The sequence below is a fragment of the Centruroides vittatus genome, unplaced genomic scaffold (genome assembly GCF_030686945.1).
Source record: "Centruroides vittatus isolate TY-2023 unplaced genomic scaffold, ASM3068694v2 contig_1154, whole genome shotgun sequence".
Classification (NCBI taxonomy): domain Eukaryota; kingdom Metazoa; phylum Arthropoda; class Arachnida; order Scorpiones; family Buthidae; genus Centruroides; species Centruroides vittatus.
In genome coordinates this window covers 127324-249403 of record NW_027120741.1, presented here as the reverse complement: position 1 = coordinate 249403, position 122080 = coordinate 127324, and the positions used below count along the sequence as shown (strand labels likewise).

Below are 122080 nucleotides of genomic sequence, written 5' to 3'. Positions count from 1 at the left end.
AATAAGGATCGCAAGACTCAAAATACAGGTATACTTCGAGTTACGTCGTCTGTCAAAAAAAAGTATACGGAAAAATAAAAATCAAGTGATTTTATTCGACTTTACATCCGTCCGCACAAATATTGAAGTCGTAATGTCACTAGAAAAGCGTTAAAAATACATAAAATCATATTAAAATACGTACATTTACAGTAAATGTTAATATAATCATCATAAATCCTAGCGAACGAAACACGAAAACATCTGTGTTTCTGTATTGTCGTCTTATTTAGCGGTCTCATTTAGTGCTCATTATTGGCGTTTTCCACGGTAGTTCCAATATTGGTAGTTCCACGTTTGGCGTCGTTGTCAGCGCCACTCGATATTGGTAAATTTAACATAAATTAGTTTATTTTCTACTATCGCAAAATAATTTTAATAACTGTATTTATTGTTTAACCTTAAAAAATCATCTTATTTTATAATGTCTTAGAGTGTTTGTGAATGTGGTTACATTCACAAATAAAGAGTCCGCGATGTACTGTAAACATCACCAAATTGTAAACATGTATTGTACAGTACATGTATTCGTAAATTTAGATTACTTTTTCTGTGTACTGTATTAAAAACTAAAATTTATTTGTTCGTAAGCTTTAAATAGGTTCTTATTAACCATATATTATTAAAAATGCATTTATAAATAAAATACAGAACTGGGAATGGTAATTTGTGGTTTAGCCTAGTTACAAGTAAATTTAACTTACGTCGCCTCTCCTGGAACCAATTACCGACGTAAGATGAGGTATACCAGCATATGCATAAAGTGTAATTTACTAAAATGTCGATAACAATCATTTTATCTGCAAAGTAGATTGTAACGAATTATGCAACAAATGACCTAGCCGAGACGGACTATAAAAAATTAATTTTTCTATGTATTAATTTGCTATTTCAAAGAATTTATCAAACTACAATTATTTAATTTGAAAGTTGACTAATAGATTTCTTTATTAAGCCAATTCCTACTGTACATTAATAATAATAATAATAGATAAAGAATGCCTACATCCCACAGTACAGAAAGTAGACTACAGAAACAAATTAAAATATTAAAGAGTGTTTTGTGATTTTTTGTTTTTTTTATGCGCATGTGCCTCGAATTGCTGTTTTTTTTAATCTCCCATAAAAGTCGTCCTAGAAATTTTAGAAGTTTCTAAAACCCGACTTTTTTCTTAAAATATTGCTGATCTTTTGGGTTACGTTGCTCTATTTTAAGGTTTTTCGGATAAGAAATTGAATTTGGAGGTTTAAAATTTTGGAGTTTTTGTACCTGTGGTTTCATGTATCAAGGCATGGATTTTAATGATTTTTATTAGATTTTTATTAGAATATTTTTTATCTCCCACAAGATCTGCCATGGAAGTTTAAGGGTATAAATGTTGTGGGAGAATTAGATTTTGGATATTTTCATAGCTTTTTGTGATTTTTTTTTATGGGCAAGTGCCTCGAATTTGATGGTTTTTAGTGAATTTTGAAATCTCCCACAAAGTTTGTCCTAGAAATTTTAGAAGTTTTAAAAATTTGAACTTTTTGAAAAAATATCGCTGATTTTGAGATTAGAATGCTTTATCTTAAGGCTTTCGAAATTGAGTGATTTTGTGGAGGTTTAAAATCTGGAGTTTTTTTCTTCGTTTTATGAGGTCGGGTATGATTTTTTGTTTTTATCATCTCCCACAAGATCTGTACCAGAAGCAATATTTTACATACTACTCAGGTCAATGTCGGACATATCTGCTAGTTACCAATAAAAACAAGTAATTACGAACTAATAAAAAATATAAATTTTAAAATTATCTTTATAAATTTAAAATATTCAAAACTTAATTTCATTATTCCTAAAAATTCGTAAAACATTTTTATTTAGTTTAACTTCTAATTCAGATAGAGTTCACTGTTTCGTTAAAAGCCGTATTCACAAAAGGATAAAATGTAGGACGCATTTTATCCATTCCCACCGGAACTGTTTCTGGTAGTTCCAAATTCGGAACAGTTCCGACCTGAACTATCCCGTCTACTTCCAAGGCATAGCCTCGTAATAAGATAAAAATCTGATGGAAAAATTTATTACCAGAAAGAAGCGTTAAAACTACGTGAAGTTTTCTCGGTTGTTGTAGTAAAGTTGAGTTGATGGCGAGCAAAGACCAACATGAAATACAGTTACAAAACAGTGAACAGGATGTTACAGAAATTCACATTCACAAAAAAAGTCTAGGACGAATGCTAAACATGCGATACATTTAAAATCAACTTAAAAGAATAATAATTTCGAACTTTCTTTAGAATATTGGATAAACATTGGTAATTTCGTGCTACTTTATAAATTCATCTTCGTCAAATAAGTAATGTAAGATAGATTTGAAATTTCACTCGCAGATGGCGTTGAATATACAGTATTAATTTTGAGAATTTTGTTCCTTCTAGTAAACTGTTACTTTTTAACTGTTAGCAGAAATATTTCTATTATAAGAAGAAAATTGGAAATTTTAGAAGTGTTGAAGGAGACTAGTTTTATCTTAAATTTACAAACAAAGTATTGAAAATAAGTGAATTATTCTTTGATATTTTAACAAACTAAGAACAGGCGATATATTTAAATACGCGGTAATTATTGTTTTACTGTATTGTGCGTTTAAATTTCTTTAGCTATTTGGACAAGATTCTTTCGCAATGAAATTCTAGACACATCAAATTACATTAAAAGACTAAAGCTTTCCTTTGGCTCGGATACTAACTTTTCCGTATTCCAAGCTTCGAATGCTTTCTTCAAAAGCCGTCATCGCTAATACAATATTGTTTTTTATAGAGCTAGTGGAAGGAACGGCGAAACTAGATCGAGGCGCCTCTAGCGGCGACGCCGGGTAACAGAATCATGGCTACAAAGGCGACACCAGTGTTGTTGCACCTAGTACTTTTCTACTAATCTAGTACAGTACATTTTACTTGTTCCAGTACCAAGATACCCAACACCATTTTCCTAGTACCATCCATGAAATGCTAACACCTTTCCTTTCAATTTAGTACCTTTGAAAACAATCATTTCTATTCTATATTTCTATAGTTTTTTTTTACTTTACTTTGGCAGTAAATAGATGTTTTTATTTCTTCCTCATTCAAGTGCAGCAGTTGAACGTATTTTTTGCAATTAAATTTAATAAAAACTAAACTACAAAATCGAGTTCTTACCGATTCCTGTGAAGCACTGTTATTAACAAAGGAGCTACTTTGTTTTTTTTTTAGCTCTTTCCGCCCTGTGGGCACTAGGAGGGCCTCTTTTAGTAGGCCCATTATTGGTTCGGCCAGGCCCACAATGGGGCGACCGGGTGGTGAGGGACGGGGCCCGACATATCCGAACGGACCACCCCCCGAAAAATTCCTGGGATTATTCGACCCGTTCGGATTCGATCCCGGGTCCCCCAGAGCGGTAGGCTGCCACCTTGACCGCTCGGCCATCCGGCCGTAAGGAGCTACTTTAAAGCACCAACGATAAAATCTTACACTTGGAAATCATCATCTGCTTCAACCATACAAAAACATTCTAGTGAGGAAGATTCTGATGATAATGATCTTACCAGTGATTTTTCAATGTGATAATTTTAAAGTTCAGTACTTCATGTTCATTACTTTTGTTTCAACGTTTTGTTCATTTGATTGTTGTTGAGGAATAATAGCATTCTTGCAATATATGAATTTTGTATGTTACATGTAACACTATATATATTTTAATAAACAGAAATTTGATAAATTATAAATTTATATATTATTTATAAGTATATATTTAAAAAATAATATATATATATATACACACACACATTCAGCAGTTTACGGTCAAAGTAATGCCTGCATTAGTCAATACAATCACTTCTCGACTTACGACGGAGTTCGGTTCCGCAACTTCGGACGTAAGTCGAAATGGTCGTCGTAAGTCGAGAAGTGACTAGATCATTTTGACTTAATGTATTGATTCTGCATGAACTGTACGTATGTCGTATTATCGATATTAATATCGATTTTTTTAAAAAATATTATCGCACATTACTGGTTAACTTTGTACTTGGCAGCGCAGTATAGGTAACACTACAACCGACCACACAGTAGTTATTTTTTGAAGTTTTGTGTGGCAGAAAGCTGTGGTTCATTATCACAGGAAGAAAATAAGCACCGCGTTTCAGTAGGTATCCAACCCAAAGACGCACGTGTTTTCCCGAAGCAGTTTTCTTTGCCGGCGTACAGGTGGCGCTCAACTCAGTTCCACTAGCTCTATACCCATCATGAATTAGACCAAACAAAGAGTGAGGAAAACTATTTGACTAATACTAGTCAGACCACTCAAAACTTTTTGATCTCAATTGGACCTTAAATTTTCCTAGAGTGGTAGGTAGACTGGTGACTTTACAACTTGGTCATTTGGCAATACAGTATATCAGTGGCGTGCCGTCATTGGAAGCGATGGAAGCGCCGATTCCACCTTCCAATGACCTTCCCTTGTATTTTATAAAATATAAATTTTCATATTTTAACGTACTTTGAATTAATTAAAATGAATATTTTATTATAACTGCATTATGTATCTTTTACAAATTTCTATACTACATGTGAAAAAAAACAATAAGATTGCTATTGTATATTCGAAAATTCGGTGGCGGAAGGAATGTCGAAACCGGGTCAGTTTCTAATCAGCCAGATTATATAGGCATTAGCACATGCAGTTTACAGAGCACCAACCTCACCCGGTTTAGCTGGTAGAAGCGACACACGCGTACGGAGTCCAACTTTATAACCCGGACCGGTTCTGAGCTGTTAGCCGCCTGCCTGTCAACTTCCAAGCAGCCAGATTATAGGCATTGGCGCATGCGCTTTACAGAGCACCAACGTCACGGTTTAGCTGGTAGAAGCGACACACGCGTAAAGAGTACGCGACTTTATATCCCGGAGCGGTTGTGGGCTGTTAGCCGCCTGCTAGATATTCGGCCACCCTCGCCCGATTATGTGAATCATGAGCAGACTAGATCAACGGCGGGCAACCCGCGGGCCAGCTACGGCTGGCGAAAATTTTCTATCCGGCCCGCGAGATCTTTAATAGATTATTAAATTGGAAAAATAACTAATTAATAGTTATTTTTCCAATTCTTTGTAATTTTCGAAAACGATAAGAAAAATAAATGTAGTAATTAACTTTTTATTTATTTATTTCATATTTGCAGACTAAAAAAATTACAAGTCACAAGAAGGCGTCAATTAACTACTACAGCCCGCGGAAAAAAACGTAAAATTTATTCTGGCCCATGTTATAAAAAGGGTTGCCCACCCTAGACTAGATTTATAACAACCCAACCGATAGGAGTTTACTGGCACGTTTTTATGATAGTTCTGTATAGTTGACAGGAGTTTAAAAAAACTCCATTAAAATATTTGATATATTTATTCTGCGTTTATTCCGCTCTCCCATCTTATATTACTTACGGATTTCAATGTTAAACCGGTGATATTACGATTTAGTATGTCCCATCTGTAAGGGGATGCAGAAAAAACGTGTACAATTCTAGTACAGTGTTAAAAATTAACTGTTACTTTGGCAGCATCATTTACAACCAAATTTAATGAATGAGACGTACAGTACATACAATGGTACAAAAAAAAAGCTCTAGAATTTATTTTCCTTAAATTTACGATTTATATATCCGTTGTCATAAAAATTTGTCTTTCCACTGTTTTCCCAAGACTACAGATATTCAGGTACAAAGTAACTGATTTCGACTTATTTCTACTTAAGAAGTGACTAAATAATTAAGAGATTAGGGAATGGGGACATAAATGAAACCCTGCTGAAAGAGCCAGAATTTTATTTAAACAAAAGCTTAACCGAACCAATCACTAGCTCAGTACAGTGGGGAACTGATTTCCGTGTACACCTGGTACTAAAACGAATTACAGTAGTTAGAAAACAAATGACTATTAAGTTTAACATATTTACATCTGTGGTGAGAAACGTTTCAAATTTACAACAGCCCTGTCGCGTCCTTTGAGATATACTAGTGATGCGACAAAAGAGGCATTTGACATTGTCCGGTATCGGCACCCTCGGGATTTGGCACGCACACACTCACTACACACCTACCTGGACCGTCACTAGTTCCATCCATTAGCTACTCGTATCAAGATATTTGACTAAGTGGATTGTTTTAAGATTTAAAAAGTAAAGAATATTTTATGTTATTTTTATGTACGTTTCTTTACAAAGCTATATTTTAATTATAATTTTCTTTAAAAGTATATTAATACAATCGAACAATACATTGTACCAGGTATGTATATCCATCGCACATTTTATTTCACCGAGTAAGTTTTTATAATTTATTTCTAATTTTAGCCCTTATATCGTGGCTAGCGATTCAGAATGTAATTGTGATATTAAAAATACATTTAGAGAAGTCTACAGTTTTTACTGGCTTATCGAACAAATGAATACGAATGGACCCTAGACCAGTGATTCTTAACAGGGGGCCGCGGCCCCTGGGGGTCCATAAGAAGTTTGCCGGGGGCCGCCAAATTATGCAAAATTTCCTTCAGAATATAATAAAAAGAAAATTGATGTATAATCCCAATATCGTATTGAAAAGTGAAATAAGAAAGATAAAGTTTTCCTATTTAGTTTTTATTTATTTATTTTGTATTTCTTCCTACATACAACTTTGTTAACACAGAAGAAATAAATGTAAATATGCTACTTACACCGCAGTATTTACTTCTTTTATTCCAAAGCAATTTTAAGAAACTATTAATGCTTGGAATTTTAAAAATAATTAGGAAAAATAGTAGGCTTTGAAAATTTAAATATTTTTGCAAAAGATATGCAAAATCCTTACGACAAGTGGGCGTTTTAGTTTAGTTTTAGCATCGACATTAGATCGATTTATCGACATGTTTCTTATTTTATTTTCTGTTAAAAATTAATGAGTTTTCATGTTTAATTGTGAAGTTTGAATGTTATTTAAATAGATAATGAAATAATAAAATTATGATTTACATTTATTATATAAAAAATAAAGCAATAATAAAAAAATCAATTTATTATAGATAAATTATCAAATTATCAAATATAAATTATTATTAAAAAATGGGGGTCACAAAAAAATTATGAAATATTTGGTGGGCGGCGAGTATAAAAAGGTTAAGAACCACTGCCCTAGACCATCACTGACGCGCAATTAACTGATTGCCCCTGGAAGTCGGCTTCTTACAGAAACACGGCTTCCCTGTCATCAAATGTTAAGGCACGCCACTGCAGTATATGCTAATACTTACAAACATTATTGAAAGAAGAGAACGGCGACCAACCACAAAAGATTATTATTTGACTATGTAACGGTTTTCTAAGCAAATATTTCGGTTACCCTAGTTATCGAAGGTGGCGGAACTTCCGGTCGGCATTTTGACTACCATTTATGAATGTGTAATTATCGAAAACAGTGAACGCGATTGATTAGTTACAAAACATCGTTTTTATAATTTATGTTAATAAAAACATAAATAATAATATGAAACAATAAATTTACTTACTTTATTGTGCGTCGGTTTCTCGTTTCCGACGTTTGGTTTCTACTGAAGGAGACTCCACATTACAAATTAACGTTCTTTTTTTCTTATTTTTATCCGGTTTCTCAGAATTCTTGCCTTTATTTCTGATACTTTTTTTTTTATCTTTCTTATTATTTTTAGTTACTGGAGCAGCGGGCACAGACTCAGGTTCCTTCCATAAAGGTACTCGTCCAAAACCAGGAAATATCTTACTTAAATGTTTCACAAAAATGTAAAACCTTTCACCAGGTTTTTTTGATGGCCAATTCAGGTATTTTTTATACATGAAAGAATACATGTAGGAGTCTGATAGGTCTTCTGTGTAATGCTTTGGCAATTTTTTTTTTTGTTTTTCAAATATCCCCATAATCTCTCGATATTTTGAGTATGAATGCCTGTTTTCGGGTTCACAAAGTTTTCAGAATAATTATTTGTCCTATGTTCTATTTCTACTCCTTCCAAGTCATCTAAGTGGTTGTAACCTTTCCATTCATTAGTCAACACTACACTGCCAGAATTTACAAATTTATCAATAATCCAATTAAGAGTTACTTCAGATCTATCGTTTACTTGACATAAAACAACTTTTATCTTCTCGGCATATTCCGCCTACTATCCATTTTGTACTTTTTAGTTTACGGCCTTTTTCGTATTTACTTTTACATATAACTGTTTCGTCTATTTCTACGATTTTATTCGGACCTCCAATTTTAAATGATGTCATATTATGCAAAGCAACTAGCATCACAAAACGTGTATGGTTAGACCAGTCAACTGCTGCCTTGTTAGAAATACCTACAGCAATAGCTGAGGCAGTTGAAGAGCATTCCAATCCCAGATAATGCCATATAAACGACAATATTTTAGTCCAAGAAATTTTACCGCATTTACCTTTAAATGTTCCAGCAAAGGCTGAACTATTATTCCAGCATTTTTGACATCGCATCACACACGAATTTCTATCATTTCGATATACTAATTTGCAATCCTTTGAACATTTCTTGCACACATCATCAGTATGCTGTAATCTTAAAGGTACTGCGAATTTAAATCCTTTGTCAATTCTTGGATCCAAACCTACTCAGATTCTAGTAGTTGATAAAAATTATGGGAGCCAGCCCAAAATTCTTCAAAATTAATATCAATATCACTCATTTTTAACAAATTAATATCAGCAAAATCCAAATTAATTAATGTTATATTTATCAAATAACTAAATTAGAATTACGATATTTTAAATTAATAATAACTAAATCCAACAAATTTTTAACAATATTAATACGTTATATCAACGATATCGTTTCACTAGTTACGTTGTTCTTAAAAATTTGCATATTACAACATGTCACAGCGCCTTCTATCAAGAACATCACTTGGAAATATGATTCGAGATTACCGGAAGCTCCGCCATCTTCGATACCTAGGGTAACATTAACCAATATTTCAAAATGTTTATGGTAATTTCGAACAGCAGTGACTAATTATATTTTTGAACTTGTAACTTTGCATTAAATAACCTCATTTATCTTATCATATGTATTTCAATGCAGTATAATAATTCTAAAATGAAATTAAAAGCAGTCTCTTCTGTATCGGCCTGGATGTTGGTTAAAAATGAGTTTTAATATTGGGACATTATTAATATTAAATTCGAAGCAAAGTGTGTGTGTGTAAATTTATATATACTAAATAAATCAAAATTTATATGGCCCTAGTAAATTAAATTCATAAAAATGAAAAATACTATACTGTACATAGTACAGTATATGATAAAATTTATTATTTGTAAATTATAATGAAACTAATATTTATATTTTTGAAGTACAGTGAAACAGATTAGACCAATGACATTTTAAACGAGTTTAGTAAATAAACTAAGTAAGTCAGTGTATATACGGATCGTTTAGTAAAAGAACCGATTCAGTGTGCAGCGTTCAGAAAAATCGGTTGCTTGCATTGCCAGCATTAAGCGTACTGTGTTTAGACTTTTCTATTAGTGCAACAATGTTACTCCTACCTCTCACTGATTTCATTACGAAGAGTACGAATTTTCTTTATTTTTGAATGAAAAATTGTTAGACGATTGAAAACGGTGTGAATGTTATACAAGTAATGTTGTATAATTTTTTTTCTTAGTAATAGCAATGCCCACCAGTGGCCGAATGTATAAAACCATTGAAAACTGGTCAACAGGCTGGCCATTGCAGTTTGCTGGGTTTTCTTCACTTTAGTAACGCCTAAACATGAGCTAGTTCCCCTAAAAGACCTCCTGGGAGGCATTCCCCCTCGATTTACCATGTGTCACGTTGCCTTAATCGAATAAAACCAAACCAAAATTGCTTTTAACTTAGTAATAGTAAAACCTTGTAAGAGTTACTTTTCCGACATTTTGAAAGCACACACTAATTGTTCAACAATTCTTTGCTATATTATATTATTTCCTATGCACGGAAAGAACTGGTACTGATACCAAGTGTATTTACTGAATTCGATTTTCGATATAATCTATCGATTAAAGTTTTTAAATCTACTTATGACCGCATTCACCTAAGTTAGTATTCATTATTTTAACAAACTTTACGGTCGTGAACAGTGGTAATTTTACACGTAGGAAATCTAACTCATGTTTTACTTGGGACTTCAGATACAGATACAGATAAAAATACTCGTCAATTAGGATCTTTATTCAAAATCCTATACTAGCCTTGGGCCTAGGTCAAGTATTGTGTGATACAAAATTTACATATAAAAGAACCGTCGCAAGTCCTCGCTTTTTTTAGAGTCTCCCACAATCAAAGACCGTTATCTAATGATTGTTTATTTTGTTTTTCCATATTAATGCAGATTATAATGCAAATTTTATTTAATCCTATTAATATAATATTTTCGTTATAAATTACAGGAAAAGATTTTAATGAATAATTTTAAAAACAATATCATAAATAAAATGTTCTTATTTTAAGAAATTTTGAGTTTCAGAAATATTCAGGCAAAGTTTTGTAAACAAATTTCTTGTTGTACTTCTTAAATTTGTCAAATTAATAAATAGTAGATTTATCATATAGGAAAAGGTTTTAGAAGAGTAAAATTAATCATTTTGAATTCTTTTTTTGGATGCATTTCGGGTCTGAATCATTCTTCAGCAGTTGACAATTCTTATAAAAAGATCCTGTCACAAGTAAGACACATTTTTAGTATAATAGCACAAAAGGTATTTACGGTATAATATCATATGCTGAATATTAAATTATAATATGAAATTAAAAAAAAGAAATTAAAAGCAAAAAGAATTTACCTGGAAGGAAGTCAGTTTTTATTTATTTACCAAATCGACCTACAGAAATTTCCAATTATAGAGCTGCTTAACATACAAACGTATGAATTAAAAAGAAAGAATGAGGTTAAAACTTAAATATTAAGGAACTAAAATAATTTAAAAAAATTACCTATGTGAACTATTCCCGAACTCAAAATTTTTTCTTAAAAAATGGAAAAGATATAACTGGGTAAATAAAATCATATAAAATAATTGTGATCTGTAATACAATAAACGATTTTAAAAAAATAATAAATAAATAAGATAAAAGTGTTAAAAAGAGTTAAATAGTGGTTTAGCGTAATGGGTTAGCGCGCGTTGTCAGATTTCATTTAAATTTGTTTTAAAATCTATTGGATTTTTATAATTTTTAACTGTTCGTGTAATTTTCTTTTAATAATATCTAAACACTATTTAGTAACATTTAGCAACTGGTTTTAACACAGTGGGTAGTGTCAGCAGAATTTGTTGGGCTGCAGTTTTAAAAAATTGTAGACATAAATTCCCACTGTCGTCCGTCCGTCCGTCTGTCTTTCCTGAATCTCGAGAACAGAAAGAAGTAGATGAAGTCCGAGACCAAATATGGAAACTTTAGGGACTGGAGATCCGATTAACTATAAACGAACTATTGGTTTGTACTGAAAGTCACGTTATTTCAATTCAAATCTTTTCCCCTGAAAGTTAATAGATAACTGGCACAACTCCATTGTTAAAGGAAAAGTATGATGTACAGGGGCAAGTCAGTAAGTAATTTGAGTGGAGAGAATATATTTTAAATTAAATATAATTAAAAATTATAGCCGGGTATTGTGACGATGTCACAATAAATAATTGCTCGTATAATTATATTTTATTGCGCGAATATGTTCACTCAGCCTGATTTTCAGTTATCTTCCTGTTTCTCCGACGTAATAGAAGGGTGGTTGGCAACTGCAAGAAAATTTATATATCACACTATCGGTTAAAAAAAATCTATCTTTTTATTCTTCGTAGTGTCAAAATTATTATTTAATTGTATAATTATTGTATTGTATAGATTCGGCGTTAAAACAATACGATATGGTCTGAAAATTTTTTGAAGGTTTTCGACTAAACTATGAACTGTACATACGAAACTTTGATATAAATCGGCTCTTTGGTGGTAATTTGTTTATTCATGGTGAAGTTTTCAGACTCGAAATGCATCCAAAAAAAGACAATTCAAAGTGGTTAATTTTACTCTTCTAAAAACCTTTTCCTCTATGATAAGTTCGATATTTGTTAGTTTGACAAATTCAAGTACAGCAATTGAATAAAAGAACAAAAAACTCTGAACACAAATAATTTCTTTCTGTTCCATTTATTAAACATTTTTCTTTGAAAATAGGTTAAACATATGAACAGGGTCAGTTTTAATTGTCGATCGGACCTAATCGGACTTAGTATTTGTTAAGGCTGGGCCTATATATGAACAATTATTTTAGAATATGATCAGTTTCGCTGAACATCAAACTTGAAGTTCAAATGATTTTTGCAATCATTTATTTATAATCTATACATTGTTAATCTTTGTTTTTACGGTATGTTATTACTAATTGTAAATAGTATAGTTTTAACACATCAATAATGTAATTTTTAAAATATATACCTGAAATATTTTAATAATAATTTATGATTTAAAAATAACTATGAACACAAATACATTAGTTATAATAAAAAAAAAGTAAATGTTTGTAGGCCTTATAAAGTTTATAATATATTCATAAGTTATTCATATAAATGAAAGCATTTTATTTTAAGTTGTATAAAGAGAATCTACAGAAGAAAATATATAAACAGAATCTATTTTTTCAAAATTTCAGTAAAACGCCATATTTTTAAATTAAACTGTGAAAATCATCTGAGAGCTTCAAATTAAAATGGAAGAAGAGACATCATCAAAATGCAATTAATCGTATTTATAATTTTTCTCTATAAAAAAATCTTATTTAATTTTACTGTTAAATTTATAAAAATTTCTTAATTGAAGTTGAAAATAAACAAATTCAGGTCCTTCATATTTGTTTTTTCCCCATTTATTTTGTTCGTCTTTGTAAAATTGCTTCCTTGCATATCCGAAGTTGCGCTAAAGTAATTTAATTGACACGTCACAAAATTCTTTCGCGAATATCATCCAGATAGTGACATTTTAGATAGAATAATTTTTAGTTACAATTGTTTTTAAAAATTTTACTAAGTTTGAAATTTCAACAATATTATAAATTATAATTTCAGTAATTAAGAAAGGCAACAAATTTAAATTATTATACGCTTATATCAAAATTTTAATGGTAATTTCGATGACTGAAACATTTGGATTTTTTTTTAATGTTTTGTTTAACGGCTTTTAAATTTAAAATAACTTATTAATATTAAATACTATTTTCTAGTGTTTAAGATAATTTACTTACAAAAAGTTTGAAGCAAGTCGAAAAAATTTTTAATGAGAGAAAAAAAAAAGTCAAAATGTCTTTATGAATCTGTAAGTAATTTTTCCAACTTTATAATCTGGATTTCGTCGTCAACATAGAACAACAAAAGAAGGTCACCCATCTTGAAATCATCTTGAATCTCACAGCTGACGACAAGCGTCCACCCTCTCGTCGTTCAGGTCAACTGGATCGGATTACAGCTCTTCTTTTTCTTTTCTGGAACCAGACAGCGTAGGCGGATTAAAATCGCGAGGTTATTAGAAGCTACAAAAGTTGGTGATTCGTATTACTGAAGAGCAGTCGGATCTGCGTCCCTTCCATCCGTTCGTGTAACAAAATAATTCACTCGATCACTCGAATGGCATTTACATAAAGTGAAATAAGTTGGCATTTTTCGTAAAGGACCCAAAATGGTCCATTGGACTCTTTCTCTATCTTTTTTATTCATCGTAGTTTCGGCACAAACTCCTGATCCTATTGATGATTTCGGTAAGTTTTCATTGTTTATCTAAGCATTTAAAAATGTTATTCAGTTAAATATAACTTCATCTATTATTTTAAAAAGTGGATATTTTTATGCAATTCTTTTCAATATGATACGATATGACGAATTGTTTTTGAAATTTTTTTTTCTCGCAATTTTAATGGAAATTTAGCGATTTTCATAAAAATATTTGTCATTGAGTTATTCATAATCTTTTAAATATTAAAACATGAAATATTATATATATGTATTTTCTACTATGTGACTTTATTGTATAATTATTAGAAGGACCTAAATAATATGCAGTATAACTGTGCGTAAAAATAAACTAAGTGGCAAAACTCTGAATATTATGATAAATAAAAATATTTTACGTTTATTCATTTTATTATTTTTTTTATTTTTTATTTTATATGAATACAGAATATAAATTATTTAATAAAATTAATTTTTCTTTAACCGATCTTAATAATTTTAATCTTAAGAATTGAAGAATTCGGTAATTTAATTTTCATGTATAATTTTATAAGTGTAAAATACAATACGTTTATACAATTAATTAAAACGGTTGGAAAAAGTCATAAAAATTTTCTTGGATTTGAAAACATTCAATGATATATATTCTAAAACTTTGTTGAACCTTTTCTATACTTAGGCAAAAATTAATTCGCTACTCGTGATATATAGCCTAATAAAAATAAAATAATATATATTGATAAAAATAAATAAAAAATTTAAAATTTTGTTTTACTGTATTAAAATTTAAAGATATATCATCTGTCCAACGACGCCCAAACGACCCTTTAGATAACGACATTGATCCCTCGAGGATCAATAGAGCTGTTCGAACAGAAAGTTATTAGAAAAAATAAATTACAAACTAAATAGAAACAATAACGAAAATTATATAAGATGAAAATAACTGTCAAATTTTGAAAAACAAATAAAATCTGAAAAATGTCTTTTTTTCATATTATTATTTAATTAAACTTGTGTATCTGATAAACGATGAAAATATTAACACTAAGTTTAATCTGATATTTTATTTTGGGCACTTTGTTTTGAGATACGTTTATAATGATCATAACAACAAATATTGAAATATAGCTTACTTATTATCTATATTATTTATAGATTTTAAGAAATTTAATTCAATGTTTAGTGTTCAATATAATTAGAGATTAACATTAACCATACATACACGTTTTACATTTCTATTAGTCTAATGTTTAAAAAGTTCTATTATAATAATTATTTGGATAAATTTACGTTTGAAAATGTAAGTATTAAACAAATTATCATCACATTAAATTAATAATTTGTATGATATACACATTTTTACATATTTGCATATTTAAATAAAACTATTTACTTAAATAGTTTTGATTCTAAACTTTTATCCATCAATTAAATGTATATATTTATATACAAATGTATATATATTTTTTTCAGGAATTGACAATCCTTCTTATAATTCAAAAATTTCGAAACAAATTAAGAATTTCAGCAATAAAGTCGACAAATTTTGAATTTGAAGCTTTAGAACACAAGGATATAAACATTACAGAATTGAATGAACTTTTTATTTGATTAATTTTTATATTATAAAAATTGAAATGAAAGGTTAAAATAATCCTAAACTTTTGCCATCAATTAAACAAATTTATGTATTTTAATAGAATAGTAACAAACTAAATTTATAGTTTTAACCTCGTTAAAATTACAACAAAATTGGCCCTTGACCTAATTTGGTCGTTCTGCTTGGTAGTTCATTACTTCTTCAATGTTGATATCAATGGAATGAGTGTTAAGTTGGGCAGCTGGGTATCAACATAGTTTAATGTCCTCCATGGTTTTCTTTTTCTCTGGCAAAAGAATGCCGCTTACTCAATAGACTTTAATAAATATAATTGCTTTGAAAGTTTTTGCAATTGTAATTCTAACTGCAAATTGTAAAAGTTGCGAATACTTTGAATATTTAATTTATTAATTACTTTTTTCATATTATTTGCTTAATTTCAAATAACCCTCATAATATAATGATACAAATTAAAATTATAAATTTTTAAATAGTTTTTTTTATTATGAACGGAAAAAACAAGAATTTTAAATAAAAATGCTTAGTAATAATTTAAAAAAATCATTAAAATCTTGTACATCTTTAGAAAAAATGAATATAGTTTTTCATTACACAACTTGATAAATTTAAAAAAAAATTATTAAGCACAAGTATTAAATATTATGATATACTGTATATATGGCAAGAAATATATAAAAATAATTGTAATGTAATGACTCAAATGTTTTTCTCATATGACTATCATATAATCAATTCTATCGTATCTTCACATCTGTTTTGATTTAACATTTATTTTTTTAAATAGTACTGTAATATTTAAATATTAAAATCATTTTAACTAATGAATTCCATCTTTTAACGAGGTTATGAAGAATTCACTTTCAAAATAAGATTCTTGAAAATAAAGTTTAATGCTTTAGAAGAAATAGGAAGTTCCTTCTTTTATTGAAACTTGACATACTATATATGAACTTGTCCTTCATTATTTTTATGCAGCCATTTGGCTTGCCATTTATGCGGGGGAACTTTAACAGGAAATAGTAAATTATTTGGTATAAAAAGTTTATATATTTTATAATTTAATATTATTTTATTATACAAATTATTTCCTCATTTTTTTGTTTATTAAAAGAAATGATAATCTGTTTTATTCGACGGTTTTTTTCAAACAATACAAACTTATTGTAGAATTAAAGATAATATAGTAAAAAGTTGTAAAATATTTTATAGGTTGATCTTGTAATTATAAATATATAAGTTTTAATATAATTATATACCAAAAAAGCATTTAAATTTGCTTTTTTATTTAGTCTTTAATTAAGTATTCAAAATATTTTAGATTTTCTGACAAAAATTACATTCAATTTTCCATTAAATAAGCAGGAAAATAAACGTTTGGTTAAGTTTCGAGTCAAAAAATTTTTTAAAATGTAAATTGAAATTTTAATCAAACGTCTATAACTAAAAACTAAATTTATATAATTGAAATTGTTAGGGGGAAACGATACATAATGGATTTTGATCATGTACTATCCGGATTTTAGAACCAAATATATTTCATACTGTAAAGAGGTAAATTTTGGGATAGCAAAATTCTGATTTAAATAATGATTTCTAAAAAATTACTGTTAAGTATTAAAATAAAAACCACTAAACAGATGCATATGATTTCATTAAACCCATTAAAAATAAGCAGACTCTTTCTATTTATATCCGTGACAAAAATTTAATAGTTTATCTAAGCTGTTTAATTTTTTCAAGCAATTTAATAAATATTGGCTGATCCCTTTGCTTTCAAAATGGTGCAAACTATTCACTCTAATAATTTTATTTTAAAAATTATTAATAATCAACTAGATATTTCTATATTTAATAGATAGCTGAGATTATTTATATTATATTCTAATACAAGAATAACCAAGGATTAAGACTATTTTAACTAAAAATTTGATATACACTCATTCTTAAAGAAAAAAGTCTGAATAAATTGACAACCCCTGGTTTCGGTTCATATTTAATTTATATTCCGAATTTAAGTAAATCTATTATTTTAAACTCTCGATAAATTTCTTCTTTTGTTTATGGAATGAAAAGATGAATTTATATACGAAGATTGAATTTGGGAGAATTTAGTACTTTTTTCTCAATTTTCTTGTTTTTTAGACTAGATTGCAATGTTAATGATAATCTTTTACAAGAATATTTTGGGTTAATTCGATCATTAATCACTTTCACATATTTTATGTAAACATTCTGATATCTACAAACATTGTGATCTGATTGTTAAATATTTTATTTTTTACCGTTAATATTATTAGAATTTTTCTGCAGCTTTAATCTAGCAAAGGTCCCTAATTCCATCTTATATTACATTGTCCGAATAAACTATTTTAAATTACATATTTATGGATTGAAAATTATTTATTCAGATTATCGTTTCACACAGTTTAACATTCGTATACCGCTTAAATTTTCGTGTCTAGTAATCTTTGTAAAAAAAAAAAAAAATTGTGAAAATTACTCAAATACGTACTTATCATAACTTGATTAGGAGAATTCATACAAAATATATAATTTATTGAGAAATATATACATTTAAAATAATTCGTTGCAGCAGTATTTTTTCTTAATAATGATTCTATGCGTATATAGCCAGTATATAGCCGAAAATCGCCACACCTCTTTGAGGACGTTTTGCGTACCAGACTGCTAAATATTGATTTAAGTCATTTTCCGATCTCTTGGACTTTATTATTCTAACTGAAAGAATAGACAGTCAAAAATAGCGGATAATTCCCGTGATGTTAAACAATATATAAATGAATGGGATATATAAAAGTTCAGGACGTTTTAAAAAATTATAAGAAATGAAAAATTTATGATTTAAATATTGCTAAAAAATTTTCAACTTAAAAAGATTTTTAAAAGTTATATTGTTAGATGTATAATTCTTATCAAAATCAATCATAATAACAGAATACATTAGTTTAGAACTAATATGAGACTTCGGAAGTTTTATATAATACAAAGCCAAACAAGTTCTGATCACATATAGGCTAATTTATGCAGAAAAGATATAAATAAAAGATTCAACTTTAAAGTTTTTATTAAATAGTTTCATACTGCAATGCATAAAAGAATTAATTTTATTTTATTTTTATTTTTATTTTTCCGTTTAATAATTTTTCAGCGTAATAAGGAATTTATTAAATAATTTTATAAGATTATTTTTTAGAATTTTTCTATTTGTAAAATATATTTTTTATTATCCTAATCCCTAAGAAAAATCTCCCATTAATCTAAAATTGTAGCGATTAATAAAGCGTAACTTAATTGGGATCAAAAGTCTTTATTTTAGAATGTTCATTTACACATATTATACAAGTTATATATATATATAACTTGTATAATATGTGTAAATGAACACATAATGGAAGCATTGTACAAGTTATATATATATAACTTGTATAATGCTTCCATTAAACTTATTTTTCTTCGGGATTATTGTATTTCGATCGAAAAAAAATTTAATAGAAAAACTAACGGCGGGTTTTAAACGAATATTTAATCTTATATGTTAGTAGGAAAACAGCATTAACAGTTTCTATGACTCCAGACAGACAGATTTTCATTGAGAATATGATAAAGACACGGTGACACTATTCATTAGTGATAGTGTCATACTAGTCAATACTGTCGATCACACAGTATAATGATACAATGAATGTTAACAGATAATTAACAATAAATATCAAAACGAATTACCAGTAAAATATTTAATCGATACATTTAAAACTAAATATTAAAATAAAAATTTTGTAAATTTCATAAAACATTAAATTTACTAACAAGCTAGCAAATTTTTAAGAAATTACGATTTTGCATGGAATATTCAGCTTCACCCATCGATGAATGTAACCAATAGTAATTTCTAGAGATGTAAGAAAAGACTTTTTATTACATATTTGGAATTGAAATTAGTCACTTAATGAACTGTTTATTTATTTAAGATGCTTCGTTCTTTTAACACATCTGAATAAAGACAGGCTTTCTAGCAGGAATGGTTTTAAAAGGAAGTGGCAAATTAAATGCACAGTATCACACATATGTATTTTATGAGGTGTAGGTGTATATTAATGTATTCCATATGGAAATTCTTTTCAAGTGTTATTGACATTCTCCGAATGGCGAAAGTACTTTCATGTTTTTATAGTCAAATATCATTTTTACAGAATGTTAAATTTAAAGTATTTATTATAACAATACAATTCTTATATATTCACTTAAAACATTAAATGAGAACATGTAAGTAAATTTTACGAAAGCTTTTTATTTTCGCTATATTTATTTGAATATTTATAATTAAAAAAAATAATAATGCAATAATGCGGAACATATCAAAATATAAATTAGCATTCATACAATGACTATTCAAAAATTTCTCTGCAAGTTCAGTGTTTGCCGCACAGTTAAGTGTGCTTCGAAAAAATGATCAAATTAACCTTATGGTTTCACTTACAATATCTATTGCTCAATATAAAAGATGTGAAAAAATTTTTTTTTTGTTATTGCTAAATAAAATGCCGATTTTTTCATTATTTTTCATAAAATAATGAAAAATATTAAAAATAAGCTAAGTAATATATATATATATACATATACACAGTATAATCTTATATTATTTTTATTACAAAAAAAGAGACAAACACTAAAGATACGTATCTTTAATGTTTGCCTTTTTCCGTAATAAAAATAAATATCCGTATAAATTTCCGTAAATAATTATATTTACTAACTGCGAATAAAAATTTCAGTGCTTATAAACAGGGCTGTCCAGAGTTTCTATGAGATCCAGAGTAGAGAGGGTATATTGATCTATTTAATACGGTATATATCGTATAGCTTAATTCTTCGTATTTTATTCTCAAATACTATTAATATTTTAGAAAATAAATGATTAAGTACATAAGCTTATAATAATGACTTCTATATATGATTCATCTCTCTAAGTTGTATGTTGACCATTTTCAATCATAATATTTGACTATGGATTGTATTGCATATTCAGGAACCATAACTTATTAAACTTACCTCAGAAAGTCATAAAAAATTTAATTATTTTTAACACTTTTATTTGTTGTTTTCTTTTTAAGCGTTAACGAGATCTCTTTTTTTTACTGTTAAAGATGTAGGGGATGATAATCATAAATCAATAATGACTTTATTTTTTGTATTCAAAATAAATAAAACCTGGCACTCTTTGGCCTACCTAGGTCCCTGTGCCACAAAAACCCCAAATCCAATCATATCCAATCCAATCAAAATAAATAAAACATACACAAAATATACTACGACCGACTTATAATCACAGACGAAACAATCCATGACCAGAATAGACTAGACATCAAATTCATTGAGAAACAAAACAAAATCACATACATTATAGCCTTCCAAACACCTATAACATACAAAATATATATTGTAAACAATTAGTAAATTCTAAAACTCGCCCATAAAATAAAGCGCACGTGGAGAATATATAAAGTATTTATTTTACCAGTAGTCCTTTCTTGCACAGGTGTCATACTACGTATATAACCCAATAGTCTAGAAACATTAGGACTTCACAACAACACATACATCCTATTACAGAAACCTGCCATACTAAATGTATGCCAGTTAGCCAGGAAATTCTAAAAACAGATAGCCTACATACAAGAACAGCACGTAAATAAAACAGTAATTTTACATGTACTATGTATTTTCTGTTGCCTTAATCTTGGTTTGACATGGCAATAGATACTAGTATGAGCCGAATAGGATACATCCCACCAGCATCACAATAATAACAACAACAATAATAAAGTGGTTTAGAATGGTTTGGTTTGGAGTTTTGTTTAGAGAATTCAAATAATTTTGTAAATGAAACTCCATAGAAATACCATTGATAACGCATGTTTCTAGTACTTTGATTGTCAAAATTATATATTTCTCTGATAGAGAAATATAGTAGGTACCAGAATAACAAAAATGCACAACGGGAAAGAAATAGAGCCTAAAGCTAGTGACTCTTACTGAGTCTATCCAAGCTTATAACATCAAATATGTGACAACCTCCGGAACCCTAACGGCTAAGACGTCAGTCTACCGCCCTGGGAAACTTGGAATCGAATCCACCCGAGCAATCCCAGGAATTTTCTATGTACGGTCAGTCATGGATATCTTGAGCCCCATCCCTCATCACCCAGCTGACTCCATTGGGGGCTTAGTCGAACTCGTAAGTATATATATAAAAAAAAAAACGATGGAGTCAGATTCTATTCTTCTTACGTTTTACTTCTTAAAGTATACGGAAAAAAACATATTTTCCTTCCTGTTCTGACTTATGGATATATTATATAACTAAAAAATTCTCTAAAACATTGTGTTAATGAATTAAAAAGATTACAGTTAAAAAAGGTAAAATGAAATCAATTTGCAGAGAAAACTTTTTATTTACTTTAACAAACTTCCTATATGATTAAGTATGATTCGCTTCGTAAGTATGATTAAGAAGCCTCTTAGTGTCCCCACAGAGGAAAGAGTTAAAAATAAAAAAATCAACGTGAAAAATTCAAAAGAAAAACATTGAAATCAAAACTTACTGATAGAATACCATCAAGCAGATCAATACATAGGCTACTCTTCATACTGTACAGAATTGTTGGAATTATTGATTAGACACTAGCAGAATTACATGCATCGGATCGTTAATCAAAGAAAATAATGACTGTTAATCATACCTTGCATTCTTGCAGTGATAAGGATCAGTCATACAGTATTTGTCTCGAGCGGAAGGAAGACGTAGGAAGTAGACTAAGAATAACACTCAATAAAAAAAAGAAACGCGGAGCTGCAGATATTATATATTCAGAACAACAAAGAAGAATTGATTCAGAAAATTAGCAATGAAGATTTAATAATACTGTAAATTCTTTCGTTTTATCAATTTTAAGTTACGTAACCGCGATGGCCAAATTGCGACTCGCGATACACAAGTAGCTCTTCTATACTCTTACAGTGGCTCCCGTATACTTGTACAATTCTTCTTTTTACATTTGTACGTACTTTGTACATACCACTTACACGCATGTAATCAGGGGTGGATCTACATGGAGACTAATAGGGCTTAAGCCCTAGGCCCCCAAGTGTCAAGGGCCCACAAAAATTGAATTACTGTATTATCATAAATTTTTAATACTTTTTCATTATCAATGAGCATTTATCGTATAGTAAAAAATAGTTAATATTAATAATACTATAAATTATCATTATTATTATATTATTAACAAAAAAATGAGGCCCCATTGGACTTCAATAAGCCCGAGGCCCCGAAAAACCTAGATCCGCTCCTACATGTAATAATATTTTTGTAAGTTTTCTGACTATTATGTAGTGTGATAATATATTATCCCTGAACAGACAACTGAAAGCTGAGGGCACGTTCATATGAATAGAATTTAAGCAGTTTCTGTCCCAACTAAAAACCCATAAACTTTTTATCAGTAATGAAGAAAAACATTGATGTGTATTTATATAAAAGGGAAAAATAATTTGTAATTAATCTACTTTCTCAAAGTTTTTTTTACAAGCTTTTCCTACAATCTTATCCAAACGTATGCATTCGTAACCTAACGTAACAATGATATTTGTTTAGAACAGTGATAAATTATAGTATTTTAGCTATATACATATATACACTATATAAAATACCCCCAATAGAGAATGCGGCTATCACGTATTTTTTTTAAGCGACATATGGCTCTTGTCGTGATAAGGTTTAGGTCCCCTGTTACATAAGATGGAAACATGCCTCGAAGCAAGTGACAAGTAAAGAAATCCACAGTCAATATATCAATTATATTAAAGAAAATATTGATAAAACTGCAAACAAAAATTAATGGAGCACAACGAAAAGCCTCTGAGAGTGAAGAGTCAAACTAATAGACAGATGGCATGTAATATTCCTGATATAACTAAAGCGGAAAAGAAAAAATATTATTAATAGTCTAGACATCACAATACCAGAAGACACAAGGTGATAAGAAATTATAAACGATGACAAATATAAGGATTTACAACTCGAAATGGAACGACTCTGACAAAAGAAAGTATCGTAGGTAACAATAGTGAGTGGTGTTTTCGAATATAAGCAAGATTAAAATGCTTAGAATTTCTGGGATTTAGTTAAGAATCTTTGCGCGTTATATAAATTGACAGAATCACAATCTATCAAATCTAAAACTTGGCACTTATTGGAACAGCTGGTGTATTACATCGACATCTTTATCTATTTCAGACTCTTGGGAATTAAAGCATCAATATTAATAATGTGATGGACTGTGCATTTGTTGAATGAAAATTTAAAGACATGATACAATTTAAAATTCTTATATATAAATTATTCTAGAGCTCAGTTAATAAATGTGATTACATAGTAACTAATATATGAAGTGAAAAATTCTTCATTTTGCTATTTTTTACGTAAATCGTCGTTAACTCTTCTGCAGAAATTTTTTTACTCTGCATTAAACTTTAGAATGAAAACGACGAAAGTATAACAAAAGAAGCCATTATGTTTTCATTAAAATTGTATATCTAAAGATCTTTTTTTAAATATTTTAAAGACCTAATGCATAAATAACGTTTAAATATTGAAACATCAAAATGTTTAAAATAATAAAGTGGAGTATCCAATTATATAAGAAATGCTATCATAAATTTTAAAATATTTCTATAAAAAAGTTATTTATTAATTTAATGAAAGCGTCAGTAATCAAATTTTATTTTTAGATTTTGAATATTTTATGAATTTATTTTCTTTCTGATACCTCTAGTAGCTGATGTTTTATTTAAATTAATTGAAACGAGAGTCTTCTTCGATATAAAAATATATCTTCATTTAATTATCTATAATTAATCGAAAGTTCTTAACAAAATCCATTAACACTTCGAGATGACAGGTTGATTTGACGAAAATTTTCTCTTCATTTATAATGTATTCGAAACAAGCGCAACCAGGGTTCTGTTAAATCTTCAATCAATAAATTTATTAGCGTGACGTTAAGATTTTAAGGTTTCACGTGTTGACTGATGGACTTAGATTGATTATAAATAAATAAATAAAAATATATATTTAAAGAGTGTATATATGAATACCTTTAATTTTCGTAATTTTTTAAAACAATTTTGATAATTTCTTAATATACCAGTTAATGTTACATTTATAAATAATATTTGAATATTATTTTTATATTTCGAATCATTTGTTTTACGTATTTAATTTAAAAACAAAACAGAAAATTATATACGCTATTTACTATAAATATTACAGATTTAATTCATGAACTTCCACAAAAGAGACGGATAGCGCTATAAATAAGTTAAAATAAATAAATAAACAAATCGTTGGGAATTCTACTGCTCACCTATCCGTTTAATTACTGTGTCGGAACTGCTCCGATTATTCAGTTCCGATTATTCCAGCAGTTCCGATTATTGAGGGAAAGATGTTTTCCCAAACTCGACCTATGACCGATTAAGACAACAGAAACGTAATCTTTGTCACCAATGTCTAGACCAGTGTTCCGCAAACGGTGTGTCGTCACAATGTCAAAGGTGTGACGTGAACTTTTACAATTGTCAAGTTTTATTTATATATTTTTATCACAGTTGCTGTGTTTCTTATGCTTCTATTTCATTCTCTGCCGCAGCACTGATGAAATAAGATGATGTTTGTTTATTCTTTATTATAAAGAAGAAGAAGGAAGAATGATGATAATAATAATAATAGGTTGGTGGCATTACGTAATTCTATTACTAGTATCATATCATACGTTTTTGAGGGAAATAACATTTTGGTGTGCAGTGTTGAGTCATGGGTGTGCCGCAAGTAGAAAAAGGTCGCGGAACACTGGTCTAGACCAGTGATTCCCAACCGATGAGGCGTGCCTCCGAAGGCAGGCGCGAGCCAATGCGCACAATGTTATTTAGTATACGACTGACAAGGGGACAGCATGACGTTGGGTTTACTAATTTTGATCAAACTCTGTGAGAATATAGTGCAGACATGGGCAAATGCAGTTCTGAGAGCTGCATGCGGCTCTTTTTGAGTTACATGCGGCTCTTGCTGAAAGTGTTAATTTCTGTTTTTTATTATTATTTTTACAGTTTTATTTTTATAATTTTGTGAAAAAATGTTTATTAAAAAAATTCAATATTTGTTTATATTATACTTATATTATATAATAAAATCGCGCGCTTTACCATCTATCCGCCACGACAGTACAGAACTGCGGCTCCCATGCATTTTGCAAAACCTACATTTCGGCTCCCACTGAACTCTTGCTTGCCCACCCCTGATATAGTGCATCTCCACAGACTGACATATGCTTAGAAGCAAGGCGCCACACTCAAAATTAAAAGAGAAAATTAAAGTTGAAAATTGCACAATTCATTAAACCTTTAAAATATCTATTATTTAAACAGTGGCCGGTGGTTCGGGGGGGGGTGCGCCAGTTTCATATTTTAAGATTGCTGTTTCGAATCTCCTTGTATTAATTTATCCTATTATAACTTTATTCAGAGGGAATAAATTCTTGATTGAACCCTATGTACTGTACACATATCCATTTTGTTTGTGCAAAATGCTGTAGATAGATATATCTGTATTTTTAGTAGTCTAATTGTATTTTTCTTTATATTTTCAATCAAATCTTATCGTTATTATTTAACTTGTAATAAAAGAATATAGAGCAATAAACACTTTTTTTTCCCGTCCTATGGGCACTAAGAGGGCCTCTTTTAAAAGGCCCATTATGGGTTCAGCCAGGCCCACAATGGGGCGACCGGGTGGTGAGGGACGGGACCCGACATATCCGAACGGACCACCCCCCGAAAAATTCCTGGGATTATTCGACCCGTTCGGATTCGATCCCGGGTCGCCCAGAGCGGTAGGCTGCCACCTTGACCGTTCGGCCATCCGGCCGTCTGCGAGCAATAAACACTTGTGAGTATGCTGGGGAGGTGTCATTGCAAGGGAGTCGCGATGGGGAACGAATACTGCAGAAAAGGTATGGAACAACTGATATAGATCCTGAGTTAATGTCAATTTCTTCCGCACCGTGGCGCGTATGCGATGTCACCTTTTTCGCCCGATCGGAAGAAAGATCATAAATGACGTCAGAATACCAAATATCTTCTCAGACTTTAAAGTGGCCGTCAAATCTCCTTCGTAACACGACCTTTGAACTTTCTCCACAATAAACACTGTTGTCGTAACCGTTTTAAATTTCTTTTTCGTTACTACTGTACTATGGTTTTTGTTGAATGAATGAACTCAGGAAAAATTTATGGTTTCTTGGTACCGTAAGCTTAATTCCAACAATAAGACAGAAGTTTAATAACATTAACGTGTGTGATGATGTGATGATTGATAACCTAACAAATTTGTGTTCTCTTAACAGGTAAAGAGTATTGTTCGGCTTTTTACAACCTGCCACCTTCTCCAATCCTATTTTCAGTGTCTTTATTTGATGCCTACGGTCAAAATTCGTTCTCTGAAAGAGTATTTTAACCGATTCTTTTAATTTTAAAATATTTCGTGCGTAATTCATTCTTTCAGAATATTGAAGGCGATACTTTACATTTTAATGAACTAATGCTCGCTCAGGGTCTATACCAGTGACAAGAGTCTAGCTCTTTGGTAAGCATTAGTTCTAAATTATGCCGTTACGGCGAACAGCGCCATTGCAGCAACTGGGTGCTTGTATCTTCGTGCGCTCCTTATCTATAATTGCATTATTTTTCCCTATGTAGTTTTTAGAAATGTCGCTAGATGGCGTCCATTCGTTCTTAAACTTCTGGGATCTGTTGTAGTAATAAGTTAGTGTTTTTCTTTAACAGCGTTAAACAAAAGAATTATATATTTGCATATATGTAATTCAAACACCATACTATGGAACGTTTTATATTAGTTCTTTAGATTTTATTATATAAATTACACAAATATATGTATGTATGTATTTTTTAAAATTTACATTATCAGATAAAAAGATATCACTTTTAGCTAATGAAGTCTTTCTCCGTAGCTAATTTGTAATTCAATGTGACACCCAGCTAAATAAACTCTTACCTGTTGACTTTTTACTAGGGAAGTTTTGACGCTTGACGATGATGTTACTGCCTCTTGAAAGGAAGTGTGTTTACAGTTATTCAGCTGCAAAGTAAGCAGAGTTGCAGAATATATCAAACCATCATTATTCATCATTGCTGGAACAATTTGATGTATGCAGTTGTTAATTCATTGTCATTTAACAAAGGAGCTGCCAACAAAATACCTAGTATAATAAAATTTATGGCATGATTTGAGTTCCAAATGATATGCTTGGGACCTTAATAGAGCTGTACTGTACATCATACCTATAAGGAGCAAAAAAGTTAAAGGAACCGTACCTCTATGAGTGACCCTTTGCGAGATATAGCTCCCCAAACTTACTCTGTGACATAATCCTATACTTTTTTTTTGAATCAGCATTATCATGACGTCAACGTCAAGTGCCAAAACTTGCCTATTGTTTAATTGAGTTTTTAGGAGATGATTTCAAGAAACGTTGAGAAACGAGGCTTAGCTAGTACTACGTAAACAAGAAAGCCTGTTGGCTGGGTTGTGACGTCATAAACTGGAAGCAATTTGTGTTAGTACTATTTATTTAGGATTCTTATATTTAAAAATTTTTGTTAGATTTCAGGAAATTTTCAAGATTTTTATACATTTAAAAAATTAAGAAAATCTAGGATATCATTCATAAAAATTTTATGGGTAACTTTAAATTGTACCCATAAATTGTATATATACTGTATATTATATACAGGGTGGGCCAACGAAAACGAAACGGCAGAGTGTTCCTGTTTGTCCAAGCAAATCGCTCGGATACGTCGATTTTATTCTCGAGGGGACATCTTATGCAATAAAGTTTTTGCGATTCTGAATACAACAGACAACAAAAAATTGTAAAAAGTCATTTATTTTGTATTAACTAAACAAAAATTTATTTCGGAAAAAAAATGTTTGTTTAGTTAATATTCAGATTCGCAAAAACTTTATTGCATAAGATGTCCCCTCGAGAATAAAATCGACCTGTCCAAGCGATTTGCTTGGACGAACACGAACACTCTGCCGTTTCGTTTTCGCTGGCCCACCCTGTATATATACAATTTATTTTTCAAAACCAACTCACAAAAAAAAACTTTTTTTATAACCCAGTATGAACAGATTTAGACAAAACGAACATTTTCAACCATAAACTTGATCTTCATCAGGCTATTGACCAGTATAATTTATGATTTATCCTTCCCAGGGCTTGTGCGAGAAGTTGTTTTATTTTTTCAAGTCAGTGAAGTTTTATTTTGCTTAATTAAAATAATTATATATACAGGTATATAATTATTTTAATTGAAAGCACTCTGCAAGATATAACAAAATAAATATTAAAATTTTGGTAGTTTTTACAATATTTTACATAAATATTTTGATTCAAGAAAAATATTCAATATTAGGTTGTAAGTTTTAACTATTTTACAATAATAAATTGTTACTTTTTCCACAGAATATTACATCAAAACTTTTATATGTTAACATATTTTATTACTATATATACATTAACATTATTACTATATACATTAACATATTTTCCAGAACAAGATTTAAAACAAATATTCTATTATTAAACTTTTTTTTTTTTTACTTTTCCCAGAATAAATGTGTATGGAGTCAAAAAAAATTAAATGTATTTATGAAAACTAATGATAAACTGAATGAAAAAAATATATGTAGATTTAGTTATGTTTAGTTTTTCAACATTTAATTCAAAATATCCATACTTAACATTTGAACATTTTGAAATGTTTTAGAAGGATAGGTTTTCAATGATACTGTAAATATGATTGAAAACTGAAAAATTAATCTGTTTATTGTTAAATAAACTTTTAAAAAATTAATTATTACTAGATACTTTTACAACTAGATTTATAATATTTTTGTATGAAATGATGTTAAAACAATTGCTTCTAATGGAATTCAGTAATGAAATTTTATTAAATATAGGCTGTAGATAATTGAGAATAAATTATCACCTTCAAATTTCCAACAAAATCTGTTTAATTTAATTTAAACTAGTGTTTTAAACTATCCTTTAATGGCCTTCAAACTAAAATAACAATATTTAAAAAACAAGATAGGATTGGAAAAAATGTTAGTCTACATTAAATTAAACAGATATTGCTGGAAATTTAAAAGTGATAATTTATTCTCAAGGATACATTCCAGTTACTTATGATTTATTACCTGTAGATGAAGAATAGCTTATTTGTATACAATGTAGCCAATTACACTGCCAGTTTCTTATGAATTAAACAGATTTTGTAGTTGTCTATGTCCCTATTAGTTAACTAATTTCTTAAATGATATAGTTCAATTCCATTCTTACTTTCATGATTAAAAACATCATCACGAAGATATTGTGGTATGTTTAACATGTTTTGAATGATGAAAGTAAGAGTTATATGTAAGATTAATAAAAAACAGAATAAGTTGGAAAAGATGAAATATATTTTTTCATTAAATTGTTTCTTTTAAACTAATAAAAAAAAATTATATCAAGTTGAAATTAATGTTCCTGGTAAGCATTACAGAATACTTGTAAAAATAATTTTAACCTTGTCAATTTTGATATTAATGTTAATGTTTTCTCTAATATTTATGCATAGACAGAAAGATAAATTTAAAAATCTATCATAAATATTTTTATTATTGTAAGATATCATATATTACATATTTCTTAAGTTTGTTGGACAATATTTTGTTTGCCAGAAGCTATGGCATTCTGTTAAAATTATAGGTCGTCATTGTATGAAAGAAAAAAAAAAAAAAAAAAATGGAATCAAAAACTTCAAAACTTGTTTCTTGCAATGATGAATGATTTGTGTAAATTGCAAATTTTAAATTAAAGGAAATTGGAACAGTATCCTAAAACAATGTTTAAAATTGTTATTATTTTTTTTATAAGAAAAACTAAAAATGCTGATACAAGATTCATTGCCAAAATAAGAATCTACATCAGTGATTCCCAAACTTTTTCAATCCACTGCCCCTTTGATTCATAAAGTTATACCCAACACCCCTAACCCATTTTCTCTTGTGTGAGAAAGGATTGGAAATATTCTTAGGAAAACTTTTCTATGAATCTCACACTTTGTGCCCTTATTGTACATTGTTCTCAACATCCATAAACTATTAAATGCAATGTTTCCTCTTATCAGTTTAACAGAGGAAAGGGAATGGCTGTCAGTGACCCAACTTTTGCCTTTGGTCACCGTTCAGTACCCTGCCTCCAGCGCCCCCTAGATTTACTCACTGCCCACAAGGGGGCATTATTGCCCACTTTGAGAAATGCTGGTCTACATTGATATATGCATAGGACACATAATCAATGTCTTTTAGTATTCTACATGGCATTGATCATGTGTCCTTAACAAAGTAATTTCTAAAAATTTAATAAATGCATAAGTATACAGATTATAAGGTTCATTCAAGTGAGTAGTGGAAAGACCTGTAAAAAATTATTCTGTTTTGGGCATGTCTAATCTAACCAGAAGTGATGCAGCAGAATATCTTGGCAAAACACACACTTTGACCTTTTGGTTTCTTTTGATTTTTTCATTAGCCAGGACCTGTTAAATATTTGATTTGATCATAATGTGACAATTTTTACATATTACTTTTTGAATATCTCACTGAATACAATATTCTTAATAGAAAACTTATTTCCACTCATTTCTGTGAATATTCTAATATTTTTAAAAGAGAACACTCTGGACAGAGCTACTTCACAAAGTATGTTCACGCATTGTTATGCCTGTACAATGATAGTCAGTTTGATTTTGATTGCTTCCTTTCTATGATATAAGCATGATTTGCGTAGACAGGGACTAAAATGCTAGCAGGTGTTGACAGTCTGTGGGAAGAGATAAAATCTTGAGAATTTCATACACAATATTGAAATTGGTTTAACTACTTTTACTTCTCTTTAAATCTTTAATGTTGGATACATATAACAATTAATATTTTTATAATTTTTTTGACTGAAAGACAAATTATGCTGAATACAATTTCGTTGGTCACAAAAGTGCTTATAAACAGTTATAATGTTATAATTTTTTTATTATTATTGCTTGAATGGTTGTTGAATTTTTTGATTAAACTCAGTTTCAATGGTACTGATTTCTATTGTTAGTACAAGTATTTAAATTTCTGTTTAGCTCTTTTTTTTAAATATATCTTATAAAGAAAACTGCTTTTTGATGATAATAAGATTACAAAGAAGCATGTTTTACAAAAAGCTTATTATCTAATATTGTGATTAATTTACAAAGAAGGATTATTTTATGAGAATATAACTGAAATAAAAAACAAAAAAAATAGATATAATAATTACATATATTTTAGAAGTATGTATGTGCAAAAAACACTCATAACAAAACTTTTTTAGTGTAATGGAATGTAAAGATTTTAATGTAAATGTTATATGAAAGGATAGTACTTTAGGGTTCTAAAAAGTTTAAAAATGGGGTGCAGAGTGCTAAAAAAGCAAAAATGGTGCTAAAATCCGCATTAGATATCTATCTTTAGTAAAAACTTTTTTATTTAAACTGAAAGGTACAGTTTGTTTCACATTCATTTTATACTATACTTACATATCATTGTTGCTTGAATCAAAGTAATTTGTCAAAAGGAATGAATTAATTCAGATAAGGTAATCATTTCCAAATTTTCAAATGTAAATTTTCTGTATTTACATTAAAATGATGTTTTTGTATTCAGTAAAGATCATTCAACATTTACAGATGTTAGTGGCAGGCTTCTTGACTCAAAATTCTAAATCTTTGTTTTCTATGACCTTTGTATTATACAAGGATATATCGAGGTATAACTTGTTGAAAAAAGGGGGGGAATGCACTGAGGACCTTACAATATAACAAAACAATTCGGACAGACGAATCTTCCTTAGTTTATTAAATATATTAAAAATAAAGGTACCTTGATTACTTGATTCAAACACATAAGTGATACTCTTATCAATTATAAGAATAACACACCTAATCTGCAATTACAATAGTAATTACTAACAATGATAAGACTAATAGACGATAAATAAATAAATAAAAACTATACAATTAATTACAAGTTAGTATGTACAGTAGCCGTATTTCATGGTAAAGTTCGTTATGAAATACGTTTCCTTTGTTGGTCACACGTGGGGTCTTAACCTGTCCAGTCACGTAGAGACTTTTCAAAAAAAAAAATTTTAGGTAATAACTATCTTACTAATGAACCAGGAGATCTTAGACTCTTCTTCAATAATTCCTTGACATGAAGTAGAACTACTGCTGGATAGAATTGGATTATCACGAGATGATTTGCCTTCCTGTTTTCCTGATCAACTTGACCTTTCTCTTTGAAATTCCTCTTCTGGTTCTATGACGACTCGAAATCCAAGAGCAAAAAAGTCCTCACCCGTGGAAGTCTCCACCTTTATAATGCCCACAATCTGGGTGTTTAGTCCATCCACGTGGTCCTTTGCATAGCGAATCCACAGCCGCGATATAGCACTGCCAACAAAAGGCAATAAGGGACATGTGACAATATGGTTATTCATTACAACTAAATCCCGATACAATTCTCTTAACAACGGAACAAGATTACATAAATAAAATTAAATTAAAAAGAAATATAAATCAATAGTTGCAGAGCACTACACCTTCTTTAAGTCTGGACTCTTAGCAAACTCTGTTCTAGCAAATGGAAAATCCATCTAACTCATTTCTTACTGAAGAAAATAATTCCCACTGTTTTTTTTTGAAAATGCTTTCTAATTTGCTGATTGCATCAACAATGAATTTGTATGAATGTTTTAGCAGACAGTTGTTCTGGACACTAAAAAACTAAGTTTTTAATTTGACCAACTGCAGCAGAATCAGAATGTTTTACATTTTTCAGAGCAAATTCTTTGATTTTCTCAAAATGTTTTTATGATAAAAAATACCAGCCCTTATCCATGTTCCCCATTTTGTGATGACCAAATCAGGTGGCAAAGGAAGCTGTGTTACTTCATAGTACACAGCAACTCTTACTGAAGCTTTCTTTAAAACTTTTTTTATCTTTTAGCACATACTAATTTACACCCCAAATGAAGGGCATGTGTTATGCATGAAATGTGATTCAAGTTGACAAACATTGCTTTTAAATTTCTGAAAGCTGAGTCCTAACAGACCAAGCATGTAAGGTGCTTGGTCTGTTAGGACAACCCATACATTTTGATATTTAATGCCATTCAGCCACAGCTTCATGCAGGCATCATTAAATGCCTGCAATACATGGGCAGCATTACACTTGTATATCTTTTTGAGCATTGCATCCACTAGTTTGTTAGTGAGGCAACTAAAATATTCAAAACCAACCATTTTATGTCATTCATTGCTTCATCTACAAGAAACAAAATTGGGTTATCTCCAATTATATCCTTTAACTTACTGATTGTTTTTGCATATACTCGTTGGACATAACATTTTCTTAAAATACTTTTATCAGGAATGGTTTTGCCTGTCCATCTGTCCAAAACATTTTTTAAACTTGGATCACTGACCTTACTTTGAGGGATCTTAGAATGTAAGAAAGCTGTAGTTAAAGATGAAATGAATTCATTTCTGGAAGTAGCACTGTTACTATTTTTTGTCAAGAATTTAAAAAAAAAAGTTTGTTTTTACTTGCTTTTTTTACTTTAATTTGTTTCTATTTACATGTTTCACAGTAAAAATACTTTTTTATGTAATTTTAACATGTTCCAACTTGTATTTTTCTTCAACAGTGATCTTTATTTCACAAATATTACATCTCAAGAAAGTTCCATCAGTAACAACACCTTCTTCAGCTAGTCTTCTTCCCTCCTGTTTACTACTTTTGCTATTTATTAAAAGAAATATTCTACAATTAAATCAGTCAACACTTGAAACTCTGCCTCGACAAAGCATAACTTTCATTTTAGTCACATGCAAAGAGAAGCCGCTTAGAGGCTATCCATAAATTATATAATGCAGTTTTAGGGAAATTTTGACCCTTTCCTTACCTGATAATACTTGCTAACAAATCTGCATATTCCTCCCCATTTTTTACCTAACATTTCAGTACCCCCAAAGTTTTACAAGAAAAAAATCAATTACTAGTCTGTGACATCTGTCAAAAACCAGCATTGCCAAATTGAGCCACAAATGCAGGTATTTAGGTTAAGATTTTGAATTGAGTTTAAAATGTAAACTAGATAAACATCAGCCCAAAAATTTTCAATTCCAAGAATTGAGGTGCAATTCATAGTTAAAGTAGCCAACTGGGAGCAAAATGTGCAGACCTGGCAACCTTGTTTCCAAGAGACACAAATTCAACAGTGGCTGACAATGGTTGCATATTGAACAACTTCCTTGTCAATCACTGCTTTCAAAGTGGCAACCTGCATGTACTCTACTCTCTCTCAAATGACCACTTGGATGATCAGTTGACATCTATATTTAGATTGTATGACTCATTCACTGTTAGCAACCAATTTCAACACTTTTCTGCAACACGTGTAACTTAATTCTATATGAAACTTTATATTTAAATTACTTTCTTTTCTTCTGTGAAACGAATTATTTAATTGGTCAATTTCAAAGTTGCCAGTCTGTAAAAAGCAAATAGACCAACAAGGTAAGCTAAAAGAGCTGACAAGTGAAAGTTATTACATGCATAATATTCAGTCCAATACGGTATATAAATATATACACAATATATATACTTACAACATGACAAGACACAGAACTTCATTAAAAAGCAGTGATGCCAAAGAAACTACATATTTTTCTAACTAATTACAGAAAAAAATTTTGATAGGAGTAATTTTGAATTCAAATTCAAAACTGTTTACAGTCGAAATTTGTCAGCCAATGAAAAGCATAATTTCAATTTCCAAATGTTTAATGGGCAGGAAAATTGGTTAGAAATCATTTAACTGTTGATACTGCAATCAAACTTAACAAATTTCATTTGTACTTTTGTGCAGAAGTCTGAAAAAGGTGGAAAATGATGCTAATTGAGAGAAATTTGGAAAAATGGAGAGAAGGGTGCAAAATGTAGATTAAAAATTTGATTTAAATGGATCAGGTGATTATTTCCTGATGGTTAGTTAGGGTTTCCCCAAAATAAGATCTTCATTAAAAGCAGTGTGGCATCACAAACTCCTAAGCTTACTTATAAGCATTAAGTAGAACAATATGATTTGATTAGCAGTTGCTTACTGTCACTTTCTAGCAGAAATATTTATTGAAATTCAAACATTAAATTAAATAATTTATAAATCAAAATTGTGATACATGATGTAAAGATAAAATTTATTTTTAATCTTTTAATACAAACAGTTAATACATGTTTTAGTATTGACATATTAATATATTTTTAAGCAGCACAATCATTAATGACTATAATAAAATAGCTTAAATAAATGATAACAGTTAATTATATTAGATTTATATTTGAATTTTCTAAAATCATGTACTTAATGATTATTTTAATAGATATGCAACAAATACTGTTTATTTAAGGCCACTGAAGATATTATCAAAGAAATATTTTATCTTTCTTGTGGCCATCATCAACTTTTTGGAAGCTTGAAAGCTGAAAATATTTCTTGTTAATAAAATTATCTTTGCTGACATTAAACAAACAATATTTTATCAAAGTGTGGTATTACATGGGGCAGCAAAATTCCTAGGGCTGGTTCTGGTAGTGTTATTTTCGGTTAAAAAAAAAAGGAAAAATGAATAGGCTGTATTGTGATTGGAGATTGTAATTCTGAGTGCATCATTTTTCAGGTCTCTTTTGCTCACAGCTTCTTGCAACTTTTGCCAAATGGACAGATGCATTTCCTAATTGATTGTTACTTCTGGCATGAATTCATGTTGGACTAGATCTTTACTGTTAAAGGAGGTGATTAGCAGGATCTTTAACTTGGACTTCAACATCCTGGCTTTTTTTGGATCCATGTATGACAGCCATTGAGTTGATTAGCACTTTATTTCAGGATTGTATCCATAAACCTAGTTATCATTTTATCTTGTTATTTTCAGTCATCAAGGAGATGTTTTGGCAGACCATTTGACATTCCTTTTTCTAGGTCAATACCTGAGGAACAAATCTGTGTGCTCTTTGTTTTGAGCCAAGATCTTCATGGATGAAATTAATATTCTTAATTTTTCAACTGTTTTGGGTTATCTCACTATTTTTTGGTGTCTGGATCTTGGATTATCTACGGCTGAGCAGTGGCCATCTTATGCCATTCAAATGCTGTTGTTCATTTTATTGAAATTTCTCTAAAAGCTTTCATTGGCTAATTTTCCTAATTGAAGCAAAAAACTTCAGACATGTGCATTGTATGTGTAAATCTTCCATTGAAAATCATTGAAACAATGTTACTATAATGTTTGCAGTCACATTTTTTAGAAATATAGATGCTGCATATTATTGATTTTGCACCCATAATAAACTCAAGTTCATCTGCTTTTTACAACCTGCTTTAATTTCTTTTACTCTTTGTTTTTTCTTATATCAAGCCAATTTGGGAACTATTTGATCATATATTTGTATATATACTTGTATATTAATATATTGAAAACATGTTTTACAAATTAATAATAATCATCTTAGAAAAAAGTCAAAAATAACTTGTTGTACATAGTACTTATTAAGCAATAAGCACATTAAATGATTATAAGAATAACAATAATGATGTTCAATTTATGACTTACTGATTATGTATTACCAGTAATCAAATTTGAAATAATATCTAAGTGTAATTTATTGTACATTTATTTATTAATTTAAATGTTTTCTTTGGTAATTATTTAATTTCTTTGTTTCAGAGGAATCCTCTTGCATACATGAAGGAAAAGAATATCGTAATGGAGAGGAATGGAGTCCTGATGCGTGTACTCTTTGTATGTGTTTATTAGGAGAGGTTGAATGTGAAACAAAACATTGTCCAAAAATAGAATGTAAAACTAATATGTATATACCTCTTGGAGAATGTTGTCCAATTTGTGCTGGTAAAAATTTTTTGCATTATGTACAGTACTTTTTTACTATATATATTTTAATGAGTGTAAATTTATTGTTTCTTTATTGCATTTCTTACAGATGAAAGTAGTTTAGGACCTGAGGAAACAGTCAGGCCTGTAAGTTAAATTTTTGTATTATGTAAAATAACACAAAAATGTAGAAGTTAGATTTTAAATCATATGATTTTTAATTATATTTGTTGTCATAACTATTCCATTTTCAGTTTCTTAATGACTGATATATGTCTAGTTTTTGGCGTATTGTGTTTAATTATTAGATGTAATGTTTATTTTATAACAGATTTTTAGCATTTTAACAATTAAATTTTAGTTTCCAGATGGTGGTGGATCAAGAGGTACAGTTGAACAGCCTGACATATATATCCCAGGGGAAAGGGTAACTATTTATTTTACTATTTATAATACTCATTGTTAAAAATTATTTCAGTAAAGTAAAATGCTGTTTTCATTAATAAAGACATACATAACAAATTGTTAAAAATCATTGTAAAAAGGATTTTTCTGAAATAGTGATTTCTCTTCGAAACAATGTCTTTGAATACAGACACATTCCAACATTTATGTTTTGTATGAATGTATAAGGAAATACTTTTTTCTGCCTTTAAGAATTTCAAATAAATTTGAATTTTATTTGTGTTCTAAAATCTGACAGATATTTTTCCTTCAACCTTTTGGATAAAAACAGAATATTTTTGAATTGTGATTTTATGAGTAATTACACATAGGCCTATATCCTGCAAAAATTTATTGATAAAAATTAATCGTTTTGTTTAAAGATCTTTAGATTTTTAAATTGTTTTGTAAAAAATTAATTGTTTTGCTAAAATCTTTAGATTTTAAAAAGTGAATGGACCTCAATACTTTTTGAATATAATTAAAAATTGAGCAATAATCATATAATTTAAAATAATACATTGATGATATATTTTTATACAAATAAATTAAAAATGAAGATTAGTAAAACTAATTAATAAAAAATAAATAAAATATAACATATATACAGGCAGGTTGTGATTAGCATGAGCCAAAATTCAATTTATATATTTATATTGTTTTTATATAACACACATTTATGTATACCTGAGAATCAAATGAAAAGATGAGTCATGAGAAGTAGTGGGAGAAGTTTATGTGACCCTGTAAATCAGGCTTGGTGATGCTATGAGTTAGTCTTGCTTCTTAATGTCCTGCTATATGTGAGAATACAGCAAGTCTCACTTAATGTCACTGATAGGGTCATGGTAATTGTGACATTAAGTGAAACAACTTATAACAAAACAAATTTTACCATAGGCAAAATGATATAAACAAGAGTTAATTTCCTTTTGTATTGTGTTTGTATAACCTCCAACTAATATTAATCCTCACTTCATTGAATCAATTTCACTGTTTATAAAGAAAATTCATTAACAGTAATTGTAAATAATTAAAAATGTACTTGTACCTTATCCCAGACTTGCTCTACTTGAACATTTATTTACTATGGACTCAAGAAATAATATTTGAAACTCCAAATGAATAAACGAAAAGTTTATGGACAACCCTTTACTTTTTAATGCAAAAAGTTGATTCTTTTTATAGCTGTATGAACAGAACTGTAAGATAATCTAATCTCTAAAGGTGAAAGTCTTAAAGATCATGATATCTGGATGTACTCAGAAAGCAAGTCTTCATGACACTTGCTTTCTGAGTGCATCCAGATAACATGATGTCTTATCAGCTTATCACTTTTTTGGACCTTTTCTCTTTTCTATTTTGTTACACTGAGACCCCAAGGACTATCACTAATTTCAAAAGCCTGTAAACATTGACATTTGTATGTTTAGTGAACAGGATATTTTTGTATGAACCATTGCTTTAATTTTCAATAACTTTTCTTTTCTATGTAAAATTTAACTATAAAAATTCTCAGTTCTGCAGTGTAAACATTTATAGTTATTACAACATTTAATTTAAATAACAAATAGTAAGTTAACGCTGCACATGAGAGTCAGTGATGCATGATGTGTCATTTGGACACCGCCAACTGATGACATCTTTAGGTGGCTGGAAGGCCTAGGTAGCTAAAGCATCAGTCTGTTGGTCTGGACACTTTGGAATGAATTTGAGCAGCAACCCCAATAATTTTTTGGCTGGACACTCTGGATATGATGGGTCCTGTCCCTCACCACCTAGCTGCCTCCATTGCAGGCCTAACCAAATCCATAATGAGTATGAATGAGTAAATGAATATGAATAAAATAAATAATGAGTATGAAGTCTTAGTGTTCATGTGGCAGAAAGAGTCAAAAATGAAAAAAATAAAAATAAAAATACTCATGACATCATAAAATCACCCTTGCTACTTTGATTTCTCTTTTCATTTGATCACCTGGTGTATGTGTATGTATATATAAATAATTATTCAAAATTTAATAAAATTTATTGAAAAAACCAATCACTTCTTAAACAATAAATCACAGAAAAATTTATAGCTAAATACAAAATACAATTTATAATGAATGTGTATAGATATTTTTTATATAGCTTCTAATTAAATTATCTATATATATAGTTAAGCTCACTTTTAAGATTGTTTTATGATCAATGGGGGCATTTCCAGAAAAATTTTTGTGACAAAATTCTTAGTTGTTTAATCCAACTCTAAAGTAAAAATTACCATATTCCATTTAGAAAACTGAACTTCTGGTCTGGATAGCCCATTTCTGAACATTACCAAAAGTTTAAAAATATTATCATTTATGAATGGAAGTGAGTTTTGATGAAACTCACTTCCATTCATTTCAAAAGGGGAATGTGGGTGGCCTGTGACATCCTGTATAATTTAAAATTAAAAATGTTAAATAATCTGTATATAACTGTATAATATATATAAAATAGTTATATTTGTGTATATATCCATAAATACATACATAGAAATCTATTTTTTTTTAAATTTTATATTAATTTAAATGTATGTGTATGTAATTTGAATTACATAAGAATATATAATAATAATAAGAAAACAACAACAACAACAACAACAACTCTCCCGTGGTCACCACCTGGTCGTGGTGGGAGAGCCCAGTAATTTTACTGATCCTTAGGGCAATGCAGGCTGGAGCATAAGCTCCTGGTAGGGACACCCATGCCAGTAAGGTCTATGGGGAGAAATGAAGCTAAGAGTGACCACACCCACATTCTGTGGAGATATTTATTATGGTGATAACCAGATCAAAGTGTGATACCAGCTCGGACGTCGCCCAGGTTAACAAGGTCCGCATTCGTGGGTTAGGCAGAGGCTCACGTTCGAAAAATAAGCCACAGTCTCCCCTGGTTACCGGTGGCGAAAGCAGCACTAGCCCAAGCATGGCTACTGCAATACCCTCAACAGATGTGAGGAACCAACCCAGCCTTGGTGTTTCTGTGGCAATGCATCCACAGACCACAAAGGCTGGAAAACCACGCCAATGGATGAAATGGACAGTAGAAATGAACGAGTTTATCATCCGTACTTACTACACGATCACAAAACTCGAAACAAACATGACAGCATACAGATAACAACTACACCATAGATTCACACAACAGTATCCTCATCTCACTGTCACCGAACAACGGGTTGTTGATCAAAAAAGAACAATTATACACAACAACCTTATTCCACAAACAACACTTGAACTTATCAAACAACAGGTTGCTGATCAAATACATCAACAGACAGAAACATCTAACATTAATGAAGATCATGTAACCTGTCAGGATAATCCAGCAACAAGCATTGATAATAACACACATACAACAATTACCACTAATGATACTACAGACACTTCTTTATCCATCACTGATAACATAGACATGGATTTAGTTAATACGCTCTCACTTATATTTCAGGAAACACTCACTAAATATACAGGCACAGATCCCACACAAAGACCACGAATACCAAAAATCAACACATCAAAAGAAGTAGGAAAAACACTAAATTATGTAAACACTCACTTACTACCACACTACATTCATTCAATTTCTACACTCGCAGACATTCATACATTAGTTTATGCTGGGGCAGTAACAGTAGTGACACACCATGGACTGAAAGTACAATCACAGACAAATACACAGAAAACAAAATTCTATCACAAGCCTGCCTGGCAGAGAAGAATAGAAACACAAATAAATGACATTAGACAGCAATTAGGCAGGCTGACACAATACACTAAAAACAACATAACACCCAAATTAAGGAAACAGCTCAAAAACATTTTCAAGAAAATAAAAACACACACAAAACATGAACATCACAACACACACATTACAGAATACATTGATACACTAAAACAAAAACTTGCTGCCAAAGCATGTAGACTCAAACATTACAAAACATGTACACTACGAAAACAACAAAATAAATTATTTACAAACAATGAAAAACTCTTTTACAGACAAATTAATAACAATGCAAACACTGATACACAGCACAGTGGCACACCAACAGAAGAAGAACTCACAACATATTGGTCTTCTCTTTGGTCCAGTGCTGTCACGCATAATGCTGATGCAGACTGGATCGAGGAGGAGAACAGAAACTTGCACAACATACCAACTATGCCCTGTGCTGAAATAAACATACATGATTTCCAATACACTGTTAACAGAACACACAACTGGAAGACACCTGGTGTAGACAACATTCACAATTTCTGGTACTAAAAGTTCACATCACTGCACCAGGAACTAGCTAAACACCTAACACACATCATCATCAATCCACAAGACATGCCAAATTTTCTTACTCAGGGCATCACCTACATGAAACCTAAAAACAACAATACCACAGACCCCACACAATACAGACCAATTACATGTCTTCCAACACTCTACAAATTATTGACATCCTGTATCACAAACAAAATATACAAACATATTGAAGAACACGACATTCTAACAGAACAACAAAAAGGTTGCCGTAGAAATCACAAGGGATACAAAGAACAGTTACTTATAAATTCAGTCATTCTACGGCAAGCACACAAACAACACAGAAACATACACATGGCATATATAGACTACAGAAAAGCATTCGACAGTGTTCCACACAGTTGGCTGCTACATATTCTACATATGTACAAAATACATCCATCACTCATTGCATTCTTTCAAAACACTATGCAGCACTGGAGAAAACACTACATCTCAGGGTTAGTAACACTTCCATACAAACAAACCAAATTTTTATTAGGCGAGGAATTTTTCAAGGAGATTCCTTGAGTCCTCTCTGGTTCTGCTTAGCCCTGAACCCATTATCCAACATGTTAAACAACACGCAATATGGTTACAATATCAGACACGAAAAAACAACACAGTTTACACTGTCACATCTCATGTACTGTACATGGATGACATAAAACTTTATGCATCCACACAAAAACAACTTCATCAACTCCTACAAATCACACATTCATACACCAAGGACATACAAATGGAATTTGGCCTAGATAAATGCAAAACAGTTCACATAGAAAAAGGAATCCTGAAGAAAGAAGATTTTGCACTTGGAAATGGAGATGTTATTGAATCCATGGAAGAGGGTGAGTTCTACAAATATTTAGGATTCCAACAGGCCAAACTAACAGAACATACACAAATAAAGCGAAGATTAATTAAAGAATACCAAAGTAGGTTAAATACTATTCTCAGAACACGGTTAAATGCAAAACACACAGATAAAGCAATAAACACATATGTCATCCCAGTACTCACATATTCTTTTGAAGTTATACATTGGACTCACACAGATCTTGAGCAACTCCAAAGGAAAACAAGAACAACACTTACTAAGCATAAACAACATCATTCTAAATCCGCCACAGAAAGATTAACTCTTCCACGTAAAGATGGTGGACATGGCCTGATTGACATAGTTAACCTTCACTACAAACAAATACAGTCACTGCGAGAGTTTTTCTATAAAAAACAAGAAACATCACAATTACATAAAGCAGTAACTCTAGCAGACTCGAATAACACACCATTAAACTTACACTCACAACATATGGACACAACACAACATATAAAAAGCATAGACACCATTAAGCAATCGTGGGCTTGAAAGGCACTCCATAGCAGGCATCCTTATGATATGGCCCAGGATCCAGCAAAACTGTGTCAAACAGCTGGTTAGCTTGGGGATGCCTCTTTCGGGAGACGGAAGGATTCATGATCGCCATACAGGATCAGGTCATAAATACTAAAAACTACAGAAAACACATACTCAAAGATGCAACACTCACAAATGACACATGCAGAAAATGTCACATCACACCAGAAACTATACAACACATCACCTCTGGTTGCAAGCTCTTGGCACAGACAGATTATTTACACAGACATAATCAAGTAACAAATATAATACACCAAGAGCTTGCAAAGAAACACAAATTAGCAGACATCCACGAACCATACTACAAATACATTCCACAGACAGTATTGAAAAACAACACGCTCAAAATGTACTACGACAGAGCCATAATCACAGATAAAACAATTTACCACAACAGACCAGACATCACACTCATTGACAAACACAATAAAATCACATACATTATAGACATATCCATTTCAAACACTCACAATATACAAAATACATGCACTGAAAAAATTAGTAAGTATGCAGAACTTGCCCAGGAAATAAGGCGTCTGTGGAGGATGGATAGGGTGCTTATTGTACCTGTTGTTCTCTCTTCTACAGGTGTCATACCACACACACTACACAAAAACCTAGGCACATTACAATTGAATAGAAACACATACATTACACTACAGAAGGCCACCATATTGAATACATGTCATATTGTGAGAAAATTCCTGAATACAGACACACACACTGATACACTTCTTTAATTTCTGTTTTGGTTACTATGCCTTGACTTTGGTCCGGCATAGTACACAGCCACCGGTGTTAACAGAGTATATCTCACTTAACCCAACATAATAATAATAATAATTTATTATAAAATTATCTTACAGCAATTAACTTTTAATTTTGTTTTATAAATTTATTTTTATTCCATTGACATAATTATTTTTTAAGGGTTATCCTGGTGAAAGTGGTATACCTGGGAGACCAGGAGAACGAGTAAGTTTCATGCATTTGCTTTAACTATTTAGTTATGCATTTGTTTTGTGAGAATACGAGGGCTTAGGGTCAATACCCTAATTGCCACTTACACGTCAAGTTGGTAAAACTCACCGACGTTGTTTATCGCAAGGGAGGTGGAGCAAGTCAACAGGTGGTTGGGAGTGACAGGGGACAGGTTAAATAAAATAACTAAGCATTTATTAATATCTAAGGTTAACATGCAAAAAGTCTACAAAGCTAACTCGGTTAAATGCGCTTAAATATTAAATATATACAAAAGGGCCACTCTAGACTAAACCTATTCCCATTGCTGAGAGAGAGAGTTCAGAATTGGCTAACAAAATACCTCTATGGGGAAACAAACGAAATGCGTTGATTAGTTCATAGGAATTGAAGTCCTAGACAATATGACGATATGGCGAGCTGTATGGAAATTTGAAGCCGTGATCTGTCTTCTACTAGAGTTTTCTCCTTTTGTGAGCTGGGAGACGAATGTGTCACATTCACAAGTATAACTTCCTTTGGATCGCCCTGAGCTTCCAGGGGCTCAAGCTTTTATTTGATTGTCATGGGAAAGGGATCACGTGATCATCCGTGTTGATGATGACAACGTATTTTCTGACACCTATGTGTCAACTTTTCCATCAGATTTCTGACAATCGGGGTGACATCCAACCCGAAACTATTTGATAGTTTTTCTATCAGCAGATGTTTACAATCTCTTGGAAAAAATTTGCATTACATTTTTTGCATATTTGCAGATTTCACAGTTTTTAACTTATTGTAAGAAAATTTATTCTTAAGCTACTATTGTTTCATGTAAAAAAATTAATGAAAATTACAATCATATGTAGAATGATCATAATTAAGTAGTAGATGTTCAGAGCATTTTATAGAAAGAACTATTGGGCAAATTTCAACCACATTTTGTATACATACTGCTCCGAATAAGCAGTTTTGATTTTCAGGAAAAAATTTTACTTCAAAATTTAGCCATTAGGATGAAAGTTGGCACTACTATTTCCTTATTGTGTATATTACATATTTGTTTAGTTAATACAGAAAATGTTTAAGAGACAAGAAAGAATTGCCCCTTGATAACAAACTCTTTAATATCAATAAAAGCAAATAAATAACAATAATGAACATGCAATGTGATAAAAACAGTAGAAATGTATACAATATAATCAAAATGAGGACATTGAAAAGCAAAAATAAAAATACAGTATAAATTCAACAGATCAAAATGTTTTCTATAGAATGTAAATTTTCTAAATTTTAGGTATAAAAAGAGTCATAAAACATTTTTTATGATTCATTGACAGGTAAATTGTCATAATGCTCACTTTATTTGATTGTGCATTAAACTCTTCTGTCAACAAAACAGCAATGCCCACTTGGTACTTAAGGAATTTTGGCACTTAAAATAATTTATGGTCCTTTGAGAACTTGGAATCTTATGAAAAATTGAAAATGCAATTTTTAGTGCATGGAGATGAAAGGCACATAGAGCTATATTTTTGATGTAATTGTCAATTTCACATTCCATATCTGTAATCACATCTGTAATTTTAATTACAGATGTGATTAAAATTATTGCACTTGATTTCTTAACTCTCAAAATTTGTTAGAAAACATATGTAATATGCATATCAAGGGGACAGCAGCACCAAATTTCTTTGCAGTAGCTATATTTTTTAAATAAAAGATTTTGATGAAAATTGAAATCTCATACTCAGGATAGTTTATATTACATAGGAGAAAGAATTGTTGGCTGCACTCAGAGGTATAGCCACAGAAGAGTGAAGTTAAGGAAGGTCAGTTTAATAGTTATGTGAGAATAGAGGGGGAGAGTAGGAAAGGGGAGAGGAAGTGAAGTCTCGTTGTGCCTGCCGGAATTCTGTTCTCTGAAAACAAAACTACACAAAATTACAGTTTGCATATGTATGATTACAAGTCACATACAGATAATTATAGTATATCGTAACCAAAGTAATGGATAGCGCAGGTAATAAACAATGAGATTGCATTTTACGCACAATGGAAACATAAGTCAAGAGTAATACACTTATGTGAGACGAATACAATATCACAGTGGAAGCACCCACATAAAAGCTTTTGTATGGGTACAGAGACATGGAGGGTGATTTAACATTAGTTTATGTGTTGGTCCAGTTCTTGTGGACAGTCCATATACAGTGGTGCCTCGTATAACGTACGCCTCGAATAACGGACACTGTGAACAATGGACTTTCTGTTTGGCCGTTACGTGACTCTAGCAACGGACTGGCTGCGAACAACAGACTTTCCAGCATAATTGGTGACTGCTCCATGCATGCGTTCTTTAATAGCGGTCACTCTGCATCTCCGCTACTACGGGAGCGCGCTGCTGCTTGTAGGCATTTAGGAATGACGGTGAAAGAAAGAAAGATGGCAGCGCCCGCACTATCGATAGTATCGTGATGGAGGAATCTATAATTCTAAAATATGAGCTTTTAAAGGCAAAAGAAGAGTCTTAATTGTAAAATTTAACCATAAAATGGATTATTTGTTGAAAGAGCATTCAAAATAGCCATGAAAAAATTAGAATGCGGCTACCATTCGAAAAAAATTCGTAAAGACACTTACATCACTGCGTGCGCTAACTCGCGCTTTCACAATTTCTAAATTTTCATTCATAAAACCACATAATGGACCCGAAAATGAAACTATCTGAGCCATGGAGGACACCATGTTGCTTTCCACTGTAAACTACTGCTACAAACACCGTTTTTGCCGTTAGACGGCGTGCACTTCCACCGGAATTTAGGAACGCGTTTCGCAGGAATTTTTAAACGGATGTTGCTCGCGCAGAGTTACGCGGAGGAATAAAAGAACGCACCTCATGTTCATTTTTTTATGATACAGTACAGTTATTTTATGCTGCGGAACGAATTAGATGTTTTAACATGTATTTCTATGGAAAAATGCGTTTCGTATAACGGATGTTTCACTTAACGAACATGCACCTGGAACGGATTAAGTACGTTATATGAGGCACCACTGTAATACATACTATACAAGTTGTTTATCATCCCTAATGTGTTATGTAAAGAGCAAAGTCAGTTGTTTAGAGTAGTCAGTAGTTTGTGCACATAGTTCTTGAAAGCCTTGTAGATTCTCTTGTTCTTCATGATATCAGATGGTTTGCATGCTCAGGCCAGTCTTTCTTTAAATTAATAATTGTAGCAATTATTATAGTTTATTTTTAAAGGAAAGAGAATGAATTTTAAAAAATTAGTTATAAAAAAGATGATTTATTTATTTATTTATTTTTGCTGTAGGGTAGTCCAGGAGTACCTGGATCGCATGGTGTACCAGGACCACCAGGGCCACCAGGACCACCAGGATCAGGACCAGATGTAAGAAGGAATTGCTTGAAATAAATATTATTATTATTATTTTTAATGTTTATTAAAAGAAATTTTAGAACAATTGCACTGTAAATTTGGAATTATCATTAAGGCAATAGTAAATTTAGAAAAAAAAACTGAAAAATAATTGTTAATTATTTCAAATAAAAATTAAATGAAAAATTAAGATTCCAAATACAAGGGCTGACCATTTAATTTGTGCAATCATTTCCATATTTTTCCCATGCAAATTTCTGGGAAAATATATTAGTTGCATTTTCTCTAAATTTTTGTGACCTGAATTCATAGATGTTGTTCAACTCTTGTCAGCTTTTGAAAATCTTCTATTAATAGCCTTTCAGTGATGATCATTTTGAAGAAAGAACTAAGACAAATGAAATAAGAACAATGTTGAGAAATATGGCTCATTTCATTTGTGTTTGAGGTACAAAATATGTATTTGAACATTTTGCATCCCGAGGAACAACTCTGAAGAAGGAAGCATACCAGATTCTTAAAGTAAAACTTGATGTGCCATTATGAAAAATATTCAGAACTTGCTAATATGATATTTTTTCTCTATCATAAAAATGCTAAATCTTTTGTAAATTGCTAATTCCTACACTACTAATATTGCAGAGCCCAGATTACAATTATAACTGAAGTTTTGCCATATCCCCCATGTTCATATCCCCTGTGTTATTTCTTTCTGCTTTTGTGTTTAGAAAAACAGAAAAGCAAGTTCTTTTTATCTGATGAGAAGAAATGTAAGCCACAGTGACAATTTTTCAGCATCTGTCCAAAAATAGATTCCAAAAGCATATGTGTGAGTATGGCAATGACAAGTAAAGGCTATACAAGTTGAGCAAGAAAAATCCAGGAAGATGTAGATGACAAAAGGAAAAAAATCTAGCATTATTTCACAAATTAAGTGATCAGCCCTTGTATATTCATAAGTACTAGTTAATGTGTTTAGTAATAAAAAAGAATTACAGAAATAATTTTTGAATGAAAACAAAACACCTTGGTATTTCCAGCAACAAAGTAAATTTAATAAAAACATTTTCGACTATTTTTAATAGTCCTCTTCAGTTACTCTTTAAATTGCAAATGGAACATAAAATAGAATGCTTCTATTCCATTGCCATTCTATTCTATTGCTTCTATTGTTGCTGGAAATACCAAGGTGTTTTGTTTTCATTTTTTATATTCCAGTAAGTTATTTATTTTATTAGAAATAATTTTTATTTGGAAATCTCTCAATATCAAATTAATGATCTCAAAACTTTTTACTAAATTAATGGTATGCCATTATAGATTTTTGAAAGTTACTCAATTGTTTATTTTGCAGTAAAAAGCAACCTAAGTCTCTCAAAACAAATTTGGTACTCAAGTTATAGTTATAATTAAAAGCAAAATAAAAATTGGGAATAATTTATATTGCTATTCTTCTTATTCTGTTAATTATCATATTATTTATATATTTTTATTGATAATTTAAAATATATTTAGATAAAATATTTGCTGTCCTTTTTTCACAAATTCTGTTAATGTTTGCTTAACTATTTTTAATATGTGAAGACTATTATATTTTAATTGTAGACTAATCTAAACTTTTTATTGTTAAGAACTTATTGAACTGAATTTGCTATTAGAAATATACTTTTGCAATAAACAATGATTACTGGCATTTAGACAGTTAACTAATTAGTCATCAAATTATTAATATAGTATTAAATATCTGTTTAATTTGAGAGATTGTCATTTATCATTATCTGTCAATATTTTAATAATCAAATGATATAGCCAGATTCTTATTGGGCTACAATATAGCTAATTAAACTGATGATTAATTAAATTTAACATGAGATTAATCACCTACCTCTAATGCAAATTACTTAATAGTTTAATATTTAATCAGCCATAGTATAGCCCGATAAGAATCAAGCTGTATCATTTGATTATTAACACATATCAGGTTTATTTTTATATGTAATTATCAATATTTTTATAATTTATTAATTAACTATTTAATTAAATTTTTAAACATTTTGAAAACCCTAGTAAAAATATCATTTCATCATTTTTAAATGACATCAAGTAATATTGTATCTGAAGTGATTTTTAGATAGTTTCAAATTACCAAATGACAAGGCATGATATCATTTTATATCAATAGATGAAATGATTACAAGGGATATCATTTTATGTTATTTGAAACTGTCAAAAAATACAGAAATGATATCAAGTGATATCATTTCTGTATTTTCTGATTGATTTCAGATGATACCAAATACATTGCTAAACAGTTTTATAGAAGTCAGAAATGGGGTTGTCCATTAATTATTGGGTTGTTCAGAAAGTAATTTATATTTTCTTATAATATATAAATATGTAATTGAATTATATATTGACCATTTTTGTCAAATACCTGTTGCCATCTTTTTGGTAGTAGCATGATTCCACATTTATAAAAGTTTTGATCTTTGCTTACAAAAAACTGATCCAAGTGATTTTTGACATCCTCATTTGAAGTAAATGCTTTACTGTTTAAAAAATTTTGTAAAGACTGGAACAAGTAATAATCCAAGGGTTCCAGATCTGGCAAATACGGTGGGTGTGATAGTACATCCCATCCAAGCTGTAACAGTTTCTGATGAGTTACCAAACTTGTGTGAAATTTGGCATTATCGTGGTAAAACACTACACCTTTTTTGTTGATCAATTCTAGCCTTTTTTGTTTGATGATGTTACTCAGTTTGTTTACTTGATGGCAGTACACTTTCAAATCAATTGTGAAATTGTCAGGTGAAAGCTCAAAAAAAAAAATTTTCTTAAAATCCCACCAAAGAGAGCATCTCTCTTTAAGAACATGTGGAACCCATATATTGAGCTTTGTAACAAAATCAATTTGTTTCAAGTAATCATAAACAGTTCAATTCAACAAATTTAATCTCTTAGTGATTTCACATGTTATTCGGCAGTTTGCTTCAATCAGTACCTTTATTTTGTTTTCATTGGCTTCAATTGATCATTCGGAACGTGGTGGATCTTCAATATTGAAATTGCCAGAATGAAATTTTGTGAACCAGTTTTGGCACTGTCTTTCTCTCAACACATCTTCTCCATACTTGTTTTCCTTTTTGATGGAAATAACTTTTATTGTTTTTGTGAGACTTTAAGTTTCGCTTTTGGTTTTAATTTAAAAGATGAGAGTTTTATTGTCCTGCTGGATATTCGTCATCTTTAACACAAAATTTTGAGTTCCGTCCAGAACCTCAGACAAATATATTCTATTTTGGAATGTTCAACTGATGAATACCTATCAAATAAGATTGAAAATATTTTTGTCTCATCAAACTTTTTACTGAAGTTAATTTATAACGTGTGAATTTATTTTCAGTCACTGTCATCAAAGCCAAAACAATAATCACTGCCATGTGCAGTGATTATTTTTTTGGCTTTGATGTACGTCATACGGTTTGGTGTAAAAAATGCTCAAACAATTTTTATTTTAATGTCTTTGATGTGTTCACTGTTGTTGTATGTTTATTTCACTATTTCTCCAATAGATGGCATTATGTTACAGAAATTATTTAGCTATTTGTGGTAGAAAAATTGAGTTCATTTTGGAATATGGAAGCATTACTATGACTTGTTTCTAATAGTTTTTATTTGAAACAAATAAATAAAATTAGTTTATTTATAAATATTATTAATAATTATTAAAATTAAAAATAAAATAAATAAAATTATTTTGTTCTTAGAAAAAAACAAGCTAATTTTTTTGCATATTTTTTTTATCAAGGTGAATTATATATGAAATATCAATGATAAAAACATGACACTTTTTGGATAGTAAACCTGAAAAAGATGAGACTGCAGAAGGGTTAAAAATTATGTCTGCTTTTAATTATTTTTTGATTAATAATTATTGAATGATTAAAAATCTTAAATCAAAATACAATACTTTGTAATTGGATTATTTGATATTAATTAAAAAGAATTACTACATTTATTGTTAATTTATTGATTAAGATAATGTTTGATTTTAGACAAAAAGATATGAGTTAAACTAGTCATTAGTTGATGATTATTTATTTACGTACTTTGTGGAATATTGATTGAGTATTCTGAATGATAGTCTTTTTTTCTTTTTTAATAAGAGATAAAAATTTTATTTCTGGTGATGATACAAATAAATACAGATTTCAATATTTTTATAGGAAATTTAGTTTTAAGATTATAATATTAATTTAGTTTTTATAACATTTAAAATTATTAAAGTGTTTTTTTTACAGATACTATGTATAGTGTGATTTTAAGATTATCTTACATGATGAATTTTTTATATAGAAAATATTTTGATTTTCAAATAATTCTATGTGAATAAACTTCTCACAATATGAAATTTTATTGATAAAATTTCTTAATTGATATTTACAAATAATATTAAATTTAAGATATTAAACAAGAAGAATTAAAATTTTTGAATTTAAAGTTTAATAAATTATATATTAAATATACTATTTAATGAATAAAATAATGTTTATAAATCTCTGAAATAAACATTATTTAATTAATGAACATTTTTCTCCATATGATTATTATTTAATTTTTTATTTACTAAATATAAAGTAAAATATTTACATCTGAAGGAGAAAATAATATTACCTAAACAAGCTTGTTTAGGTAATATTATTTTCTCCTTCATATATTATGTATCTATTATAAGATGATATTATGTATCTACGTGCTTGTATTTTAATTTCCTCTACAGAATTTTTTAATTATAAGTATTAATTTATATATAAATTACTTGCTCAAGTATATATGAAAATTATTTATAATTTTGTTTTCTCTTTTTAGTTATCAGCTTGGTGGACTCAATTAGCTGCTACAGGTGGAGGCGGAGGTGATAAAGGTCCAGCTTTTCCTGCTGATATGTTTCAATTTCTCCAGGCTCATGTGGTAATTTGATTTCTGTATTTGTATTTATTGATTTATTTTTGAAGACACTTTTTAATTAATAATTTCGTAAACATTTTTAAGGGTCCTGTAGGTCCTCGAGGTTCAACAGGTCCACCTGGCCCACCAGTAAGTTTTAAATTATATTATATGATTAAAAATATGAAATTTTTATGCATTAAGGTTTAAAAATTAAAATATTACTTAAACAGAATGGCAATTAGCCAGATACCAAAAGATATATCATATTTACTTGAATCTATGATGCACTCTAATTCTTACTTGCTTACCCACAAATTTTTGTTTTAATAGACAACTTGAGACAAATTTATAACAACAGAATCAGTATTTATTGCAAGTAAAGTAAGTTATACAGAGTGATTGAAAAGTCATGCATATGTGTTAAGAATCAATTTTTTTTTTGTGAGATTAAGGTATGAAAATACAGAAGATAGTAAAAACAAAGTTACTAATCTGATCTTTAAGAAAAGCAAAATGAAATCATGTTTATTACAATATATGTTTATATACAGGATGGATCTAGGTTTTTCGGGGCCTAGGGCTTATTGAAGTCCAATGGAGCCCCATTTTTTTGTAGATTAAAAATCTTTAAATTGGGGTTTAAAATTGCAATGTGGTGACCTGATCAATTACATTACATTGATTACAATTAAACAAATAATGCTAAATTATTATTATTATTATATTATTAATATTAACTATTTTTTACTATACAATAAGTGCTCATTGTTAATGAAAAAGTATTAAAAATTTATGATGATAATTCAATTTTTGGGGGCCCAGGGCTTAAGCCCTCTTAGTCCCTATGTGGATCTGCCCCCATTTACATATACCAAAATTAATTATTTAAAACGATGGAGTCAGATTATTTTATCAAATTCTTACGTAATTGTAGAAAACAATCTTCACTAATGGCTACCGGTACATATAAGATCAAATACAACCTCTTCAACCTTTCAGATTTCTGGTACAAAATGATGAAAGTTAATGAACTAACGTTTTCGATTCTCCACCGAGACAAGCGTCAGTGAACCTGACGAAGATCTCAGTGGAGAATCGAAAACGTTAGTTCGTTAACTTTTGTCATTTTGTACTGGAAATCTGAAGGTTGAAGAGGTTGTATTTGATCTTACGTAATTGTATTGTAGAAAAATAATACATGAAAAATCAATTTTTCTTTCCATTCTGACTTATGGAGGGCAGATAATTTTAAAACTTTAAAACATTATGTAAATAATGAAATAAAAGTTAAAAGTAAAAAAAGTTAAGGCAATCCCAAGTGCAAAGAAAACACTTTATTATGTCAATAAATTCCCTAAATGCATTTTGCCAGACAGACCTCTTCAGTAGGGCTATCAGTGGGTACAGTTTAAAACATCAACAATATCCTATTACAGATTTTCATCTATAAATCTGACAAAAGTTTTCAAGCATGCAGCTGTTAATATAATAGTATTTAAATTAACCATATTGTTTTGCATAATTATGCCAAAATGTTCTTTAACTTTTCTTTTTACATTATTTTTTTCTTTATAAACAATTTTTACATTATTAATATTAATTTCACAATTATTAATACTACAATGATGAAAAATAGGAGAATTATTAATTTTTAATCTTACAGATGATAAATGTTCTGACAATCTGATCTTCAGTTTTCTCTTTCATTCACCAACATAAAAACTTGGAATATTACATGTGCATTCAAGTCTGTAGACCACACCTTCTTCTAATGGGTCCAGTAATGTTCAAAATAACACCAGTCGGATTGACAAAACACAACGTTTATATTGACGAGACAAACATACAAAATAAATACAAAATAACGTTTACAACTAGGTATCCACAATACATTAATATAAGTTACAACCGACTATGTTCCGTACACGTTCGTCGGAAAAACACCTTACGACCTCCGCTAATAGACTTAGTACTCGCAATGCCTCTGAATCAGGAAGAGTTTGTGATAGTCCAATGGGAGTCCACTTACACCCGGTTTCCGCAAATCCCAAAGAGAGAGATAGCGAGATCCCTAGATAGAACCGATCCACCTTTTCCTGCTGAAAACTACTTCTTATATAGTAGCCGGCGTTCGAATTCTCCACCAATCAGCTTCGATGTCTTCATAAAGTCTGGCCAACGGCCATTTTCCAACAGCCAATCGTCGTTGATCGTCGATTCAAACCACAACAGCTTTCCCAACGGATCTTTTCTAACGGTTCTTCCGTAACGGCTATGATTTTGAATTACGAAAGTTTCTGTTATCTTACAAACAGAGCGGGGATCGCTCGCCTGGGCGATTCCATTCACTACAGGTCCTTTTTAATAGTTTTTATAATCATTAGATCGGATAACCTATTATTTTGAGTTGGAGCCAGTTTAATTTGATTTTGATTAAGAGTTTTATTATATTTTTTATATATGCCTTTTATATAAGGAAATGATACATACTGTTTTATTTCTTGATTTTCTTTCACTTTATATCTGTTCAGTATAAATTGGTTATACCAATTATTTAATATTTTTGTTGAATACCCATTAAAATATACTTCTTGTGTGTTGCTTTTATTTCTTATTCTCTTATATCCGTTTTTGTTGTTCTGGAAAATATCTTTCTTATTTCCATTAAATATATACAGTAGAGAGTCGTTAATCGGAATCGCCAGTAATCGGAACGATTTTCAGTCGGACTGTGTCGTGCTGAATCGAACGTTTTTGATACTAAATTTACTTCTAAAGTATAATTTTCATGTTTTTATATTCTTCAATATATTTATTTTGTTTGTACAAAATGCAGAAATAATTTTTAACGATATGATAGCCTCGATTATTATTATAAAAATTTTCGTTAGGCTTAAAATCGACGAAAATTCAACACAAAGCGACATGCAACGGAGAAAAATTTGAACATCGGACAGGTTAATATATTTATTCGTACATAATCGGTAATCGGAACAAATCACTAATCTGAACAACCCCAGTCCCCAATTGATTCCGATTTTCGGTTCTCTACTGTATTACATTTTTGATTTCTACGGCAATATGATTTGAAACATGTTTATATGTTTGAAATGCTTTCCTCATTCACGAGTGCAGCTTTTTTTATCATGTTTGATGTTACCTTGTGAAGTACCTGAAAACTGATGCTGGCATTCACCATTATAGTGTTTCTGTTTAGTTCATCTGTTGTGTATGGATTATTTATATATGTGGTTCCTTTGAGATACTCCCAGAGGAAAATTCTGGGGGTGACAGATCTGGCAATTGTGGGGTCTACAATCTTTTAGAAATAAGTTGGTCACTAAAGAATTCTCATAACTGCAGTGTTTCATTTGATATGTGACATGTGGCACCATCTTGCTGCAACCAGAACTCATACTCATCAATCTCTAGCAGCAGAATAAACTGTGTGATAGTCTTGGTACAGTATGCTAATTACTATCTTTTTTAAGAAAATGGGTTTCACCATTTGATTATGTGATACAGCACACTAAATGCCAATTTTTTGAGCATCAAGGATCCTTTATGCAGAATATAGGGATTATCATATGACTAAATCCTATTGTTTTGACTATTCACATAGCCACTGAGGTGGAGCCATGCTTTACGTCAGTGGCTATGTGAAGTCAAAACAATGTGTAGTGCTGTGTCACTATATAAATTTTTTTCATATGACTTTTGTATTTGTTTATGTCCTTTGTGTAATATGTTTTGTTAGTCCGTGCCTGAAATTGTAATTGTGTAAATGAAGAAATATTAATAATTTCCATTCTGGTAGAACCACCTTTTGGGTGGTGCCATCTGCCGTGCAACGATTGGTTGTATGTGACCACATGAAGGGTGTGACATAGTATGATGGTGGGATGTATAAATTGGCATCCCATGTGCAGGTGAATCTTCTTTTTTCTAACTGGGACTTGGATCAGACATACAGAGGCTTGTTTGGAGTGGGGAGTAAAGTAGGAAGAAAGAGGGACATGACCTGGTTTGGACGAGTGGTAGCAAGCCACTCGAGAAGCAATCAGATCACATCATAGTAAGTTATACATCATGATAAATTATCATTATCATTAGACTGAGTGTTGGGGGTGTGTAACTGGATAAGATTAATATTATCGTTCTCTGAGCTCATCAGTGAACCACGTGGCTGAGACTGTTGAGAGTGGATTCTTGGATTCTTAAAAAAAATGTGTTCTCATTGTTCTTATACTAGGGAGATTCAGCAAGTAACCTTCATCTGTAAAATTATAGTGTAAAATTAATTTTTGTTTAGATCACACGATTTGCTCCTCAAAAAAAGATCTATTAATTGTTGCGAGTGTTGTTAGTTGTATCTGGTAGTAAATAGTGTAAGTTCTGATGTATTTGTCTATTATTAAAACTTTGTTAATTGTAAGTCAAGGTGTTGTCTATTGTTAGCCGAGTATATGAAATAACAAGACCCTGAGAGTCGCTCGGCTTTGATAGAATAAAAAAAAAGGTTTATTAATTTCAGCGAACATAAATAATTTACAAAGAAACGATTACACACACTTACTAATTACTAATACAAATACATTTGGGACTGCGCGTAACAATGTCATCAATTAGTCCCCGCGTGCCGACAAGACAAAGAACTTATTCTAACTTATATCTAGCTTAACTAAGTACAGGGCCCTAGAGAAAGATAAGGTGGAAGAGAATTAAACAGAGATGATAAGACTGAAAATTGGTTCGAAGGGGTGACTGGCGGTAATAAATAAGAAAAAAAACCTCGGATCCGTTCCTTAATAACTTTCTTTGTTTCTGTTCGTCCCGTTTTTCTCTCTCTCCGAAAAATCTTCCTTCCTCTCGCTCCTGTCCTCCTATCTCCTCTGACGTAACCCCTCGACCCCTCGGTGTCACACCCTTTTTGTTTTTATTACCGTCCAGGCCACATGTGTCGACTAACTACCGCGTGGTTAAGTAAATAGAAAACGGAAGTAAAATTGTTACTACAGGAAGATAGTATAAGGAAAGTAAAGAAAAGAAAATAAATAAGGTTTAATAAAGCCACACTATGTAAAGTCCTCATGTATATATTTTACCCAAGTTATTGTCTGGAGTACTTTTGATACTTCTTAGACACTACAAATGCTTCATCAGTGAAGAAAATTTCATCAAGCTGCTCAATTCCATGTTCTTCAACAAATGACCGAAGCCAACTACAGTAGGCTACATGCTTTTCTTTATCTGGTTTCTTTAGATCCTGGACCAGCAAACATGGTATGCCAAAGACATAACTTGTTTGTAGCTTTCTGAGTACTTCTGTATGATATCTCCGATTCTAGTTTTCTGAGGCTTTTTGAAGGAGAACTCTTCAATGTACTATTTACATCAGCCAGTTTAGCATAATAAGAAATGCTTACTGGAACTATATCTGAATAAACTCTATTTCACGCCTAAATTTGTCCAGCATACTGTTAAAATTGTCATAAAAACATTTTCAATCACTTTTAGCGATCTTCATCAGTTACCGATTACAAAGAACAAACAAAAATTCGAATTTAAAAAGATCGAATGTTTCGGTGAAAAACGCAACTCCGTTCATAATGACGTCACCACTAACATGAAAAAATTAAATAATTCCAGTCCCGGTGTATAAATTACTCAACGTTAAAAACAAAATATGAAAGAATGAAGAGCAGCGGCTAGTACGTAGATGCAAAATTACGTCATATCCGTTTTATGGAAAGACTTCCAGGCGGTTGCTAAGCTGTCAGAGTCTCTATGATTTATGCAGTGTTTGCTGAGGTGCGCCTTGTGTATCTCCATTTTTTCTATGTGTTTCACATCCTGTGCTGATCTGGTGGGTTTAATGATCTCCGCCTTGTCCCAATAAACCGTCACGTCCTGCTCCTTGGCGAATGCCGCCAGTACCGTACTATCTACGTTTTTATTGACTGCGTATTTATGTTCCTCGATCCTTTTTTTCAAATTCCTCATGGTGTCCCCTACGTACACAAGATCAGAGTTGAATCTATTATCTCTCAACGGTATCGAGTAAACTCCTGTGAGGGTGTCGTATCTATATCTTTCCTTGTCATTTCTCAAGAGTCTATAAACTGTGGGATTACGTCTATAAATTATGCGGATATTCCTTTTTCTGGCCACTTTCTTAGTAAATTGGTTTAAAAACGGTATGTAATTAAGGACAATCCTTTCTTTCTGCTCATTTTTCTTTATCTGTCGGCTGTGTGGCTGGTAAGACTTAATAAGGGTATCCATAGTTTGTCTTCTGTACCCATGTTGAATCACTATTTCGCGTATGTAATCTAACTCTCTGTACGTGTCATAAATGCTAGTACAGTGCGTGTGAGCTCTCTTTATTCATGATTTAAAAGCCGTTAATTTTAGGTGTTCCGGGTCCGCTATTCAATAACATCGAGAATCCATCGAAACATCATAAGGACATATTAGAATTGGCTTGTTTAATTTCTCATAGTCATTCTTTGGCTTTGAAGGAAAGACATACTTACAGGAATGTGGGGTTCCAATGGGTAGCCCCACTTCGCCTTTAATTTGTGAGCTGGTCCTACGTAAATTGGAAAACTACATCCTACCGTTCTTCCAGGAAGATATAGTGATTTACACAAGGTACGTGGATGACATCTTCATTTTGTGGAAAAATAAACAGAATATAAACCGTTTTATAAACTTGGTCAACGATAACTCCTATGGCCTCACACTGAAGCTAGAACAGGAAAGTGAGCGACAGGTTAATTTCCTTGATTTGGAGATTACATGCAGAGAGGGACACATAGTAACGAAAGTATACCGTAAGCCAATTTATCAACCGTACATCATTCCCAGGAATTCAGCGGACCCGGAACACCTAAAATTAACGGCTTTTAAATCATGGATAAAGAGAGCTCACACGCACTGTACTAGCATTTATGACACGTACAGAGAGTTAGATTACATACGCGAAATAGTGATTCAACATGGGTACAGAAGACAAACTATGGATACCCTTAATAAGTCTTACCAGCCACACAGCCGACAGATAAAGAAAAATGAGCAGAAAGAAAGGATTGTCCTTAATTACATACCGTTTTTAAACCAAGTTACTAAGAAAGTGGCCAGAAAAAGGAATATCCGCATAATTTATAGACGTAATCCCACAGTTTATAGACTCTTGAGAAATGACAAGGAAAGATATAGATACGACACCCTCACAGGAGTTTACTCGATACCGTTGAGAGATAATAGATTCAACTCTGATCTTGTGTACGTAGGGGCCACCATGAGGAATTTGAAAAAAAGGATCGAGGAACATAAATACGCAGTCAATAAAAACGTAGATAGTACGGTACTGGCGGCATTCGCCAAGGAGCAGGACGTGACGGTTTATTGGGACAAGGCGGAGATCATTAAACCCACCAGATCAGCACAGGATGTGAAACACATAGAAAAAATGGAGATACACAAGGCGCACCTCAGCAAACACTGCATAAATCATAGAGACTCTGACAGCTTAGCAACCGCCTGGAAGTCTTTCCATAAAACGGATATGACATAATTTTGCATCTACGTACTAGCTGCTGCTCTTCATTCTTTCATATTTTGTTTTTAACGTTGAGTAATTTATACACCGGGACTGGAATTATTTAATTTTTTCATGTTAGTGGTGACGTCATTATGAACGGAGTTGCGTTTTTCACCGAAACATTCGATCTTTTTAAATTCGAATTTTTGTTTGTTCTTTGTAATCGGTAACTGATGAAGATCGCTAAAAGTGATTGAAAACGTTTTTATGACAATTTTAACAGTATGCTGGACAAATTTAGCCAGTTTAGCATCTGTCAAAACAGACAGTCTACTGGACCTCTTCATGACTGCAACTGATCCAAATTCCCAAAAACTGTTGATTAATCTGGTTATCGTTGAATTATTAGGGAGTGCAAAATCTGGATATTTCAGATGAAACTTGTCTGCAACGTGTGCATAAGAGCAACTGGTGAATCCCTTTTCCTGGGATTTTCATTTAAATGTTTATGATATAATAGACTAACAAGATTGAGCTAAGTTTATCCTTTAAATATTTTCTGTTACTACTAAAATCATGAAAATGACACAATGGAATTAATGACAGAGAAATAAGATACATGGCATTAGGGGTTACTGATCATGATGTGTTACATTGAATTTAAGATTCACCTTATTTTCAGAGATATTGAAACCTGAAAAAAGTGCATCATATATTCAAGTTAATATGGCATATAATACAGAATCATTTATAACAGAAGCTATACAGGCAAATTCTGTATCATATGGTACTGGAATTTATATAATTTATTTTATTTTACTTAGTGATCTGGCAATAAATGAAAGAAGTAAAGTAATAGAAGCTTGAAATATTTTTTTTTTGCATTTCAAAAATAAAATAAAATTTTAACATAATAATATATAATCAGAACCTATTCATTTGAACATGTTAAAATGTCACAACTAACAAATATTGTTAATATTTTTAGGGACCACAAGGTTTTCAAGGAATTAGAGGAGATAGTGGAGAATCTGGACCACCAGTAAGAATAAATTTTAACTAAATTACATCTTTTAATCTAATTAAGTATCATTTGTATAAAATATTTATGTGTGTTTAAGTGTTATATTCAAGAAAAAATTTTCTATAATTATTAGATATTCTCTATAATTGATTTTTTTGTACTTAATTGTTATAAAAAAAATAAGTATAAAATGTTTTAAAAAATAATTATAATATAGTAAGATATTTATCTATTGAATTTGAATACAAATTGTATTAGAAACAACAATTGATTAAATAAAATCAGTTTAAATCTATTTATGGTTAGTTTATTAAAATTATTTTTTAATTGCTTTTTAAAAATATTTATTTAGAACGTCTATATACAATATCTTGTATATAGACGTTCATTTGTTCACTTATAACATAAATTTACTAAAATGATTAGCTTTTTATTGAATACTAGCTGACCTGACCACGCGTTGTTGTGGCTCAAAATGTATTTATTATAAATGTGTAACACTTCCCCCGTGGGGGGAATTTCAAAAAATCTTTTTTTAGTGTATATTCTGTTGACGTCACCTATTAAAACGCAATTAAAAACGCAAAACACCGCATGCAAAATAGTATAAATAGAAGCCGAGTTCTTCACGGTAAGCCTTAATCCTTCCCTTTCCCCGCTGGGGAATATCGAAAAATCCCTTTTTAGTGTATATTCTGTTGACGTAGCCTATTAAAACGCAATTAAAAACGCAAAAAACCGCATGCAAAATAGTATAAATAGAAGCCGAGTTCTTCACAGTAAGCCTTAATCCTGTCCCTCTCTCCCCAGTGGGGGGAATTTCGACATGTATATTATATAAAAACACGTGCGTATTTGAATGCAACGTGGTGTCAAAATTTCAAAGGAATCGGTAGGAACAAACGAACGTTATATTTTATTTATATAGATAGATAGAAAATGATCTGCTTTAGTCCATTCTCACAGCAAAACATAATGCCTCCCAGAAAAGCAAACTTAGGTCGTCAGAAGTTAGCGCCATCTGTTGGACATAAAAGCCTTAATCCATATATAAATGTATTTTTAAAAGGGGGGAAATGGTGGTCTTCACATATGCCACAAACCTTCGCGGGAATGTATTAAACAACTTCCCAAAGTTTCATGGCAATCGGATAAATGGTGTGGTAATGCATGAAGGACAAACACACACACACACAGACAGACAGACATACATTCGTTTTTATATATATAGATAATAAAAAAAAAGAATATTTTATTGAGGATATTTAATATAAGCACTTATTCGAAGTAAAAACCCTTGCTGCTGTTATAACAAATTTATTTCAAAAATTTTAAACCATATTAAAATTTGTATAAATTCTATAAAAATATCTGTATTAATCTATTATCTATAATAGTTTCTATATTAATAAAATCTTTTAGGGAAAACCAGGCATGCCTGGAGAAAGAGGACCACCTGGTTTACCGGGAAAAGATGTGAGTAATTTTATTAAATCAGTTTTACTGTGATAAAAGGAAATTATCTAAAAATTTAAATTACATTTATTTTAAAGGGAGAACCAGGAGATGATGGTCGACCAGGCCCTCCTGGCCCACCTGGACCTGCAGTAAGTTTGAATTAATATAATGAAGTTAAATTAATGCCAATTATTTTTAAAGGAAGTAATTATTACTATAAATACAGAGCTTAAATGCATTACGTATAAATAAAGAACTTAAATTACATAAAAAACTTGGAGACTAGACTGCAAATGAGAAAATTACATAATAAGCAACTAGAACTAGTGTATTTGCATGTGCATTTTTTGCTGTGGCTTAATAAGTGAGTGAATCATAATACACATTTATTTTCTGCTTTCACTATGAGCCAGAATCTTGCAAGATTTTTTCATGTCTACTTGAATTTTAATAAAGTACAAAAAAATTTCAAAAATGTATCATATATGCAGTATTTGAATTTACATAAATGGATTTTACAAGAAGCCAAAATGAAGCATATATATTTGAATTCAAGTAAATAAAATTTATATGAATTAGAAGGAAGCCAAAACACTGTTGGTAAATAGAAAGACAATTTTTAAATATAAGTGACAGAAAAACTTGCAACTAGAAATGTGGACTTAATTCGTAAACTGTTTAATAAAATTATTAAAATGGAACGGATATAACAGTGAGTAAAAGTTTCTTCTTCCAACAGTGAGACCAAGGGCCATATTCTGGTCTCTGTCTCTGGTCTCTTGTCTCACACAAGCCAGTCGCTGATTGGCTAATCCAAATGATTAGCCAATCAGTGACCAGCTTGTGAGAGATGAGAGACCAGAGACGGTGACCAGAATACAGCTCCAAGATTACAACAAATTGTTTTAATCTCGGTCTCTGTTTATTGTAGATAATTAAGAAAGACTTAATAAAGATCACTAGTCTCACTATAAAGAAGAAAGTTTTACTCATAGAACATGATAAGCATCAAAATAACAGTGTATTTTCTAGACTCTTTGAAGTGATTAATAGATGGTTTAAGAAACTGATTACCAAATTATTGACATTTTGAATGTATTTAAAATCTCTTTCATTGAAAGAAAATATAAAATATTAAAATTCAGAAAGTGTACTGACAATCTATATAATTAAGTTGGTCATATTGGAAATAGTAAATTCTAAATCGAAATAGGATAATTTTGAATCAATTATTTGTTTTAAAAAATATATAAAATATATTAAAACAAGAGTTTTGTTTTACTTTATTTAGGGTGCTAGAGGAACACCAGGAATTCCAGGTCTTCCAGGAGCAAAGGGACATCGAGTAAGTTATTTATTATTAAAATCATAAAATAATTAAAAAATAAAAAGCTTTAATTACCATTGATTATTTAATTTGTAGGGTTTTCCTGGAGTTGATGGAGCCAAAGGTGAACAAGGAGTTGCGGGTGAAAAGGTATAAAATTAGCTTGTTAATACAAATGAAATCTTGTTTATCATGTAGTTTACCATTACTATTTTCTTTATATATATATTTATATAAGAGAAATGTAGAGATACTATTTAAATTTTGATAATATAGAATAAATTTACTAATAATTATCAAAAAATTAATATGAATTTTTATTTGCATCTCAGTTTTTATACCAGAAGTTATTAATAAATAATTTTCATTTCATTTCTTTTTTAATCTGTCTCTTTTATATATATATAATATTTTTGTTAATCTTATATAATAAAAATAAAAGATATATTTATATATAAGTCAAGACTGTTCAAATACATTTAAATCAGTATTATTTTCTAATACATGAATATTGATATTTCATAGGGTATTACTGGAGCAGTTGGCAAAATGGGAATTCCTGGTCCAATGGTATGATTCATAATTATAATTATTTTGAGATAATATTTTTTATTAAATATAATTGTTAAAAAATATTTTGAAACCTTAAACTTTTATTTAAAGCTGTCAACATGAATCTGTTAAACAGATTTTAGCTTAGTTTTAAATTGAAATTTACATTTAATAAATTAAATAATAATTAATACTAAATTTAAATAATAAAAATAATAATTTAAATTAAAACAAATTAATTTTTTGTTTGAAAAAGGTAATTTGTTTAATAATTTCAAAGTTTTTTGAAATTTATAATTTTTAAACTAAAATAAAAATTTTTAATTTTGAATATCTATCTGAATTACATTTTATCAGAGTTACATTTTATCATAGTTTTTGATTTTGACAACTTATACTGTATAATCTTTAACGATAGCATCTTTAATAATATATTCTGATATTCTAATATTTAAATAAATTTATAACAATGTATAGACATTATTCTCTACTATTATATAAGATAACAAGTATGAGAAATTAAAATGTAAAGTAAAAATTAAAAACTGTAAAAAAATAAATAAATTATTGTTAATATAAATATGTTCATTAAACTGCTTTTTCAAAGTTTACATTTCTCATTAATCCTCTAGCTTTTGGATTTATCCTCAGAGACACTAACAGTAAATATGAAAAAATTATACAATCATCAAACATCATATTTTAAAAATGTATCAGTTTACATTAGAAAACATTCAAAAAAAACATGTCTGTTAAACACAAAGTTGTTTAAACACATCCACCTAATACAAATTGTTCAAAAATGATGTATTTAAACTTTGTGTATAACAGACATGCTATTTTTTGAGTGTTTTCTAATGTAAACTGATACTTTTTGAGAATATGATGTTTGATGACTGTATAGTTTTTTCGATATTTACTGTTAGAATAATGTCCCTGATGATGGGTTATAAGTACCCAAAAGCTAGAGGAGTAATGTGAAAAATAAACTTCATAAAGCAGTTTAATGAATACATGAATGAATGAAGTTAATATTGGAGTTGTTTTGTGTGTTTAGTTATATAAATATTAGTTGAATTTAATGTTACAAAATATTGTTTAATAAATTCATCAGTTGTTTAATTATACTGGATTAGTTATATTGTAAATCATACAAGGGTTAATAAAAGTATGAAAAAATAATAATTTAAAAAATTTTAAATATATTAATTAGGGTCCACCTGGTGGTCGAGGTGAAAGAGGAAGAGAAGGTGCCCCAGGTCCTCCTGTAAGTGGTAAACAAAGATTTGTTAACTAGTATTTGTTTTCTAATTTTTAATGAGTTAAAATAGAATTATTTGTTGGTGTTTTTATAGTTAAATATTTGATACAAGTTTAGAATATACTTTATATGTTTTTAGTAAAATGGAATATAAATCAAAAAACTTGAAACTTTTAAGAAAATTATAAGCCTTCAAGAATATGTTTATTTATTTCTGATAGATGGTATTTTTCTTCATTATTTCAAATTAAGCTCTTATTATCAAAAGCATTTTAATGGAATTAAATTAGATTAAAATAACTTGTAAAAAAAAACACCAGATGAAAAAATTATCATGAAGTCTTTTTGTAAGATTAAGTTTATTGATTAAACATATTGTATTTTCAGTTTACTTATCAAAGTTTTAATGACATAGATTAACCTATTGAAGTTATGATTTAACTGATTATCTTTTCGTAATGAATGTGATCATAACAGTACTTTTCTTATAATATTGAGAATTTAAAATTAAGAAAAATTTAAATTTGTAAATACATATAATTTGTAAAATGAAATTAAAAATTAAAAATACATGAAATAAATTTTAAAAAATGAATAAAAAAATTAGAAAATAAATGTTTCATAAATTAATAAAAAATTTGGAAATCTCATACTATATGTAATTATATATGTTTTTGTAAGTATACATACAATTTTAATAAATAATACATGTTTAAAAAGTAAATTTGGATAAAACTGTTAGAAAACTTTGCTTGAACATAACTTTTATCTGGTATAAAACATGAATACTGTATCTTTATTACAAAATTATACTTTATATTCAATAATTTCTATCTATCAGATAGAAATTATTGAATATAAAGTTTAATTTTTAATTAAAGTTCAAATACATTATTCATAAAGTGTAATTTTTATGAATAATGTATTTAAAATATATAATGTTTTAAGTAAAAATCAATAAACAAGAATATCTAGTAAACATATTTTTCTTTGTTTAAGAAGTTTAAAAAACTTTCTAATAGTTTTTTGCTGAGTGTTAATAACATTACTCTTCTAGACTATTATTTTAATTATGGCTTGAAATAAAGAATTTCAAAATGTTTATATAAATTTATTTTAATTTTCTATGTTTTGAAACATCCTAAATCATTGTTTATAATTTTTATCTAATATTATGATTTAGATAAAATCATATAAAAAATGCATATTTTATTATGAATTTTTATGGTTTTTTAAATATTGCAAAAAATGTAATATTTAAAAACTATAAAAAATTCAAAAATGTTATATACAAATGTTAATTTAAAAAAAAATTCAAATATGAAAAATAATAATGATATTACATTCATTACATTCATTAAAATCTATTTGAATTAATTCATATAAATGGAATTTATCTTCAGTTCATGATACTATATTTGGTATTTATTTGCTAGCAGTCATGTATTAATGCATTGATAATATGATTGTATGATACATAGTGATAAATGTAAGGATATAAATGATTATATGAGCTATATAGTATGGTACTATGTAAATATAGAATGATAAAATAAACATTAAAAATATATACAAGTGAACAATGCTGCATTCTGTATAGATGTTGTGATACCACATTTAGAATTTGTTGCCTTATAGGTAAAGTTGTGCATAACAAGTTAAATGATTTATTATTAAAGTAGTTTTATTCATGTTAAAATCTCTGTCATTAGTTTATATTTTATGTCAATAAATATATAAATTATTGACAAATGTAAAGAAGAAAGATACTCTAAAATAATTTAAAACACTTCAAATGATTATTGTTAAATTAGATAATAAACAACAAAAGTATTATTTATTTTAGTAAATAACTATAATATGTATACAAGGAGAGATCAATAAATAAGTTTTGATGATCTCACATATCTACATTAAATGATTTGTAAGAATGCAGATTATATTCCCAGGTATTGACATCTATCGTCTGTATGGGTCATTTCTCTTGGTGGCACTGGTATATTCCAGCCATGTACAGCAGATGTCTTTTGGAAGTGTTTGCAATTCAGAGTGTCTCTGTTGTATTGTTGGCAGGAAGAGATGGCAGAAATTCAATACTAGAGAGCTGGATTAGCAACGAGATGCAAGCTGTAATTCAGTATGAATGGGCTAGAGGTCAATCAGTAGTAAAATTCATAGAAAGTTGCTTGAGGTTTATGGAGAAGCTGTAATATCTGAACAAGTGGAAATGTGGAAATGGTATCAAGAGCCATGTGGAAATGGTATCAAGAGTTCTTCAAAGGACATATGAGTTTGTGTGATGAACAGCAAACTGGCTGTCTATCCTCTGAGAAAGAAAATGCTAAATGTATGAATTTTTTGATTCAAGAAAAAAAAGGACCAAAGTGGGTGAGATGGCTAAATGGTTGGGAATCTTCTTTGGCATAGCTCTCATTATTTGGGAAACACTAGGGTACAGAAAATGGCTGCAAGATGAATGCCTTGCCAGTTCACAGCTTTGAAGTGTTATGTTTGGAACACTTCATTTGTTATCAGATTAATGGAAATGCCTTTTTGGACTGAATAGTGACAGGAGATGAGACTGCTCATCCTTTCATCCTCTGAATTGAAAGTTCCATCTATGGAGTGGAGGCACACAAGCTCTTCACCAAAAAAGTTCAAATTGACAAATTCCTCAGTAAAGTCTTGACTGTTATCTGGGATGTCAAAGGAGTTCCTGTGGAATTTCTTGATAATTATTTTACTGTACTAATTTACTGTTCCAGCTTCTGTGGAGTTTTGACGAATTTCTTGAACATGGATCAACTGTCAATTGTGCTCATTACTGTGCAATCCTCTGTAAGCTGAAATCAGCCATCAAACAAAAGCATTAAGGTCTCTTGAGTGAAGGTGTCATTTTGTTGGAGGATAATGAACTCCCCACACACTGCCACAGCACAAAAGAATGTCTTCAGCAATTGGGTTAGGAGTGATTGCGATATCTGCTTTATAGCTCCAACTTGGTGCCAAGTGATTTTCACTTATCCCTACACTGAAGAAGAAACTGCAAGGGAAGTACTTTCAGAACAACAGTGATGTTGAGAGCAAGATGCAGTGCATTTTGTATGCTCTGGACATGATCTTCTTTGCAAGGGAATTTGGGGGGCAGATACACCAGTGGAACAAATGTTTGGATACAAATGGTGGTTATGTTGAAAAGCAGTGGATAGATGGCTATCATTCTGTGTATCTCACATTCTTGTAAATAAATTCTTGTTATCCTACCAGATCACTGAAACTTATTTATTGATCTCCCCACACATAAATCATTAAAATATAAAACATTAAGTTGAAATAATTAATACTTTTGGATATTGTAACTGTATATTATAATTAAAAACTTATTTATTTTTCATTTAATATTTATTAAGACGTTTGTATTTAATAGGGATTAAGAGGAGTAGATGGACTGCCTGGACAGCCTGGACCACCTGTAAGTAAACAATAAATTAAAGTTTCAGATTTTCTTGTTACTATGGAACTTATTTTTCAGTAATTGTACTCATACAGTAAGGTAATTTAATTATGGCAGATAGGGTCGTTTTAAGCACTTTCATGGCCTCTAGTCAAATTTATTTAGAGGCATTATACAGTTACTGATAAAGAATAGAAATATTAATAATGAGCAATGAGATGAGATCCTTGATCATGGCCAAGTATGCCTATACATTAATGCAGCCTTGATGGCAGGCAAGACAGTTTTAAAACAGAAATTCCATATTTTATTCAAAAGCTAAAAATACAATTCAAATATATTATACCAGGCATGGGCAAATGCGGCTCTTGCTGAAAGTGTTAATTTCTGTTTTTTTATTATTATTTTTACAAATTTATTTTTATAATTTTGTGAAAATATGTTTATTAAAAAAAGTCAATATTTGTTTTATATTATATTTATATTATATAATAAAATTGCACGCCTTACCATACTATCTGCCATGACAGTACAGAACTGCAGCTCCCATGCATTTTGCAAAACCTACATTTTGGCTCCCACTGAACTCTTGCTTGCCCAACCCTGTATTATACTATTTAAATATTATAGAACAGTGAAAAATTGCATATTCATAATAGTCACTCAAACTTTAATATTCCATTTAGTTTAAAACTGAGTGGAAGGTAATTGATTTATCTGTAATAAATATCAGATAACATATGAACAACATACAATATTGAGGAATTAGCTGAAATTACTCTAATTCTTATTCAAACCAAATCAATTGAACAAACTGCAATTTACTATTAAACAACAAAAAGATGAAAAGGTTCTAATATTACAACAATTTATAGAAACATTGAAACCAATATTGGAACATTATGTTTAAAAATATATCAAAAAAGATTATACATAATTTAGATATTTTAACAGAATAACTCTTAGCAGTAGAAATAAAAAATTATTGAAGTGGATAAAAACCTCTTAGTATAAAAAATTTATGTAACAGATACATACATCTATAATATGTATGTATACAATATATCTGTTTGTCACATACTTGTCAAGTTCTCATCATTATAAAAATACATATTACAAACATATAGCAAATACTTTCAAACAAAAATTTAGTTTATATTTATTAAGCTTATATTGCCAAAAAAAAAAAAGAATTTAAAGGAAATAAATTATTTTATTTACTCTTTTAATCATAAGATATGTGAGTATATATCGATATTTATTTAATATGTTGAAGATTTGTTATGTATTTTATAATTTAATAAAATTTCACGATTTATCATTTATTTTGATATAATATAGTCAAAAAACAATTTAAAACTTTTTACAATGTAATTTAACATTTCTCAAAAGAAGACAGAATCACAATGCCTGTAAGATATAGATATTTGTATTTGAAATTATATTTTAGACATTTAATTCTTTTACATTAAAAAATTAGAGATATCTGGATAGCTTTATGTATTATCTCATACACACATAAAGCTATCCAAAATATAATAAGACAAATTTTTTGAAAATGGAAGCAATACAAACAAATTGAATAATAACGATTTTTTGCCTAGTAACATTTTTAAAGACGTATCAAGAGACATATTTTATTAAAATTAAAAACATAGATTAATTATTATTATATTTAATTTTCTTGAGCTTTAAGAGAAGACTTATAATTTCAAAATAATCAATCCCCTGATGAAATAATGAATCTCACCTGATTTTTACCAAAATTGGCATATTAGTACAATAAAATAATAGAAATCAATGATTAAATTTTGAGGAAAATCCATTAAACATTTACATAATTATTGCAAATAAACACTAAATATTTACTAAAATTTACATTTACACCAGTAGATGGTGACACAGTGTTGTGTTATATGTATAGGTACTCATGCATTTTAAATAAACAACTTGTACACAAAGATATGCGGAAGTGTAAATACAATTTTCCTTTCCTCTACACTGTTGTTATTCATTCCTGTTATCAATTGCTTATGCTTTTACGATCCACAAATTTTGGATTAACTTTAAATAAAATTGTTGTCAACATAAAGTCAAAGAAAACAGTCACAGGACTCATATTACTCTTAGAAGAGTGAAGAAATCAATGATTTAATAGTTGATTTCATCCTTTAACACAGTGATTTTCAACTGGTGTGCCATGCAAATTTTTGAAGGTTATTAAATAAATTATTTTCAAAAGAAACCCAATGAACAAGTGTAAATGTCAAAATTAAAACCTCTTTAAATTGATTATACGAGTTTTTCATTGTTATAATAAATAAACGTATACATAATGTAATAAAAAAATATATATATATATAATATATTCATAAGCAAAATTATACATGCATAACACTAGGTTATTTCATTTAAAATCGAAATTTTCTTTAAATCAAAAATGTATCTATAAATGTCCATATTTATTTCAAATTATTTTAACTTAGAAATAGCAAATATTGAGCAGGTTTCTAAAGGCAATTATCATGACACTTTTAAATTCAAATTAAGACTTAATGTTAATTGCTTTTCTTATGTAAATGAAAATGATTAATTTAAATAATTCTTGTTGTGACTTGCTGCTTCTTTAAGGAACAACAGTACTGTTTTGTTTAATCCACAAAAAATATAGACAAAAAGAATTAGGTTAAGTGGCAAGTAATATGGCAATAGAATGTTTACAAACATAACTTTAAATCTCATGATTTTTTCCACAGAAATTTAATTGTAGGTTCAAGTGTGCCATGAGATAAAAAGGTTGAAAAACACTGATTTAGCATATCAAAAATAAACAATATAGCAAAGATGAAACAAATTGTTGAGAGAGAATCTTTCTTGAATGAATTGTAGTTTTGAATTTGTTTCTTCAATGATTTTTAATTAATTAAATTAATTTTCTATTTTTTAAAAATAAAGCTCAGACTTTAATGTTCTGAATTCATCTAGTAATTCTTTATCATCATATAAAGGGTTTTTCTTTTATAAGGCATATTAAATAAGGGTTTTTCCCTTTATTTTATATATGCATATAAAAAATTAAATATATTTATAAAAAACTACTATCAATATTTACATAGTATATTTAAATTTCCTTAACAAAACTCAGATTTAATATTTGAGTTATTATTTTTAATTGCTGTTATTAAATTAAATAATTAGGAAATGTTTTTAAATAATTAAGTAAATAAATTAAAATATATTTTAAATTTTACAGGGACCAATTGGGCGACCTGGACCTCCTGGATTTCCAGGTGCATCTGGATCAAAGGTATTTTAAGCAACTTAATGTTTTATTTAATGTAAAATTTTATATAATTAAATAATTATAATTATAAATGTTGTATAATATTTTTGAAACTTTTGTTGAATATGTCATTTTTAATACAGTAGAGCATCGATTATCCGACTCAATTGGGGACTGGGGTTGGTCGGATAACTGAAAAGTCGGATAACCGAAAAGTATGAAAAAATACATTATTAGTATAGTGTATTAGGCCTGGTTTAAATACTAGCCTCCCTTTCATGGTCGAGCTAGTGGTGCTAGCTAAAACATGCAAAAATTTAACAAAAGTAATATTAAAGTAGCCAAGACAACCAAATATTGTAGCGCCACATCACTAGCAGACATTTGAATTTGCCGACTAGAACGCGGTCGGTTAACCGATAAGTCGGTTAATCGGGGGTCGGATAATCGATGCTCTACTGTACTAAATAAGAATAAGAAATTTATAAAATACTGAAAAACTTTTTCAGTTTTTTTAATGAATTTTAGTATATAACTATTTTTGAATTTTTATATTTCCATTTTATTAATTAAATCTCACTTTTTAAAAATTATTTTGTTATATTTGATATTTTAGGGTGAATTTGGAAGTGTTGGTCCGCGTGGTAGTCAAGGACCTAGAGGACCAAGAGGTGAACCAGGTTCTGCAGGTATAGCAGGAGAAAGAGGTCTAGTAGTGAGTAACATTGTACTTATTAGAAATTATTGTTTCATTTTTAAATGTACATATTTATGTTTTGAAAATGTTGTTATAAAAATAATGTGTGCATTTATAATGTTTTAATATATAATTTATATTCTTTCAATGATTAGTTTATTGATAAACTTTTCTTAAATGTTAATCATAAAAAATTCTAAAATGAATATTTAATAAAAAAATGACTTGCTAAAGCATTATTGAAAATATACTTAGCTAGTATTTTTATATATTGTCAACAAAATGAACTAACCAATTAAGCATTTCATAATAAAATTTAATCTTATTACTTTCTTTTAGAAAAAATTAATAGTACTTGATTTTCTAAGTATTAGAATATTGTTATTATTATAATCCTAGCTCTTCTCTCTCCTGTTTGGAATTCACCTTGAAATTTCTCTTTTGATATTTCAAAATATTTTCAACTTTTTTACTATTTTCAATGTATAGTTATCTACTTCTATTTTTGGTTTTTATGCTAATAAGAAAAGCTATATACGATTTCAATGTCTTTTGTAAATTTTATTATTAAAAAATTTGCTAAAATGTGCAATTCCATAGATTCTGTCTATTAATTTAAACTAAAAATACAACTTTATAGTAAGATGTATTTGTAGATATTGTAGATGAATTTTGAGAAAGATAAAATACATTATTCTTATGATTTTTATTAACATTTTTTTTGACAAAATTTATTTCTATGAAGAAAAATTTAAAGAAATTAGAAAAAGTAAATTTTTAATTTGAAGACCTAGACCAAAAAATAGAACAAATTCAAGCAGAATATTGATAAAAATGTTATAAAATTTAAGTTTATTTGTGTCATGATGTTAATTTTTATACTCTGTATTGATATAATCATTATTAACAAAAACATATTTAAAAAGCAAAAAATTATTCATTTCATTTAAAAAATTTATGACACAGTATAACAATTCATTTACTACTTTTTAATTTTATACTTAAGGGTGCACCAGGAAAAGATGGAATACCAGGAGAAAAAGGTTCACCTGTAAGTTAAATCAATTATAATAGTTTTGATGATTTTTTAATAATATGTTGAATAACTTTTTTGATAAATAGCATCATTTCTTTTCTTTTTATAGCATAATGTTAAATAATAATGTTTATGGTGGTCTAGATGATATATTTAAGTTACAAATATTTCAGAAAATTACATTTTCGTATCTTTGCATGATTATAATTCTAGATGAAATTATATAATTCATTTTGGAATCAATAGAGAGAAATTTATTCATTTACATATTCCTAAATTTAATATTTCAAATTTGGTTAAATTACTTTATAATTCTGAAGTGTTATTTCATAGTTTTTGTTGTAAAGAGTACTTAAATAGAGAACATTTAAGATTCTAAAACTATAAAATCGTTTGTTTTTCAAAAAAAACTTTAATAAAATTAGTTTTATGCAAAACAAAATTTCAAAATTATCATTAATATAATTTTTTCTTACATAATTAAAATTATCATTCTGATAAAAATTTTTAAAAATTTATATTAAATTATCTTTCATTTATTTTGTTCATAATAAAAAATAAAAATGATGTTATCGTTTTAATTAATATTAAATCATGCTTAACAATTTACCAATTTAATAAATCTTTAAATTTAATTTAATTTTAAATAATCAGTATCTAAGAAATAGGAAAATTATGATAAGATTGTACTGAGAAACAACACGAGAACATATGGTAGGTAAATACCATAAGAAAAGAATTTTTAAAGCCATACAGTACATAAAAGTTACTATTTTAATGTCAAAATGCTTTTTTGTTCAATTTTAAACCTTTAAGTATTTAATATTTACCCATTATGTGTAAGTTCATTTATACAAGAGAAGTTTAGTGATAAGAAAGACATCTATCTGTAAAATAAAGTTAAATCAGGAAAAAGCAGTGTTCAACAAAAAGTGAGACTAATAATACTGAAGGAGAAAAAGAAAAAAGAAGAATATAATAAAAGCATATGTAATAAAAGGAGATGAATTATGAACAGAAACAGCCAGCTAAAGAAATAAAAATAACAAAAACAAAAAAAGTCATCCAACACCTGTTGCTGAGAAAACGTTTATTAAAGAAACATTAACGTTTTCAACCTACTACGATAGGCCATCTTCAGATATACAGTACCAGAAATTCGAACGCATTTAACATTTAAACAGCAGAACGTTTGAATGCTTTTTACATTTAAATTTAAACAAAATACTGGGTAAATTAACAAATAAATATTAAATACACTGAATTAACAAATATAAAAACGATATAAATAATGTAATAAAATAAAAATAACATATGTAAAATAAAAATAATAAAATAAATACACAAAAAATGCCACTAAGTGTAAGGGCAGGAGTGGATTAAGAATTTTTGTGTTTTAAGTAGAACTTCCATGCGAAAGCTAGTCCCATCTGCATCTCTAGCGTTAATACAACCATCTTTTAGTTTACTTTTATATATTTTGATTTTTTCTTCGTGCATTTCGAGTGATGGAGAACGCATAGTCCCGAGGATAGTCGCTTCATTCCACTTGACCACAAAGTTCTCTGCTTGTGCCATACAGGATAATACTGTGTTGCAGTGTCCCTTTGTTGATATCGCATTTGTTCTCCTTAAGTCTGGTAGCTAAATTACGTCTTGTGACCCCAATATAGTCCTTAATTCCTAATTCCTGATTCTCAAATGGAATTCTATATATGCTCGCTTTTTCTTCTTTTTTAATCATGTCTTTGTCATTTCTTAAAATACTGTATACATTAGGCGCTCTTTTGAAAACTATTTTTGAATGCTTTCTGTCCGACACTTGCCTCATGAATTTTGATGTTTGGATTATAGGTGAACTTGGAGATTTTTTAAAAACGATTTGCTTGGGTTCTTATTACATTGCCTCCTTCATATCTTTTAATTAACCCTTCTATTGTACTCTTTTTATATCCCAAGTTTGAAGCTGTTTCTTTAATTCTATTAAGTTCTTTGATCCTGTCCAGCACATTAGAGCAATATGAATATGTTCTTCTGATGAGTGTTCGAAAGGCAGACAATTTGTATCTGTAGGGGTTGTTCGAGTTAGCTGGAATGTATAGTGGACTATGTGTTGGTTTTATGTAGATACCTGTCGTTGTATCATCTCCTTTCAATTGGATGTCTATATCCAGAAAATATATCCATTCATGACTTTTTTGCTCTAGTTTAAGTTTTAATCCATCGCTGTTGTTATTGTTGATTACATGTAGAAACTGTTGTATTCTCTTGTCGTTTTTCCAAATAATGCACACATCGTCACATACCTTTTGTAAAATAGCAATATCCATGCGTTGAACCCATTGATAATTGTATTTTACAAAAGGTATGTGGACGATGTGTGCATTATTTGGAAAAACGACAAGAGAATACAACAGTTTCTACATGTAATCAACAATAACAACAGCGATGGATTAAAACTTAAACTAGAGCAAAAAAGTCATGAATGGATATATTTTCTGGATATAGACATCCAATTGAAAGGAGATGATACAACGACAGGTATCTACATAAAACCAACACATAGTCCACTATACATTCCAGCTAACTCGAACAACCCCTACAGATACAAATTGTCTGCCTTTCGAACACTCATCAGAAGAACATATTCATATTGCTCTAATGTGCTGGACAGGATCAAAGAACTTAATAGAATTAAAGAAACAGCTTCAAACTTGGGATATAAAAAGAGTACAATAGAAGGGTTAATTAAAAGATATGAAGGAGGCAATGTAATAAGAACCCAAGCAAATCGTTTTTAAAAAATCTCCAAGTTCATCTATAATCCAAACATCAAAATTCATGAGGCAAGTGTCGGACAGAAAGCATTCAAAAATAGTTTTCAAAAGAGCGCCTAATGTATACAGTATTTTAAGAAATGACAAAAACATGATTAAAAAAGAAGAAAAAGCGAGCATATATAGAATTCCATTTGAGAATCAGGAATTAGGAATTAAGGACTATATTGGGGTCACAAGACGTAATTTAGCTACCAGACTTAAGGAGAACAAATGCAATATCAACAAAGGGACACTGCAACACAGTATTATCCTGTATGGCACAAGCAGAGAACTCGGTGGTCAAGTGGAATGAAGCGACTATCCTCGGGACTATGCGTTCTCCATCACTCGAAATGCACGAAGAAAAAATTGAAATATATAAAAGTAAACTAAAAGATGGTTGTATTAACGCTAGAGATGCAGATGGGACTAGCTTTCGCATGGAAGTTCTACTTAAAACACAAAAATTCTTAATCCACTCCTGCCCTTACACTTAGTGGCATTTTTTGTGTATTTATTTTATTATTTTTATTTTACATATGTTATTTTTATTTTATTACATTATTTATATCGTTTTTATATTTGTTAATTCAGTGTATTTAATATTTATTTGTTAATTTACCCAGTATTTTGTTTAAATTTAAATGTAAAAAGCATTCAAACGTTCTGCTGTTTAAATGTTAAATGCGTTCGAATTTCTGGTACTGTATATCTGAAGATGGCCTATCGTAGTAGGTTGAAAACGCTAATGTTTCTTTAATAAACGTTTTCTCAGCAACAGGTGTTTGATGATTTATTGTTTAAGTAGCTGAGTAGAATATTTAGTTAACAAAAAGGAAATTTCAATAAGAAAATATCTGAACAAATACTATACTTAAAAAGATATTTAAACAGATATTTGAAAAGTAAATTTTCTTAGTTCCATTAGGGAGTTCCTTTTACAAATATTTAAGTAATTTACAATAAATGCTAACCTTTTGACTTGCCATAGGAAAGTATAAACTTTTGTTTGTCTTCTCATATTGGATACCTAAATTGATAAAAATGTTAATGTGATCATAATAATGAAATTGTCACAAATTCAGATTAAAGATGAACAGGGAGGAAATGTTTATTCAGTACACAGATTCAGATTAAAGATGAACAGGAAGGAAATGTTTATTCAACTCAACAGTAAATAAATCATTACTACTCAGACACCTTATACCTCTGAGAAATTATATTAATTTAATTATGCAAATGTTTTCCACCTGTTCCACAGGTCATGTTCAAGCAATTTCTTAGTTCTGGAATGTTATCTCGTGCAGGTTCGAATATATATGCACACGATATTTCAAATTTAAAAAAAACCGTTGGAACATTCCATGTAAAATATAAAATATAAACAATAATAAAAACATTAATAAAATTGATTAAATAAACATTAATCCGCTAAATAATAATTTAAGGGACGTAAACTAACATAATATATATCTATATTTTTATACGGGATGAGGATATGCTGTATGCTTGATTAAACGGGATGTTTGTCAATCATGAATTTCCATGCAGTTGGCAAATTTGTTGCGTCTTTATAGTTCAAACATCTACCTGTTGTCCCTGATTTGTATATTTCAAATTTTTCCATGGTTAATGCTAACGATGGTGAGCGTACTTGTTGGATAACTTTGGCTTCATTCCAATTAATTACTGATCCCTCCGTTTGTGCCATTTTTGATAAGGTGGTAGTGCAGTGTCCTTTACTGATGTCATACATATGTTCTTTTAGTCTTTTGTTTAAGCTTCTGTTAGTGACTCCTATGTACTCTTTATTCAGGTCCAATTGATCATTTTCGTATGGTATTTTATAGACCCCAGAGCATTCATCCGCTTTTGTGCTATCTTTGTCGTTCCTGAGGGCACTGTAGATGGTGGGTGCGTGCTTATAAATCAGCTTTGCATTCTTACATTTGGCTATTTCCTTCATTATCGTGGACAATCCTTCTCTGTACGTGAATTTAGTTATTTCCCCATTTGAATTTCCTTTCGGTTTCTTTTTATTAGGTGTTATGTAAGATTTTATTAGGTTTTCGACTATTGACTTTTTAAATCCTAGGGTTGTTGCAATGGTTCTAATTCTATTCAACTCTTGTATTCTGTCATACACGTTGGAGCAATAGGCAAATGCTCTTCTAATAATGGCCCTAAACGCCGATAGTTTGTAAGTGGGCGGATCGTTTGATGTGGAGGGAATGTATAGTGGGTCATGCGTGGGTTTGATATATACTTTCGTAGATAAGGAACCTTCTTTAAATGTAACACTGATATCCAAAAAATGTACCTCTGTTGTGCTGAGCTGTTCCAGTTTTAGCATCAGGCCATGGTTATTCGAATTCATCGCATTCAAAAAATGTTGTATCTTTTCATCTTTCTTCCATACAATTAGTATGTCGTCGACGTATCGTTTGTATAAAACGATATCATCTTTAAATGTTCTAATAGTTGTTTGCTCCAACTTACGTATCACCAATTCACAAAGTAGCCCAGACATTGGGCTGCCCATGGGCACACCTTTCTTTTGCTTATAAATCTTGCCATCGAAAATCATAAATCAATTATCTGCACTTGAAATCTTTTTAATGATTATATATACAGTATATATTTTGTTTAAAATGTTTTACATAAGTATAATTTTTGAATTAGCTAATATCAAATTATTTAATTTAAAATCTTTTGTAGGGTGATCGTGGTCTATCAGGTCCTCCAGGATTTCCAGGAGCACGAGGTCTTCAGGGTTTGCAAGGAAATGCTGGACTTCCAGGTCCAAAAGGTGTTCCTGTAAGTATTTTATTTTGTTCTGTTTGATATTTTATGATTTTAACTTTGCAGTAGATGCGTTGTTTAGAATATGTTATGAATTTTCAATATAAAATTAAGATTATATAATATTACTTTATTGAAAAAGCAAAACCTAGTCATTCCACCTTTGCTAACATGAGATCAAACATTTTGCAAAAATTTTGTTCACAGTTTTTTTAAGTGATTGTTGCAAAACTGTTATCCATAATTACTATATCATTACCTAACATGATAAAAATATTAGGACATTCAATTTTTGATTTGTTGAAATCTGTGCATACATAAAGTTACTTAAGTAGTCATGTAGATTATGGTTATAATTCATTGAAGTTTGGCTTTAGATTATTAATGCTGTATTTAAATGAAGAAATTAAAAATAGTACAAATAGGAGAAGTGTTGTAATATGAACAATTCCTGAAAAATTGTATTTGTAATCACTTTTAACAAATCAGGATTTATGAATGAATTATCATAGATGCATTTCACATATCCACACTAACAGTTAAACAGTATTGGATATAATCTCAGATTAGATGAAATCTATTTGTAATAAAATGAAAAAGTTTGATGAATACTTTTTGAAGTTGTTGTTAAAATTATTTTAAAATGAAATAAACTCTATAGTAAACAATTAGAAAAATAACTCTGTATTTAATATCATATAAATATAATTTGATTGCTACTTTGATAATGTGATTTGCTAGTTCATTTAAGTAGAATTTTTACTATTATCTTTAAATTACTATATTAAAAAATTTTTTTCATATAGTATATTTTCTACATTAAAATCTTTTTTTACATAACACAACAATGTTTTATATATATATACTGTATGTAATACAATATTGCTTATTAACTTTGCTTGCTCACTCACTCAATTATTGACATGAAATCAATCAATTTTAATGGCTGACAGTATTTAGTATTTCACACATTAAAAATATATGAAAGAAAAATATAGGTGTAGTGTCTAATAAAAAGTCGTCTCTGTAAAGGAAGCCTGTTCCTGGCAATTGGACTTGACAGAAGTGTTTTAGTTTTCTTGGGTTGGGCCAGTAAAGGTTGTCAGAGGTGTAGCTTGTAGTGCATGTAAATAAGAATTCATTTATTTATTATTAATATAGTTAAATGTTTCTCTTAAATTTTCTTTTTTATTTTCATATATATATATATGTGGGGTCTATAGATGGCTGGGCTGGGTGTTAAGAAGCATATGCAGAAAACATCACAAAACAAAGAACACTGAACAAATCATCTTGATACTAATTATTAAATGGATATTAATCGTCTTGAAGCGGACACGTCATTCGTGCTATGTTGTTGCTTTTTTTTTTCTTTTTTCTAACAGTCCGTCTTTTTTCCTGCCTGTGCACGACATTGGACTGGACCAAATCATATCAGCATGGGGGATGGGCACCACATATATAATATATATATATATTTATATGTGTGTATGTGTGTTTCAATTTTATTTTTGTACTGAATGAAATAAATTTTATAAATTTATAGTATGACTTAAAGATAATCTTTTTTAGGGAATTCCGGGTGAACCTGGTACAAGAGGAGAAGCAGGAAGAAAAGGAGAAATTGGATCACCTGGACCAAGAGGTTTGCCTGGTGTATCTGGACCTCAGGGTAAAAGGGTAGATATTAATTACTTTGATGTCATTAATAAGTATAACATATTAAATACTCATTAATAAATTTATATTTATCAAATTTTAATGATAAAATAATATATGATCATCATTGCGGTTTCTTCAAACTTAAGTATATTTTAAAGCCTATAATTCTACTGTATAAGTAGAAGTTAAGTTACATATGTATTTAATTGCAAATATATTTTGCATAAAAAATGCTATTCTCAAACCAACATACATTACAGATTAAATAGAACAGAGTGAAAAAGAATCAAAATTTTCTTTGTTGTATTTCATTTTTTAATATAGGTTGGCTTGAGAATGGCATCATGTATGCAAAAAACATTTGCAATTAAACATGCATATATAACTTCTATAGCCTACTTTTAAAAATATCTTAAGCTGGAATATGCAAGTACAAAGTCATAAATTTATTTCATTGCTGTTTCTTCTGATAGTCTTTTTATTTACAATAACTAATATTATGTTTAGCCATTATAATTTTTTCATCATTTAAAAATGTTGCTTAGCATATATTTTATCAGTGTGATAGTAATCAAATTGATATTATGATTGTGATAATATTTATATTCATCTATTTGCCTAATTACATTTTAATCTTTGTATTTCAATTCATTTTTGTAATTTTAGTTTATGTTTAATATGATTTTTGAAATCTAATCAGCTTTTACTTTTTGAGTGTTTTTGTTGATGTTTTGTTTGTGTCATTCTAATAAGTAAAGTTTCTTTTTATTAAAGTACATTACATATTTATTATCATTTTTAATATTTTATACTTTTTAATAGCAATGTTAGAAAATATTAAAACATCATATTATACTTGTGTCCACTTTGGACGTTCTTGTGAACTTGTTATACTGAAGAAGGGGAAACACAATTTCCAATTAAAATATGTTTATTGTAAGGTAATCTTGTGAGAAAACAATTGGTTTTTAACCAACTTAAAATTAAACATCAAATTAAAGTGCAAAAGTAAAAACATTGATGATAAAAATTTATTAAAAATTTTTTGTAAGGTAGCAACTAGTCTGTAATAAGAAGAAACATTTTCTTTTTCAAATATTCACAGTTTAAATTGATTAAATACCCTAAATAAATTTTAAAATGATTATATTAGACATAAAATTTAGATTATGCTGATCACACACAGTGAGTCTAATCTGAATTAAGTTCATTAAATGATAGACAGCCAATTATTAACTATGATAATTTTCAAATTTGATCAATGATATTTTTATTGCATGTAAGTCTGCATGAATTTCATTTTACTTGGGTGTATAATTAATCGTTTAATTTTTAATAACATGGATGTTGAACATATATTTAGGGTGCAAACTCTAAGGGACTGAGTACCTTAGAGTTTGCACCCTAAATATATGTTCCAGTCCATTAGAGTTGGTGTCCATCAATATATTGATTAAAAATATTTTTCTTATTTACTTTGTGAGGTTCTTAGTTAAGAGTCTTCTTTCATCTTTTATATAATTAACATACATTTATTTGGCAAGAATTTATCATATACAAGTGTCTAATTTTGATTGTTCTTAATCAAACTTAGACACTTGCATGAGACTAAGAAAAAGTTTTCAATTTTACTTTTCATTTTTTCAGGGAAAGGCTGGGCCTCCAGGACCTCCAGGTTCTCCTGGACCTTCTGGAGAAAGGGTAAGTTAGAAATTTTATTTCATTTAAGAACAGTAATTTTAAAACTGATTTTACTTTTTTTAGATTTTAAAATTTTAAAATATTCAGTATTTCTAGTCAAAATAAAAAAAAATTTCTTTTAATAATAAGTTCTTACTCTTAAATACTTTGGAATTTTTTGTTTAATTCTAAATTTTAAGTTATTTTGATTATAAAATATCTCCAAGTTATAAAAATTTAAATTGAAATACAATATATACATTAAAGTGATTCAGAAAATATACATATAAGTCTGTATTCTCTTTTGAGTCATTAAAAAATTTCTATATTATTTCAAAAGCGTTTTATTTTAGCTATTAATAGCTATTTTATTGTTGATATTTTTTTGTTTAAGTAAAAATAACGGTTATTTTATTAATAATCTAATAAAACTATGTTACTCCCTTATCAATTTTCTGTTTTTAAAATAATTCTATCAATAAGATGATAAAATTCAATATTTTTATTTTTATGTTATGAAATTACATATTTTCTATTTTATTTTCATTTCATCTTATTTATTAATGTGTTAGGGTGTTAGGGTAATGTTGTTAGGAACAGATTATCCATATCATTAGGATAAAATACAGTGGGTGATTGGTTAATGAACATAATCTGTTCCAAGACTGTGTTTACTATCCAAATTGTTTGTTAACCGATTATCAGTTTACCATAGATTTTGTGGGAATTTGATTAATTCATTCTGGAGACCCAGAAAAATAAATAAAGAATTATATACTTTTATACTATGTTTATTTACATGTAATGACAAACTAAAAGCAATCTCTCCATTTTTTCGTGGATGGCACATCTTTGTTTCTCGGATGCAATTTTCGTTGCTCCTTTATCAGCTTGAGTTTTTTTGATTATATCTTTCTTAGCTAAGATTTGAAGTCATCTGCCTAGAATATCAGACATCTTCTGCCCATTCTCTACCTTGGCTGTGTTAAGTCACGCGAGTGTATGGCCAACGAAAGGACAAATTTACAATAAAACAAAACTTTAAGTTTAATGTGGAAAAAAAAACAACAATCAACAAAACACTCTTCCACCTCGTGTGATGATACGCAGGATTCTTTTACAATTCCGACTTGAAACCTCACACGTGTAGGCGAAGGAGGAGACAAAAATAACAAAGGGGAACATGTGGTTCACACACTATAAGCGCGACAAATTTATAACGAGTTACAAATAGGATATTCACCGGAATATTACAAACTAGGGTTAAAACTAACTTACATGCTATATAAAGAGTGAAGAAGAGTTAGATAGATATATAGAATTATATATAAGAAGGGATAGGGGGTACCCAGAATAACGATGTGTCCTCGAGATCTCTATTTCGCTGAACGAGCCGATCCTATTCTTTCTCCACGTCTGCTCCGTCCCAGCTCCAAACCAAGAATGACCGTTACTCCCGTTCTTTTGCCTCAGGGTCTTTTTCTTCTTTTGTCCTCCCCCTTACTTCCTGGGAAAGGACTGCCCCACCCGCAAGGAAAGTGAAAATAGAAAGATCGAGAAACAAAGGAGAGACAGAACAAAGAATTGAAGGATTAAATATTAGGCTTATAACTATCTACAAATATACAAAATTATATTGGTGTATCACCACAGCTGTTATCTCTTGCTTAGTTTCTATAGTGAATACAGTTCTTGAGACTTCACTCTTTTTAAGCCCCATGATAATAGCAGATTTTTAAATAAAAAGTTAGGGAAGCATTTACAAAAATTCATAGAACGGAAATTAACTTGTGCAAAAAAGGTTATGTATACAACTGTGAAAGTCTCATTCCATAAACCATTAAAATACAGTTTTACAAATCTTAAACATAGCATTGCTTCTTGTGTTTGTTCTGTCAGGTGTTCATTATCCAAACATAAAAATCTTTTGTGAAAGTGTTCGTTGTTCAATTTGTTCGCAGTCCGAACTGTTCATTAACTGATCAACCACTGTATTTAAATAAACTTTAGCTAAGGATCAGAGAATTCCATAGATAACAAATTAATAGGTTTATTATTCTTAAGACTTTATGTTGGTTAGCATTGTCAATGAGATTTTTAAAACTAATGAAAAGAGGGCTTAGATATATTTTTAATGTTATACTAAGATTGAAAAAATTAGAAATACTAATATGATCAATTAAAGTTGTGAGGCTATCATATTTTTGATGAGATATTGTTACAAACATACGGCCTAAGCTAGCAAATAGTTCATTTTTCTACATTTCTTACCTTAAAATTAAGAAAAAGGAAAAAATTTTTTGATGAAAGCAGAGGTGATATTTATACTTGAACAAGTCAGATTTAAGTAATTAAATTCAAATAATGATAACACTTTTTTGATAAAGATATTATCATCATTACTTGAATCAGTTGTTATTAGTCATTTGAAAATAAATTACAGTAATAACTTTTTGTTTTTATTTGGGTCAATAACGTGACAAGTGTGTATTGTTATCATTTAAGGCCAAATTATAATAAATTATATTTTTTCTTGTTTCTTGTCTGGGTTATTTTTACTGATTTCCCAAATTTAGCTGATTGCACAGACTTATCACAGACTAAGTGATGAAATGGAATCAGAGATCAAGTTCAAAAATATAAACTTTATTAATATTGGAAATGCATTTCAGACTCATAGTCCCTCTGATCAGTCCGAACAGTAAGTGTAGATGACTAAAATTATATAATATTACAGAAAATTATTTTTCAGTTCATGCCATTTTCTTTTTAAATTATTATTTTTACTGAATTTTTATTAATTTCACATCTATTCTTATTGCAATGGCTTGAAACTGCTGAATTTTTACTATTATATTTTATGGTGTTAATATGTTCTTTAGATCTGACTTTAAATTTATATTTTGTTTCCCCTACATAAATCTTGGGTAGTGCACAGCTACATTCAAATTTATAAACTAATTCACCTGTCTTCCATATATCTAATTTTGTCTGATTTTGTATATTTCTTTACTTTACCTGTTACTTCTGGAACTAATGTAAGATTGTAATTTTTCAGTTTTGTTTTGATTTTTTTTGAATATCCTTTTAATATATTTTAATTTCCAATATTTTGATGTATTAATTTGTATTTTGCTAGTCTTTGAAGTTTGAGATTGTATCATTCTATGTGAGACATATATGTAAAATTCTTTAATGAGAAAAGCCATGAAATTGCCTGATACAATCAAAGGATTCAGGCTAAGCTTCTTGATCAAAATGTTAGAATATGGAAAATATTCAATTTAGAATAAAATTTACAGTGATATCATTTTTAGTGTTATCAAATGCTCAGTAATATTAGACAAAGTGAATATAAAAATAAATACTGCACATGCTACCAATATCCAGCAAGAAGAAACTACAAGAAAGCAAATGCTTCCATCAGTTAGCCTGATGATGCCCATTAAACATGGATGAAAACATTTTCTTTCTTGTAGTTTCTTCTTGCTGGATATTGGTTATATGTGCTGTGTTTATTAACATAGTTAAACATAATTAATGTGTTTATTACCCAGTTTTAAGTAGTTAAATGAATATAAAAATTTGTAGTATTGTTATCTTAGTGCATCAATCTTAAGATTTTTGTTTTTGTTGTTCTAAATTTGTTCATATTATTTGACTATTCATTTTCAAGTTAATCTACTTATGATAAACTGTTGAAAAATGGTTATAAATTGTTTTGTTTTATGAATGATGTTATATAATATACTGCAATAAATACTTACTGTTTATGAGAAACAAATATATGACATGAAAGATTTTATTAGTATTTTTAATGAATGTAATTATTGAGAATATATTATAAATGTGGTTATTATAATGAATGCTTACTTTTATTAAATTTTAGGGTAGTACTGGTTTGAGAGGATTACCTGGTCAAGATGGGGCACCAGGTGGAAAGGGTCTTCCTGGAGATCGTGGTCCTGAAGGTTTTCCAGGTCCAAAAGGAGAACAGGTAAAATATAAAATACATTTAAAATCATAATGATTTTACCCATGATATATTAATAATTTTTATTACCTATTTTAATATTTTTAGGGTGAATCAGGTAGAATTGGACCACCAGGTGTACAAGGATTAAGAGTATGTATTTAATCCATTTATTTTGTAAATAAATTAACTTTTTGTTCAAATTTCTTACATAAGTTTTTACATAAATATTTTATTTAGGGTTCGCCAGGACCAAGTGGTATTCCAGGTAAAGATGGTCAATCTGGAGAAAGAGTAAGTTTAGAAATTTTTAAATTTTTTCATGGATTTTGACATAATCAAAATATGTATTTAAGCATTAAACAATATTCATATGTAGATCTGAATTTAAAAATAGCAGTATATAATACTGCTGTAAAAGGATTTAAAGTACATGGTGCCTTGTACTTAGAATTTAATTCATTTCAAGTCTAACATAAACATTGAACTAGTTTCATTGTATATATATTTTTCAAGATAATTATCTAATTTTTAAAATTATATGGAAAATTTTTTATAAAGATAAACAATAAACATCTTTTCATTTAAAAAAAATAATTTATATTGAAAATTTTTCTTTTTAAATAGGGCCTTCCCGGACCTGAAGGCAAACTAGGTATTCCAGGCCCACAGGTATAATTTCCAAATTTATAAAATTAGTTTATTTAAGATTATTATTATTTATTTACTTAAAATTCATTTAATTTCATATTTCTATGACAATTAAAATTTTACTCTTATTATTTTTTGGTAATTTTGTTTATTAATCTTTAATCAATAGCTGAAATTTTTAAATATTTTAAAATTAAAATATTTTTATTATTATTGATTTATTTTTTTTGATTAGAACTAAAAGGTCATAATTGAACTTTTAAAATATTTATTTTTTATTTTGTCATAAATAAGTGATACTTGTTTTTTAAAGAGAGGTGAAAAATACATTTTGAGTTTTGTTAAAACAAGATGAATGATAACATAATAAAGAATGAATATTATTAAATTTTAATTTAATTCTAGTTGATTGTAAAATGAAATGGTAATAAAGTTTACATTCGCTTAAAGATTATATTGAGTTCAGTTGAATTATGTTATTTAATGAAAATTTTATTTATAGAATTTAATTTAGAGAATGTCAGTAATATTCTCTAGATTAAGTTCTGTAAATATGAGTAATATTTTCACTAAATAATAATATTCAACTGAATTTATTTATTTTTTATTTATAATTTGAATAGAAATAATCTCTTTGGAAGGAATAGCTTCAATAAAGAAGAAGTGTTTAAAAAAATTAAACAAAATTTTTAATATTTTGAATTAGATGTTTTGAAATATTTACATTACACTGTTCTTATTTTTTTAAAGTTTAGATTTAATAACTAATTTTCTAATTAATTTGTTGCTTAAATTCTTGTTTAAATTCAATTTTTTATATTTTCAAATATCATTTTGATATTACAATAAAAATGTATTACATATATTTGAATGAAAAATTAATAATAATTAAATATAATGTTTGGGTTTTAATACAGAAATATAAAATATTTGATACAATACTCAAATAATTTCAGATATTCATGTCAGATTTTCAAATTTGTGTAATGCATGTATAAAATAACTTATTGACATTTTCTTAAATACTTTACCTTACTTTGAATTTAAAAATTAATTTAAACTGCAAAAACATAAGAACTTTTTTTTTTTATAACTTATCACTATTGAACATTTTTGTTTTACATTATAACACTTAATATTTAACTTTCTCTGAAAAAATTTCTAATATATCTTTGAAGTATTAGCAAAAGTTTAATTGTTCTAAGGCCTAATAACATAGATAACAGAAATGAAATCAATGCTTTGTGAATAGCAAGGTTATGAAATATATACAAAGTGATATATATGATGTACAGTCACATTATGTGTTGAATGAATTTTAATTTCTCAATTAGTGTATAATTTATTTTCATATGATAAAGAAAAAAAAAACTATTTAAGAAAACTTTTATTGAGATTAAAACAACTGAAGTATTTCCTATAAATGTATATTGATTGATTAAAATTTATCTGTATTTTCATAAAATTTTTGTTGAGAGTTTTTATTACAAATTTATATCTTTTGTTTTGATTTGAGTGTATTTAAGTTAATTCACAAATATTTAATTATGTAACATGAAAAAATTTCATAACTGTTTATTACATAAAAATATTTATGTAGAAAGTGATTTTGAATATCATTATATTTATGTTCAAGTTATTTGAAATACAGTAAACCTCCATTAACTTGAACTCCACCAAATTTTTTACACTCAGAATTTGCATAACTTTGAACAAATTTGTTTTGAAAAATCATACAGTAATTTAAAATTTTTTGACAATAGAAAAATTATAATTAACAAGTAATTATAATTATAACAAAATTACAATTACTGATTGTTTCCAATCCAGAAGTCTTTGAAAGACATGCATGATATTACTGTAGTCAGTAAGTTAGTAAAGACTATAAATTGATATAACTGTACATTCATGGAATTTTTGAGCTTATTTTCTGTATTGACAAATTCAGCTATATAACCTACCTAAGCTCAGTAAAACTTCTGTATAGAGCTGATTGTAATAAATTATCGTATCATATAACCACCCTTCGTTTTCCATATTATTCGAAAAAACACCCTCTTAACTCAGACTTTTGTAAACTTGGATAATCTTCACCCTTTGTTAGTTTGAGTTAGTAACTGTTTACTGTATTATAAAATAGATAGTGATTTGAATATATTTTTTTTTCATTTGAATGCTAGAGTATAACATAAAATAATTGAAAATATTACAAGTAAAAACTTTTCAAATCAACAAATCTATATATAAACCAACATCTACCAACCTGATGTACATATATAATACACCAGATTATATACTATTTAGTAATTTATTAAAAAATAATTGCAATATAATAGCCTGGCATAATCCGGTAGTTCTTGGCTTATCAACAAATTTGTTTTTATAAAAACATAGCCGGTTTTATCACATGACTTTTATTAAAACTTTGTCATTAATCAGTTAATATAATATTTTATTTTATTAATTGGCATAAATTAGGAGTTAATTATGCATAATTTATAGATTAAGCATTAAAAATCAGTAATTTATTTAAAATATACTTGCTACTTGATTGCAGCGTAAATTTTAGTTTTATAATTTAAATAATGTATTTTAATCAAAATTGTAATTTAAAGGGTATACAAGGCCCTCCAGGAATAGCAGGATTACCTGGACAAAAGGGAGAAAGGGTAAGAAAAATTAAGTTTTCCATTCAAAAATTAAAACAAATTATGTTATATATATACTGTACATACATGCATATATAATTATACAATTATACAATATGTTTTATATATGCCATTTTTAAAATTATTTATTGTTTTTATTAAAATTAAATAAAAGGGAATAATTTAATTTTACATTTAATTATGGTAGTTTAAAATATTAATTTTGGTAATATGCCAAATAATTTAGTAATATGCAATCATTTGGCATATTACTAAATTATTGGGCTTTAGGATGTTTATATATGTATATATTAATTAAATTTCTTAATAAAAAATAAGCCGGATCTGTATGTATATGCAATCGACTCCACATAAGTCGACACCCCAAGGGGAAGTGGAAATGTGTTGAGTTATCCAATGTGACAACTAAAGTGAAGTTGGAAAAAAAACCACAAAACTACAATTAGGAAAATACAGTAGTGCGTTAAACGGTAGTATAGGCTTACAATACATTGTGTCCTTCATTTACAATTAATCTGTAGATGAAAAACCGAAAAATTTGTTCAGTGTTGTTTGTTTTGAGCACTTAACTGTCTCGACTTTCTTTTTCAACGATCATGAATGCCTTGAAAACATCATCTTTGCAATTGTCAATTGTTGGCAATAATGTCTAAGGATTCTTAATGCCTCTAGCGTGAGAAAATGCAAAATTGGATTCTGGTGTGACGTTGATGTAGATCGTATATTTTTTTTTTGCTTATCTGTTATTATTTTATACATAAAAATACATAAAATGTTATGGCATTTTTATTAATATGTATATATATATTAATAATAATAATATATTAAATATATTAATTATACAGTAATAAATAAATAGACTCCCCCTCCTGAAAAAAAATGAGTTTGCACCACACGTGTGGAGTGAATTCATTTTTTCAGGAGGGGTGATGACTTATCAGTGTGTGGGACAGCAAAAGTATGTCGACTTATCCAGTAGTGACGAGTTAAACGGTGTCGAGTAAACCGGAGTTTTTTAACATTAATTCCTATGTAAGTCGGCCAGGACCACAGAAAAGTGACTACTTAACTGATGGTGTCAAGTTATCTGGGTGACAACTTATGTGGAGTCGACTGTATATATATAGACATCATACATACATACATACATACATACATACAGATCCTATAGTATAGACAGATAAATATGTATGTATATATACTATTTAAATATAATTTATAATTTTTATCTAAATAAAGTCATACAGTATTTTTGATATTTTACTATTATAAAATCTATTGAATTGAATATAAAGTTTATAGAGTGCCAACTTATTAGACTACTAAACTTAATTTAGAGAGAAAATTATAATTAAAATAATATATTTTTATGTAGGGAGATGTAGGAGTTGATGGTCAGCCAGGTCAAATTGGGTCACCAGGATCACGAGGCGATCCAGGGAAAGATGGAGCTACAGGAGCACCAGGACCTAGAGGACTTCCTGGTGAACCTGGCGAAAGAGGATTACCTGGTTTACAAGGTTCAAGAGGCTTTCAGGTAATTTGAGATTATTAAATAAAAATTTTAAATTTAAATATTAATGTTTTACAATAATAATAATGATTGATGATTGTAATGAGTAGAGTCAAGTGATCTTGGCAGAATTATTGGGCTATGTTACTAATTAATTACTAATCAGTCTGACTAGAGGTAGGCAGTTAAGCCACCATCTTGTATTAATTTTAATAATTATAATAAATCAATTTAATTTAGAAATTTCTGGAAGAAAATAATCAGCTCAGATTGGGACCTGAACTTACAGCTCCCACTTACTGTGACGATATATTGCTAATTATGCTACCCAAACCTCTGTCCGATCTTTGCATCCAGAACTATTAATTTAGATATAACCATACTGGTTACTTACAGTGCCAACTACGGATGACTTAAAGCACCCATGGCCTTTAACTCTCTCCATGGCACTCAGTCAGCTATTGCATTCACATGATGTATATGTATATACGAGGTCTGTTCAAAAAATATGTGGACTGACATCATAAAACAAAATGTACTTTATGTAGAAGTTACATGTCTGGGTTCCCTTCAAAGTACTCTCCTTCCCAATGCACACACTTATCCCAACGGTGTTTCCACTTGTTGAAACAGTCCTGGTACGCTTCTTTTGTAATGTCTTTCAACGCCTTCGTCGCATTTGCCTTAATCTCAGGAATCCTCTCAAATCTTCTTCCTTTCAAGGGCCTTTTGAGTTTGGGAACAAGAAAAAGTCACAAGGAGCAAGATCAAGTGAGTGGGGGTGGGGGAAGAACAGTGATCAAGTGTTTGGCCAAAAACTCACGAGTTCTGAGGGCTGAATGGGCTGGAGCATTGTCGTGATGGAGAAACCAGTTGCCACTCCTTCACATTTCTGGCCTTTTGTGACGGATGGCATCCCTCAGACATTTCAGAACATCAATGTAGTAAGTCTGGTTCACTGTGGAGCCTTGGGGAGGTACTCGTGATGAACAACACCCTTAACATCAAAGAAAACTGTCAGCATCACCTTGACATTGGATCGAACTTGGTGACCTTTTTTGAGTCTGGGGGATGTTTCACCCACCCACTGGGACGATTGGACCTTCGTTTTCAAGTTTAACACAAATTTCACAGCAAGTCGTTGCTCCTTCATGTCATTCATTCTGAAATCTGACAAACAAAAAAATCGCATTTCACTAAAAACCGCATAGCTAATCAACAAATAAAGATATCTGTAATCAGGAAACGGCTTTATCACCAGGAGATCTGTACAAACCTAGCAACACCAATTGGATTCCCCTGGAACCAACTGGAGCCGCGCAATTCAAACAGTCCGCGCATTTTTTGAACAGACCTCGTATATGATGAGTAGGACAACTCTCACAAACTTGATATTAGTAATAAATAAGATAAAAACTACTGGTTTTGATGTTAATGCCTTAATTTGAATATAAATATAAAATTAATGACAGTGACTAGTTTTTTCAATAAGTATAACTTATTGTCTTATTGTTATCAATTGATTGAATCAAATAAAATAGAATTTGAAATGGCTGTTTGGAACAATATAGCCTGAATGATAAATAAATGATAAATTTTAAATATATACCATTTTTAATGAAATTATTATTTAAGACATTATAAATAAATATAAAAAGTAAAATAATAAATTTAGATTTAAAACATCAAATATAATAATAATGAATTTGTTTTGGTCTTTTTGAAGCTCAAAAATAAAACTTTAAAAATTTGATTGTTTATTTTATTTTGTCAGTTGGTATTTATTATTGTAAGTGAAAAATCCATTATTATTATTATTTTTGGTAATTTATTTTATTTTTTTTTATTTATTTATAATAGCTTAAATGATTTAAATGACAACTTCATTAAAAATGGCTTTATACTTAAAATTTGTAATTTAAAATAAGTATACCATGTAATATTTTAAATGATAAGTATTGTTAAGAAGAATTTTGTATTTAAAATTTATCATGTAAAATAAATATTTTATGTAATATTATTCCAAATGACAATTTTAAATTCTGTTTTGTTTGGTTTAATTACCTGAAGATGGTAAGATATACTTACTGAAAATACTAACTGCCATTTATTGCTTTTATGTTTATATTCTAATTAAAGAATTAACATTCAAAAGTTAGTGATTTTGTGTCTTATTAATTAATAATAATAATAATGATAGTTTAATTTGATTGCAGGGTATTCCAGGTATTCCTGGTACAGCTGGTTCACCAGGAAAAGATGGGCAACCTGGATCACCTGGACCTCCAGGATTTCCAGGACCATCAGGAGATAGAGGAGAGCGTGGATTTCCAGGAGAAAGAGGTCCACAAGGCCTTCCTGGTCCACAAGGAATTAGAGGTGAATCTGGACCTTCAGGAAAAGAAGGAAGCAGGGTAAATAATATAGTTTTTTGAGAAATAAATATTATCACAGTACAGGAAATAATGACTTTAATTTATTTTTAGGGATTACCAGGTGATAAAGGTGTAAAAGGAAGTTCAGGACCTTCAGGATTACTTGTAAGATTTCAGATATAATGTTTTTATTTGTTAAGTGAAATGTAGATTTTTTATTAATTTATTGGAGATAAACTATAATTTTGAAATTATTTTTATTTTCTTATTCTGTTTTTATTTAGCTTGATGTTAACATAAAAACATATCATGTAATATCAAATTTTAAATCATTTCTTTTTATAATATTTTTTCAATAATTTTTCTGAACACTTAATTTCTTGGATATATTTAGATAGTTTTATGTACCAGTAGGAATTTAATTAAAAAGATAATAAATAAATAAGAGAAATTAAAACTTTGGTTTAAATATTACCAATAATAAATCATACAAAATAAATATAAACAAAATTAACATTACATATTCTCTTCTTCACACATTTTAAAAATGTTCAAAACAATTCAATTATTAATAAATTGTCTCAAAAACAGAAAATGTTAATAAACATTTAAGGAGTCAGCTTTGCAAGAAGACTCCTTGAATTCCTTATTTATGTTTTCTGTTTTTGGATTGGATTTATCTATGGAGTCATTTCTTACAAAGAATAATAAATTGTAATATTGCAAAAGTTTGTTTTTCAAAAGGTATTTGAATATAAGAATCACACAATCGTATGATAAACAACAATAATTCTTTATTTTGATAAAATTTCAACAAATAACTTTAAATAATAAGCCTCAAGTGCTTTTGAATATGAAATTCATCATAAAATGGTGGAATCTAAATTATTTGGCTTTTTGGGGTCCAAATAGATAGATTCCTGCAGTCTTAAATTTTGGGGAGTCCAGATAGTCCTATAGCCTTGGGTTTTTGGAATGGCCTGAAAGGTAGGCTGATCATATGTACCATTTTTTGCTCTGTCCTGGTTGCCCTACTGTTTTAGTGAAAGTCTCACTTTTGCTCCATTCTTTGAAAATCAAAACAATTTGCTCTCTATTTTGTATGTCAAACACATTTGTGTACTGTATTCTGTACTTGTGATTTGTTATAAAATGTTTATTCTGAATTGATAAGGGTCATAAATTTGAATGGATACTACTGATGATGATAAAACCAAATGATTGATGGTTTAAATAGGACTACTTTTACCATTACTATTAAAAATTAAATAATTTGGAACTAGAAGAGGCACATAAGTACCTTCTCTAGTGCCTATGAATGTTAAAGTGCTAGGTAATTATTAGTTTTCTAAGGTCATATTTACTCTATGTGCTGGCATGCTGTTGTCGTAGTACTGGACTTCATCAGTTTTTCGATGAAGTTCTTTGAGCTTGGTGTTTAAATGATCCAATTGTTCACAGTAGAGTTCTTTTGTGACAGTGATGTTGATTGAAAGCAACTTCATCATGCCAAACAAATATATATCATCACTTTCTTTTGTACTGTCATCCCTTTGACATTTGCAACATCTGGTTGACCCATAAATGCTTTAACAAATGTTTTGCAGATGAGATCATGAGTCTTTGTTGCATTGTGGCCACATTTGAAGTGATAGAGCAACACATACAAATGTGTTCTTTTGAAAGTTTCATGTTATTAGACATTATATATGTGTCAATTTCCAATGAAATATGTAGTAAAATACTCCCTTGGTTACTCTACTTATAGACCCACATTGAACATTATATGACACTTTTTTCCAGTCACATATAGAAAAAAATCAAAATGTCTAAATTTAACCTTTACAATTTGATATTATTAATGACTAAGATGGAAAAATAATATTTTTTTGTGTATTTTTAATAAGACTAACTAAGTCTTGTCTTTTTCTGAATTTAATAGATACTTAGAAAGCTCATTTATAAATTTAAACTGCAGAAATGGATTTATTATTAAAATATTTGTGAAAAAATATTTACATATTTTTATAAATGGTTTTTATTTTATTTTATTTATTCATTACAAATGACTCATATTTTAATTTTTGACATCACTACATTAAAAAAGTTTTGAGAAGTGATGTTTCATTTATAAAATGGAATAATCTTTTAAAATAATTTAATTCAAAGTTTAAATTTATCAACAAATTAATAATAATGAGAATTTTGTTAATAGATTTATTTTGTAAATGTAATATTTTATATTCATTGAAAATTTAATCTGTTGCTTGGTTGAGGTAGTAAAGTTAATCTGTCACTCCAGGAACTAAAATTGAATCTTCCTTGGGAAATTTTTCTTGGTAGTGTGTCCTGGATATTTCTAACCCTGCCCTAACTACTTGGTTGTTCCCATTATGGGCTTGGCCCAATACACAAAAGACCCTCTAATGTTCATGGGACAGAATATGTTTAAAAAAATATATTTAATAGTAATTTCTTTGCTTATTTTTAATGTATGTATATGGATGCATCTGTTTAATAAAAATATATAATTTCTTGTTAGGGTTTACCAGGAAGAAGAGGTGATGTTGGACCTGCTGGTCCAAAAGGTGATAAGGGAGAAACTGGTTTAGTTGGCCCTGCTGGACCCTCTGGCAGACCAGGAGATCAAGGACCACCTGGCTTGTCAGGACCAATAGGACCTCGTGGAGAATCTGGTGATAAAGTAAGTTAACAGTCTTTCAAATAAAAAGATTATAAATTTAATTTTTGTAATTTGAAATATATTATGCAAACATAACCAAGCAAAGAATTAATATATATTTTATTTATCTCTTTCATGTATAATGAATATGTAAAATGAAAATTTGATTAATATAAAATTATTGTTTTTTTTAAATATTTTATTAGATATAAAGTTATGAATAATTTTAAATTATAAATTATTTAATGTTATGTAATATTAAATGCTAATGTCCTGTATATGTAGAAATCTAAAAGTTTTTAACATTATTATGTAATAAACCAAGCCTGAGTTAATCAAATAATTTTGGTATATTTAATTAGCCAAAATATAGCTGAATAATAAATTCAGATTGATTATTTGATTAGTAACATTATTTATTATTTTTTATCCTTCAATTTTATGTTTGGAGATTTTTAATCTGCTTTAGTTTCTGCTTTTTATTTTTAATAGTTGTTCTAATCTATATTATCAAATATTTAAAATATCTGCATTAGTTGTCAGAATATGTGACAAAATATTTTTTTTCATAAACTAACATTGTTTTTTAATTCCCTTGACATTATTCTTATATATTTGTTAGTAAATTTAAAATAAGAGTCTCTATTGTTAAATACAAATACAAATTGCAATAAAATGACACTTTTGTAACTTAAATTTTTTCAAAATAAAGTAATTTCTTATAAAATTCTTTATTTTCAAAATAGTCCTTTTATAATTTAATATTAATTGAGAAATAAATGAATTCTGCTTTCAGAAAAAATATTTTAATAAATAGTTAAAAATGCTCAGTAAATATAGTCTGTCCAACAATAATAGAACATAGCGATTGCCTAGGAACTTGCTATTATTTTCATGTAACTTTGATTAAATTTGCTAGTACATTTTATAGCAAAATATCAACTATTATTACACAGATTTGAAGAAAAATGATTAATAAACAAAAGAGCTAAGTACTATTATCAAAAATAGGATGTACAACATTAATAGAACATCTTGATATTTTCAAGACTTGACATCTTGGCATTTTCAAGACTTGACATCTTGGCAAGTTAAAATTAGTAGCTGATTTTGCTACCATTTTCGAAGACAAACTTAAAAATAAGATTGAACATTGAAGTAACCAAACATTACAGTCATTTTTGGCACAATATTTTCCCATGTTTCAATGAGAGTAGCTTTCAGTTCAGTGAGAGTCCTGTATTGCTTTCCACAACCATAAAGTTGGAAAGCAAGTTACCTGAAAGATTTTCTATGGGGTTTAAATTTGCACTGAAGGATGCCCAGTCCAAAAGTCATATATTCTTGCACTGAAAAAAGGATAATGTTGATTTTGAAACATGAAAGTTTGCATTGTCCTGCATGAATTTAAAGTCCTGTTTAGCAATTCTGTCTGGAGTTTTTGCAGACAACTCCTGATAAGTTTGAGAGTTAAACCAGTTCTTTTTTATCTTAACAAAGTCTTATTTATTTATAGATGTACCAGTATCTATAATATTTATGAATAAATCAATCAACAATTTATTTTATGTTATGCAGTTAGCATCAAATTATCAAAATTAAGAGACTTTTAATGAAAGTTTCATATAATATTTTATTAGAAATTTAATATTTACATTAAAAATAACATAAAATGTTAGCAAAATGTGATTATTTAACATTAAACAAAAATACAAATTTATTCATTCACTCAATCTGTAAAAGTTATATAAATTTTTGGAATAAGAAAAGGCTATCCATCCTATATAAAATTAAATTGTTACTTTTTTAAAGTGACTGGTTTTAGTAAAATGTTGCCAAATTGATAGTGATCTATCTACAAGAGATTTCAAGTACTCAATGATTCATGTTTCAAGAAAGAATAACATGACACATCACATTATTATTGGAATCTGGAACGTGAAAATATAAAATTTGAAATGAATTTTGTTGCATTTGTTTTGAATCTTGAATATCATTCAAAGACTTACCTTTACCTCATAGTTTTCTCCCCCAAAACTATCTTCAGATTTGAAAAGTTTATTTAGCAATTTAATGTGTATGTTTACTCTTTCATGTTCAATATTTGCAGATATTGTAAAATTTTAAAGACTTGAATACACAAATATAGCTGAGATAGTATAATTCTCTTTAATACAACAAAATTAATGTATGCATTATAATTAAGAGTACAATAAGAGAATAATTAAGATACAACAAATTGGGTTTTCAAGCAATAAATCTATATTAAATATGAGGATGATTTCTTGCTTTAAGTCTTAGAAGTGAAATATTGATTTTAATAATGTTATTAAATAAAGTTATATTTACATTAAAATTACAAGTATTAATGCTTCTTATTTTTAATTTCATATAATAATTCATATTTATTGAATGTAATGAATATCTACAGTTAGAAATTTTTACATTAAAGGGTGAAGTTGGTTCTCCTGGACCTGTTGGTATACAAGGCCCACCAGGTGTTCAAGGTGATAAAGGTCCTCCTGGACTTCAAGGAATACAAGGACCTCCTGGTCCAGTAGTATGTATTAAAATTTACTAATTTTTTCTATCAGAATGTTTATTATATAATAATTAATCATTTTTTATTATTTCAACTTCATATGGATATTAAAAATATTAAATAGAATTAAAAATTTTCTAAGTAAAATGTATCCAATAAATTATCCACTCTCTTAATGATGAAATTAGTTTCAGTCAATAAATTTCTAAGTTGGTTTAAATGATTTTATATTTAAAATTATTTTTTAAATTTTATTTTAGGGAACTCCTGGTACTCCTGGGCCAAAAGGAGATCAAGGTATAGTTGGTTCAAAAGTAAGTAAATATAACCAAATTTTGTTGTAAATATTTGTATTGGAAATATATATTAATATATGTCTACATTATTTATAATATTATATTAAATATTATTAATATTTGTATTTATTTTAGGGTGAAAGAGGTGATCAAGGTCTTTCTGGAAGGCCTGGAGAACCTGGATTACAAGTAATTAAAAATATTCTACTTATGGTCATATTTATAATTGTAAATTGTAAAATAATTTCAATTTTTTCAATATTAAATATATGAAGAATAATATCTACAGTACAAATTAATTTTATTTTTAAATAAAATTTTACTTAATCTGAATGTTTATCAACAATATTTTTTACATAACTAATAAGATATATTTACAAATAAACAGTTACTTCCATATAATATTAAAAAATGAATAGAAAATTTTAAAAATCACACATTTTTCTGTAATACAGCTATTAATTTAGACTCAAAATATGTAAAATCAAATTGCTTTAAACAATTATGAATTTAAATTGTATTTCTAATAATGATACCTTTCTTCAGACAAATATTTTATATAAGTATTCATATACCTTATAAATAACTTATTACATTAATGAAATTATAAATAAAATTCTTTTATGAAAACAAATAATTTTGCATTGTAAAATATTTTAAAAAGTTTTAGTTATTATAATTTATTGTTCTTTTATAGAGAAAACACAAAATAATGCAAATTATACTAAATCCATAAATGTAAAATCTAACTTTATAGTTTTTTATATTAAAAACTACTAATTTTATGATAGGATTTGAATTTCTTAAGTTTTATTAAATTCTCCTGTAAGTTAAATTTAATAACAGTAAACTGTACTAGTATTTAGCAAAACTGATCACTCTCTATTAAAAATTTATTAATTAATCAAAACATTATATTATTGACTAATTTTCTTTAGTATTTTGAAATGACAGTAATATTTTAATATATTTTATAAGATTTAAATATATATGAATTTATCTTAAATAATCTTGAAAATTAGTAATTAAAATAAGTGTATAAATTTGGAACATTTCAAATTAATAGTTAATTACACATTTATGAAAAAATACTTTATTAATAGGGTGCAAGAGGTATAGCTGGTCAAAGGGGAGCACGAGGAGAAGAAGGGAAGAAGGTAAAAATAAATCCTAGATAAAATTACTATGATTATAAAAATTAATTAAAGAATAATTTTTAAATTTACATCTACTAACATAAAAACTAACTTACATTTAATATTTTAAAATTAAATTCATTAATTTCATGAAGTATTTATGTAATTTATAATTTTTTTTCAAAAAATAAAAAGTAATGACAAATCACATTATTGGCTTATTCTATATATTTTTTAAATACAATAGAAAAGAAAAAATTATAAGTGAGATTTTAATCACATTTCTATTATCTTTATATAGGGTGATGCAGGATTTCCAGGTGTACCAGGTCGTCCTGGGAATGCAGGACCTCCTGTAAGTTCATTATCATGTACAGTAACTTAATTTATAATTAAAGTTTTTAATATTTGAAATTTGGAAAAATAAGATAACAACAAATGTAAAATAAAATATTTAAATAAAATTTCTTCATTTTAAATGAATTATTATTCAAAAGAATACTTTTTTGAAATATAAAATATATAAAATTGATTCATTAATTAATCAAAAATATTTTTATACTTTAATAAATACTTTTAAAATTATTATAATATATTCTTTCAAAGGGAAAAGATGGCTTTCCAGGTGTGACAGGTCCTCCTGGCAGAGATGGACTTAAGGTAATTGAATAATAATTTTAACAGTAGTTTTTTTAGAAATTTGTTACTATTGAATCTCTATTATTTTTATTTACTAGAATTAATTAAAATGAATGAAAATTGACTATTATTTATTTGAAAATTTAAAGGGTGCACAAGGAGATTCTGGTAGGCCAGGTCCACCAGGTCCACCTGGTCCTCCAGGATTGGCAGGTCTTCCAGGAACAAAAGGAGATGTTGGGCAAGAAGGACATACTGTAAGTAACATTTATATTGAATTCAATTCATTCATGGAAGACATTTTGAGTTCCAGAAAGTTAAAAGAAAGTTTATGTTTAAAATACACTGATTATTATACAAAATTAAAATTATGTGCCATCCGTTACAATATTTCATTAAAAAGTTATTTTTATATTATTAATTATTATAAAAAGGCAAAAAGGCTTAATTTTGAAGGAGAGATGTAAAAGATTGTAAATGCCGATAACTAGTAAAATTTTCATTATGTTCAACCCTACTCAAGATAAGGCACATGAACCTCCCTTTATCTCTGCACTCTCTTGACTTTTAACCATCAAAATTTAATAGCGTCAATGCTCCATATCAGTGGTGAACTCAGGATTTACTCTTGGGGACTGAGTGGAATGGATAAAGAATTTTTAATGTGATTGAATAAAATTCCCATCTTATGTGGCTGCTAATTCATAAGTATTATATAAATAGAAGACACCACAGAAAAATAAATAAAAAAATGAATTTTAACTGGGAAAAGATTTTTGGAAAATTTTCTACTATTTATTTTCCTTTTTCTTTGGATGGAGCCAGGGCTCCTTAGCTCCCAAGTATAAGACTGCTCCATATATAGAAATAACTCTTTCAAGTTTCAAAATTTTATGTTCATTCAGTTCTGAGATATAATGCAAAATATCAACAGACATAGACAAATACACATGCAAAAATGTAATTATTGTAATTATTGCAAAAATTTAATTATTAATTCTGCATTTCTTAAGTGACAAAATATTAAGAAATGCAAAAAAAAAAAAAAAAAAAAAAAATGGGTGGATCAAAATTTGACTGATTACCATACTTTCCCTACGTTATATTCTGTAACAAACAGGAAATTAAAAATATGATAAATTCATTTTTATATTCTCATTTATGAGTGTATTATTTTTTATAATGACTTTGTTATTATTTTAATAATCACCTCTTCAAAGTAAAATTGTTTACAATTTAAAATATTTTAAATTATCTTAATATTATTTTAATTTAATTTAAAATATTTACTATAAACATTTTAAAATTATTTTTTTCCTGTTAAGGTTAGATAGACACCTGATAGAAATTTTGAAAATTTCTATCAGGTGTTTCAGAATGTTTTTAATAAGTGATAAAAATTTTCAGGATAATAATTCCATCACTAATAATACCTTAATAAAATTAATCTATTATAACAATTATTAAGAACAAAAGAACATAAAGAACAAATATCTATCATTTTATGGCATATATGACACATGGTCATATAAGATGACCACTATTTTAGCATAGAATATTTAAGAAAACAGTATTTAGTGTATTTAATTAAGTTCTCCAAACCTTTGGCCCTAAAATTTCTTTACAGTATTTTGGCCAAAATGAGTAAAATAAGAATGCACACTTTTATTTATCAGGTAAAAGGAGAGTTTAAAAGAAGTAATTTACAATTAAAATTTACCATTCATTAAAATATTCTGCATGAATACATTGCAAAAGCTGCCTAGCTGTAACTAATAAAAATAATAATAATATATTTAATTAAACAATAATATTTTTATTCAAGAGTTGTGCTAGGTAGTAGTTACTTGTAGCTTGCCACAGGCCTTTTGGAATGTATTCAATGCCCTCCTAAAATTTCAATTTTAGAAAAAATTTATTTTTATTAATGTTAAAAATGTATTTAAATCTGTTATTTTAATGTGTTTTGAGAAAATAATAAACATATAAAATTTTAATTATTAATTTTAAAACTATTATAAAATTCATTTCAATCCTAAAGCTCAATTGTATAAAACTTTTTGTATATCTTAAAATTTATTTATAGGGACCACCAGGTCCTCCTGGTCTTCCTGGACCACCTGGAGATAAAGGTCCTGTAGGATTACCTGGACTACAAGGAATAAGAGGTGCTCCTGGTCCTCGTGGTCCTGTGGTCAGTATACAATTTGGTAAAATTTTTATAGTAAAGAATTCATTTTTTGTATTATAAAATTTTTATTGTAAAGGTTATAATATTTTTAAAACTTTTTATAAATATTATATATTTAACACTGATTGTGAAGACCTTTAATATTAATTCATTTAACCGAACATTAATAATTTATCAAATTCCATTAGGAAGTTAACTATGATAATCATTGAAATTAGTGATTAGAAAGTTTTTGCTATTTTCTATTGAAAATTTTTATTATTAATACTTTAGATTAATTAGCTAACCTATTTAATAGTGTTAATATATTTTTTTATTCCTTTGTGTGATGTTGCAATATCTTTAAAAAAAAAGAAACACTGTTTTTGATTGGGCTGCAATTTTCAAATTGCAGACCTATAAATTCCAGCTGGTGTCCAACTGTCTGTTAGTCCTTCTGTTTAGTCTTGAGTTAGATGAAATTTGAGACCAGACATGGAAAGCTTAGGGGCAAGAGGCATCAATTAACTACAAACAAACCTCTGGTTTGGAATGGAAATACGTTATTTCAATTCAAAAATTTTTTCCAAAATGGAGTTAGATAGATGACCAGCATGACTCCATTGTTAAAAGAAAAAGTATGATATACAGGGGCAAGAGACTACTAAAATCAAAGCCTATATTTTAAATTAAATAAATAAAAAATATGATTAAAAATTGCAGCCCAACACTGACAATATCACAATAAATAATTGCTTGTTATTTTGATAGTTTTCAATGCTTGAATCAAAGACATCTCACATTATGTGATGTTTTTTGATATATTTATTTTAACTTGAATTTTACAACAATTATTATCTTTGTGAATAACTTACTGATTAATTAATATTCAAAATAATACCAAACTTGTTTTATAAATGATTAATTTTGTCATTTTGGATACTAAAGTAATTTCAGAATATGATAAATTATTGTTCATTCTGTCCTGTTTACAAAATTATAATAAAGTTTTGCAAAAATGATTCTATTAGAAGCATTTTTGTAAAAGTTTATTATTAGTTTGTAGATTTTGTAGATTGTATTATTATTAGATAAAGTGCATATTATGGCAATAGAATTAAAAATTCACACATAAAAACAAATTTCTATTTTACCCGTATTTTTAAAAAGCCTATTTAGAAAATTGTTCTTAGCTAAATGTTAGGATTTTTCAATGCTTAAAAAAAAACAAAATACTTATTTTTTAATAATAATAATTGAAATTTATACAGGAGAATCAATAATGATGATAATTTTATATTACGGTATAAGACAATAAATCAGCATAAAAAGCAGTATGGAGTGTGATTTACTAGTAGTATCCATTGCTTGTAAGATAACTGCAATATAATCTACCAAATAGATCATGTTAAATGTAGAAATATATAGGAAAAGTTTTAAAAAAATAATGAATTGGGACAGAATTTGATTCCATAATTTTTATTTAATAAGTGAATAAATTGCTAGATAAAGATAAATATTAAATAACAATACCAGTAACTATTATGATTATTTTCTGTTTTATGCATATGACATTGCAAAAACAGATTATGATTGATGAATACTGTTTGAGAATTTTTAGGTAGAATGGAATCATATTTAACAAAGCAATAAATAACTCCGTCATTATGTAAAAGTTAATTAAATTCATTTAAACTTAGAAGGAATCCAATTTGAAATATTTTGATTTTAAAAGAAATGTATTATATTAACTAATTTTTTTTTCAAATGTTCCAATGTATTATTCTATTCATTGTTTTTCTACATTTGCTACATTTATTTTGAAGTTGAGAAATATATAATAGATTTGAGAAGAATTTATTTTTATTATAACAGAAATTTTGATTTATTAAAACTATTTTTTTTACTTTTATTAACGTTAGAAACTAGCTTTTTTTTTTTTTTTTTTTTTTTTAAGTTTTTTATTTTTTTTTTTTAGCTAATTTTTTTATTTTTGTATATTGTTAAACAAATTAATACATTAAATTCAATGTAAGTGATTTTAAAACAATAGTTAAATTTACATAAATAAAATTTTTGCCTTAATGAAAGTATGAAAGAAAATTTTGCTTATGTAGAAACACAATTAATTTTTATTGTATTTCTGTTCATATGATTTATTTTACATTTCATAAAATTCTTAATATTTTACTTTTTTATTTTTTAAAAAGGGAGAACGAGGAAGTGAAGGTAAAACAGGATCTAGTGGATTACCTGGACCTCAAGGTATTCCTGGACAATCTGGGCCACCAGGCTTACCAGGTGAACCTGGGTCTCCTGTAAGTATTTTATTGTATTTGGGTAAATACTTTAAAAACTAATAATTTAAATGAAAGAAGGTCTGTGATTTAAATTAGAATTGACATTAAAGACATTTCAGTGTCTAATGTTTTAACTTTAAAATTAATTTTTTCTCTGTTACTAATGTAATACAATGGTGATATTTTTTAATACTTTGATACTTATATTTTATTAAATTTTAAATTCTGATCAATAAGTAGATTTAAAAATAGTATTTAAATCAAATTATATTATTTGTAGGGACATTCTGGTAAAGATGGTCCACCTGGACCTTCTGGTCGTCCTGGTGATAAAGGACCCCCTGGACCTCCAGGTTCTCCAGGACAAGCTGGATTACAAGGACTTCAAGTAATGAATAAAAATTTTAAGATTTAACTAGAGTAGACCCCCCTATAACATGGTAGATACGTTCCGTGTTATATGAATTCGTGTTGTACGAGTCACTTAAATACATGAGCCAATCACAACCCGGCACGTCTGCAGTTTAGGGGCTACAGCTGTTTGAAAAGTTTTCTTCCATAAAATTAATCGATTCTAGACTAATTTGACTCAACATTTCCAAATCACTTATAATTTTTTGGGAATAATCCATATAAACTATGCTATAAACAAAAAATTGTAGGATTACTTACTGAGTGTGCACCATTCGACGACACCATTGCTTAAGCTTGTTTTCATTGCGGAGCGGCTCATTGAACGGCGGACGCGTGTTTCCTGATCAGTGAATTTTTCACAGAAAAATAACTTAACTTTGGAGACATCATTAATAAAAATATAATTTTTATGGCTGTTGAATAATAAATGTTTTTTAGTAGGTCCAGTTCTCATTTAAACTCAACGGTTTGTACAATATCTGCTATTGGTCCAGATTCGACCAATCCTGTCGCGACACGAGTTGGCGATGATGTTTTACCATGTTATGTCTCTCTTTTAGCATGTTATATGAGTACGATTGCAATTTTTTTGCCGTGTTATACAAACCCATGTTATAGGGGGGGTCTACTGTATTTAAATGTATCTACATACATAAATTATGGAATTTTAAGATAAAAAAATGTATTGTTTAAAAAGTTATATTAATATGTTGTTAAAGCACAACAAAATTAACAAGCCAAATCTTTTGTTCAAAAGCATTTTATTTAACATATTCAGCTTATTAAATAAGTTTTATCTTGTCCATAAGAAATTTTAGTCAGAGCAGATATACTTGATTTACTTTCTTTTAACAGCTCTAATGCTATATTTTATTAAGTGTGTGATTTCATTTAACTTATTGTAACAATTACATTTACATTTAATTCAAGTCAAGTTTAAACTAAATATAAATATAATAGAATCCTTATTAATTAACACTTATTTACTCAAGATTCTATATTATTTAAGGTGAATTGTGTAAGAGTACTTTGTCAACAAAGACAATAAATTGCATTATAATATAGTTTGCTTCACACATCTTGATTTGATGTGCAGTACTCTAAAAGGACTCTAAAGCTTTTAAAGAGAATTTAATTTTATGACTTTTTACAATAATATTAATTTTAAGAAAGATTAAAGAAATTTTAATTATAATTGTAGGTTTACATTTGCTTTAAGAAGCATAATTATAAATAAAATTAAAGATTTTTCTTTATTTTAAACTGTGTTTTCATTCTTTCTATTTTTCTTTTCTAGAACCACAATGAAATGTTAAATAAAAGACACTGCACTTTTCAACATTCTTTTATTTAACTTTTTTTATTAGTTGATGCATCAGTCAAAATGCATTTTGGGCTTTTGCAAAAGCTTCTCTTCAGTTGATTCTAAAAATAAATTACTTCATAGTTACAATCTGTTTTTATGTTTTCTAAAAACCATTTGAAATACCTTAATTTGTTGTCACAACTTTTTGGTACAATTTAACAACTTTACCATTCCAGAAATTCCAACACTACTTTTCACAAAATTTATAAAATTACATTAAAACTTTTCTTCAGTTAATTCTAAAGATAAAAACATGGATGGTAACAATGAAATAATTTATTTTTTAAAAATCCATTTGACAAACTTGACATTAAAATGATTTTACAAAAAAAGCTGCAACTATTTATCCATTCTTGAGATTCTGACACTACTTTTCAGATTCTAAACAACATTTAAAATTTCTTTAGATTAAATTACATTAACCTTGTTTTTTCAAGACAAAATAACACCTTCTCTCTAAATTGGCATTCTTAGTACTTCTGTAAGCCTTGCACACCACACCTTATTTACATATTTCTTATCATCCACTAAGAAGATATACTAAATTTTCATTCAAGTATAAAATTAAAATTCTATACACTGTAAAATTTTATGTATTATATTTTGAATACCTAATATTTTTGAGAAAAATTGTTATAATTCTGATTGTTATAATTCTGATTTTTATAATTTGTAGGGACCCCCTGGACCTTCTGGACCACCAGGTCCAACTGGTGAAAGAGGGGAGAGAGGTGAGGTAGGGGCTAGAGGTCAGCAAGGACCACAAGGAAACAGAGGGTTACCTGGACCTACAGGTCCTTCTGGTAATAAAGGAGAAAGAGGCGAAGCAGGTCAAACTGGACCCAAGGGTCATCGAGGCTTGATTGGCTTACAAGGTCTTCCTGGTCCTCCGGTAGTTATTCATATTTTCTTTTTAAATTAAAGATAGAATTTAAATAATTATTTATACATTATACTCACTTCTATTAGTGGTTTTAAAGTAATAATTCAATTTGAATAAGTTTAGTATTTCAAATCTATAACACAGGCAAATTAAATTCAAATTAATTTAATTTTATGTTTAATTGTAATTTATTGAATGAAATTATGGTAAAATTTTTAAAATTCTAATAAGCTAAGTTTTATACACATCATGAGATCTTATTTTAAATGTCTGTTAAAAATTTCACAAATAGATAGAAATAGCTGTTAGACCGTTGGTGATTTTTTAAAATTTGATAATTTTATTATGTATTAATTATTTGTAACTTGCTGTATAAAGTTACAAAATATATTAAAAACTGATTAAACTTTTATAAGGAAATTTTGAAATAGATAATGTTTTAAAAGAAAATCAAAAATTAATATTAAAAATGTATAAAATCAATAGTTAAAGACCAATATATTGAATATTTAATATGAATTTTGATAGATGTAGAGAAACCTAATCAAATTCATTGATTTCTTATCTGATCATTTTCCCAATTCTTTCTTTTGTAAAGATTAAAAATACATTATTACATGTAGAATAATTGTATAACATTCTAAAATTGCTTGTACTATATCAATATAAAATTAAGTTAAATAAGAAAACAATTTATATATACCACATAACTTTAATAGTTTATAAAATTTATATTATACAAATTTAATAATGAATTATGTAATAGGGTGCTCGAGGTGATAAAGGAATGGATGGTCCTGCTGGTCCACCTGGCATGAAGGTAAATTATTAGTATTTATACTTATTTAAAATTATAAAAAAGTATTTTAAAGATATTATAATTATTATTAACATAATTATTATGTAATAAAGTGAAATTTAATTAAAACAGAATATCATTTGACTACACTAAATAGTTATTGTTAACCAGGAAGACTTCTGCTAGAGCCTTATTTTATTTTAGAATCACATCATAATAAGCTAATATATTAAATATTAGCTCTTTATTAATGATTATAATAGGTTTGAAGTTTTGACCTTTTAGTTATTTTTAATTGTATTAGTTTTATTTAATTGAATAATGCATAAAAATTTAGTGAATTTGTAGAACTGTATGGTTATACTGATATAGTTGTAGAAATAAAGAGTAGCAGACTGAGATGGTTGGGGCATGTTGAGCAAATGTCAGATGATAGAGCTGCCAAGAAGATCTATATAGGAAATCTGGGTGGCAGGAGATGTAGAAAAAGACCACTGAAATGATGGCTGGATAATGTGGAGGATGATTTGAGGAAGATGGGGGGTTGGTGATTGGGGGAAACATGCTGAAGATCATCAGGATTGAGCTGTGATTGTCAGAGAGGCCAAGGCCCTACATGGGCTGTAATGCTGAGGAGTAATAAAAATTTAGTACAATAAAGAACAATTAAAGAGCTAACATTCAATATCAAAATCTGAATTTATTTTTACATCTCAAATTTAAAAATTTACATAATTACAATACATACAAAGATACTGTCCTATCCTCATTTATGCAATTATTTTAAAATATTTATTTAATTATCTTAATTTGATTCAATAAATATTTTAAAACCAAGAATTATTATTATTTCAATATTATTTCAAAATAACTTTTGAACAAGCTGTAGTTATTTATTTGAAAAGTTTAAGAACAATTTTAAATTAAATTGATAAAAGAATTAGTATTAAAATAAAGGTTTTGGAATTCTCAAATTTGGCTATTACTATATTGTCATGCTTATAACCTGTAGTTTATCAGTGTTTAGAAGACAATTTGAAAGAACGCAGATTAAACAATGGAGTGAATTACATATAATTTTAGATTGTAATCACGAACTAGTGCCTATAGAGCAGTGGTTCTTAACCTTGCTGGAGGTACTGAACCCCATCAGTTTCATATGAGCATTCACCGAACCCCTTTTAATTGGAAAAATAAAATATAATTTTTCAAATTCAAAACATACGATATATATTTTATTGGTCCACAAAATAAACAAAACCATTATAGAACAAAACATTACGAACAAAGAACAAAATTTAAAATCAGTGTGACTGCTGCTGTTGCCTTTTAGACACCAGTTCGGAAATGCGAGGCTTTACCTTGGAAAGTGCCACTCACATGTCATTTTCGCAACTAAGTCTGTTCCTTTTCTTCATTTTAATGTCCAGCATCTTCGAAAAGGATTGCTCGCAAAGATATGTTGTCACAAACAGTATCAAAATCTCCAGAGCTTTCTTTGCAATAGCAGAGTACGTTACTATTTGGTGGCACCAAAACGATGAGAGCGTTGTTGTTTTGAAGAGTTGCCGTTGAACCTGGCTCTGCTGAATTTCAATGATTTCATTCAGGTATGTATCATTGACATCTGTTTTCTCAACATCAAACGTAAATGGCTGCCTTACCCATGCTGGATATAACTCTCTTGAAGGGAAGTACCCTTCAAGTGACTTTGCAAGCTCATCTAAGTGCATGGAAATTGCGTGCTTCAGTTCCCCCGATACAGAAATATCTCCGATTCCAGGCACATCATAATTCTTATTTACACATTTGTCTAGCAGGGTAAAGTTTGCAAAGTTACCGTTTTCTAGTCGTCGTTTCCACAATGGTAGCTTTTTTTGAAACGCCTTCAGGGCTTCTTCCACTTCGATGATGTTGACACCACTGCCCTGCATCTGTTGATTCAGATGATTGAGAGCTGCGAAGATATCAGCCATGTACGCAAGCATGAGAATAAATTCAGAATTTTTGAAGCAATCTGCATGACCATGTTGGTGCTCTTGCAAAAACAGGGCTAATTCCTCACGTAGGGCAAAAACACGATTCAGAACCTGTCCCCGGGATAACGACCGAACGTTTGAATGATACAGAAGTACCTCGAATTCAGACCCCATTTCTTTACACAACTCCTTGAAGATGCGGTGCCTCGGAGCACTATTTCGCACATAGTTCACGCATTCCACTACAATTTTTAAGACTTCTGCCAGTTTTGGAGGCATGGTTTTTGTTGCTAACACATGCCTGTGTAGAATACAATGTGTAACAATGATGTGTGGTACATTGGCTTTCACTAGCGCACCAAAACCAGACTTTCTTCCCAGCATGGCTGGAGCTCCGTCCGAACAAACTGCAGAAACCATATCCCACGAAAGATTATTTTCTTTGAAGAAGTCATCCACAAGTTTCTTTACATCGGCTGCCTTAGTTGTTGTTGTAAGAGGCTTACATAATAAAAAATCTTCCTTTATAACGTCGTCTTTCACATAGCGCACAAATACTGCAAGCTGACTTTGACTGGAAATGTCTGTAGTTTCGTCGAGTTGAAGGCTGAATTTTGCCAGGCTTGAAATCAGATCTGCAACTACTTGGGCCAAGATATCTTTGCTCATGTCGTCTATTCTGTCACTGATGGTGTCATTTGAAAGAGGAATTTGGGATAACTTAACTTCGGCCGCTTTTCCCAGCATGATATTTGCCATCTTCAACACGGCTGGTTTTATGAGTTTTTCACCAATATTGTGTGGTTTGCCCTGCTTTGCGATAAGGTAAGCGACTTCGTACGATGCTGTAAGGATCAGTTTATCGATGGGTACAAAGCCGAGGACAGGCAGACTACCCTTTTCATCAAATCTGGCCCTCTTCACCTTGAATTCAGCGAGTGTTGTATTTTTGTAATTTCCATGCAGATTAAAGAAGTGTTCTCTTAGTTTTGCCGGTGCTAGACTAGAATTGCTCAACTTGGCATTGCAAATCATGCAACAAGGACGCTGACTCCCATTACGTTCCGTTATACATGTGAATCCATATTGTACATATTTGTCCAACCACTTTCTTTTTTTGCTCGACATAGTATGAAGGGATTAAAATATTAAAAAAGAAATCACACAACGTACAATCATGACAGTCACAATTCGAATACTGGGCGCACCAAATTTCCTGCAGCATAGAAAGGCCAAGCGATGTTGCGTGATCACCCGCAGCCAATGATAGCCGAGTGGGGCGTGTCATCACGAACGTATGAGTCGGGTGTGTGCTTGACCATCTTGCAGGTCGTTTATACGTGTATTCGATTGGGACCTCTTCACTTCATTTCAGTTAGAGAGTAGTAGAAGTTAGAGAGTAAGAGAAGTTAGTTTCCCAATAGAACACACATTATGTAGCATTAGTTTTCGAAACCAATACGGTTTCTACGTCACGATGACGTCAGGTGGTTGACCTCCGCCGAACCTGAGACTGACTCGCCGAACCCCAGGGGTTCGGTCGTACCCAGGTTAAGAACCACTGCTATAGAGCAATATGGCTGCTTTTATAAGTATGAGATATATATTATTACTGGTTATACACATGCAAATACAGTATTTTCTTTTTAAATTTAAATTTTAAATATAATTTTTTTTTTTAATTTTTATTTTATTGACCATACTTTAAGCACCAAATTTATATTTTCTATTAGCTAATTTTTAATGGATTCAATGTTTTATAATTAATATGTTGTTTAATTGCTTTCTGAGATAAAGAAAACAAATTATATTTACAAAACATTTTGATTTTGTAATCGTTTGCTATGTATTTGTTGTTTATAAAGGAAAAGAAACTTACAATTTATTTAATAAATATTATTTATATTTTAAGTAAATGTTTTGCTAGATTGACTAAAACATTTTTTATAATTTAATAATTACAATATAGGGTCCTCCTGGACCTAAAGGACCTCAAGGTAGAGATGGCAATCCTGGTATTCCTGGACCTCAAGGGTTACCTGGACCAAGAGGACCATCTGGAGAAAGTGGCAAAAATGGATTGCCAGGCCCTCCTGGACCTGCAGGGCCACCAGGTCCACCAGGTGAATCATTTGGTTATGATGCAGCTGCATTACAAGCACTTTTAGGAAGTAGACAAGTCAAGGTAAGCAAAAGTGAAGAGGAGCTAATTTGAGTGATATTTTACATTTTATATATATAAAAAATATCCATATATAAATACACACCTTATGAACAATAATAATAATAATTAATTGATTTTTTAAATATTTAAACATTATTTATTTAACTTATTTATTAGGTTAATAATGAAGTTTTCATTTGATCTTAAATTAGAATATTATTGAAAACTTTTTATTTATGTCTAAAAATTTTAATTAAAATACTAAATAATAATAATTTATTAATTCAGGGACCAGATCCTATACTTGGAGATGAACCATTACAACTGTTTTCATCTGATACTCCACCAGAAGAGAAAAAACGAATTGTTTTCAAATTTTATGATAAAATGGTAAATGAATATAAAAAGTTTAGAAGACCAACAGGTAAACCAGATGCTCCAGCAAGAACATGCCGTGATCTTTCTGAGATGCAACCAGAGCTTCCAAATGGTAAGGATAATCATTAAATGAAGTTTTTTACCAGTAAGATTTTGTTCTCATTTAACACTACTTTAGTTTTTAGTCTTAATCTATAATTTTTTGTTATTAACTCTTTAAGCTCTGAAATGTGTTTCTATCCTTCAGGCTACAAGGGAAACTTTTATAACAAAACCAAACAACTTATTTATCATCCATTCAAAGCAAAATTGGACAAGGCCAATTTAGGCCAATTTCATGCTTAAAAAGTTAAACTTAATTGGTTTTAAATGTTTTCATTATCAGTTTCTTCTACTGTATAAAAATAGAATGAACATAGAAGTATTAAAACTGAATAAAAGATGGAAAAATAGCCAAGTGTTGAATGAAATTCACTTCATTGTGCCAGTACACTATAATAGAAGTATTAATTTAATATGTGTATTTTAAATTTTTTATATATTATTTTCCATAATACAAAATAAGGCAAACATTTACAAAAGTTAATCTCCAATAAAAATTTAATATGCACTGTTTTTGCTATTGTTACCTTATATAAATGTATATTTATACTATATGCTATATATTTAGTGTTAGCTTGAAATTATAAATTTTGCTTATAGATATGATATGTCATTTAAAAGAAGGAATTTGAAAAAAATAGAAAGTTAAAAAGTTGTTTTTCCGAATAAGAAATGGAAAGTTATAGTATGGGATAAGATTAGACACCCTAGAGAAGAACTGTCTACTATATTGTTTTTATTAATTATTTTATTAGAGCATCGATTATCCAACCCCCGATTAACCGACTGCGTTCTAGTTGGCAAATTCAAATGTCCGCTAGTGATGTGGCGCTACAATATTTAGTTATGTCTTGGCTACTTTAATATTATTTTTGTTAAATTTTTGCATGTTTTAGCTGGCAGCACTGGCTCGACCATAAAAGGGAGGCTAGTATTTAAACCAGGCCTAATACACTATACTAATAATGTATTTTTTCATACTTTTCGGTTATCCGACTTTTCAGTTATCCAACCAACCCCAGTCCCCAATTAAGTCGGATAATCGATGCTCTACTGTATATCCAAATTGAATTTTGAATTGAAAAAATTAGAAAATACACATTTCATGTTTTTTGCTTTCCAAATTTATTTTCATTCATAATTGTTAAGAAATTATCCTGCTAATTAGTTCATGCACTTCAAATAGTAGTTTGAACTTTTTGATTCAAAGTGAATAAATAAAAAAACTATCCCAAATCTGGATTGCATAAAAGAAAAGAAAGATCTGATTTATCAGCATATTAGCAAAAATAAGGAAGTTTAGGCCAAGCAAGTATCAGAACAAAACAGTTTAGGAATATATTTTATCACATATTCTTTAGCAATGGTATTAGCTTTTTGATATTATAATTGATATTTTTTCATTTAAAAAGAGAAGAAAGTTGTCATTAATATGAACAATTATTTATTGTGACATGTCACAATGCAGGGCCACAATTTTTAATCACCTTTAATTTAAACTAATTTATAATATATGCTGTTGAGTTTATTGTGTCTTGTTCCTGAACATCATACTTTTTCTGATAACAACAGTCATGCCAGTCATCTATCTAACTCCATGCCGAAGAAAAGTTTTGAATTGAAATCATTGATTCTTAGTTCATACTGGAAGTTTATATATCGTTAATCAGGGGCTCTAGTCCCTAAGCTTTCCATATATGATTTTGAACTTTATCTAACTTTATTCTTGTGATTAATGAAAGACAGCTAGACAGTCGGTGCCATTGGGAATTTATAGGTCTTCAGTTTGAAAATTGCAGCCCAATAAATAATGCTTATCTTTTTGGCTTATTCTAAATCATATACAGTACTTTTTTTAATAAAGAGACTAGTTTTATACCTATTTGTTATTATTTCTCTTTACTTAAGTGCAGTTTTTATGTATTTTTCAAATTTTGTTAGCAAAATTATCTAAACTTGAAAAGCAAACTTATTTTTTATTATATAAAAATTTAATTCCAATTATCAAGGTCCTTATAAATTTTTTATCTTTGGGCCCTAGCCAGCTTTTTTAAAATAGAAATATTCAATGAGTAGCCATCATAGTCCTTGTAATATTGTACATTTCATAAGGAAGTAGAAAGAAATTGCAATATCAGAATTGAATAATGACCCTGAATCATTTACAATCAAAATGCTTTTTTTTAGGAATTTATTGGATAGATCCTAATCAGGGAACAAGCAAAGATGCCATTGAAGTTTATTGTGATATGGAGAATAAAGCTACATGCTTGTATCCTACGTCTAATGAAGTAAATATATTTACAATAATATATATTAATTCTAATAGTTAATAAATAGTATATAACAAAAATTTATTTTATTAAATAAACATTCAAATATATTTTTTTTTTAATAGATTCCCAAAAAATCATATTACAAAGGAAGAAGTGTGTATACCTGGTTTAGTGAAATGAATGATGGTTTTGCAGTGAGTTGTCATTTTTTAAATTTAATAATGCATGTATAAAAGTAGTTGAATTATATAGTTTTATGAAAATATATTTAAATCATTTAATTTTTTCTTCATAAAATTGATTATATATAAGTAAATATTGTGGTTATCATAAATTTGCTAAAGTTTTTTAAATATATTTATTGATTTCATTTTGATAGTATTACTGTTGTTAATATTATAGAAATTAATATATTAAACAATGCAATGCTAATTTGCAATTTATTTTTTATTTTTAGAATGAGAAAAAATAGAATTTGAAATTTATAACATAGCATAATTTGTTTAACACCTAGTCTAAATAAATAGACAATAATTTTACAATTTGGTCATGTAATTTATTTTATATTATTTATTGATGTATGAATACCAACTAAAGAGGGACTATTTATTGTGTCTGAAATATGTTTTGAGTGTTCTTTATTATGTATATGTTAAAAAAGCCAGTAAAACATCTTTTATTAAGATGTTAATAATTGTTAAAGAATTTGTGAATTAATCTCATTCACTGGTGTGATAAGCCCATATGTGTCTATTTATTTAGACTAAGTGTTAAATAGTATTAAGGGCTAAAAGCAATATATTATTCCATTGTAGCATAATTTGTGTTATAATGATGATAATATTTAAATTGTCTAATTACTAAATATTTAAACTATGTAAATAATTATAAAAATTATTGAAAAATATGTAAAGCAATTATCCAAGAGTGTACAAAATTGACAGTGACAATTTAATTAATAACAATTTGCAAACTATAAAAATGCATGAATACATAAACAAATTTTACCAAATGAATATATGTTTGAGTTATATTCCAGTCAGAACAATCAAAAGTTATATTTAAGATATTAAATTAAAATTTTTACATATATACTTTAGAAAAAGTGAAAAACTGATTTACTGTTGTAATAATAATAATATATTAATTATTTTGTTTTTAAAATATTACAATAAATAATGTAAGGTTCAAATATAATATTGAAATTTTTTTATTCTAGAGTTCTAATGAAATCTTTTAAAACTAAAAATTTGTAGGGAGCACATTTGATTTTTAATAAAAACAGGAGGATGTTTTAAGTTTTTCATAATTTATTAATAAATATATTCATAATAGAATTTTATTTAAAAACATATAAATTCAAAAGTAAACTATAAGTAATATTAAAACACTTGTAGTTTGATAGGTATCACTAAATACTTATATCCTATCCTAATCTATTTTGCTATCAAACTATAAGTACTTAAATGGCAACTGCCAAATTTGTAAAGCGTTATGTATTATTCTGTTAACACGTTTTATAAATCTATATTTGAGAAAATCATTTGGTATCAAGCATTTGGAAGTAAGGTATTTTCTTATTGTTCTTGGCAGATTCAGGTTTAAATCCAAGTTTGAGATTAGAAGTGGTTTTTAATCCTTCACTTTATTTTAAGATTGCATCAATTGATGCAGTATTGCTTATAATAGGCTGGACTGTGATTAGTCATTTAATGAACTGAATTGAGTCAGTTAAAGTTATGTACTAGTGTTATATATTGCAAAATTAATCAGTCAGTCATTTGCATTATAGTATTTCAAGAAACTGATTTTTAAAAAAATCTAAAATAATCATACCAAGTATTAGAAAAGAAAACACTAGCAATATTTTTTTTTCTGATTTATCAGTATGAATGATGTCAATAAAGTACTATTTGCATTGGCTCAGTGTTCATTTTTCCATTACAGCCAAAGTAAACTTCTGGATATTGATTCTTATGCAAGTTCTAATAATAATTTAATAAAACATAAAAATACAGAAGATACAGAAAGTCTTTAAACATCTGTCTTCACAATCATCAGCAACATACAATCTTCTACAGAGAGGACTTTATTATGGAGGTTATGTCTCTGCAATAATGCAAATTGGTTAAAACATTCTCTGGTGTCATTGCCAATACTAAAATACAAGTAGTTCATTTAAAGTTGGCCAACAGTATTTACATTTACTGTCTTTGAACAACTTCCATTTGTTTTTTAGTAATGTCAATGTCACCAGAGGATGTTTAAACCAATTTGCAGAGACATAGCCTGCATAAAAAAGTCCTCTTTGTAGATGAAGATTGTATGTCACTAGTGATTGTGAAGACAAATGTTTGAAGACTTTCTGTATCTTCTATATTTTTATGTTTTATTAAATGTAAATACCATTGACCATCTTCAAATGTTCTAATAGTAATCTTGGTCATATCCATATAATTTTTAAATAATTTAAAATTTTCAGATTAAATTATAAAAATTAGATTTAATAAGTTACATTAATTTTAGACAAATGTAATTTGGATAATGCATCCAAATTACAAGAAAAATATTTTAGTATTTTGAAAAACATGAAAACAATTTTTATAAGATAATCAATGAGTTTCTTACATATAATGCCATGTGCAGATTAAGATAAACAATAATATCATAAAACACAAATTAATGTATTCTTAAATTTTTCTTATTGATAATATTTTATAACAGATAAATGTTGTTAACAATTTCTTTTATCATATTTACAATAAAATTTCTATTTATTTTCATATTTACTTTTATTTTGCATGTTATTTTAAATGTTTTTTTAAAATCAAAAAGCTGCTTAATAATTAAATTAATTAATCATATGGTTTTAGTAATAGGGCAACATTTTAGTTTTCAAAATACATTACATAATAACAACATTCATTTCAAGTAGTTTTGAAAATGCTTTAAATCTTTTTAATAGTTCACACATAATCATACTTACAAATATATTTAATAAATATAAAATAAACATATATATGTTCAATAAATTAAAAAATAATAAATATTAATAACTGATATTAAATTTTCTTTTAAAATTCCAGTTTTCGTACAAATGTGATCAATTCCAACTTGGATTTTTACAAATGTTAAGCCACGAAGCAGTTCAAAATATTACATATCATTGCCGAAATTCCATTGCATACTACGATGCCAACAACAAATTTTACCGAAGAGCAGTAAAATTAATGGCATACAATGACGTAGAATTAATTGCCGAAGGAAACAAAATGTTCACATACTCAGTATTAGAAGATGGATGCCAGGTAATTTAAGAAAATTCTCTAGTTTATTTAATACAGGATATATTGCTAAACTTTTTAAATTTTAACTGAAATTAAATTTATTAATATAGCATCGTAGCAATGAATGGGCTCAAACAGTTTTCCAATACAAGACAAAGAAACCTCAACGTTTACCAATAGTAGATATAGCACCACGTGATATAGGTTCTAAGAACCAAGAGTTTGGATTAGAATTGGGTCCTGTTTGCTTCTCTTAATATCTGAGAGAACAACAAAAAAAAAAACTTTAGCAAAACAATTTCAGATGGAGCTTCAACTCAAAAAATTTAATGTGAATAAATGATTATTTTCACTTTTATTTTCTGCTGAAAATATGGAAAATTAACGATGAAGATGATAGCTTAATACTTCAAAAGTATTAAAATGTTGAAGCAAAATACATTCTTACTAAAGTATTTGTTTGATCCACTTGATAAGTTTTAGTTTATGTTTTATGTCCAGGTTAAATAATGATGAAAATCCATTTGAAATCATCACTGCCAGTTTTCTATGTACAGCTTGTGTTTTTTATCTAGTCGAAAGAGTTACAATGTTTTATTTATGTGTTTGTCATGTATAACAATTGTTTCCTGCACTGCCATTCTTGATTACAAATAAAATTATTTTAAATTACTTATATTCATTTTTTAATATTATTTATACATATTACCCATAAGATTTTACATTTAAAATAATCTATAGAAACATGCAAAACCACATCTAAACACAATTAAAATTTTAATAAATTTATTATTTTTTTGTTATTACAATATTTATAACTATATTTCTTTTTATTAAAGTGCATAAACAGTAAAACACACAATTATAAAATTTTTTTATTAATATAATACAACATTCAATTTATTGTGCATTCAATAGATGTCAGATTAAACAAGGCCATGATTTGTGATATTGATTATACTATTAAACATCTGTTTGCAATAAAGAGACATTCACAACTGATCATTCTGTTTCAGCAATTTATATGATGGTTTATGTATATCTGGCAAATATATTTTTTATCCAGAAACCATTTGTGTTATCACAGCCACTGCTTTGATAAGCGCTAGGAATTATTCCTAGATATATGTATATATGTATATATTTTTGCAATATCTATATACTGGAACAATTTAAACACTGTGGTAAACAAATAACTGTAGTCAATTATAATCACAATTCTTTACACCAATATTTTAACAAAATAAGCATTAATTTTACTCATTTTTCACATTGTTTTATTTAATTTTAGAAATTAATTTTTGTATTAACTATGTAAAATAACTACAACATGCATAATTCTTATTAATGGCAGTTTCTGTGATACACAAAATAATTAAATTTTCAATGACATTTATCTTTTGCAGGGTTAATTTTTAAGCAGATAAAGTGCCATTTAAGTGCAATTTTTAATTAATGAATTCTTTATTTTTTTTATAAATAACATATTTATTGTAAAATTTAATATATTAAATATTTTCACATAATAAATATTAGAAAATGGTAATTTGTTTTGATTTTTTTGAAGCAATTATCTACTTTTACATTTATATAAATTTTTTCATTAAATTTACTGACTCTCTCACAATTCTAAGAATAATGGTATAAAACTATCACTACAAAATGGAACATTGAAACCATTCATTATTACTTCATTATAATAGTCATATTTACATTTGAGAT

The 122080-nt window shown here is 28.7% G+C and overlaps 1 protein-coding gene across 2 annotated transcripts; it reads left to right on the top strand.

The window, feature by feature from the left end:
* The first annotated feature begins 13626 nt into the window (after positions 1 to 13626).
* Positions 13627 to 121034, top strand: LOC136978735 (collagen alpha-1(II) chain-like). Of its 2 annotated transcripts, XM_067274534.1 has the most exons (49): positions 13629 to 13869; positions 37485 to 37667; positions 37759 to 37796; positions 38011 to 38076; positions 44773 to 44817; positions 48144 to 48221; positions 53082 to 53183; positions 53265 to 53309; positions 61697 to 61750; positions 63155 to 63208; positions 63286 to 63339; positions 64482 to 64535; positions 64614 to 64667; positions 65043 to 65087; positions 66283 to 66336; positions 69758 to 69802; positions 73038 to 73091; positions 73684 to 73782; positions 74771 to 74815; positions 80338 to 80436; positions 81994 to 82101; positions 83731 to 83784; positions 87653 to 87760; positions 87845 to 87889; positions 87977 to 88030; positions 88364 to 88408; positions 91003 to 91056; positions 92432 to 92593; positions 94786 to 94983; positions 95056 to 95109; positions 97487 to 97648; positions 100080 to 100187; positions 100430 to 100483; positions 100601 to 100654; positions 101569 to 101622; positions 101903 to 101956; positions 102208 to 102261; positions 102390 to 102497; positions 104327 to 104434; positions 106621 to 106728; positions 106991 to 107098; positions 109167 to 109382; positions 110140 to 110193; positions 114121 to 114336; positions 114604 to 114805; positions 116983 to 117086; positions 117194 to 117265; positions 120158 to 120379; positions 120469 to 121034. In XM_067274534.1, exons 1-49 carry the CDS (start codon positions 13791 to 13793, stop codon positions 120613 to 120615), a joined length of 4434 nt encoding a protein of 1477 aa, XP_067130635.1. In that variant the 5' UTR covers positions 13629 to 13790; the 3' UTR covers positions 120616 to 121034. The 2 variants fall into 2 exon arrangements, with proteins under 2 accessions (XP_067130643.1, XP_067130635.1); XM_067274542.1 differs by lacking the exons at positions 91003 to 91056; positions 92432 to 92593 and having other exon boundaries at positions 13627 to 13869; positions 88364 to 88400; positions 94796 to 94983.
* The last annotated feature ends 1046 nt before the right edge of the window (positions 121035 to 122080 follow it).

What these genes read in the sequence shown, in the direction of transcription:
- LOC136978735 (XM_067274534.1), top strand. Translation starts at nt 13,791, where the DNA reads ATGGTCCATTGGACTCTTTCTCTATCTTTTTTATTCATCGTAGTTTCG. An exon ending in GTGGAGAATCTGGACCACCA is followed by an intron (nt 61,751 to 63,154) that starts GTAAGAATAAAT and finishes AAAATCTTTTAG; the next exon opens with GGAAAACCAGGCATGCCTGG. An exon ending in CAGGTGTACAAGGATTAAGA is followed by an intron (nt 87,890 to 87,976) that starts GTATGTATTTAA and finishes TATTTTATTTAG; the next exon opens with GGTTCGCCAGGACCAAGTGG.